This window comes from Peromyscus leucopus, chromosome 17 (genome assembly GCF_004664715.2).
Source record: "Peromyscus leucopus breed LL Stock chromosome 17, UCI_PerLeu_2.1, whole genome shotgun sequence".
NCBI lineage: Eukaryota > Metazoa > Chordata > Mammalia > Rodentia > Cricetidae > Peromyscus > Peromyscus leucopus.
Genome location: NC_051077.1, coordinates 51,503,857 through 51,648,035, shown reverse-complemented (window position 1 = coordinate 51,648,035; position 144,179 = coordinate 51,503,857). Strand labels below are relative to the sequence as shown.

Sequence of the window (144,179 nt, the reverse complement as noted above, 5' to 3'; positions counted from 1 at the left end):
AAGTCTTCAATTTCTTTCTTTATTTCAGGTTCCATGAACTTGTAAGCTTTCGGTTTTTGTTGTTCTTGTTGATATCCAGCTTTAATCTGTGGCAGTCTGGTAGGATGCAGGGAGTTACTTCAATTTTCTTGTGTGTGTTGAGACTCACTTTGTGTCTACTTAGGTCAATTTTATTAGATACCCCTCTTTCCTTCTTAGGTTCCATTTTCTAAAAACATCCTTTTCAACCCATTACCCTCAGGAAATGTCTATGACTAATGTTGACGTGTGTTACTTGAATGCAGCAGGATGGCTCCTGTTTTTTCATCCATTCTCTTTATCTGTGTCTTTTTTTTTTCCTTTTTTCTTTTCTTTTTTTCTCTTTCTTCTTTTTTCGAGACAGGGTTTCTCTGCGTAGCTTTGCGCCTTTCCTGGAGCTCACTTGGTAGCCCAGGCTGGCCTTGAACTCACAGAGATCTGCCTGGCTCTGCCTCCCGAGTGCTGGGATTAAAGGCGTGCGCCACCACCGCCCGGCTTATCTGTGTCTTTTATTGTGAAATTAAAACCAATTATTTTGTTGTTGTTAGTGGTGGTGGTGGTAGTGGTGATGGTGGTGTGTGTCTTTGTGTGTGTGTATCTTTGTGTATGTGTCTTTGTGTGTGTCTGTATGTGTATTTGTGAATGTGTCTTTGTGTATGTGTGTGTGTATTTCTCTGATTTGGGTTTTGCTGGCTTGAGATTATTTATTTCCTGGTTTTCATGTATGTAGTTAAATTCCTTGGTTTAGAATTTTCCTTGTATAACATTCTTTAGGGCTGAATTTATAAGTAGATTTTTTATTTGAATTTATCATGGGATATCATAATTTCTCTTTTCATTGTGAATGGAAGTTTTGCTGAGTATTGTATTCTGAGCATCTGTGGTCTGTTGGAGTGTGCAGCACATCTGTCCAAGACCTTCTGGCTTTTAGAGTCTCAACTGAGAAGTCAGGTGTAAATCTGATCAGTCTGCTTTATATGTTGCTTGGTCTTTTTCCTTTCAGGTTTTAATATTCATTCTTTGATCCCTATGTTCAGTATTTGTTTATTATTTGGCTAGGGGACTTTCTTTTCTGATGCAATTTATTTGGTGTTCTATACGCTTCTTTTATAGGAATCTCTTTCTTTAGGTTAGAATAATTTTCTTCTGTGATCTTGTTAAAAAATATTTCATAGCCGGGCGGTGGTGGCGCACGCCTTTAATCCCAGCACTCGGGAGGCAGAGGCAGGTGGATCTCTGTGAGTTCGAGGCCAGCCTGGGCTACCAAGTGAGTTCCAGGAAAGGTGCAAAGCTGCACAGAGAAACCCTGTCTCAAAAAACCAAAAAAAAAAAAATATTTCATGGACCTTTGAGCTGTGATTTTTCCTTCTTATGCTATTTCTATTATTCTTAGGTTTGGTCTTTTCACTGTGTGCCAGATTTCCTAGATGTTTTTTGTCAGGGATTTTCTAGATTTAATATTTTCTTTGACCATTGTGTTCAATTATTCTATCATATCTTCCATGACTAGAGTCTTTCTTTCATCTCTTATACTCTGCAGCTAAAGCTTGTTATTACAACTCTTGCTCGTATTCCTAAATTTTTCATTTCTGGAATTACCTCAGTTTTTGTTTTCTTTAATACTTACATTTCTATTTTCAGTTCTTGGATTTTTCAGATCATTTCTTCAATTGTTTGTTTTTTCTTGGTTTTATCTAAAAGATTCATTCATTTCCTCCATTTGCTTGTGTTTTCCTAGTTGTCTTTAAGGGATTTATTCATTTCTATCAATTGTTTGTTTATGTTTTCCTAGATTTGGGGTTTTTTGTTTTTGTTTGTTTGTTTGCTTTTTGAGACAGGGTTTCTCTGTGTAACTTTGGAGCCTCTCCTGGAACTCTATCTGTAGACCAGGCTGGCCTCAAACTCACAGAGATCCACATGCCTCTGCCTCCCAAGTGCTGGGATTAAAGGCATGCACCACCACCACCCAGCTTTCCTGGACTTGTTTAAGGGATTTTTTGTTCCTTTTAAAGAACATTTATTATCTTCATATTGTTGGTTTAATGGTTCTTTCTTGTGCCTCAGCTATGTTGGAATGTTCAGGGCCTACTGTGGTAAGACAGCCGGGCTCCAGTGGAGACATATTGCCCCAATTGTCACTGATTGTGTTCTTCTTCTGGTGTCTAAGCATCTGAATTTGTGGTGATTATAGGTCTAGGCCATAGTTTCTAGGTTTTCTTCATTCCTTGGTGTCTGTTTCCTGTCTGGATTTCCAGAGATTGTGTTGGCAGTATGTCACCTGTTACCCTAGCCTGTTCTCCTGGTGTGTTCATGAGGAACACTTGCTGGTGTTGGAGGCTGGGAGAAGTGAAGCCACTGGGAGAAGGTCTCTTGCAGTTCTAGGGATGACCCTGAGGATTGGGTCTGGGGAACAAGATAGTAGAAAAGGTCTTCAGGCAGGCTGCCTGGTCATCCAGCAGGTGTGGTCTGCGATTGTGCAGGGGGTAACTGCCAAAGTTGAGGGCTGAGATACAGCAAAGAGCAGATTAGCAGAAGCTGATGTTCTGTCAGATCCACAGAAGACATAGACATGGGGAGAGGTAGCTGCAGTTGGTGTTCTGTTAAAGCACTGTGGGAGACCCTAAAGAATTGGATCTGGGGAAAAGAGTGAGGAGATGGTCCAGAGGCAACTTAACTGGTCTTCTACTACTGTGCATATTTTTGTGGAACAAGATGCTGGCTTCTCTATGGTGTGATTATATCCTATATAAACATGATTATATTGCCAATATTTCAGATTTTGAGGAGTGTATATTACAGATTTTTTTTACCTCAAATTAATACCTTCTTTGGTTCAATCTTCAATAAATGTATTAAAGCCTTCATTCATTTCATGTGGCTTTAGAGAGGAAAGGCTCAATTTCATATGAGGTTGGCATCATGAATGTTAGTTTTTCCCATGAATAACACAGCTAATAAAAAGAATCAGTAATATGAAAAGTTGATTTAGAAAACCTTGACAAAGCCAATCAATAGATTTGTCAGGCAATATTCTGAAGTCAAACAGGAAAGGCATAGCTTTTATATTTGCAAAAAAAAGTTCACATTTTTCATTAATGGCAAAATTGCAAGTTTATTAAGTATTTATGAGGCTTAAAATACAGCTTGCACAATAAGATATTAGAGAGAGAAATACATACGAATAACCTCAGCAAAATGTAACTTATTCTTAGTATATTGGTGAGTCAATTTCAATTTCAACCTAGACACCAGATAATCTAATAACTTCGAAAGAATCTGCAAGGTTATCAAAAATGACTCCTCAGGGGTAACCAAGTCATTGTTCTTTTTCAATGCCTACAATCAATGTTTAACTTAAGTAATATAAATTTTTCATGTTTTTATACAATAGGTAAGTTGAATTTAGTATTTTAATTTAAAAGGGGGTTTAATGATTTAAAGTAAAATATCTATATATGACAGAAAAATCTTTCATATCAGAAAACTCTCACAAATTATTTGTATATAAAAAAGTTATGTTAATGCTGAACTAGGATGAATACCATTGGGTGACACTGAATATTTTTATAAGGATATTTTCTCACAGAACGTAAACCTGAAGTGTATTTTATTACTTCTTGTAACTCTTGTGGCAATATTTTTAATGCTAATATTTGCAAATGAATCATACAGTGAGTTCTGATAACTTTTGATGATTCAGTACGAAACATTGAAATCCAGATTGGCAACCTAGCATATCCAGAGCACTGTCTGTGCAAACACAGCAAATCTTTTCCCAAGAGACCTTATGCTCTCTCTAAATGCATCAACTCTGTCAAATACATTATGTGCCATAGATGTTTTTCAAGAGGTTTACAAAAAGGAAACACATTTTTAAATTGCCATCATAATATACCTCATGTAAACCTGTAACTGTGGACAGCTGCGACTTCTGTAGATTTATCAAACTAGATAGTAAATGTTGGAAGTGAAGCAGATATAATTTCTTGGACTACTTGCTCAAGAATATCAACAAACTCGTCACTTATTCTTCTGCAGACAGTGTTGTTAGATAACGAAATTACACTCAATTGTGTAACAAATTCATCTCTGATCATAACTCAAATAATGTCTTTGACCACTGGCAACAATAAATCTGCAGCGATTGTGTGAGGTATCATAGCTCCAGTGATTTTGATTGCCATCAAATGTGAAACTTTGATGGATGCTAATGGGATTATATCACTAGCAATCCACAGAACCTGTTTAATGATCAAAGGAATTTATTTGGGAGTTAATTCACAAGACAGAATAGAGAAATTTGTCACAGGATCCTGGAATGGTGAGGCACAGTCCAATACGCTTCTCTGGCAAGCTCTGCCCTGGTCCATACCAGCATCTAAAACCATGATGTAGTGAAGAGAGGGAGCATACATGCATTGCAGGTCTTAAGGGTCCCCCAGCAGCCACACCCCAGAGGCATGTACCTCAAGGTCATAGGCAGGTATATCAGCTACCTGCTACCTCAGTAGGGGTGTTGCTTCAGGGCATGGCTCAAACAGCCACCCACTACAAGATGCTACATTTTGTTTGTGGTATTTGCCATTAGTGCTAAGTGAAGCTTTGCTTCTAAGATAGTTGGTATCCTTGGTAGCAAAGCTCAGGTGCATGCTATCAAAATGGCGTTTTAGTTTGTTCAGCATTATAGATTCAGCTGATAGAACTTCAAAACAAATAACACATTGGAGTTTTCCAATTCCTGATGTAATTAATGAGGTAAAAACATACTGTAAAAATTCCTCACTATATTATCTTTTCTAAGTTTCTCCTCTACATGATCCACTGGCATAATATGGTATTCTAGTAAAATAATATATAACAATAGCTTTGGTAATACAAAAGATGATACATGACATACTTCAGTCAATGGAGTTCACTAAAGTCTCCTATGACTTATCATTCTCTGTGTTGTTGTTTTTACATACCTCTAACCATTACAATGAGGGCATATTCACATCAACTACAGCTGAATATAAAAAGACAGATCAGCATCCAGATTAAGTTCCCATGGTACAGATTTTTTGTAGTACTTAATGATTTCGCAGTACATGATTTTACATTTACCCAGTAATTATAATTCTTGAAGTGTTTACCCTTGATAACACATTAGCTACTCTCTACTACACATGAGTGACTAGTCTACACAAGTACATTATGGTACCAACCCTGTCACATACACCTGTATTTTTCAGGATGCACATGATGGAGTTGGTTCAATGATGTCATCATGCAGGGTACTTATATATGGGCATATCAGCAAATGGACAGACCTGCCTGGAGACATATCTAGGAGAGGTGTCTCAGTTCCTAAGACCATCTGAAACTTGTTTTCTCATGGTTTAGATTACTCCTGTGAAAGGGTCATTTGACCCCCAATGGAGTCACTATGCTAGTCTGAAGGATTTATCATTATACTCGTAGATTAGTGCATGTCCACTTGTAGGGATAGTAGAACACATTTGTTTTAGTTAGATTTTTATTGCTGTGATGAAACACAATAACTCAACAGTAGACTTCACAATGACTCAAACGTAGAGCTTACAATTATAGTCCAATATGAAAAGAAAGTAAGGGAAGGACTTCACATCACAAATCTGTAGGTAAGAACTGAAGCAGAAGTCATGATGGAACATTGCTGACTGGCTTGTCCCCTAATAGCTTGTTAGTCTGCTTCCACATGCCATCCAAGTCCATCTTCTCAGAGCTGGCAGCATCCCAGGTTATCTGGAAACTTTTGCATCAACCATTAATCAAGAAATCACCCCCACAGATTCACCTAGAGGCCAAATTTGTGGAGGCATTTTCTCAATTAAGATTTCCTATTCTCATATATGTTTAAGTTTATGTATAGCTGACAACCTCCCATGGCACATGTAATATGAAAGAGGAGTGATGGAACACTAGGAATTGCAAATGCAAGAAAGGATTGGATCAGAATGATGGGAGAGAAGAAGGAGGAGGGTGTGGGTATATATACCAAACTGATTGATATATGAAAAAGCCCTATAAAAATAAGTAGTTTATAAAATAACACAGAATGTATTTTTTTTTTGTTTGGTTTTTCGAGACAGGGTTTCTCTGCGTAGCTTTGCGCCTTTCCTGGAACTCACTTGGTAGCCCAGGCTGGCCTCGAACTCACAGAGATCCGCCTGGCTCTGCCTCCTGAGTGCTGGGATTAAAGGCGTGCGCCACCACCGCCCAGCCACAGAATGTATTTTTAAAAAGGAGTTTCTAGAGATTCATTTGATTTTTTTGTGCAGTTTTCTTATGGCAAAATATTGGTAACAAAATTGTGCACTTCTATCCATTCCAAGCAAGCACTTTGCTGATATTTATATTTATATTTTTCTGCATCTATTAAGAGTTTGGGACAGAGGATTCACACATAGTTTTATATGCTTGAAATATTTGTACCTACCTGGTAGTGTTGAGTAGGGAGGTTGTGTAACTTTGCAAGCATGACATCTGACAGGTGTATGTAGACCAGCATAGGTGAGCCTGTAGACAAACTTTTCGGTCTTAGTGACAGCTCCCAAATAGCCACATAGAGATATTTTATTAATTATGAAAGCTTGGCTGATAGCATAGGCTTTTTTCTAATTAGCTCTTATAACTTAAGTTAATGAAGTTCTATTCATTTACTTTCTGCCTCATGGTTTCATTACATTGTCCTACCCATGCTGCTTTCCTGCTTCCTCTGTGTCTGGCTCCCAACTATTCCTTCATCCCAGCATTCTTTCTGCCCCCAAAATTCTCCCTAGCTATTGACCAGAGACATATATCTTCACAGTGTACAAAAAAAGATTATTCCACAGCGTTTCCCCCTTTTGTCTAAATAAGCAATGGTTTTAACTCTAACATAGTAAAACTATATACAATAAAAACAATTATCAGATATTGTCAAAATAGAAAGGAAAAGTATTAACTTTAACAAATGAAACCATATACAATAAGAACAATCATCAAGCAAGAATCACATTCACAATGTCCAGTCCAACTTCACTTTGCATATTTGGAGAAAATACTCCATTATCTATCCTCTTTTGGTGAGTCCAAAGTTTTGTACCTAATTTATCTTCTATCGTATCGAAGGAAAACTACAACTATAACTACCTAGTCTTCAACTCCATCAAAGACTTCGGAAGGATATAATATTACCTGAGTAAACAAGAAATGAAGTACAGGCTACTTCCAAGCCTATAGAAATGACAGACATCTGGCTGCCTGGACAGTCATCCAAGGTACCTCTACAACATTGGGGAATCCAGTCTTCAGCATACAGACATAGAATATCTGACAGATTCTTCTGTGAAGCAGGAATTTTGAAGGACTGTCATGCCTTATCTTGGCAAAGCTCACCAGTCCCCCAAACAATGACTAACATCCATAACCCACTGAATGATCAAAAACTACACTCCCCATCTTTTAAGAAAGTGAGCATTGTGTTCTCTAGACAGATTCCTGTTGTCTGGGTGCATTGGAATCTTCAGAGGACCCTGAGAAAATTAGAATAATGGTTAAGTACTGGCTAGAATAGTATGTGAGACTGGACCATCTTAGCCAGCAACCTTGAAGCTGTTCTGGGTGCAGAACTCTGAGGAAACTGTAACAGGGGCATCTGAGAGGCTGGATCATGTGGGCCACCCATTTTCATTAGTGTCCAGTCCCCCTGCTCTGAAAACACATAAACTTTCATAGGTAACATACATATCTGCATTAACACAAGTATGGACTGTGCATTGTGAACAACAGGCCAGCCAAAGGTTATTTTCTGTTTTATGTTTGAGCAGGTAAAATATATGTCACCTGTCTTATAGTTATTTCAGGTTTATTTCTTTATGTCTGTAACTAGGATTTTCAGGGGGTCTTCCCTGATCAAATCTGATCTCTATCAACCTGAATGAATCCACAGCCTTTTAGTTCCTATGGAAACAAAAGCACAATCTCTTCCCCAAAGCAATACATTATTTTGAGTTCCATTTTAAAGTTTATGCATTCTTAAAGCATCTAAGTTGGTTTATTTCAGTAGTCTGTTTCACAATCCTATGTCTCTCAGCAACTGTCATTTGTTTTATCAGCACTAAAAAATATTCAGAGTTAGCACAACAACATAGAAGATCCAGACTCCCTGTATATTTCCATCTCTCCATGGCTTGTTCTTTTTATTATTACTTTACTCTTTTTTAAGACTTTACTGTATTATTTTTAACTATTTTTACAACTGTCAATACTCTTTTTCTTTTTCTTTCTTAAGCCTGTGCACATTGTTAAACACACTATAACCTATTTAGAGGGGTTTTTTCCATCTTAACCTGTTTTATGTCTGCATGAGCTAAATCTTAAACTACCATGCAGCTTAGCTCATGGAGTGCTGGTGACTGGCTCTGCCCACCTCAGTTCCCCGAGAGCCTAGCCTCATGGTAGAGATACCAACAAGAGCCATGTTTACTGTCCCAGGTCTCAGGAGTTTCTGTGTCTGTGCTGCTGTAGGTGTTTCTACCTAGTCTTATGCTACCAAGTAGCATCCTGCCCAATGCTCATAAACCCCATTCAAGTGCTTTGTAGCAGGGTCTCTCTTAAAAGAACCATGCCTCTGTGTGCCAATAACACAAAGCCTACCTGAGAGACCATGGTCAACAGGAAGCTGCATTTGATTCTGTGTTCTGAACTTTTTTAAAGCTTTCTTGGGCCTTATGTGGGTATTTGTGGCCAGATGTTTGGTGCCATATATAGGCAGACTATTCTCTCCCACCTGCCAGCTTCCAAATAACCACATGGAGTTTTTTTTATTAATTATGAAAGTTTGACCGATAGGTGTGTGTCTAACCAGCTCTTATTACTTATATTAACCCATGTCTATTAATTTACTCTCTGCCACATGGCTTTATTACCTTTACTCTGTACTGCACATGTTACTTTCCTGCTTCCTCCAGGTCTGGCTCATGACTCCAACTTCATCCCAGCATTTTTTCCGATCAAAAATTCTGCCTAGCTACTGGCTGTTTGGCTCTTTGTTCAACCAATCTAAGTAACCTTTCTTCACAGTGTAGAAAAGGATTATTCTCCAACATGAGCCTTTGAGGTTTGCATGTCAGTTTTACTTCTGATCCCACTATCTGTTTTCTAATCATCCAATATATGGATATTGACAGCTACACAGACCTCCTACCCAGCATTGCACAACTCTTCCATGCATTAATTTACTTGATGCAGTGTGTTCTCTAAAGGCACAGGATAAATAAATCCTATAATCCTTAAGATGTCTATGGTATTTACTTGGTGACAGTAATAAGGTAGGAACTAATAGTAAAAATGTGGAGTTGGGTTATTGCTGTGGTAAACTTATTGTAAAAGGGTAGAACTCAGTTTGAATGAGGAATGTAGGAAACTTTGTAGAGGGAGACAAAGGAGACTTCACATAATTTAGAAAGAGAAGAATAGAATATCTTGATGAATAATTGGAAAAAGAAAAAATAGCAATGAATATAGAGAGACTGTGCACTTCATATGGAATTCTATTAGGAATTGGACTGTAGGAGAATTGCATTTAATTCTGAAAAAGAGTATAGATCCACACTAATTGGTACATTATTGTGAAACTAAGAGGTAACTAAGGGTGATTGTAATAGTCTATATTGTTTGGGGAGTCTGGTGGACTACCTTATCAATAACTCACATGAAAATTTGGGACTGTAAAAGAAAACCAGTTGTCAAAATGCAGAGGTGAAATAATCATGGGAGACTAATTCCTGTCGGTGTGTCTAAAGTACAATTCATGCTCCTAAGGGTCAGGAAACATCAAGGTAGAGATTATTGAAAGTTTTAGATTCGGGAAAAAATTAAAAGGTCTACAAAGAGAAGAAATAATATAATGAGCAACAAATATTGGTTAACATGGTTATATTATTGGGAAAACTTAAATGTGGTAACCTTTCTAAGAAACTATGAAGTATAATTACTTATTTAATATCATTAGGAAAAAGTGATGTTGTTCATGAAATGTTTGAATAGCCATGGAGAAATTTAGAATATATAGAAGTTGCAGATATTCTAATTATTCAACTGAAAATAGTTAGGTTTCAACAGTTCAACTATGTAACACTTCAAGAAGTTAAATATGTTTCAAAGAGAATCAACTTACCTATAGAAGATTCAAAGGAGTGAAGGTTATAAGAGGAACATATGTGTTTTAACTTTTAGGGTTACTATAACTATATTTTTAAAAAGCACATTCAATTTGTAACATTTATTAGCATTCCAAGTATCTGGAAAAATACAAGGGTGGATTTAAAGAAAGTTTTAAATATTAAATGTTTGAGTATATCCTAACTTATTTCCCACATGAAGACACAATGCCTAAGTTTAAACTTTCTTCCTATAGACTCTCTTCAAAGCACTAACAAAATCCCTGTTCCTCAGGCTATAGATGAAGGGATTCAGCATAGGGGTGATGACAGTGTACATTAATGTGGCCATGATGCCATTGCTGGGAGAGTGTGACAGAGCTGAACCAAGATACTCCCAAATGCCTGTTCCATAAAATAAGAAGACAACAGACAGGTGAGACCCACAGGTAGAGAAGGCTTTATACTGTCCACCTGATGAAGAGATCTTCATAATGGAGGAAAATATTTTGTAGTAGGAAAAGAAGATTCCTGACACCGGAAGAAAACCAAATATAGCACCAACAAAATATGTCACTACGTTTTTGGTAAAAGTATCAGAACAGGAAATATTAAGAACTTGAGAAGGATGACAAAAGAAATTAGAAATTTCTATGCTATTGAAGTAGGTAAATTGTAAGATAATCAAATTATGCAACTGGGAGCCAACAAGGCTAATAAAGTAAGATACCAAAACTAAGAAAACACAGAAGCGAGATTTCATAATGACTGGATAATGCAGGGGGTGACAGATGGCCACATACCTGTCATAGGCCATTGCAGTCAAAAGCATGTCATCCATAACTAGAAACAATATAAATAGGGACATCTGTGTCAGGCAGCCTACACAAGTGATGACTTCACTGTGTGACTGAATGTTCACAATCAACTTTGGGATTGTGGTAGAGACAAAACAGATGTCAACAAAGGAGAGGTTGGCAAGGAAAAAGTACATAGGTGTGTGGAGGTGGGAGTCATTACTGACAGCTAGGATGATGAGCAGGTTCCCAAGCACTGTGACCATGTATATGGACAGGAACAGTCCAAAGAGGATGGGCTGCAGGTCTGGATCTTCTGAGAGACTCATGAGATGGAATTCTGAATCACACGTTATGTTTTGACTTTTTATAATCCTTGGTTGCCTTGTAAAATAGTTGAGAAGTAAACACAAATCAGGCTTTCAATAATATATAGATAGTTTCAGTACAAGCATCTATAAGTCAATGGTTCATACTATGTTCAGAATATACATTAATATTTCTGAGCTACAATAATCTCACCTCTGAAATTATGACTGTTTTCATTTGTATCCAGCTACCTCTATCCACATCTTTAAATATAAGACACTGGACAGATGTTGGAAAGCTAAAGACCCTTAATGTTAAATTTTCTATGATCATAGTAAAATGCACCTTATTCAAAATACAGACATTAAGTATTACCATTACCCTTTGATGAAGTAGAAAACTAATTGAATTAATCTATAGGTACTATATGTTGTCAGGTATCCCAATTTCAGAAAGAAAAGAGGATCACACATTCTCCCTTTTGTATGGATTAGAGCCTAAAATGTATATGTGTATATATTCTAAAAGGTGTGATTGCAGCTAAAATCTGTAGTTCTAGGAAGGAGACCAAAAGCGGGAAATATTTTTTGAGGAAGAAGATGGAGAGCAGGCAAAAGGACATGTGTCATAAACAGCAACAGAATATTGTCTGGGAAGCGGCAAGCGAAACAAATGTAGCAGAGCCTGAGGAGATGGTGGAAACAATAACCATGAAACATGCTTTGAGTGTGTTACAGTGCTGTTATTTGCTGATTGAGAAAAAATTTAAACAATTTACATATTTTATTTGTCTAAGAAAATGATATCAGCTCACTGGCACTTGCTTCTTCCCTCCACCTCATTTACCCCATAAATGTTGTCAAGATACACTTTTGACCTACAGTCCATGCTGGCCTAGAAGTATGACTACCAAATATTTAATATATCCTCTGTAAAGTGTCATAATTACATTAAGACATGGTTGTAAGTCTTTCAGTCAAGTACTTTTGCCTAGGTAAAACAGTTTAAGGAACAAATGTTACCTGTGCCATATCTCACTTAGGTAGTGGGTTTGTATTATTAAGAAATTCTTTGCAAGGTTTTGTGCCTGCCCATGCCACGTGAGTGAGGATTTCCAAACAAGACATAGGTTGTTAGTAGACGTTGTCTGTTGTGGAACAATGCATGACTACAGAATGTTGCTAGTAGTAATCAACATTTGTTTTCTGGATTGAAGAAAGTCATTGTATCTACCCATATCGTCTCATTCATGAGATGTAACAACATAACATACCTGATATCTTAACTATTGGGTTTTGATAACAAACCTAGAAATGTCATTTTAATAGTAAGTAATAGTTCCACTAACCTCCAATAGAGGACATATTGTCTCAGGATTAGAGGCATAGCATAAATGTTTCCATCCTGCTTTAGAAATCCCATGCTGATTAGAATATGTCTAACCTTTCTATCTCTTTCACCAGTGGAAACAGGAAGAATAAAAGCCACTTAGATAGCATGTGTGATGAATAAGAGAAATCTGAGATTTAATAAATAGTGATCATTGCTGGAGATTGGAAAAATAAAGATAGTGATAGCTATACAAACTCCAACTTCATAGAGACCACAGTTTAAATGAGCTAAAACATGAAAAGAAATGTAGTTTGTTTAGGCCTGAGCAACCCACAGTCTTGTATTCTCTGTAGTTTGACCAGTCATGATTTCCTGTATTAACCACTACCAACTGTAAAAGAAGCTTTTTTTTGATGATTTTTGAGAACTGAACTAATTCATGAGTATTTAGGTATTCATTTTAATCCAGCAAATATTTAGGCTCTTGACTCTCCAATGGATTATCCTACAGTCGTACTCACACTGGCAGCACTAGGTAGACTGAGAAGTTTGAAAAATTCATGAAGTGGGTATGGGAATGAGATGGATGCTTGGGAAGGAATTGAAGGGTAGGAAAAGGGAATGGAATTGATAAAACACATTATAGGCATGCGTAAAACTTTCCAAAAAAAATAGAAAGTGTAGCTTAAAAATGTGTTTCCATTTTCTTGCATTGTTACCTTTTCCTTTTTCCTCTAAGCAAAATTCTAGTTTTTTTAGTAACTGACGAGTGCCTATGTAATTAGATGAAAAATAATTGCTAGATGCCCAGGATATAAACACAATAATTTGCTATTCTGATTCCATCAAATATTCCTGAAAAGATGGAAGTAAAGAAAGGAGAGGACTGTGCTGAAGCCACAGAAATTATGCACCTGCTGTGACACAGAGAAGGACAGTTTCTATTGTGGTGCCGCATCTCTTCCAATCATTTTAATGGCTCCTTCTTACAGGACAAAAAAAATGTTAGTGGATCTAATAATATGCAAAATGAAATTGCCTTGCCTATCTCTAAGACATGCTCCATGGATTGAAATATTTGAGATTTCCTGAGATCTTAACAACCCTTCAGAATGTGGCTGATGTATTCTGTAAGTATGATTAGTATCTTAAGTATTAATCTAGTCCAGAACTGATAGTGTATATCTGCTTGAGATTTTTTATGCTGATATGATAATAAATAAGATGTGAAAAGCTCTATAGAAGTCCTAAAGTGTTGAGGACAATTGTGGATAACTGTAACGTTATTTATCTGAGAGTGACTTTCCTATCATGTCTGTGCTGGTGCAAGTTTTAGCCTTCTTTGGAGATCTAAGAAGATATTCAGCAAAAACAGAGTAGAAATCAAGGAATCTCTTTCCATAGTAAAATTGCAGTGACTATTTAGCCTTCAAGGAACCTGAAAATACCCCCCTGGTATAAGATCCTGTTTTCAAAAAGAGACAAGCCAGTGTAAAGATTTTTCATTCATTTTTATTTTAATAAAACTACTCCAGATAGGAGAATGCCAATATAAAACAACCTCACTTGTGAGGACTATAATTACATTATTTGTAATTATATGTATGTAATTTGTATGTTAATACCTGGAGTAGTTAAAACTACTATAATCTTTATGTTCTGTAACTCCACAGTAATGTGACTACTTTTCACTACGGGACAATTAAGCCCAAGGAATGAAGAACAAACATATATTTCACCACCTCACTTAAGATCCAATAGAAAATTGCATTAAAGTGACTCTTCTTCTTACAGGACCATTTGTGCTGTAAATCTTATTTCCAGAAAAATCTTATTTTCTTTTGCTGTGGATTAAACATCTAGAGAAAGTAAAATATTGTAGGCACAATGGAATTTCTGAGTAAGTTTCATTTACTTTACCACAACTAAAAACAAAAACATAAAATTCGTCATAATTATAGTTGTTTCATATTGGCATTCTCCTACCCATGAGGCTCATGATGACAAATCAATAATTATCATATTTCTACTAATACTACTACTTACTGGATTGGGCTTCTTCCTTGATGGGCTGTAACAATGAAGTGCAGATCTGAAGATCCCTCCATTTCCTGCACCCAGTGACTAATCAATCTCTGTCCTAAAGATGGATATGATTACAAAGAGGTTTTTCTCAGTGCAGAGGGCTGTAGCTGAAGAGACACAGATCTTCATAACTAATGAGCTACTGAGCAGAATGACTAGCAAGGCTAGTTATTGTCTTTCTGTGGCCCATGAAATCCCATTCAGACCTCATTACCCAAATTGGTCAGTGTTCTCCCAGTCTCTAAGGAGTGGCTGCCATTAATGGAGGAAGAAGGAGAAAATATTTTTCTGTACATAGGATTTGGATTATTCCTCTATTTGGGTGTTATTCACTATATTTACATATATTTGACAATTATGTAATATACAGGCCCACATGTATAGACATGTATTTGAAAGTCTCACTTGATATTATTACATTTCAGTAGGATAAAGCATAATTTTAAACACTTAGCACTTTCACCACAGAGACTCACCTCAATGACATCAATTACACTCTAATTTCTTTGAAGGAATCAACGTCATACAACTCTAGAAACTGTCTATCTTTTTCCAAATAGAAAATATATATTCCATTTTGGAATCTACATTCGCTCTACAATCCAGTTATGGACATTATCATTTCACTATGAAAAGGATGAGGAAATCAAACAATGAGGAACCAAAAATAATGTGAACAAAATATGTTTGTTTGCATTTAATTTACACCTGTTAAATGCATTCACTCTGCTGTTAATTATTTTTTATTTTTTGAGATTATTGTATAATTACATATTTCCCCCTTATCCTTCCTCCTTCCAAGCTGTCAAATATACCTCTCCCTCCTTTTTTCATATTTGTTGCCCCTGTTTTCATTAACTGTTGATATGTATGTGTGTATCTATCTATCTATCTATCTATCTATCTATCTATCTATCTATCTATCTATCTATCATCTGACATCTATCTATCTTTCTGTCTATGTATAATTGCATTAAATGAGTTACATTCAATTTATGAGCTTTCTCCTGGAACTGTTCAATAGGAAAATGTACTCAAGTATAGATAATATAAATACAAAGTACTCAGATTTCATAAACAATGGTATGATGCTCTATGAAATATATAATTTGATGTAATTTAGTATTAGTGATATAACATAATCATTGATAGTAGATACTCTTAATTATGATAGTGGTTACTACAGATGTAAGTTCAACAAATATTTTCGATTTTTAAATTGTCTTGAATTTCTCACTTGCATGATATGTCATAGCATAATTTTGGAAGGAATTCCCAAAGAGTAAATGTCAAAGAAAATCATAGCCACATGATGTTGATATCACATAAAACAGAACGTTTAAAGTTACTATGTTTCACTGAGAGACAAATGCACTTGTCAGTGAAAACTAGGGAATTTCAGAACAATAGGTGCTATGCTGTGTGCTCCTGTGGACCAATAGTTGTGGAGCCTCCATTAGACTAGACTGGGCCCTCTGCATTGGCCAGACAGTTGTTTAGCTTGACCAGCTTAAGGGGCCCCCTGGCAATGAAATCAGGATATGTCCCTCCTGCATGAGCAGGTTATTTAGAGCCCAGTGCCTATGGTGGGACACCTTACACAGCCTTGGTGTAGGGGGAAGGGCTTTGACCTACCTCAACTGAATGTACCAGACTCTGCTGATTCCCCATATGAGGTCTTGCCATGGAGGATGTGGGAATGGGGGATGGGGTGGGGAAAGGCTAGCAGGTGGGAGCAGGGAGGAGAAGGAGATCTGTGGTTGGTATACAAAATGAATAGAAAATTTCTTAATAAGAAAAAAAGGCATTAGATACAGCAGAAGGATGGATCCTATTTTTTTTGTTTTGTTTTTGTTTTTGTTTTTCGAGACAGGGTTTCTCTGTGTAGCTTTGTGCCTTTCCTGGGACTCACTTGGTAGCCCAGGCTGGTCTCGAACTCACAGAGATCCACCTGGCTCTGCCTCCCGAGTATTGGGATTAAAGGCGTGCGCCACCACCGCCCGGCCAAGGATGGATCCTATTTTTGTATCCATTCTGTTAGCCTGTGTCTTTTTATAGGCAAATTGAGTCCACTGACATTAAAGAATATTAATTTCCAGTGATTGTTAATTCCTGTAATTTTTTGTGGTAGTGTAGTGTTAGTATTTAGTATTTTTGGTGTGGGATTATCTATTACCTGTATTTTTGTGGGTGTATCTAATTTCTTTAGGTTGGACTTTTCCTTCTAGTGCTTTCTGTAGGGCTGGATTTGTGAATAGGTATTGTTTAAATCTGGTTTTGTCAGGGAATATCTTGTTTACTCTGTCTATGGTGATTGAGAGTTTTTCTGGGTATAATAGTATGGGCTGGCATCCATGGTGTCTTAGTGTCTGCATAATGTCTATCCAAGACCTTCTAGATTTCAGAATCTCCATTGAGAAGTCTGGTATCTTATTCTGATGGTCTGCTTTTATATGTTACTTGGCCTTTTCCCCTTGCAGCTTTTAATATTCTTTCTTTATTCTGTATGTTTAGTGGTTTGATTATTATGTGGCAAGAGGACGTTTTGGGGGGTCTAGTCTATTTGGTGTTTTGTATGCTTCTTGTATCTTCATAGGCATTTCCTTCTTTAGGTTGGGCAAGTTTTACTCTATAATTTTATTGAATATATTTTCTCTGCCTTTAAGCTGGTATTCTTCTCCTTCTTCTATTCCTATTATTCTTAGGTTTGATCTTTTCATGGTATCCCAGATTTTCTGATTGTTTTGTGTTATGACTTTGTTGCCTTTAATGTTTTCTTTGACCAACAAGTCTATTTTCTCTATTGTATCTTCAGTGCCAGAGATTCTCTCTTCCATCTCCTGCATTCTGTTGACTATGCTTGCATTGGTAGTTCCTGTTCGTTTACTCAGATTTTTCATTTCCAGCATTCCTTCGGTTTGTGTCTTCATTGTTACCTCTATTTCAATTTTCAAATCTTGAACTGTTTCCTTTGCCTATTTGATTGCTTTTTCTTGGTTTTCTTGATTTTGATTGATTTCTTCCAATTTTTGGTTTTTCCTTGATTTCTTTAAAGGAATTTTTCATTTTCTCTTTAAAGATGTCTATCATCTTCACAAAATCATTTTTAATGTCTTTGTTCTCTGCTTCTTCTACATTGGATGTCCAAGTCTTGCTGTAGCAGAACTGCTAGGTTCTGGTGCTGCCATATTGCTCTTTATGTTTTTGAGTGTATTCTTGGACTGGCATCTATCCATTTTATCCTTCAGTTGGTGCAAATGGTGTCTGTGTCTGGGTTAGCTGCCCTTGGTCCAATCTGTACTGGCTGAGTTTGTGTCTCAGGAAGCTGCTGAGGTCTTGGGGAAATGGCTGGATTTGGGGGACAGAGTGGGGACTTATAGATTGCAGGGTCTAATGTGGGGTGGTGCTGGGAAGGCCTGCCCTCAAGAGTCTTGCCTGCTGGCCTGCAACAGGGCTGCAATGTGTGGGTAGGGGGTATGGGTTATGCCCCTGAGCCTAGGACCCAGAGGCTGGGGTGATCATCTGGGAGAACAGTCATTCACCTTGTGGTCCAATCAGAGCTGGCAGAGTCTGTGTCTCAGGGAGCAGCTGTGTTCTCAGGAGATGGCTGGGTTTGGGGGACAGAGTAGGGCTTGTTGATTACAAGGTCCAATGGGAGGTAGTCAGGCCTGCCTTCAGGAGTCTTGCCTGCTGGCCCGCAATAGGGGCTGCAATGGGTGGGAGTATGGGAGCATGGGTTGTGCCGCTAGGCTGTGACTGCCTAGGAGAACAGTCACTCACCAAAATGAATCTTTTTATTAATGAGGACTGTAGTTACTTCATTCTCTTCATTTTCTGTGGTACTAGGAATTAAAAACAGGACATCATGCATGTGCTTTACCCCTGAGCTATATCCCCAATATGATTAACAACTACACATATGTGTGTGTAATAAATGTGTGTGTGTGTGTGTGTGTGTGTGTGTGTGTGTGTGTGTGTGTATTCCCAAAACATAAATATAGTTGAATTTGGTAAAAAGTATGGTTCAGGAACAAAATAGACACTTTAAATCATATAACTCTATATAAAATTTGGAATTTATATTCAGAAACCATAATGTATTTGGGCTAGGAACTTAGCTTTTTAAAACCTCAGTTTCACCAGATCTGGTGTCCCCATAGTTCTTTCCCTTTGATCCCTTCAGTCTTTCATTCTAAACATTTCCATTCCTTTCTGACTCTCCCAGCCCCTGAGAACTACTATCTACCAAGGACCAACTGAGGATACACTAGGCTGGGACTCAGCCTATCTTAATTTCTTTGTAACTCCTGATGAACTGCAGAACCATTTTCTACCAAGAATGGGCTAGGACCCATATCTGGGAATTGCAAACAAGAATAGAACAACCACTCAACAAAGACAAGACAAGATATCTACACGTCAAGCATCTTAACTCCAGATGCATAGTGCCTGAACAAAAACATGAACATAAACAACCAAGGCAATATGCCTCTTCCAGAGGCCTAATTTGTTGGACAAGTAAGTTCAGAAAGTCAATTCTTCCCCATATGTCATATAGTGTACTGCATATGATGTCTTCTAGCAGTTTCTGTGATTTAGATTTCATGGTTATAGTCTTTGATTCATTTGTAGTTAATATTTCTGCAAGGTGATAAATACAAGTCTAATGTCAGTCTTCTGCACATGGATATCCACCTTTCCCAAGACCATTTGTTGAAGATGTTTTCTTATCTCCAGCTTATATTTTTAGCACCTTTGTGAGGTGATAAATATGAAGTTACATGTACTCATGTTTGGGTGTTCAATTTACTTCCATTAGTTTTAATATCTGTTCTTTTGCCAGTACCATATTATTTTTATCACTACTGCTCTGTGATATATGTATATACATAATATATACGGAATGCTAATCTCTCCAGAACTGTTCATTTTGTTCCAGATTATTTTTCCCTGTCTGGGGTCTTTTGTGATTCCGTGTGAGTTTTAGGATAAAATTTTCAATTTGTATGAAGAATAATATAGGGGTGTTAGTTGAGATTGTACTAAATAGCTTTATGTAAAATGGTCATTTTCATATTATTAAGTCTACCAATCTGTGAGTATGAGATGTTTTTTCATTTTCTAGTGTCTTCACTATCATTACAGATGTCCTTCCCTTTCTTAATTAGGTTTGTTCTTTTTTTTTTAAAGATTTATTTATTTATTTATTCATTATGTATACAGCATGTATGACTGCAGGCCAGAAGAGGGCACCAGATCTCATTACAGATGGTTGTGAGCCACCATGTGGTTGCTGGGAATTGAACTCAGGACCTCTGGAAGAGCAGTCAGTGCTCTTAACCTCTGAGCCATCTTTCCAGCCCTAGGTTTGTTCTTATTTAATATTCTTTAAGGGTTGTAAATGAGATTGTGTTCATCCTTTCATTCTTTGTATGTTCATTATCTGTGTATAGAAAAAGCTGTTAATTTGTGCAAGATGATTCTGTATCCTGCCACATTGCTGAATTAGCTAATTTTTATAAGTTTTCTGGTAGAAATTTTGGGGTATCCCATGTTATAAATAGGGACATTTTACTTATTCATTTGTAGTCCTTTAATTTCCTTCTCTTACCATATTCCTCCAGCTCATATTTAGAGCTTAGAACAATATAACTGAGTGGGTATAATGGACAACACTGTCTCATTCCAAATGACTCCAGCTGACTTGCTTCAAGATTCTCTCTGTTTTGGTTTTAGTTGACTGTGTTTCTCATATATACCTTTATTATGTTAAGGTAGGTTATGTTCATCCATACATTATCTAGGACATTTATGGTCAAACCATGTTAAATTTTCTCAAAGGCTTTTTCTTCATCTGTTGAAATGATCATGTGATTTCTGCATTTTAGTCCATTTATATCATTTATTACATTTATTGGCTTCCTTAATTTGAAACATCCCTGCATTTCAGGATAAAGTCTACTTGGTCATGATGGATAACCTTTCTGGTTCATGTCTGTATTCTATTTGCAAGTACTTTATTGAGGCATTGGAGTCTATGTTTATCAGGGATATGTACCTATTGTTATCTTTTCGTTGTGTGTTTGCCTTATCTTTTGTATCAGAGAGACACTAGCTTCCTTGGAGGATATAGGGAGTATTTTTCCTTTTCATTTTTTAATAGTTTAAGGAAGAGTGGTTGTGGCTGTTCTCTAAAAGTCTTATAGAATTCTCCTGTGAATTCACCTAGCCTGTACATTTTTAGCTGAAAGAATTTTTATTACTATTGTTATTTTCATTAAAATATTTAATACTATTGAAATGCCCTCATTGTTCAGAGTCTTTTTATCTTGTTGATTTCATCTTGGTTTAATTTTTGTGTTTTTGATTGAATCTAAGAATTCATCCATTTTCTTACACTGTTCAAATTAATGAAGTACAGATTTTTTTAAATTATATTTTGATGTTCATTGTATCCTTTCATACTATTTCCCTGTGAATTTCTGATCCTCTTAATTTGGGTTTCTCATAGGTTTATTTTTGTTAGTTGGGCCAAAGGTGTGTCAATCTTATTTGTTATCCCAAAGCATGAGCTCTTAGGTTTCTTGATTCTTTGAATGTCCTTTTAATTTCTTTTTCATTAATTTCTGCTCTACATTTTATTGTTTCTTGCCATTGATTGCATTTGGATTTGGTTTGTTCTTGTTTTTCCAAATTGCTGTATTGCATCATTGTAAATGGCTTTCTTTTGGACCACCAACCAGCTCCCAAATCATGATGTGGAGACTTAGTGTTAGTTATGATTCTCTACCTTAGGCTCATTTCTTGCTATAAATTAAATTACCTTGTTTCTCTTCAGCTATGCTTTGTCTTGGGGCTTTTCCCCTTTCTATCCTTCTGTATATCTTACTTTCACTGCTTCTCATGTCTGGCTAGCAGGCTTCCGGGCTTCTAGCTCTGGGCATCTCGCTGTCTTCCTCGCTTATTCTCTCTTTTGTCTCTCTTCTTCCACATATATTCTCTGTCCTGCCTGTCCATTTCCTGCTTAGTTATTGACCATTAATGTTTTTATCAGACAGTCTGGTACCTTAGGCAGGCAGTGTGAAACAAATGCAACATACATATCTTTATATTACTAAACAATTGCAACATAAACAAACATAACACATCTTTACACAGCTAACAAAGGCAACATAAACAAATGTAACACTTCATATCATTAAAGTAATATTCTGCAGCATAAACAAATACATCACATCTTTGCCCAGTTAAGTACTATTCCACAACATGTCATGAAGTCTTTTATTTGCGCTTTCTTTCCTTTTATTCATATAAGTACTTGGAGCTATGAATTTACCTTCTAGTATATTCCACTGGTTTTGTTGTGGTTTGTTTTCATTTTCATTTAGTTTCAGGAATTTTCTTCCTTCTTCCTTGATTACTTCTTTGACCTATTCTTAACTCAGTAATGATCTCTTTATTCTCTAAAAGTTTGTGTGTGTTTGGGTGGAATATTCTGTAGATACATATCAGTTAAGTCCATTTGATGTAAGATACATAGACCTGCTAATCTGGAAGGGGGAAATCTCAGGAGCTCACACCTCTAAAAATAGAACTATAGTCAACTGAGAACTGTTAAGAAAGGACGAATTGGTGACTTCCAGCAATGAGTCCCCTACCTGTTTACAAAATGGAGAGTGGTCAGCCCAGAAATCATTCTGTCATAGACATAGCAACAATAAAACCGACTCAGAAGACTGTATTTAAAGACTTTTAAAGCTCTCTTCTTTATTTCTATGTTTCTCTCTGTACATAAGCATGACTGTTAATTTTGCCATTTCCCACATCTTATTTAAGCATCCCCTTTGAGGGGAGACTAGTCTCACAGTAGACATCCTAACCTTCTAACTCTCAAGTGGCTGGACTCCTCATGATCCATTGTTCTCTGTATATATCAAGTTGTGGTCCCACAGTGGTTTCCATTGGCAGTAAAGAGAAGCTTCTTTAATGAATGCTGACACTACACTCATGTGTATATATCACATCCATTTGACTGAAAATTAGGGAGTGTACTAGAGGGCTTGTCAGGTGGAAAATTAACAAGGGAATCAATGTAATTATATTTTAATTTTAAATATAAACCATTATAAAGCAAAGACAAAATGAAGCCTTATCTGATAAAAGACTGAAAAAAATACAGTCTATATCAGAATAAACTTGGATTTCTCCCAGAGATGTGAAGATTCTTTACCATATATAAGGAAATATGTAGTAAATCATAAAAGTAGATATAAACATACAATTTGCTTCACTGGGTTTATAAAAAAAAAACTTTGCTAATATCCAGCATGTGTGTATGACAAAATCCTTGGAAGTACAGTACCTTAGAGAACATAATACATCATAATAAATGCTATAGCTCTCTACAAGGGGAAAACTTTAAAGCAATCCCATTAAAATAAAGAATGAGACAAGGCTGTTCACTATCCCTACTCCTTTCCAATTTAGTGCTTAAAGCACCCACTAAAGCAATAAGGAACCAATATAAAATTAAAAGAGAAAAAAGAGGAAAAGAATTTGATTCATTTCTTTTTGCAAATGATACATATAGTACACAAGAGAGTCCCAATTATTTCCAGAAACCTTCGAGAAAATGTCAACACATTTAGCAAAGTGGCAGGAAACAAACTTAGCTACTTGAATCAGTTGTCTTCTTAAGTACCAATAATCAGAATGCTGAGAAAGAATTCATGAAACTCCTCTCATTCACAATAGCCTCAAAATCAATAAAAAAAAAAAGTAGAAACAAACCTGAAAGAAAAGGTAAATCATTTCTACAATGAATAATTTAACTTTGTGGAAAGAAAGATTAAAAAAGACACTGGAAAATACAAATATTTTGTAGAACTATATCCTGGTTAGAATAATATTCTAAAAATGACCAACCCACTGAATGAAACTTCCAGATCAAAATTTATCACAGAATTGGTCACAGAAATAGGAAACAAAAACTGTAAAGTTTTAATGGAAGCCCAATAGACCCAGATACACAAGTAACCCCAAGTAAAGGACAATTCTAGAGAGGTAACAATACCAGACTTCAGTCTATATTATAAAGTTATAATATTAAAACAAAAATGGTACTAGTACAAAACACTTGACTGTCAGGGGAATAAACAAAAAATGCTCCATGAGTGTACCAAACTATAGTCACCTGATACTTTCCAATAGTGCTAAAAATACACCCTAAATGATAGTCACTATATTCAGCAAATCGTTTGCTAGGAAAAATTGAGGCCCATCTGTGTTAGAATGAAATTGGACACATATCTGTGACACACTACTATATTCAACTTCAAATAACCATGTCCTGTAATATGAAACATAAAACAAATATTTTTTTGTTTTGTTTTTCTTGTTTTTTAATTTTTTATTTATTTTACCACAGTTTCTTCTCCCTCCTATCCTTCCATTCCCTCACTTCACATCCCTTATAACCCTCATCCACTCTTCCTCCATCTCAATTCAGTAAGGGGAAGGTCTCCCATGGAAGTAAACAAAGCATAGCATGAGAAGTTGAGGCAGGATCAAGCTTCTTCCCCTACATTAAGGTTGGGAGAGGCATCCCAGCATGGTGAATAGGTTCCAAAAGGCCAACTCATGTGCCAGGGACAGGTTCTATTCCCACTACTAGGGACCTCACAAACAGACCAAGCTACACAACTGTCACCCACAGGGAAAGGGTCTAGTTCGGTCCCATGCAGACTTCCTAGCTGTTGGTCCAGAGTCCCTGAGCTCCAAGGAGCTTGGGTCAGCTGTCTGTGTAGCTTGGCTGTGAAACTCTGCATTTGCTTCCATTGGTAATTGGATGAAGGCCTATTTATTTATTTATTATTTATGTAAATTTTTTCATTTTACATACCAAGAATAGTTCCTCCTCCCTCCTCTTTTTCCTCTCCCTCTTCAAATCCCCACACACACACTTCATCCCCATCCATTCCTCAGAGAGGGTAAGTCCTCTACTAGGGAGCCAACAAAGTCTGGCATACTAAGTTGGGGCAGAACCAAGGCCCCTTCCCCAGCACCAAGGCCAAGCAAGGTATCTCACCATAGGGAATGGGCTCCAAAAAGCCACTTCACACACCAGGGATAAAGCTTGGTCCCACTGCCAAGGATGAAAGCCCTTTAATGACAATTAGGGTAGTCACCTGTATGATGACAGGAGAAGGTCAGTTCAAGCACCCTCTCCACTATTGCTAGGAGTCTTAGCTGGGGACTTCCCTGTGGATTCCTGGGAATTTCCCTAGTACCAGGGTTCTCCCTAACCCCATAATGGCGCCCTCTATCAAGATATCTCTTTTATTATTCTCCCGCTCCATCCCACTCCCAACTTGACCTTCCAGATCCCTTGTGTTCCCATACCTCCATCAACTCCCCTCAACTCCCCTGCCCCCAGGTTACCCAGGAGATCTAATCTAATTCCCCTTTCCAGAGAAATCCATGTGTCCCTCTTAGGGTCTTCCTGCAACCTAGCTTCTCTGGGGCTGTGGATTGCAGCCTGGTTATCCTTTGTTTTACATTGGATATCCACTTTTGAGTGAGTACATACCATGTTTGCCTTTCTGGGTCTGAGTTACCTTACTTAGGACTTTTTTTTTTTCTGGTTCCATCCATTCACCTGCAAGTGTCACGATGTCATTGTTTTTTTACCACCGAGTAATACACCATTGTGTAAATGTACCACATTATCTTTATTCATTCCTTGGGTAAAGGCCACCTTGGTGGTTTCTAGGCTTTGTTTATTACAAATAATGCTGCTACAAACATAGTTGAGTCCTTGTGGTATGGTTGAGCATCCTTTGAGTATATGCCCAAGAGTGGTATCACTGGGCCTAGAGATACATTGATTCCCAATTTTCTGAGAAACCACCATACTGAAGGCCAGATAAACAATTTAAAAGGACCTATAACCCCTAAAGAAATAGAAACAGTCATTAAAAGTCTCCCAACCAAAAAAAGTCCAAGGCCAGATGGTTTCAGTGCAGAATTCTAACAGAATTTCAAAGAAGAGCTAATACAAATATTCCTCAAGTTGTTCCACACAATAGAAACAGAAGGAACATCACCAAACTCTCTTTATGAGGATACAATTACCCTGATACCCAAATCACACAATGATATAATAAAAAAGAGAAATACAGACCGATCTCCCTCATGAACATTAATATTCAAAAATATTCAATAAAATACTGGCAGACCAAATCCAAGAACACATCAAAGAAATTATCCACCATGATCAAGTAGAATTCATCCCAGAGATGTGGGGATGGTTTAACATGAAAATCTGTCATGATCCACCATATAAGCAAACTGAAAGAAAAAACATGATCATCTCATTAAATGCTGAAAAGCCTTTAGCAAAATCCAAGACCCTTTCATGAAAAAGGTCTTGGAGAGATCAGGGATACAAGGAACATACCTAAACATAATAAGAGCAATATACAGCAAGCCACCAGCCAACACTAAATTAAATGGAGAGAAACTCAAAGTGATTCCTCTAAAATCAGGAACAAGACAAGGCTGTCTACTCTCTCCATATCTATTCAATACAGTACTCAAAGTTCTAGTTAGAGCAATAAGACAACAAAAAGAAATCAAGGAGATACAAATGGGAAAGGAAGAAATCATTATATGCCAATGATATGATAGTGTATAGAAGTGACCCCAAAAATTCTTCCAAGGAACAGCTCCAGCTGATAAACCCCTTCAGTAATGTGGCTGGATATAAGATTAACTCAGAAAATCAATAGCCTTCCTATATAGAAATGATAAATAAGCTGAGAAAGAAATCAGAGAAACAACACCCTTTACAATAGCCACAAGTAATGTAAAATATCTTGGGGTAACTCTAACCAAACAAAAGAAAAACCTGTATGACAAGAACTTTAAGTTTTTGAAGAAAGAAGTTGAAGAAGATATCAGAAAATGGAAATTTCTCCCATGCTCTTGGGTAGTTAGGATTAACATAGTAAAAATGGTAATCATAGCAAAAGCAATCTACAAATTCAATGCAATTCCTATTAAAATCCCAATGAAATTCTTCACAGATCTTGAAAGAACAGCACTCAACTTCACATGGAAAAGCAAAAAACAAAGATAGCTAAAACAATCCTGTATAATAAAGGAATTTCTAGGGGTATCACCATTCCTGACTTCAAGCTCTACTATAGAGCTATAGTAATAAAAATATCTTAGTTTTGGCATAAAAACATACCCATGGATCAATGGAAAAGATTTAAAGGCCCTGACTTTAAACTGCACATGTATGAACACCTAATTTTTGACAAAGAAGCCAAAACTTTACAATGGAAAAAAGAAAGCATCTTCAATAAATGGTGCTGGCATAACTGGATGTCAACATGTAAAAGAATGCAAACAGATCCATATCTATCACCATGCACAAAACTAACGTCCAAATGAATCAAAGACCTCAGATAAATCCAGTTACACTGAACCTGATAGAAGTGAAAGTGGAAAGTGGTCTTGAACGCATTGACACAGGAGACTACTTCCTGAATCTAACACCAGTAGCACAGACACTGAGAGCAACAGTTAATAAATAGGACCTCCTGAAACTGAGAAGCTTCTGTAAAGCAACGGACACATAGTAAGACAAAATGGCAGCCTACAGAATTGGAAAAGATCTTCACCATCCCCACATCTGACAGAGGGCTAATTTCCTAAATATATAAAGAACTCAAAAAAACTAGACATCAAAATACCAAATAATCCTATGTAAAATTAGGGAATAGATTTTACACAGAGAATTCTCAACAGAAGAATGTCAAATGGCTAAGATACACTTACAGAATTGTTCAACATCCTTAGCTATCAGGGAAATGCAAATTGTAATGACTCTGAGATACCATCTTATACCTGTCAGAATGGCTAAGATCAAGAATGCTAATGAAAGCCTATGTTGGAGAGGATATGGAATAAGGGGAAACTCCTCCACTGCTGATGGGAATGCAAACTTGTATAGCCACTTTGGAAATCAGTATGGCAGTTTCTCAGAAAATTGGGAATCAATAAACAAACAAAATAGAAAATTATGTGTATTCTCTCAAATTTCATTTTACAATGTTCTAAACAGAGTAGTCAGATGTCTTAGTTACTTTTCTATTACTGTGATTAAAGATCAAAAGCAGCTTAGAGAGGAATTTATTTCTACTTACCATGTATCTTCCAACATCCCAGGTAGTCAGGGCAGGAACTCAATGCAAGATTCTAAACACCTCCTGACTTGCTACTCATGGCTTGTTTACTCTGATTTCTTATAGTATCCTGGACCACTGACTCAGACATGGCAAGACCCACATTAAGCTGGACCCTCCCTCCTCAATCATCAGTCAAATAAAAGTACCACATCTTAGTTACAATCCAATCTCATAGGCGTGTTTTCTCACTTAAGATTCCTTCTTTCCAAACAACTCTAATTTCTGTCAAGTTGACATAAATCTAGTCAATAGAATGGATACCACCATTTATTTGCCCATTCTCGGATTACACTTTACCAGGATTGAAAGCATGTAATATGTTAATGTGTTTGTAAAGTTATTCACACAGATCATGAAATGAGGGGTTCAGAAACCCTCTGAATGTTGGCTTCTTCATCCTATGATGTGAAGACTAGGGTGAAATTAAGCTAAAATTAAAACAGATACCTGAGAGTCAAGATAAACTTTTTTCTGAATCTGGATCTACACAGATATCAGTAATAGCCATATATTTCATGCACCATGACTTTCTTGCCATGATGGACATGACCTACTCAAATTAGAACCCATATTAAACCTTTGTCAAATCAGTTGCTTCTTTTCAGGTTGCTTCTATTTCTTTTTAGCTGTGAGGAGTGATGGAAATAAATAGCCTTACCAATTAAAAGAAGCCACAAGAGAAGATTAAAAACTATAGAAATAGTAGAAGTCATGATTCAATTTTTTCTATAATAAGCTCTTTATAAAAACAATGAGAATTATAAGAAAATACATTGTTATGATAGTCTCAACAGAATAACAGGGCACAAAAGAAACATTAAAAAATTATTATATTTTCTCCATCCAGATAAAAACTTAATGAAAAGAATCCAGCAAAACATCCCATATCAAATGCCTTGATAAATACATAGTAAATATAAATACTTTATTCATTTGGTTCATAACCTCTACAAAGATTACCTTAACTCAGTATAGTTAAATTTGAAGAAGTATAGGTAATAATCCCATCAATAGAGTTAACAATTTACAAATGAGCACATTGTCAAAAATAATTCTGATTCAAAATTTGACAGACATTCTTAACAGTAATAGGAAAGGAAACCTTTAACATCTTGTGGAAACATAGAAGACAGGAGTAGACAAAATGTCAAACATTCATCCCAATGTTACTCAGAAAGTACAATGCAGAAGTGTTACAACACCCCATTTTAAATAATATCACAAGGGATTTAGAATATAATATTATTTAAATAATTTGTTTAGACCAGAAACTTTTACATAAAAACTCATTAAGTGTCTGCTAAATAATAAGGATGTGATAATGACAATAAACATTGAGCCGTGTTTTCTTTACTTAACATTTTTGTTGGCCATTTTTATTGAAAATAGATTTTTTTTTATTCACACAATATATTCTGATTGTGGTTTATGTCCTCCTCTTCACAGACCTTCTCTATCTCCAGACACACCCAAATCTCACACATTCTCCCTCTCATTTTCAGATGTACAAAGAAGCATCTAATCATCATCATCGTCATCATCATAATAATAATAATCATATAACAGATAAAATAAAAGCAAACAAACAAGAATAGGATGAAGCTGACAAACAGGAGAAAAAGCACAAGTAACACAAATACACACAGAGACACACACCTTTCCTCACAGAGAAATGCCACAAAAAACCCTAACCAGTAATACTGTATTTGTAATGACATAAGAAACAAAAACAGAAAGAAAAAAAAAGAAGATAAAAATCATGCACAAAGTATTATGAAGCAAAGAACCTCCCCAAAATGCCATTGAGTTTATTTGGTTTGCCATATACTGCTGGGAGTGGTGATTGCCCTTAAGATTGCTTTGTATACCCAGTGAGAGTCTACTAGAGAAAACTAATTTTTATTTGCTGGGGGTCATCAAATAGAGATAGCTTCTTGGTTAGTGATGATGGTTTCTGTCTACTCTCTTTCATAGTGCTGGGACCCCATCTAGTCTAGACCTATGCAGGCACTGTTCCTACTACCACAGTATCTGTGGGTTCGTACATGCATTAGTCATGCTGTCTGGAAGGCCTTGTTTTCTTGTTTACTTCCATCCCCTCTGGGTCTTTTGTTCTTTTCTTCTCTTCTACAGTCTTTATTAATATCCGAGGGCCTAGATCCAATGAAAAACATCCCATTTGGGAGTCTGTACATTTTTCAGCTGTGGATCTCTGTTTATGTTCTCATCTATTCCTATTCCAAGGAAAAGACTTCCTGGTGATGGTTTAGGAAGACACTAATGTATGAGTACAGCATAATCTCATCCAGAGTCATTATGTTGCTTCATTCGTTTAGCAGGACAATAGTGTTTGATTTCCTCCTATGTCCTTAGCCTATCTATTTTCAGGTTCTTGACCACCAGAGCAGTGTCAGGGAAGCAATTCATCTCATAGAGGTTGCCTTAAATCCAATCATATATTGATTGGTTGGTTATTCCCAAAAGCTTGTGGCACTATTGCAGTAGCACATCTTGAAGGCAGGTCACCATTGTAGATTCAGTTTGTAACTAGGTTTGTACTTTGTGTCTACCTTCATCCTCTGGTAGCATGTAGAGTATCTTTCAGTACTGTAAACACTATACAGGTAAAGACTCTAGGTTGGCACCAGCTCGATTTCTCTGTATTCAGTGACTTGTGTGGGTGTTGTCCTCATCAATAAGGCCTTGTCATCAGTTTGTGGAGAGCAACTAAAATCTTTGTCCATAGCCTATGTTGTTTTTAGATTTCCATGGGGTTTCTTTGGCAAACAACTCAATTCGATGTAACCCAGGCAGAAAACCGAGGTTTCATTTGGTGACAGAGATGTCTAATAGAGTTCCATCTCCATATGTTCATTTACTATAAAGAAAAATGGAGTTTTTAATCACATTACAAGTAGTTATGTTGTTGTTATTTGTTTGTCTGTTTTGTGGTTTTAGATAGTGTCTTACGATGTAGGCCTATCTGTCAGAGAAGTCTATAGGGAGACCTAGTTGGCCTTGAACTCACATAGGTATGCATTCTACTGTCTGCTGAATGCTGGAATTAAAAGCAAGTTCAATGTTGCCTGGATACTATCTAGAATTATATTAATAGAGAATTAACTGGAAAGGATTAATGAGTAATGATATAAATCAGGTTGGCCTGTGGGGATCAATGTGATGAGGTCTCTTTATTGTTACTTAATGAAGACTAATCAGACAACTATGGGTAGCAACATTCCCTAGGCTGCATCCCAAAACACCTGTGAGTGAAAGAAGTTATAAGCAAGAATGAGTTTATTCTTATACTCTTGACTGTGGGTGTTATGTGAGTAGGTGCTTGAGTTTCTATCTTGACATCCCTGGAAAAAAGAGATTATTATTTTTGAATTATAATTGAAAGAAATCCTTTCTCCCTAAAGTTGCGTTTGTTTAGTCTATATTTCTCAACAAAAAATGAAACTATAATAGAACTGGTGCCAGATAAATAGGGTTATTGATGTGAGGAATGTGGCTTTATGAATTTTAATGTCTTTGAACAATTTTTTAGAAGATTGTGGACATGTTTGGATAGCTGGGTTGTAAAAGGCATTAAGTGCTGAGAGATTGTGGGGGTTATTTATTAATTAAATTTATTCATTTGGTTTGCATCTGTACCACAGTTCCTCCTCCCCCTCCTTCCCTCCCAACTCCCATCTGTGCCCTCCCCAAATCCACTCTTTCTTTGTTTCTTTCTTTGTTCAGAAAGAGGCAAGCCTCCTTGGTGTCAACAAAGCATGGCGTATCAAGTTGAGGTAGGACTAAGCTCCTCCTCTCATACTAAGGCTTGGTAAGTCAACCCAGCATGAGAAATAGGTTCCCAAAAGCCTGCCAAAACATTTGCGACAGGATCTGCTCCCATTGCTAGGTGTCCCACTAGTAGACTAAGCTATACAACTGTCTCACATATGTAGAGGGCCTAGGTTGGTTCCAAACAGACTCATTAGCTGTTGGTCCAGTGTCTGTGAGATCCTAGTGGAATTCAGGTGTTTCTGGTACATGGACTGCTCTCACCCAATGTGAGGCTGAACTGTTGACCTTGTGTACATCCTACTTCACAAATGAGTCTGTCAGATATGCTAAGCCTATAGGCTGAAGATGATGCTCCAACACTGCAGAGAAACCTCAGATGACTGTCCAGGTAGCTGGCTGTTTCTGTCGACTCACAATTTTTTTGGAAGTTGCTTGCATATACTTCCTGTTTTTATTTTTTATTAGGTAATATTATTCCCTTCTTCAGTCTCTGAGGGAGTTGAAGATTAGTTAGTTATAGTTGAAGATTAGTTAGTTATAGTTGAAGATTACTTAGTTATAGCTGAAGATTAGTTAGGATAGAAAGTGAATTAGGTACATTTTGGACTTACCAAAATAGGATAGATAATGGAATTATTTTCTCTGAATTTGTCAAATACAAACGGACTAGACATTGTTTAGGTATTTATTACTTGTATATATTGTATATAGTTATTGTACTTTTGTATATAGTTTTTCTTATGTTAGTTATAACCTTTTTCCTTTTTCCTTTTTATTAAAATAGAAAAGGGGAAATATAGTAATATTTTATTTGTACTGAAATGTGATTTGTATGTTAATAAATAAAGTTGCCTGGGGGTCAGAGCTTTTAGCAAGCCATAGTGAAAGTTGGGCAGTGGTGGTACATGCCTTTAATCCTAGCACTTGGTAGGCAAAGCTAGGTAGATCTCTGTATGTTCAAGGATACAGCCAGCATTGGAGATACATGCCTTTAATCTCAATACCAACCATAGAAGACCTGGAGGTCTGTACAGACAGGCAATGATGAGGCAGTCATGTGGTTGGGTTTACAACCAATGAGAAGGCAGAACAGAAAGTCTTTATAAAGACAGACACACAGGAAGTAGGTCTCTTTCAGAAAGGTAGGACCACCGCGAGAGGAAGGGTAAGGTTTTTAGCTCTTAGCTCTGATCTCTTGGCTTTCTTCTTTGCATTGGTTCTGTGTTTCTTATTGAATAAGACAGCTACTTCTACAATGGCTCCCTCAGGGGAGAGGGTGAGAAGGCGCAGCATCAATGGCACAGACACCAGGAGTCAGTTGAAGGCAAGTAATGAACTCATTTATTCAATAACAGGGAAGGCCTTATACACCTTCCTCCCCAGTACCTAGTCTGTGTGGTCATCCCTCAATGGCTGGGCATGATCAGGAACTCTCACAGTAACTGTTGCTAGGCCCTTAGGCAGACTCTGCACAATCAGGAACTCTGATAGAGACCAGGAACTCTGACAGCACCTGTTGTTAGATGCTTAGGCAGATTCTCATAAGGAAATACATTATGTGCATGCCTTGGCAACTGATCTGAGTCAATTTCCTCGACCCTATGGGTCAGTCCTACTACATATCCACCCTTTCATTTTATTACATGTGCACTCAGCAGGAGTCAGAGTTCTTTGCTATGGCCTTGAGCCCACCTCAGGGGTCTCAGCAACTGAACTGTGCCTGTTAGGTTGGCTTGCTAAACAAGCTCTTACCCATCATTGACTACCAGCCCTCAAAGTCTGTCCATCCCTGGGGAGTCACCCTGGATGGGGAGTGTCAGCCAGGAATGCATAACCTCCCATGGATGGCTATGAGTTGGATGTCTAAGAGGCAGTAACACCTATAGAGTCACTTTAGTGGCTGTTGATGCCAGATTGTTGTAGGAGACACTTAAAAAGGAGAACGATTAAAAGCATCAACCGCCAATCAAAATATAAGTGAAAATCAAGGAGAGATCTGGGTGGTGTCATTCTGTATGCTGTGGATATATGTTGCTCTGATTGGTTGACGAATGGTGCTAAAACATGAGGTAAAAACCTGAGAACGCTTTTTAAAAAAAAAAAAAAATTCTAAAATGGAGCTAAAAACAGCTTCCTAGTTGTGTCTCTCAGGCAAGCCATAAGTTACAGTATGGTGAGTTTGCAGTGGATGTGGGCTTGACCAGCAGCATGGCAGATTCCTGCCGCAGTAAACAGAGGCAGCTCCAAGCCGTGCAATATGTTGTGTAATGGATTTGGCTTTTGCTAATACAAAAAAAAGTTTCTGGGCTACACACCATGTCAATGAGCATGGTTCCCCCAAAGCCGGCAGGAAACATAGTTCTGCCATATTGGGAAGCTGAGGTGGGTGGAGTCAGCAGCCAAGGCTGCTGCTTTTTGTACTAGCCATGCAGTTTAGCAGTTTAAAATCTCTCCTGGTCAGAGAAGGATTATAGATTCACAGTAAGGCAGATTCAGACAGAATAAGACTTTAAACAGTTTACAATGTGTGTAAAAATGTATGTAGGCTTGGAAGGAAGAGGAAAAGGAGAATAGACAGTTAAATAAAGAAATAGATAGTTTAAAAAAGTAAAGTCTTAAAAGAGACAGTAAAAGTAATGTAAAAATAAGCCACATAAAGATGGAAATCACACAGAGAATCTAGATTATATTGTCTTTGGAATTTTTAACTGTAGAAAGACATTTGATTGTAAAAGCTGTTGAGTTACGCCAATATATATATTTTAAAGGTATCTGGACTTCAAAGTTTATCTAAAGATATGTTACTTTGGAAAAGAGATTCTGCTTTTGTTTCCATAGAAGATGAGAACCTGTGGATTTCTTCCAGGGGAATATGGTTTGACCAGACAAGACCCCCTGAAAGGTCTCCAATGATACCATGGCCCAGATCATCCAACATCCAAAAATAACTTCAAGGCTACTGGCTCAGAGAATACAGACTCATGGACTACTTCATAATCCTAAAATGTTATTTGTGTCCCCATAAGATTACTAGCACCCTCTATCAACAGGAAGTAGCCTAGAAAACTATGCCCACATTCCCAAAAATGGATTAAGAATGTTTGTCTTTGTTTAAGTTGTTGGTTACAAATTGCTATTTATCATAGTCAATCTCTTTCTAAAAGAAGAGAGGGGGATATGATATAAAAATATAGGATAAACATTTTACATTGCTATTGATTTTATTGATGCAAATTTAGAGTTGATTTTATTATACTATATATATTTCTACTCTTGTTTAAGGTATTATGTTTATGTAACTCATTTAAATTATAATGGATAATTTAAAAATACAGATTAATAATTAGTCTTCTATGATAGTCAAACTTATAGTCATATTAAGTTTTCTAGGTATACATAGATATATTTCAATTAGTTAGGTAATCTTCAAACACTTCAGAGACCTACAGAATATGGCATTTAAAATGTTTTTAAAAATTTAGACTTTCTGGACAGTGAGACATGTCTGCTGCTGGCAGCACTGATTTACTTCAGAGAGGAGAATGGGCATCAAAGACACTCTATATGGAGTTTATCTTCTTCTTGGCAAAAAATAGCCATTTGGGCAAGAAACTGTTCTTGCCTGGACTGCTTGACAAAATATATCGACTGGACATGCAAGTCCCATAGGAAGGTGACCACTGAACTTTGCAAGGCAAAATGGTCCTTTAGGTTCCTGGTTTGCAGAAGAAACTGCCAGACATTACAGAGAGAAGTGACTGAGAGACTCTAGACCTGTGGGCTGAAGATGGATTCCCCAACATTACAGAGGAACTTTGGATGACTGTCCAGGCAGACAGCTGTCTCTGTCATTCTAGATTTTTGGAAGTTGCTTACAATACTCTTCCTGTTTACTTAGATAATATTGCATCCTTCTGAGGTTTTTGAAGAAGTTGAAGACTAGATAGTTATAATTATGGTTTTCCCTGGTTGTGATAAGAGATAAGGCAGATGTTACACCTTGGACTCACAAATATATGATAGATAGGATATCTTCTTTAATTTTGCCAAATACAAATAGATATTATAACTATAATTCTTGCTTGTATATGTAATTTTACTATGTTGACGTTAAAACCTTCCTTTGGAATAGAAAGAAAAGGGGAAATGATTGCTCTGATTGGTTGATAAATAAAGCTATTTGGCCCATGGTGAGGCAGAATAAGATTATGTGGGACATTCTAACTAGAGAGAAAGAAGGAGAGAAAGAACAGAGGAGATGATGCCACCCACTGCCATGAGAAGCAAGATGTAAACATACCAGTAAGCCACAAGCCACGTGGCAAAGTATAGATTTATAGAAATGGGTTAATTTAAGATTTAAGATCTAGCTAGTGAGAAGCCTGAGTCATTAGGCCATATAGTTTGTAATTAATATAAGCCTCTGTGTGTTTATTTGGGACCAAGCAGCTGAAGGGCCATGGGAGCTGGGTGGGGCCAGAGAAAATTTACAGCTACAGGGGTCAACCAGCCCCTTTATATCATGCCAAACCTTTTCAAAAAATAAAGCATCAAAGGCCATAACCTATGTCCTTGTCTGATTTAATTGGAAAATTTTGTGTGTTAGCTGTAATGGATAATATAGAAATTTAGCTGACCATTGGCTTTATATATTTAACTAGCTCCTGGCCTGATAAACTAACATTAGCTGACCATGGGCCCTTAAATTATTTAGCTGGCTCCCAGCCTGCTAAATTAGTGTTCCTCATCTCAAAAGATGTTATATAAAATGAAGAAAAGCAAAGCTCCACAAGTCATCAGCCTTTAGAGGGGAATGAGAGCAAGAAAGGGAATATATACATTAACCATCCTGGGTTATTTCCTCCTTGGTGGAAGTAGGCTGATCTGTGGCCAGGTGCACATCTCTTGCTGGGCTCCATATTGGTGTAGTGTCACTCTGAGGAAAAACACAAGCATATCCTCTCCCAAGGGTTAGTAGGGTGGCTGGTGGCTTCCACTGGAAAGAGATAGAATCTCTCCATCTCACCAGGGTCAGAGGTGTACTCTTTGGCAGAGATGCCCAGTGCTTGTAGGCTGGGCTGAGCCCCTTATAGGGCCATGAGGGCCAGGGCCAGTCCAAGACTTATTGAAAATAGGCATTCAAGCCAATGTGTGCCTGGTGCACAGCATGGACATATTCCCTACACCCTGTGAGCATATCATAGGTCACTGAGATGTTAAGTAAGATGTTCATCTTGGCCTGGGATTCTGCCTGATCATCATAGGCCAATCTCCAACTGAGTAAGACCACAGGCTCCAACACAGCTTTAAGCAAATGATGCCAATTGAAATAAGTTTGTAACTGCATGGACCATTGAGCAAGGACCTGCTAAAAGCAGGGGCAATCTGGGCCTGATCCATTGGCTGCCTTCCAAATGAGGGAGAGATCAGCTATGGGAGTGGGAATTCAGGGATGGGCATTGGCATTTGGGCCCACCTTGACTGGGAAGGCTTCTATGGGCCTACATACTGACAGTGGTGCAAGCTGTAAGGGTTGGAAGACACCTGGCACAGCAGGAGAGTAGCCACCTCCTGAGGGAGACAGGTACTGAAGTAGGTTACCCCAAGAATATTGCAGTGAAGGTGTAGTGGCCCACAGTGGTGGTGGAGCAGAGAGGGGAGAAGTGCATGACTTAATGACAGGATGCATTCTCCTTGACAGATTCTGTGGGGCCCAAACTGACAGCTGCATTTTTCTTGACAGATATCTCAAAGCCCAAACTGACAGCTACATTCCCCTTGACAGATTTTGCCAGGCCCAAACTGATGGCTATGTTCTCCTTGACAGATTTTGCAGAACCCAAACTAGTAGATATCTCGGGGCCCAAACTGACAACTACATTCTCCTTGACAGATTTCATAGGGCCCAAACTGACAAGATTTTGCAGGGCCCACACTGACAGCTGACTTTTCCTTGACAGATTTTGAGGAGCCCAAACTGACAGATTTCTTAGGGCCCCAACTGACAGCTGCATTCTTCTTGACAGATGCCTTGGGGCCCAAACTGACAGTTACGTTCTTCTTGACAGATTTCACGGGGCCCAAACTGTCTGCTTCCTATCAGATATTGTAGAGATAACCAACATGGAAATGGTGGTGGTGATGAAAAGATTACCCATCTTTTAGAGGGAAACAGCAAGCAAACAACGGTCAGAGTGAAGATGATAGTCAACAGGGGGGAAATTTGTAGCAGACCCTTATTTCTTGTACTTAGTGGGGGACTTCAGTGGTTTTTTAGTCCACACCTGCATGCCCACATAGTGTCTCCAGACAAGGGATTGCATTTGGGATCTGAGCCTTGGTTCCACCTCCTGGAGGGTCAATCCTTATGGGGAGGTGCCAGGAGAACCAAAACAGAAAAATAAATGTGCCTTCCTAATGGGACGGGCAGACAAACATGACAGACAACACAAAAGAAGGAAAGAAGTGGAGGTCCCAATGCTTACCTGCCAAAGGGACTGAAAGAACACAACATTGAGAGGCCTTCTCACTGAAACACACCATCCTAGGGGTACTGTCAAGCACTGCAAGTGAAGGGAGTGGATGATCAGAACCTGCACTAGGAAAGAGGAAGTAACAGAAGACCCACATTCAGGCACCAGATGTTACTTGATCCTAATGACTCCCTCAAGGGAGAGGGTGAGAAGGTGCAGCATCAATGGCACAGACACCAGAGTCAGTTGAAGGCAAATAATGAACTCATTTATTCAATAACAGGAAAGGCCTTATATACACTCCTCCCAGCACCTTGTCTGTGTGGTCACCACCCATTGGCTGGACATGATCAGGAACTCTTGACAGCAACTAGGAACTCTGACAGTGCTTGTTGCTAGGCCATCAGGCAGACTCAACATGATCAGGACCTCTGATAGCAACCAGGAACTCTGACAGCACCTGTTTCTAGGCCTTCAGGCAGACTCTAGGTTGGCTCTTAAGGAAGTGCATTATGTGCATGCCTTGGCAGCTGGTCTGAGCCAATTTCCTCAACTCTATGGGCCTGTCCTACTACACAATCCCAACACAATTCCTCACAGGCTTCAATGGAACAACACTCAACTTCATATGGAAAACAAAAAAACTCAAGATAGCTAAAACAATTCTGTACAATAAACTTTTGGATGTATCACCATCCCTGATTTTAAGATATACTAGAGAAATACACTAATAAAAAAAACAGCATGGTATTGGCATAAAAACAGACAGGTAGATCAATGGAATCAAATTGAAGACCCTGACATTAATCCATACACCAATAAACCTATTTTTGACAAAGATGCCAAAATTATACAATGGTAAAAAGAAAACATCTTCAACAAATGATGCTGGCATAGCTGTATGTCACCATTCAGAAGAATGCAAGTAGATCCGTATCTAGTGTCCTGCACAAAACTCAAGTCCAAGTGTATCAAAGACCTCAACATAAATCCAGTTACACTGAACCTGATAGAAAAGAAAATGGGACGTAGCCTTGAAAGCATTGGCACAGGAGAATATATTGGCATACCTGAATATAAAACCAATAGCACAGACACTGAGAGAAACAATTAATAAATGGGACCTCCTGAAACCGAGAAGCTTCTGTAAGGCAAAGGACATTGACAGCAAGACAAAATGGCAGCCTACAGAATGGGAAAAGATCTTCACCAATCCCACACCTGACAGAGGGCTAATATCCAAAATATATAAAGAACTCAAGAAACTAAACATCAAAAAAAGTCCAATTAAAAATTGGGGTACAGATTTAAACAGAATTCTCAACAGAAGAATCTCAAATGGCTGAAAAAACAGAATTGCTCAACATCATTATTTATCAGGGAAATGTAAATGAAAATAACTCTGAGATTCCATCTTACACCTGTCAATATGGCTAAGACCAAAAATACAAGTGATTACTTATGCTGGAGAGGATGTGAAACAAAGGGAACACTCCTCCATTGCTGGTGGGAGTGCAAACTTGTACAGCCACTTTGAAAGTCAGTATGGCAGTTCCTCAGAAAACTGGGGATCAATCTGTCTTAAGACCCAGCAATACCACTCTTGGGCATATACCCAAAGGATACTCAATCATACCACAAGAACACTTGCTCAACTATGTTCATAGCAACATTATTTGTAATATCCAGGACCTGGAAACAATCTACATGTCATTCAACTGAAGAATGGATAAAGAAAATTTGATATATTGACACAATGGAGTATTACAAACAATGACATCAGGAAATTTTCAGGCAAATGGATGGAACTAGAGAAAAAATCATCCTGAGTGAGGTAACCCAGACCCAGAAAGATAAACATTGTATATACTCAGTCATAAGTGGATATTAGCTCTAAATAAAGGATAACCATGTGACAATCCCCATTTTTGGAGAGGCTAGGTAACAAGGAGGGTCCAAGTAAAGATGCATGGATTTTCCCAGGAAGGGAAAATAGAAAAGATCTCCTGAGGGGCTATTTTTTATAGAAAAGGGGAAGAATGGTGAGAAAATCACTGACAATGGAGGCTTTTTTGTAAAGTTTCAGATGGGAATAAAGACTTTTGTAGTAATTTTCTTAGAGTCTTTTGTTTCATATTTTGGCTAAGAGTCTGTGTGTGCTCATTCTGCTGGAGTTGTAGGAGCACCTGTGATGGTCAAAGAGATTGGCACCACTGGATTGAAACTGATGTGTTTCTTTGCAATAGTTTTTACTGCTGTTTGGTCCAATAAAGTCGAGCTACATTTGGAGCTGAATATTGCAGTGTAACTATCATCTATGTGGTACTAGATTTAAAGGCATGCATGATCAGTATTATTATGCATTCATGTCATGGATAGCTGATAATTCTTGTGGCAGGCTTGGATTTCTGCAGAGGTTGCAGAGGACACTTGAAGGTGTGGTAAATTCTAGGACCACAGGATAACCATTAGGGAGAGCTGTAGGTATGTAGTAGAGCTGGCACATAGGAATACTACATGTGTTGTGCATGACAGATTCTGAGACTTGGGGCTTCCCAAGTCCTCTAGAGTCTGGAATATCATTAAGAGTCCTGGAATTTGGACACTGCGACTCTGGATTCATATGAATGCTGATGAGTTTTAGTTTTTCTCTAATGTCACTGATTACTTGCTATACCCCAGTTCCGTTTTTGAAAAAATGGATGGTTCTCATTTTTTGTTTTCAAAGAACATGAAGTTAGAAGACCTTAAACTTTTTAAATGTTGGAATTAAAGAAAAAACTATGGGTTTTAAGAAGTGAAACATATTTTACATTATGATTAAAGTGAGAACTTAGGGACCAGGAATGTAAAGTTTAGGTTTGAAAGGGATATTTCTGATTGCACATGACAGTTAATTCACAAGTTGTAGAATTTACTGGTTAATTTCAACTGTGAACCTCACACAACCTATGATCACTTGGATGGGTTTGAATGGGTTATTTTGTAGATTAGGTTGACCTGTGTGCACATATGTGATAGACTGCCTTCACTGTAAATTGATCTACAATAAATTACCCACTTGTGGTATCTACTTTCCATAGGCTGAACACTGGACTATATAAGAGTGAAGAAAGTAGAAAAGAAGAAAGCAAGAGTGTGTTTATTTTCCTTTCACCCTTGTTTGTCGATGTGATGTGACTAGTTCCTTGAATTTCTGCATTTACACCTTGTAAATGAGGAACTGTAACTTAGAATTGTCAAAGAACTGCTTATCCCCACAAAGTTATTTCATTCAGGATATTTGATCAGCTAGACAGAAACGAGACTAGACTACTACCCTGTGTATTGCTCAAAATGAAAAGAATCTAGATTGTAATCTATGGGACATCTCAAAGGCTTCCTACTAAAACTTGCTTCTTTTTTTTTCCTTTTATTTTATTTTACAATACCATTCAGTTCTACATATCAGCCATGGATTCCCTTGTTCTCCCCCCTCCTGCCCCCTCCCCTTCCCCCCAGCTTACCCCCGATCCCCACCTCCTCCAGGGTAAAGCCTCCCCCCAGGACTGAGATCAACCTGGTAGACTCAGTCCAGGCAGGTCCAGTCCCCTCCTCCCAGACTGAGCCAAATGTCCCTGCATAAGTTCCAGGTTTCAAACAGCCAACTCATGCAATGAGCACAGGACCCAGTACCACTGTCTAGATGCCTCCCAAACAGATCAAGCCAATCAACTGTCTCAACTATTCAGAGGGCCTGATCCAGTTGGGGGCCCCTCAGCCTTTGGTTCATAGTTCATGTATTTCCATTCATTTGGTTATTTGTCCCTGTGCTTTATCCAACCTTGGTGTCAACAATTCTAGCTCATATAAACCCTCCTCTTTCTCACTAATTAGACTCCCGGAGCTCCATCCGGGGCCTAGCCATGGATCTCTGCATCCAGTTCCCTCAGTTGTTGGATGGGGTTTCTGGCACAACTATTAGGGTGTTTGGCCATCCCATCACCAGAGTAGGTTAGTCCCGGCTGTCTCTCGACCATTGCCAGCAGTCTATTGTGGGGGTATCTTTGTGGATTTCTGTGGGCCTCTCTAGCATTTTGTTTCTTCCTTTTCTCATGTGGTCTTCATTTACCATGGTCTCCTATTCCTTGTTCTCCCTCTCTGTTCCTGATCCAGCTGGGAACTCCAGCTCTCTTTCCCTTGACCCTCGCCCTTCATTACTCCCACTCATGTCCAGGTTGTTCATGTAGATCTCAGCCATTTCTCCATCATTGGGTGATCCCCGTGTCTTTCTTGGGGTCCTGTTTTCCAGGTAGCCTCACTGGTGATGTGAGTAGCAGTCCAGTTCCACATCAAGTATCCTCCTATGAGTGAGTACATACCATATTTATCTTTCTGAGTCTGGGTTACCTCATTCAGGATGATTTTTTCTAGATCCATCCATTTGTCTGCAAACCTCATGATGTCATTGTTTTTCTCTGCTGAGTAGTATTCCATTCTGTATATGTGCCACAATTTATTTATCCATTCTTCAGGTGAAGGGCATCTAGGTTGTTTCCAGGTTTTGGCTATTACAAACAATGCTGATATGAACATAGCTGAGCAAGTGCTCTTGTGGTATGATTGAGCATTTCTTGGGTATATGCCCAAGAGTAGTATAGCTGGATCTTGGGGGAGAATGATCCCAATTTTCTAAGAAAGCACCATATTGATTTCCAAAGTGGTTGTACAAGCTTGCATTCCCACCAGGAGTGGAAGAGAGTTCCCCTAGCTCCACATCCTCTCTAGCATAAGGTGTCTTCAGTGATTTTGATCTTAGCCAATCTGACAAGCGTAAGGTGGTATCTCAGAGTTGTTTTGATTTGCATTTCCCTGATGATTAGGGATGTTGAGCAATTCCTTAAATGTCTTTAAGCCATTTGAGTTTCTTCTGTTGAGAATTCTCTGTTTAGTTCTATAGCCCATTACTTAATTGGACAGTTGGTCATTTTGATGTCTAATTTCTTGAGTTCCTTATATATTCTGGATATCAGTCCTCTGTCAGATGTGGGGTTGGTGAAGACCTTTTCCCATTCTGTAGGCTGTCGCTTTGCCTTGTTGACCGTATCCTTTGCTCTACAAAAGCTTCTCAGTTTCAAGAGGTCCCATTGATTGATTGTTTCTCTCAGTGTCTGTGCTACTGGTGTTATATTTAGGAAGTGATCTCCTATGCCAATACATTCAAGACTACTTCCTACTTTCTCTTCTAGCAGGTTTAGAGTAGCTGGATTTATGTTGAGGTCCTTGATCCACTTGGACATAAGTTTTGTGCACGGTGACAGATATGGATCTATTTGCAGCCTTCTACACATTGATATCCAGTAATGCCATCACCACTTGTTGAAGATGCTTTCTTTTTTCCATTGCACACTTTTGGCTTCTTTGTCAAAGATTATATGTTCATAGGTATGCAGATTAATGTCAGGGTCTTCAATTCGATTCCATTGGTCCACATGTCAGTTTTTATGCCAATACCAAGTTGTTTTTATTACTGTAGCTCTATAGTAGAGCTTGAAGTCAGGGATTGTGATGCCTCCAGAGGTTGTTTTATTGTACAGGATTCTTTTAGCAATCCTGGGTTTTTTGTTTTTCCATATGAAGTTGAGTATTATTCTTTGCAGGTCTGTGAAGAATTGTGTTGGTATTTTGATGGGGATTGCATTGAATCTGTAGATTGCTTTTGGTAAGATTGCCATTTTTACTATGGTGGTCCTGCCTATCCACGAGCATGGGAGATCTTTCCATTTTCTGACATCTTCTTCAATTTCTTTTTTCAGGGACTTAAAGTTCTTGTCATATAGGTCCTTCACTTGCTTGGTTAGTGTTACCCCAAGGTATTTTATGTCATTTGTGGCTATTGTAAAGGGTGATGTATCTCTGATTTCCTTCTCAGCTTCTGTGTCCATTGTATATAGGAGGGCTACTGATTTTTTTTGAGTTGATCTTGTATCCTGCTATGTTGCTGAAGGTGTTTAGGAGCTGTATATGTTCCTTGGTGGAATCTCTGGGGTCACTCAAGTATACTACCATGTTATCTGCAAATAGGGAAAGCTTGACTTCTTCCTTTCGAATTTGTATCCCCTTAATCTCCTTATGTTGTCTTATTGCTCTGGCTAGAACTTCAAGTACTATATTGAATAAGTATGGGGAGAGTGGACAGCCATGCCTTGTTTCTGATCTTAGTGGAATTGCTTTGAGTTTCTCTCCATTTAATTTGATGTTGGCTGTTGACTTGCTGTAAATTGCCTTTATTATGCTTAGGTATGTTTCCTGTATTCCTGATCACTCCAAGACTTTTATCATGAAGGGGTGTTGGATTTTGTCAAATGCCTTTTCTGCATCTAGTGAGATTATCATGTGGTTTTTTTTCTTTGAGTTTGTTTATATGGTGAATTACATTGACGGACTTTCGTATGTTGAACCACTCTTGCATCCCTGGGATGAAGCCTACTTGATCATGGTGGATAATTGTTTTGATGTGTTCTTGGAGTCTGTTTGCCAGTATTTTATTGAGTATTTTTGCATCAATGTTCATGAGGGAGATCGGTCTGTAGTTCTCTTTCTTTGTTGTATCCTTGTTTGGTTATGAATCAGGGTAATTGCAGCCTCAGAAGGAGTTTGGTAATGTTCCTTCTGTTTCTATTATGTGGAACAATTTAGAGAGTATTGCTATTAAATCTTCTTTGAAGATCTGGTAGAATTCTGCGCTGAAACCATCTGGTCCTGGGCTTTTTTTGGTTGGGAGACTTTTAATGACTGTTTCTATTTCCTTAGGGGTTATTGGACTATTTAAATAGTTTATCTGGTCTTGATTTAACTTAGGTATGTGGTACCTATCCAGAAAATTATCCATTTCTTTTGGGTTTTTCAGTTTTGTGGAGTAGAGGTTTTTGAAATATTACCTGATAATTCTTTGGATTTCCTCAATGTGTTGTTATGCCCCCCTTTTCATTTCTGATTTTGTTGGTTTGGATTCTCTGTCTCTCTGTGTCTTTTGGTTAGTTTGGATAAGGGCTTGTCTATCTTGTTGATTTTCTCAAAGAACCAACTCTTTATTTCATTAATTTTTTGGATTGTTCTCTTTGTTTCTATTTTATTGATTTCACCTCTCACTTTGATAATTTCCTGGCGTCTATTCTTCCTGGGAGACTTTGCTTCTTCTTCTTGTTCTAGAGCTTTCAGGTGTGCTGTTAAGTCACTAGTGTGAGATTTCTCCAAGTTCTTTATGTGGGCATTTAGTGCTATGAATTTCCCTCTTAGCACTGCTTTCATAGTGTCCCATAGGTTTGGGTATGTGGTGTCTTCATTTTCGTTGATCTCTAGGAAGTCTTTAATTTCTTTCTTTATTTCTTCCTTAACCCATTGGTTATTCAGTCGAGCATTGTTCAGTTTCCATGAGATTGTAGGTTTTCTGTAGTTTTTGTTGTTGTTGAAATCTAACTTTAAACCATGGTGGTCTGATAGAACACAGGAGGTTATTCCAATTGTTTTGTATCTGTTGAGATTTGCTTTGTGGCCAAGTATGTGGTCGATTTTAGAGAAAGTTCCATGGGGTGCTGAGAAGAAGGCATATTCTTTTTTGTTAGGATGGAATGTTCTGTAGATATCTATTAGGTCCATTTGGGTCATGACATCAGTTAAGTCCTTTATTTATCTGTTAAGTTTTGATTTGGGAGATCTGTCCAGTGGTGAAAGTGGGGTGTTGAGATCTCCCACTATTAATGTGTGGGGTTTTATATGTGGTTTATATGTGGGGTTTAGTGATGTTTCTTATACATATGTGGCATATACATATGCCCCTGTGTTTGGGGCATAAATGTTCAGAATTGAAACTTCATCTTGGTGGGTCATTCCTGTGATAAGAATGCAATGCCCTTCTTGATCTCTTTTGATTGATTTTAGTTTGAAGTCTATTTTGCTAGATATCAGGATGCCTACACCCAGTTGTTTCTTAAGACCATTTGATTGGGAAGTCTTTTCACAGCCTTTTATTCTTAGATAGTGTCTGTCTTTGAATTTGAGATGTTTCTTGTATGCAGCAGAAAGATGGATCTTGCTTTTGTATCCATTCTGTAAGCCTATGTCTTTTTAGAGGTGAATTAAGTCCATTGATATTAAGGGATATTAATTACCAGTGATTGCTCATCCCTGTTATTTTTTGGTGGTAGTGTGTGTGTGTGTACTTCTCTTCTTTGGAGTTTACTGCTGTGGCTTTATCTATTGCCTGTGTTTTCGAGGGTGTACCTGATTTCCTTAGGTTGGAATTTTCCTTCTAGTGCTTTCTGTAGGGCTGGGTTTGTGGATAAGTATTGTTTAAATCTGGCTTTGTCTTGGAATGTCTTGTGTATGATGATTGAAAGTTTTGCTGGGTATATTAGTCTGGGCTGACATCCATGGTCTCTTAGTGTCTGCATTACATCTGTCTAGGTCCTTCTGGCTTTCAAAGTCTCCATTGAGAAATCGGGTATTATTCTGATGGGTTTGCCTTTATAGGTCACTTGGCCTTTTTCCTTTGCTGCTCTTAATATTCTTTCTTTATTCTGTACGTTTAGTTGTTTAATTATTATGTGGCGAGGGGACTTTTTGGGCGGAGTCTAGTCTGTTTGGTGTTCTATAGGCTTCTTGTATCTTCATAGGCATTTCTTTCTTTAGGTTGGGAAAGTTTTCTTCTATGATCTTGTTGAATATATTTTCTGTGCCTTTGAGTTCGTATTCTTCTCCTTCTTCTATCCTTATTATTCATAGGTTTGGTCTTTTCATGGTGTCCCAAATTTCTTGGACATTTTGGTTCATGACTTTGTTGGCTTTAGTGTTTTCTTTGACTGATGAATCTATTTCTTCTACTGTATCTTCAACACCAAAGATCCTCTCTTCCATCTCTTGCATTCTGTTGGTTATACTTGCATCTGAAGTTCCCGATCTTTTACTCAGATTTTCTATTTCCAGCATTCCCTCTGTTTGTGTCTTCTTCATTTTTTCTATTTCCCTTTTCATGATTTTCTTTCAGTACTTTATTGTTTTCTTCCAGGGCTTTATAGTTTTCTTCCAGGACTTTATTGTTTTCTTCCAGGACTTTATTGTTTTCTTCTAATTTGTTTGCCCTTTCCTCTAGTTGTTTATAGCATTCTTCCCTTTTTTTTGTCTTTTCCTCTACACAAGTCTCTACCTTCTTCGTGATGTTATTCATAAGGCTGTTTTCTTCTGCTTCTTCCAATTTTTGATGTTCAGGTCTAGATGTTGGAGGCAGGCTAGGTTCTGGTGATGCTGTACTGCTCTTCATTTTGTTGTATGTACTTCTGCCTTGACGTCTGCCCATCCCCTTATGGTTCATTCTTGGTCTTATCACCACACATGGTTCAGACAGAGCTAACAGATTCAGGAAGTCTCTCTCTCTTGTCCAGATGGGAGTTCTCTTGTCCAAATGGGAACTCCGGGGCAGGATGGAAGCTCTTGTCCAGAGGAGAAGTCTGAGGCAGGATGGGAGCTCTTGTCCAGACAGGAAGTCCAGGGCAGGATGGGTGCTCTTGTCCAGAAGGGAAGTCCAGGGCAGGATGGGAGCTCTTGTCCAGAAGGGAAGTCTGGGGCAGGATGGGAGGTCTCTCTGGTCCAGAAGGGAAGTCTTGGGCAGGATGGGAGCTCTCTCTCTGGTCCAGAAGGGAAGTCCAGGGCAGGAGGGGAGCTTTCTCTCTCTCTGGTCCAGAAGGGAAGTCTGGGACAGGATGGGAGCTGGGGGCTGGTATCTAAGTCTCAGGAAGTTGCTGGAGTCTCGGGTGGATGGGCATGGGGGCAGGGCATGGAGATTGCAGGGTCTGCCGGGGGTCTTGGAGAAGGGGATCCTTCCCAGTGGGGCTAGAAGGGAACCTGCCCAGTGGCCAGAACCTGTGGCCAAGTTGGGCAGGTCTTCCCCGGAGTGGCTGGTGCCGAGGGATGGGGTCCGGACTGAGCCCGGATACTCACCTCTGGTCCAGAAGGGAAGTCCAGGGCAGGATCCTAAAACTTACTTCTAATAGTGAGCCCCAACATGCAAGGCCCAGTCCTCTTCTGTGCCACTGATGGTATATTTTCCTTATTACTCTCTAATACTTTTCAGTCTGGTGTCTGTAACTGTGCCATCTGGTTGAACTGACTGGTTTTTGCCAGATAGACAGTCAGCCACAAAGTATTGAGAGAAAAATATAAGATTATAGGTATATTTTTTTTGCTAAAGATAATGAGATAGAACAGGTAAATTACTTAGATTAATGTGATTATAGGCACAGAGTATTTTCTGAACATGATGGTTATTACATACTTAAAATAAAAAATGAAGACAAAATCAGAAAACTTGAGTACATTGTAATATGTGTGGATCAGTTATAAAAAAATTTTAACAGATAAAATATTCTTAAAGGTCATATATCCTTTATATATGAATTATAAAACAATGAGGAGTCTATGGGAGGGCCTGAAAGAAGGAAAGAAATCATGGAATTGATGTAATTGTAATCCTCCAAAATTATTTTTAAAAGTTGAAACAGGCTTAATGGCCATGTGCGCCAGATACTAGGGATTTATATTAGAGAACAACAATGACTAGTCATGTCTTTTCTCACAGGCTGTACATCTTCAATCTAGAAAATAACAGCCCTGTTATGCAGGACCACCACTGTTTCACCCAGATCTTCTATTCTGGTTGAACTAGAGTAACTACAGTACTCTGGTTTCATGATAAGTTCAGTTCTTTATCATGATTCCTGATTGCCTGGTCTGTGGATTCAAAAAATAGCCAGTCAGAATATTTATTGATCATCTAAACTTGATTACCTCACTACTCATTTCTAATGTCAACTACAGTCAAAGCAGAAAAGATTTCCCTCTTCTTCATGCCCTTTCTGTACTGTGACTACATCTGCTTTAAAAATGGTCAGTGAACTTAACTCTTACAGAGGTACCTCTTCATTTTTAAATACATAATAAAATCTACAGACATTGGGTAACACTCATTCACTCATTTATTTTGTCTTCTAACACATCTGTCAAGCCCCAGCCTGGATGGAGTTGCAAAACAGTCTTTGCAGCACTGGACATCAGAGTCAGTATTAGGTGTGTTCAAAGCAATTCTCAATTACATAAGATGAGGCAAGCCTGAGCTATAGGAGACATCACACTAAACAGAAATAAATAATCAACAGCACTTGAGAAAAATGAAAGAAAATTATTAATGACTAGAAAACATTAGAGAATGAGAACAAGAGAGTAGAGTAGTGATGTATTTAAAAAAAAAAAACTTTGGAAAAAGAGCAAATCACTTACTGGTAGAGGATATGTCATTAATAAGAGACCTATTGACCTTGCTCATATGTACATGTTGGATGCTGAGACCTGTAACCTGACACACACAGCTATGGCCTGCATCTCAAATCTCTGAGCTGACTTAACTGTGACAAGCAGGACTGTGTAATGGCCTTCATATCAAACCTCTGAGGTGATTAAACTCTGACAAGCAGGGTTTGTTAGGTTTGCATAGGAATGTTCCCTTGTTGGAAATTTAATATTCATTGGCTCAAGCTAACCTTTCTAAATTGTACACACATCAATTTGGTCTGACTTCATTCACATGACATCAATTAATACATTCTGGGGAATTATAAAATCACTCCCCCTGCTACAATCAGTCCATAATGGTGACTCAAGTAGCTGATTGCCTACCAAGGTCCCCCCTGTGGTGTACACAATAAACTATTCCTCCTATTCTGGTCTGAAGGGAGAAGCCACAGGCAAATAGTTTTCCTGTTACTGAAATGAACAGTTGACTACAAGACTCAAATTGGTAATTTTAAAACTCATTGGTTTTAGAGTACTTTAATCTAAGAATTTGGTTTGTTTAATCATTAAGGACCACAATGTCACTGCCCTGGAAGGCAACAGACTAGAATCGAGGCCACCTAAATCAACATATGAAAGCTTGTCTCATTTTTCCAAAAGGTTGAAAGTACTGCAGTTCTAGAATTAATATGCCATCCAGGGGAAAAAGCATTCAACATACTCCAAAGTTTAATAAACCAAAATTTCTTTAGTAACAGTATGCATTCTGCTGTCGCTAATGCTAAAAGAGGAGCCAGTCTAGAACAGAATTTACAATCCATGTGTACTGTCATCCTTAAATCTCTTTTAGGGTCAGATCGGGTCCCAGGCTATACTTTAAACAATTTAAATAGGGACAGGAGACTGCAAGTCTAGCTGCTTTGGCAGATGGAGATTTACAGTGCAAGAGATTTTCATTTAAAAGATTGATCAATGCCACAATTCTCACACATATAAAGGACAGAGAACACAAATATATGTGTGTGTATATATATATATATATATATATATATATATATATATATATATATGTAGAGAGAGAGAGAGGGAGAGAGGGAGGGAGAGAGAGAGAGAGAGAGAGAGAGAGATTAAAAACCATCAAGGGAAAGTCACGTATCCACACTGTGGCTGATGTTTTAAATGAAGAGCTACTCTGAGCTATTCTAACCACAAAATAAGGCTTATTTTGCCTCTGAGCAGGCTGGCTCAGAGGAAGGCCATAGCTGCTTCTATTCAGAACCAAAAGGACTTAATTTTAACTATCTCTTACTGCTGTCTGTTTCAAGGCTGTGACATTACTATACAGAACTCCATTTTTTAATTTATTTTTGTTTTCTGTATATGGCTATGTGCCTGCATGTGTCTGGGTGCAGTATCTGCAGAGGCCAGAAGGTATCAAATCTCTTGGAAATGGAGATACAGGAGATGGTTAGCTACCATGAATTCTGGCAATGGAATCTTCTGTATCTTCTGTATCTTCTGTAGGAACACCCAGTGCTCTTAACTGCTAAGTTATCTCTCTAGCCACATTTTTTATTTAAATTTTATTTTTAGACATTTTAATTAAAATATACAGACATCACTTTCCCACTTCCTTGTCCTCTCTCTATCCCTTCACAAATTCTTTCCTTCCAATTTCTTCCTTGAAAGTATGTGTGATTAAGTATACACAAATATATCAATAAAACCTGCTGAGTTAATTTCTGTTGGTTGTGTGTATATGGTTTCAGGGCTGAACACATTGCATGTTCAGCATTGGATATGCAGTTAGGGAGCTCATCCCTGCCTGAGGCTAATTCTCCCACTTGCAGGAGAATTTCACTCTTTAATGAGCAACAGGAGTCTGATCCAGAAGTGACCTATGCTGCCTTGAACAGGAAACATTATCAAGAATAGAAAACTTGGTGTGATAAATATCTCAGCTAACACTTTGTAGTATCATGGCCCTGAAGTTCTGGTGCTGTAGGGAAGACTATGGACATTGTCCTGAGCCAATCACAGTTTCCCTTGGTGCTGTGGTCCTTCCACCATAGCCCATTGACCATTCTCACCTCATATGGCTTTGAAATACTGAAATTTCTGCCTCTATTTTCTAAGTAGCATGATTACAAGCTTGTATCACCATGCCTGGCTTAAGTGGCTTCACCTTCTTTCAGTTATTCATTAGAAAGATGGTATAAGTAAGATGAGCAGTTACACTTAACAATATTGAAAAACAACTTATCTTTGTAACCCTGGGTTTCATCATAGACAGAATAAGGGCAGAACTCTGATCTACTCCCTTGATGAGTTGTAATAGACTCAATGATAAAGGAAAACAATGTTGCTCATATTTGAAAGACAGTGGACTTTAAGGTAGGAGGGCTGTATTTGATGGGAGCCTCTGTTGCTGGAGTTAGGACAAGAGGCTGTGTCCTGGATACCCTAACCAGCCAACCATAGCAACTTATCTTTATTTAACTCACTCATTCCATTTGAAAAACCAAGTTATAGCATGAGGTGGTGTCACACACCTTCAATCCCAACACTTGGGAAGCAGAGGTAGGTGGATCTCTGTGAATTCAAGGCCAGCCTTGTCTACAGAGCTAGTTTCAAGAGAGCCAAGGCTACACAAAGAAACCTTGTCTCAAAAAAAAAATCAAGTTACTTGTTTATGATGTACCCACCTATAATTCAGATACAGTGGAGGCAAAGTGGGCAAATCTCTCTGATGTTCTAAAAGAGTCTAGACTATATAGTGAATTCCAGGCCAGCCACATATTCATAGTGACACTAAAAAAAAAGAAAGAAAAGAAAACAATAGAAAAGAAAAAAAGTAAATTACTAATAAAAAACTAGAAAAACATGATAATTTTTCAATGTGATTAATTTGGAAGAGGGATGAAGATATAAGGTAACTAATCCATCTTTAGATCCTAAGGATGGTTTAGATAGAAGGCAAAAGACATGCAAAACTAAGTAATCTAAGCCAGCTCCTCAGCTCCTTTCTCCCCTGAAAGGTATTCAGATGATGAGTAAATGTTTCTTCAGTAGAGACATTCTCATCTGGAAGACTCAGTCTTTTCCCACAATGAGATTTCTACAGAAATTAGAATGTCATTGACTCCACCATTTCACTTGCTGTTAGCTAAAGGGAGAGTTATAAACGTCTCATTAGAATACCCTTATTCCTACTAGGAAGGTATGTTTCAGGGATTGACAGAATAGGGGCTGAGTAGCTTTGAAGTCCCAGTGAAAAATGCAAAGTTGGGGCCTGCATGGAATTGTCACTGATAGCTGCATGTAGTTGCCAAAAGTGGGTAGGGAAGTAGAAGACCTAGAAGAGGATGACCCACAACAGCTGAGTTAATACAGTGAGCACAGTAGGAGACAGGTTTTCCTCAGGTATACCCTAAGCATTGCTTTGTGGAATTTGATCCTCTCGCTTTCACACCCAAAGCTCCATTCCTAACAACTCCTCCAAACTCCACAGCTCTTTGTAAATGCCTAATTCTCCAAGGCTTAGAGTGACTTAGCCACTTTCATGGTGACCCTTTATTGCTCTGGAACCATAAACAAAATTAAACTCTTTTGTAAGTTGACTTAGACATTATGTATTATTACAGCAAGAGAGAAGGCACTAATACACATCCATAAAGTCTTTTCTCTTTCAATTCTTTGTGGCTTTCACATCATGCATCATGATCATCATTTCTCCATCCCTCTCTGTCTGCCCTCTCCTTTGCAACCTCCCCCACAAAATAAAATAGAATAAAATTTAAGACAAATGAGAAAAAAATCAATCTCATAATGAAAGCTGTAGTGTGACACAGTGAGTCATGCAGTAAACCCTTTTATTCAGAAAGTTTTACTGCAAAGAGTCATTAGTCTAGTTCAAGGCCTTTGGTTTCCACTACACTATCAATGGTGGATGCTTGCTGGGACTCCTCTTGGATATCCTGCTGTTGCCCCGTGTCATGGAGATCCTGTAGCTTTGGGTCTGCCAAACTGGCACCTTCATGTGCTCCTACAGATCACAGAAGGAGTGGGCCAACTCATAACCCTGGTTCTGGGCTTGGGTAGTTGCAAGGTTGGTCTTCTGACCAGCTCTCCCTTGTCCTCACCTCCAAGATGAGCTCTCCAGCATGCCCCGGTTAGTTCACTCCTTGCAGCAATGAGCAAGGGGCAGAGTTGGTTCTCCTGCTTTCATGTCCTCAGGTTATATACTTATAACCATCAGGGCCAGCTCTATTGTGTTGCCCAGGTGAGGTGCAGGGGCCACTCTGCTGAGTGCTACAGCTGATGAGGGGCAGAAGCAGCTCTCCTGCTCTTATGACCTCAGGGCCAGTTTTCCCACCCATCTCAGGCAGAGAAGGGCAGGGGGGAATCAGTCCCCTGACCATGCCAACATATGGCAGATGAGGGGTGGGCCCAGATCTCCCATGCTCACGTTCTTTGGCCTGCTCACCCCCAGCACCATCAACAGGTTCAGCTCTGCAGTGCTGCCTAGATGAGGTACAGGGCCTGCTTTCCCAAGTGTTGAACCTGGTAAAGGGAGGGTCAACTCTCCTGCCAGCTAGAAGCAGTAGGGCAAGGGCACCTTTCCCTTGCCCACACAACTATACCACAGACAAGGGAGGTGGTACCAGCTATACCTGTCTCATTCCCTCAGGGCTGGCTCACCTGTGAACTTGTTTACAGGATCTTCTCTACTGTCGTGTCCAGGTGGGAATACAGGGCTCATTCTCCTTAGTTTTGCAGCTGGTGAGGGTTTGAATCAGGTCCCCTACCTGCTGCAAGTGTCAAGGGGTGACAAGAGGTATCTTTCCCTCACCAAATGGCAGGAGTAACCTGCTCTCCCAACCTCACATCCTTAGTTCCAGCTTGCCTTTGCTCCTGAAAACAGGATCAGCTTCATTGTGCTGCCCAGGTAAGGTGTACAACCCTCTTTCCTGAGTGCTTCAGCCAGTAAAAGGCAGGATCAGTTATCCCTAGTGTTGTAGCCAGTGAGGGGGCAGGACCAACTCTGTACAATCCTATCTTCTCAGCGTTCAGTGGTATCAGGAATCTTGGACATCAAAACAGACCGCAGCTGCATTGGGGCCATGAAACCAGACATGGGTTCTGGCAGCAGCCCAGGCCCAGACATCACCATGGTCCTGGGTAGCAATCAATCCACCTACATCAGGATGCTTGTCACCTCTTTCAGATATACCTCTGTCCATAGGACATGAACCATTCTGGCTCTCTCCCATACCACACCATACATTCGCTCACCACAATAGTGCCTATCTGCCTGGTGCTGCATGTAGGTTTCTGTGGGGCATTTACCCACCAACCCCACAGCTCCCCAGAGCTTTCTTAAGTGTGAGCAGCAGGAAATATTAGATAGAAAGATTTATTGTGGAGAATATTGTGGAGATAAACAGATAGAAAATAAAGGATAGCCTCGAGAGGGCCTGGAACCTTTTCCAACGGCCCCGACTGTCTCTGCCCCAGGGTTTTTATAGAGATGCCAAGGGGTGGAGCAAAAGACCTCCTCCCCCAGCACAGCCAAGTGCAGACCATCTCAGACACCTGCACTCAGGCCCATGGTCCTAATCATCCTCTATGTGGACCTGCTGGATAAAGCCACGAGGAACCCGAGAATGGGCTCCTACAGGTCTTCTTGTCCCACTCAGTCTGTTGTGGTGCTGGGAAGGTCCCTGACTCCAAAAATTAAGATGGTGACTGAATGCCCAGTGCCAGAGGACCACCAGGTCTAGAAACAGTGGGTAGCTCATGGGTGAGATCCTTCCCATCCCAAGTCTAGTGACCAGAAGCAGAGCAGTGTTTGTCCTCTGGGTTTGCCAGGTCTAGTAATGACAGGTAGCTTAAAGGTGAGATTCTTCCTGCCCCAAGTCCAGTGACCTGGGGCAGAGCTGTGTTTGCCCTATGTGGTCCACCATGCCTAGAAATGGCAGACACATCCATAGTTATACACCTGGATTGTTATTCTTTGTAATTGAAGAGAAGTATGAAATCTAAAAGCATTACCTTATTGCTTAAGTTCATAAGGCTTTTGGCCATATGCATTTGCAGGTGCAAACAAAATAAAGAGGGACATCATAATGCTTGAATGCTGATACTGTCATATTCTTTTCTACAGAATAATCTGTGTAACTGAATTTAAATGTATTGACTAAAGATATTACCAAATCCTTTACAATCAGATTCCCTTTGGTATGAGCTTGTTCAAGTCCTCAAAGACACACTGTGATACACAAAGGCTTGAAAAGACCAATTTCACACTTGAAGTTTTAAGGTGATATAAAAACTATCATAAATTGTAAAACTTTTTCGCACTGACTACATTAATAGGGTTTCTCAGCACTGTGATTTTTTTCTAATGATTTCAGAGACTACTGACATACACAAAGGCTTTATCACATTGATTATATTTGTAGGGTTTCTCTCCAATGTGTTCATTTTTGTATTTGAAGATTAGAGTGATGTGCAAGGACTTTATTGCATTCATTACATTGGTAGGGTTTCTCTCCAGTATGTGTTTCTTTACATATTTGAAGATATGTGTGACTTTCAAAGGCTTTAACATATTGATTACATTCATAGGGTTTCTCTCTCCAGTGTGCATTCTTTTATATATTTGAAGGTGAATGTGAGTTTCAAAGAAAAGTGTGACTTCCAAAGGCTTTACCACATTAATTACATTCATAGAGCTTCTCTCCAGTATGTGATCTTTTATATATCTGAAGATGGTTGTGACATGTAAAGGCTTTAACACATTGATTTCACTCATAGGGTTTCTCACCAGTATGCGTTCTTTTATGTATTTGCAGATTGTAGTCACGTGCAAAGGCTTTACCACATTGATTACATTCATACGGTTTCTCTCCAGTATGTGTTCTTTTGTGTATTCAGAGACCACTATGACATGCAAAGGCTTTAGAACATTGATTACATTCATAGGGTTTCTCTCCAGTATGTATTCTTTCATGTATTCGGAGATTACTGTGCTGTGAAAAGGTTTTATCACATTGATAACATTTATAGGGTTTCTCTCCAGTATGTGTCATTTTATGTATTTGAAGATGTGTGTGATGTGCAAAGGCTTTTCCACATTCATTGCATTCATAGGGTTTCTCTCCAGTATGTGTTCTTTTATGTGTTCGGAGATTGCTGTGTTGTGCAAAGGCTTTACCACACTGCTTACATTCATAGGGTCTCTCTCCTGTATGTGTTCTTTTATGTATTTGGAGAATAATGTGTTGTGAAAAGGCTTTATCACATTGATTACATTTGTAAGGTTTCTCTCCAGTATGTGTTCTCTTATGTGTTTGTAGATGACTGTATTGTGAAAAGGCTTTACCACATTCATTACATTTATAGGGTTTCTCTCCAGTATGCATTCTTTTATGTATTTGGAGAATAAGGTGTTGTGAAAAGGCTTTATCACATTGATTACATCTGTAGGGTTTCTCTCCAGTATGTGTTCTCTTATGTATTTGTAGACTACTGTGTTGTGAAAATGCTTTATCACATTCATTACATTTGTAGGGTTTCTCTCCCGTATGGGTTCTTTTATGTATTTGAAGATGACTATGATATGCAAATGTTTTACCACATTGATTACATCCATAAGGTTTCTCTCCAGTATGTGTTCTTTTATGTATTTGAAGATGACTGTAACATTCAAAGTCTTTACCACACTCATTATATTTGGATGGTTTCTCCCCAATATGAGTTTTCTTATATATTCTGAGATTACTGTGACATACAGAGGCTTCAGTATATTGAATACAACCATAGGGATTATGTCTAGTTGGAATTCTTTCTTGCCTTTGAAGATGATCATGATATGCAAAGGCTTTAACACAATGAGTATATTCAGAAGGTTTCTCCTCTGTATGACTTCTTTCATACCTGCAAGGATAATTGGTACATGTAAAACTTTTACCACATTTGTTATATTAAATATTTACATCTGTATGAATTAATTTTACAATTTGGTCTAATTGTAAAGAGGAATCAGATCTTAAGGCTTTGCCACTTTGTTTACACTCATGGTGTTCCCCTTCATTAAGGTTCTTTTGCATCTTTGAAGATACCTGTGATGGTAAGAGCCATTATTACATGGCTCACAGTTATATTATCTTTTTTCTGTATGAGATTTTTCACATATTTGAAGAGAACTAGAATAACTAAGAGTTTACCACACATATTAGATTATTAAATTTTCCTAAAGTGTGAGTCATACTATATTTGCAAAGTGAAACATCACAAACAGAAGTTCTCACACAGTCCAATACTCATAGGGCTTTTCAGCAGTTTCAGTTTGTTGATGTATTCCCTATGAAGTTGGAAAACCAATTAATTGTAAACTTGTATCACATTCTACAGGTCTACTCAAAGTGGGGACTAGTATATATCTTTTCATTGTTCTTGGAATGAAAAAGGTATGCTGCTCATTTTCATATTTCACATGGCTCACATGGCTTGCCTTCACACAGTATGACTTTCTGTTCCTCAAAGACATGTGATATAGGAATTAAGGTTTCTCCAAAACAATCTTCTTGACTCACATAAACTGCCCCCTCACTAAACTTAGCAAAGTCACTACAAGTATAGGAATAACACCAGCTTTACTCTGGACTATTTGCTTATTAGAAGATTTTGGACATATGCTTATCACCTATTCAATTGTGTATACATTTGCAATATCTGAATGGTATGTAACTAAATGGATTGGAAGTTCTATAGTATAGGTCTCATAGGGCTATGATTCAAATGGTGAAACCACTTAAGTCATTGTGTCCTTGTCTTTTTTCTTATATGAATGCCTTGCAACCACAGATCAGCTAGCTGACATTGAGGTATATAGTATTGTGAGACTTTCATAATCACCAATACAATTTAAGCTGTGTTTATTTACAGTTTCCTTCCTTTAACACTTCTGGGACACATTATAATTTCTTTAGAGGCACATTTGTATCAGCTTAAACATAAAAATTACCTTCCATGTCTTCCAGAACTTCCACAATGTTCTTCAATATTATGGTCTTCACAACTGTAGCCTAAAATACAGTAGCAGAAAATGTATGATATATTATTGGAAACTGCAAAATTTAACTGACTATCTTCACTCTACCTTAGAACCATGCCTGATTTCTTCACCTCATTTTTCCTCTTTCTAAATCAAAATTATAGAAGAGTATAAATAACCAAAAAACAGTTATCCCATTATTTTAAAATGTGAAGGAAAATTCAGTCTTACCTATATCTGTGAGGTTCCTATAGGTCTCCAGCATCACATCTTTGTAGAGACTCTTCTGGGAAGGATCCAGCAAAGCCCACTCTTCCCAAGTGAAGTTGACACGCACATCATCATAGGTCACTTCATTCTAAAATATCCCACACATGTGAACAAAAGAAAATGTGATACTGACAGCAGTGTAAATGAATATCTCTTTGTCGGTGTAGTTATAGAATTCTGATGCATTCCACACTTATTCCATTACACAGATCCAAATCCTCATGAAGGTGAGAATGGTGAATAAAGAATGGCTCTTTGAAGCACTGTCTGTGTGGTGTGGTTGGGACAGCTGTAGGCACACACAGAGGCCTGAGACACATTGGGCATCTCTTCTCTATGGCTCTCCACCTTTACTTTTGAGACAGGCTCTTACTGCACCTGAAGCTCATCGATGCACCAAGTCACTTTAGAAGGAAACTGAATAGGAAGTTCACCTCTGTCATTTCTGCAACCATTGAAAATGAAATAGCTGCTAGGCCCTGGGGCACAACCTGTGCCCTGGAACCCCCACCCATTGCTACTCCAGTTGCTGCCCAGCAGGGAAGACTCTGATGGGCAGGCTTCCCCACCAATACCCCCATCAGACCTTGCAATCTACAAGACCCACTCCTTACTCCAAAACCACCCATCATCCTGCAACTGCAGTGGCTTCCTGAGATACAGAATCCACCAGCTCTGATTGAACCAAGAGGTGAGTGACTCTTCTCCTACCCAGAAAGTCCTGCCTCCAGGACCAAGGCTTTGGGGCACAACCTGTGCACCCCATTCCCATCCACCACTGTCCCAGTTGAAGAAGAGCAGGAAAGACTCTTGCAGAAAGGCTTCCCCACTAACACCCCCAATCGGATCCTGAAATTTGCAAGACCCACTCCCTACCCCAAACCTACCCATCTCCCTGTGACCTCAGCATCTTCCTGAGACACAGAATCCAACAGCTCTGATTGGACCAAGAGCAGCTCCCTAAGACACAGAATCTACCAGCTTCAATTAGACCAAGAGCTATGATTGGACCAAGAGTGGCCCCCTGAGACACAGACACAGCAAGCACAGATTGGACCAAAAGCAGCTCCCTCAGACACAGAAACCTCTTGCACCTATTGGAGGAAGAGATTGGTAGACACCAGAGCAAAAATGCGTACAATAACATAAAGAGCAATATGGCACCACAAGAACCTAGCATTTCTACAACAGCAAAATCTAAACATCACAACATAGAAAGTGCCCCTAAAAACAAATTTATGATGATGATAGAGGTCTTTAAAGAGGAAATGAAAAATTCCCTTAAATAAATTAAGGAAAAAACAAACAAAAAAATTGGAAAAAAAATCAACAAATCCCTTGAAGAAAGTCAAGAAAAAGCAATTAAACGGGTGAAGGAAACAGTTCAAGACCTGAAAATTGAAAGAGAAACAATGAAGAAGATACAAAGCAAGGGAATGCTGGAAATAGAAAATCTGAGTAAATGAACAGGAACTACAGATGCAAGCATAGCCAACAGAATACAAGAGATAGAAGAGAGAATCTCTGGCATGGAGAATCTCTGGCATGGAGATACAATAGAGGAAATAGATTTGTCAGTCAAAGGAAACACTAAAGCCAAAAAGCCATAACACAAAACATCCAGGAAATCTGGGACACCATGAAAAGGTCCAACCTAAGAATAATAGGGATAGAAGAAAGGAGAAGAATACCAACTCAAAGGCACAGAAAATATGTTCAACAAAATCCATAGAAGAAAACTTTCCCAACTTAAAGAAGAAAATACCTAGGAAAATACAAAAAGCTTACAGAACACCAAATAGACTAGACACCCCCCTCCCGCCGCACACACACACAAAAAAAGTCCCCTCATGACATAATTAAACCACTAAACATACAGAATAAAGAAAGTATATTAAGAGCAGCAAAAGAAAAAGGCCAAGTGACTTATAAAGGCAGACCCATCATAATAACACTTGACTTCTCAAAGGAGACTAAAAGCCAGAAGGTCCTGGATAGACTTAATGCAGATAATAAGAGACCACAGATGTCACCCCGACTACTATAGCCAATAAAATTTTCAACCACCATAGATGAATATGACATAGATGAACATGAAGTGAATAAGACATTGCAAGACAAAACCAAATTTAAATAATACCTATCCACAAATCTAGCCCTATAGAAAGCACTAGAAGGAAAACTCCAACCTAAGGAAGTTAGATGTACCCATGAAAACATAGGCTATAGAAAATACAATGATAGCAAATCCGAAAGAAGGAAAATACACATATTACAACAAAAAAAAAAATAATAATAACAGGAATTAACAATCATTGGTCATTAACATCCCTTAATATCAATGGACTCAATTCACCAATAAAAAGACAAAGGATAACAGAATGGATACAAAAAGAGGATCCATCCTTCTACTGCATACAAGAAACACACCTTAACTTGAAAGACAGACATTAGCTCAGAGTAAAAATTTGGGGAAAAACTTTTCAATCAAGTGGACTTAAGAAGCAAGCTGGTGTAGCTATACTAATATCTAATAAAATAAACTTCAAACTAAAATCAATCAAAGGAGATCAAGAAGGACATTGCATATTCATCACAGGAAAGATCCATCAAGATGAAGTCTCAGGTCTGAACATTTCTGCCCTGAATACAAGAGTATGTGTAAAAGAAACATTACTAAAGATTAAATCACACATCAAACCCCACACACTAATAGTGGGAGACTTCAACACCCCACTCTCACCATTGGACAGGTCTGTCAGACAGAAACTTAAAGAGAAATAAAGGATCTAACCATTCACCGCTCACCCAAAAGAGGCATCTATTAGACGGTGGGAACCAAGAGAATGGTCACAGCATTTGGCCAACAAATGGCTTACTGATGGCTCATGAACCACTGATGGAACCAAAACCGAATGGAAAGCAGCAGCTTATAAACCAAGGGAGGGAATGGCTAGTACTGAGGAAGGAATCACCAAATCAGCACAACATGCTGAAGTAATAACAGCACTGATAACTGTAAGACAAACAGCTCAGGAAAGCAAAAGGAAAATCTATATCCTCTCCAATTCATGGTGAGTGTGCAATGGTATAGATATATGATCATCAAAATGGAAAACCACTAACTGGCAGATAAATGACAAAGACATTTGGTCAAGGGAAGCATAGGTGGAAATAGCAAAATAGCAAAGACATCAAAATTTATGGAACCCTTATAAACATACACCCAGGCAAGACAGACAACACATCTAGAAATAATGAAATAGCAGACAAATTAGCATCCTTTTCAATTCAGATTAGAATAATAAAACTTCCTAGGGAACAAATTCAGAATAAATTATCAAGGATGATAGATCACACACTTGGTAAACTTGAATGTTTACCCCTAACACTAAAAAATGAGGTGAAATGGAGAACCAAATTAAATCAGGACAAATCTATGAGAATAACTATTAAAAGGAACCCAGATTGGAAAATTAAGAAACCTGAGAATGTTAGCATAATTAGTAAAGAAGAAATCCGAAGATCACATAAAACAATGGGACATTTAGGCTTACATGTTTTGTCCCAATGGTTTAATAAAAGGAACCTTAAGTTATCCTGGCAGGTCTGTAAAGAAGTCAATAGAGACTGCCACCTTTGCCCAGCACTTAAAACTAGATTCAGACATGATCTAACAGCTGTAACATGGTCTCCTAAACAGTTTAACTACACACCACAAATAGGTTTCATTGGATTCTTGAATATTCACAGGGGCCTATGTGTCTGCACCCTCGTAGATGAAAGCACAGGACTCAGATTCACTAGAGAAAGTCATGGACCAGACCAGTTGGCAACAAATATACACTCTGGTGTTGCATAGCCAGATACAGCTGCCTAATCACTATTGAGCAGATCAAGGAACATATTTTACAGGTTCTAAAGTCCAGAAGTGGTTCCAGGCTATAGACATACAGTGGGTCTTCCATTTGGCAAATAAGCCAACTGCAGCTGGCAATATAGAAAGATAGAATGGACTGCTTAAAAACCAAGTTCTTATAACTCAAAGACACCTTGAAAAATGATATTGAAGTTTGCATGCTATAAGTTAAATATTAGACAAAGATTGAATAGAGCTTCTTCCATAAAAGACACTTAAGTCAGACTTGGAGATAGGATAACAACCAGGTATTTCCTGACTGTACAGAATAATTCCCCATAAATATGTTTAACAGGACAGAAATCCTTGATATTTAAAGGAGACAGAAGTCATGGTGTCAGAAGCAGGCAATACAATCTGGACCACAGACAAAAAGGGAAATGTGAAAATTAGAAAATTGGATGACCTACAAGCATAATGTGTCTCAGGCCTAACCCAATAACTGGGTTTGCACTTTCATAAGGATAATAATAGTCTTAGAATTATTTTACTCAGCTCTGGTGCTAACTGGACATTATAACTTCTGCCAAGACAGAGAGGGAAATAGAACAAGGCAAGGCAGAGTCATAACAAATTACACCCTATGCCTCATAGAAACTTTAACAAGAAAATGAAAAATAACACAACATGGAACAACACCATAGTATCAATCTGCTGGGCCAAGGAACCCAGGGCACTGTTGTTGGGACTCTTCCTGTTGAATTCTGTACATTTAACCCTTTGCTTCCTAGTTGGAAGTTCCTACAGTCAAACATGGGTCACACTCAAACAGTAACTGTTGTTAAAGCAAAAGGAGGCCATGGATTAGAAAACAGTGAAGGGTCCATGAGAGGTATGGGGGCAGGAAAGATAAAGTGAAAATGATGTAATTACAACCCCAATTTGAAACAGGCTTTATGGCCATGTGATCCAGAGACTAGGGATTTGTATTAGAGCACACCAAGCACTACTCATGCCATTTCTCTCAGGCTGTACATCTTGAACCTGGAAAACACAGTCCTGTTAGGCAGGGCCACACCATTTGACCCAGAGCTTCTATTTTGGTTGAACTAGATTAACTACAGTAATTTGGTTTCATGAAAGTTCAGTTCTTTATCCAGATTCTTGATTTCCTGGTCTGTGAATCCAAGAAATGGCTGGTCAGGACACTTAGTGATCATCTGAGACTGATTATCTCACTACTCACTGCTAATGTCAACTACTGTTAAAGCAGGAAAGTTTTCACCCTCCTTCCTGCCCATCCCTTTCTGTGCTGTGACTAAACCTGCTTCACAGTTTGTCAATGAACTCAATTCTTACACAGTTCCTTCTTCATTGTGTTAGTCCCAATAAAAGCCAGAGAATTGGAAAACACTCATTCATTGGTCTATTTTTCCTCCTCACTGAGCAGTCAAGGCCCAGCCTGGAAGAAGTAGCAGGACTGTCTTCCCAGCACTGGGCAGCAGAGGCAGGATTAAATGTCCAAAGCAGTTCTCAATTACATAGTGTGAGGCAAGCCTGAGCTACAGGAGACATTGATCTAAACCAGTGGTTCTCAACTTGCCTAATGCTGTGGCCCTTTAATAACAGTTCCTCATGTTGTGGTAATCCCCAACCATAAAATTATTTTCACTGCTACTTCATAACTATCATTTTGCTACTATTATGAACTGCAATATAAATATTTGTGTTTTCCAATGGTCTAAGGCTTACTCCTGTGATAGGGTCATTTGATCCCCCAATGGAAACCATAACCTCCCAGGTTGAGTGGAGTACCACTGCTCTAAACTGATATAAATAAATAAATAAATAAATAAATAAATAAATAAATAAATAAATACTCAAGAAAAAACTTGAATGAAGTTCTTAGTGGCTAAGAAACATTGGAAAATAGAAACAAATTAGAGCAGTAATGCGTTTAAAGAAAATGAATTTTTAAAAATGATACCAATAATTGACTTTTTAAAATGAAAAAAATAACTGGAAGGACACTTAGCTATACTGACTTTGGAACAGAGTAGGCACTTCCTGGGTAGAGAATGCCATTAATAAGACACTGTATAACCTCACATTGATGGACAACTGGTAAAAGAAAGGCTAGAAGTCTGAGATTCCTCGAAAGCCCAAGTGACCCGTGAGGACTAGTTGCTTAACTGGTCTTGTTGACAGCACAAACAGAAAAATTAATTTTGGCCACTTGCATGGTCTTCAGCATTCAGGAGGAAAAATTTAATCAAAGACTTAGGGAGTTCGTAACAACCCAAGGGATTGCACTCCACAGACATTAGACTTAAGTCTACATGAGATGTTATTTAGACAACCAATTTCACTAATATTATCTTCTTCACAAAAAAAAAAGATGTTGCCCAGATGTGAGACATTAGATGTTGGCTCACTGAGCACCTGCCCACAGCCATGGAAGACAGGCCCATGATTGTTTTAACCTCAAAATTAAATGATGGCTAAATACATCTTCTCTCCCTTTCCAGAAGCCACATGGGAGTGCATCATGCTTACTTTTGGCTGCTAAAATAGCTTTGAAAAGGTGTAAAAGCAAAGTGTGGGTTCATCACTCTGGAGAACAACTGTAGAGGTCAAAGGAAAAGATCTAAAGGATGGGGGCTACTGTGAGCCCATCGAGAATGCCTTTTGGACATTGGACATTTTAGTCCTTTCTAGACACCAGTAAAGGGATTCCTTTCTTGTCTATATCTGAGTTTGGTCTTTACAAGAGACCCTTCCCAATACTGCCACCTGATACCCAAAATTCAGCTGGAAGAAGCCAGAATGGTCATTGTTCCAATCCCATAATATCTGTCAGGGTTACCTCTCCAAAGGGAGGTTGGGTAAGAATCATAGACAGAAATCAACTAGGCAGTCTAGGGTAAGAAGAACCCAAAGAAAAGAAACTACTTGCTTTCTTGACTAGAAGCCAGAAGTGTCACTGGGACTCTAGCAGTTTCATCCTTGCCAGAGGCCAAAGATGCCAAGAGTTTTGGGAGCTCTGATCTCTGATGCTACGTGATTCTGGGGGCCTTAGGAAGGAGGAAAGTTAAAAGTAGTAAAGAAGGCCTGTTAAGAGAAAAAAGCCCTTGGCCAAGAGATTAGAATCTGTCCTGGGTGCAGACTTAACATTTCAATAGGGACAGGTCAATCTCCTGGCCAATGAACCTGGTCTGTGAAGCCCAAGAAATGACCACTGAGGACATTTATAGATCACCTATACCTGATTAACTGATTGCACATTGGTAATCCAAACTGCAGACAAAACTGGAAAATTTTAAGGCTCCTCCCTGCCCTTCCCTTTCTGTACTCTGATCATAACAACTTGTAATGTGTGGACCATGAATTCCCATTCTAAGAAAGCACCTCTGCTTGCCACTCCCTGGTAAAAACCTGGGCTGCGTTAGGACACTCATTCCCCTGTATTTTTTTCCTTCTCACAGACCAGTCAAGGCCCAGCCTGGAATGACTGGCACACTTGGGCTTGGAGGCAGGAAAGAGATGGTGGAAATGATGTAATTATAGCCCCCAAAACATATGTTCCATATGTTCAAAAGTTGAAACAGGCTTTATGAAATAGGCCATGTGATCCAGAGACTAGGGATTTGTATTAGAGCACACCAAGGATTATTCATGCCTTTTCTCTCAGGCTGTACATCTATCTGTTCTGGGGGGTGGGTTCTAGATAGGATTTCTCTATATAACAGCTTTAGCTGTCCTGAAACTCACTTTGTAGACCAGGTTGGCCTCGAACTCAGAGAGATCTGCCTGCCTCTGCCTTCCAAGTGCTGGGATTAAAGGAGTGTGACATATTAGGCAGACAATACTTTTTTTTTGGAGCTGAGGATCGAACCCAGGGCCTTGTGCTTGCTAGGCAAGTGCTCTACCACTGAGCTAAATCCCCAACCCCAGACAGTACATCTTAAACCTAGAAAATAATAATCCTATTTGGCAGAACCACACATTTTACCCAGATGTTCTATTTTGGTTGAACTAGAGTAACTACAATAATTTGGTTTCATGAAAGTTCAGTTCTTTATCCTGATTCCTGATTGCCTGGCCTGTTGCCAGTCAGGACACTTATTGATCATCTAAGATTGATTACCTCTCTACTCATTGGTAATGTCAACTACTGTCACAGCAGGAAAGCTTTTGCCCTCTTTCTTGCCCCTCCCTTTCTGTGCTGTGACTACATCTGCTTTACAGTTGGTCAGTGAACGCAATTCTTACACAGGTCCCTCTTCATTTGTAGGTTCCCAATAAAAAGCCAGAGAGGTTGGAGGACACTCATTCACTGGTCTACTTTTCCTTCTCACAGACCAGTCAAGGCCCAGCCTGGAAGGAGTTGCAGGACTGTCTTCCCAGCCTTGGACAGCAGAGGCAGGATTAAACGTTCAAAGGAATTCTCAAATACATAGTGTGAGGGAAATCCGAGCTACAGAAGAAAACTGCTCTAAACAGAAATATTGATCAACAGCACCTAAAGAAAAATTTAAAAATAATTCTTAATAATCAGGAAACACTGGAGAAGAAAACCAATAAGAGATTAGAGCAGTGATATATTTAAAGAAAATCAAATTGAAAAGGTAAAACCAATAATTGACTTTTAAAAAAGATAAATATAATTGAAAAAACACTTACCTATCCTGACTTTGAAAAAGAACAGGCCATTACCTGTTAGCGGGAACGGCATTAATAAATGCTATTTGACCTTGCCCCTATGTGCAATGTTAGCTGCTGAGATCTGTAACCTGACACACACAGCTACAGCCAATGGCCTATGTCTCAACCTTCTGAGCTGCCTTCATTGTGCCAACCAGGATTGAACAAATCTACAAAGGACAGCCCTTAGTTGGAAATTCAATATTCATTGGTTCAAGCTAACCTCCCCAAATTTTCCATCCTCCAATCCGGCCTGGCATCAATTAATATATGCTGGGAAATTACAAAATCACTAACCCAGGCCATTTTTCATAATGGTGACTCCAGCAGCTGATTGCCTATCCTGTTTACTTCTACAATGTGCACAAGAAACTATTCATCCTATTCCAGTCTGAAGGCAGAAGCCATGCTCCACACACAAATCCTTTTCCTCTGACTGCAATGGACAGTTGACTACATGACTCAAATGGTTAATTTTAAACTCAGTGGTGTTACAGCCCTTTAATTTAAAATTTTAATTGGTTTAACCAAGAGGACAGTAAAGCTATTGCCCTGGGGAGCAACAGACTGGGATCAAGGTCACCTGAGCCAACATAAGAGGGTTTGTCTCTTATGGCTAGAGGTATAGTTCTTCTAGAATTAATATTCCTTTCCAGGAGAAATCACTCCACACACTGAAAAGGTTAATAAACAAAAATCTCTTTAATAACAGTATGCATCCAACTCTAGCTAATGCTAAAATAGGAGCCAGGCTAGAACAGATTTTGCATTTCATATATGATATTATCCTTAAGTCTCTTTTAGGATCATGTCTCAGGTAATATTTTGAACAATTTAAATAGGGACAGGAGATTACAGTTCTAGCCACTTAGACAGATGAAGATTTAGAGAGAAAATCTTTTAGATCATACATTATGATCTATATTTAAAAGATCTATCATTGCCTTTAATTCTCACACATACAAAGGGCAGAGAACACAAATACAGAAAACATCAAGGAAAAGTCCCCTATCAACATTGTGGATGCTATTCTTAGTTGAACAGTCCTGCTGAGCTATACCAACCTCAGAATAAGGCTGCTTTTTGCCTCTGAGCATGTTGGCTCAGATGAAGGCCATAGTTGCTTCCATACAGGACCAGAAGGAGTTCATTTTAACTAGCCCTGCCTGCTGTCTGTTACAGAATTGTGACATCACTGTAGAGAATTCCATTTTTTTAAGCTTTAGCTTTGTTTTATGTAGATGGGTGTTTCCCTTCAAGCTTTTGTATGCAGTAACTGCAGAGGCCAAAAGAGGGCATCAGATCCCTCAGGACTGGACTTACAGAAGATGATTAGCTACCAGGTGGTTTCAGAAAATGGAAGCTGTGTCCTCTATAAGATCCAGCACTCTTAACTGCTAAGCTATCTCTATAGCCACTTCTTTATTTAAAAATTATTTTCATACATTTTAATGAAAATATATTACATCACTTTCCCCCTTCCTTGTCTTTTCTCCATCCTTTCCCAAATTTTTCCTTTCTAATTTCTTCCTTGTTAAGCATATTTGATTTATGCATAAATATATGCATAAAACCTGCTGATTCCACTTCTGTTGGTTGTTTGTATATAGTTTCAGAGCTGAGCACACTGCATTAGATATGCAATTAGGGAGCTCATCCATGCCTGAGGCTAATTCTCCCACCTGCAGGAGAATTTTACTCTGTAACAAGAGTCTGACCCAGAAGTGGCCCTGGCTGCCTTTGACAGGAAACATTATCAAGAACAGAAAATGTGGGGTGATAAATACCTCAACTAACACTTTGTGGTGTCATGGCCCTGAAGTTCTGGAGCTGAAGGGAGGAATATGGACATAGCTCTGAGCCAATCACAGTCTCCTTTGGTTCCATGGTCTTCTCGCCATAGTCCATTGACCATTCCCACCTTGGATGGCTTTGAAATCCTGAAATTTCTGCCTCTACATTCTAAGTACCATGATTACAGGCTTCTGTCATTATGCCCGTCTTTGGTGGCTTCAACTTGTTTGGTAGGGCGTTAGAATGACAGGATGATTAAGATGAGCAATTACACTAACTATAGTCAAAAACCACTTATCTCTGTAGGTCTGGGTTTCACCATCTGTAGAATAAGGACAGAACTCTGTGCAGGTCCTTTGATGAGTTGTAACAGACTCAATGATAAAGAAAAACAATGTTGTTAATAGTTGGAAGACAGTGTACTTTAAGGCAGGAGGGTTGCATTTGATGGGAGACTTCTTCTGTTACTGGAGTTAGGACCAAAGCCTGTGTCCTAGCTACCATAACCAGCCAGCCACAGCAACTTATTCATACTAAGCCAATTAAAAGAACTAAGTTATCCAGTTATGACATGAGGTAATATGGGCAAATCTCTCTGATGTCCTAGGATAGCCTAGTCTATAGAGTGAGTTTCAGGCCAGCCAAAGATTCATGGTAAGACCATTGTTTAAAAAATCAAAAAGAGCCGGGTGGTGGTGGTGCACGCCTTTAATCCCAGCACTCGGGAGGCAGAGCCAGGCGGAATTCTGTGAGTTTGAGGCCAGCCTGGGCTACCAAGTGAGCTCCAGGAAAGGCGCAAAGCTACGCAGAGAAACGCTGTCTCGAAAAACAAAACAAAACAAAAAAATCAAAAAGAAAACAATAGAAAAGAAGGGGAAAAGCAAATTATTGATGAAAACTGAAAATGTGATATTTATTCAGTTTGACTGATTTGGAAAAGTGATGTAAATATAAGGTAACTAATCCATCCTTGGGGTCCTATCAGGTTTAGACAAGAGATATGCAAGCTAAGTATTCTTTTTTTTTTTTTTTTTTTTTTTTTTTTTTTTGGTTTTTCGAGACAGGGTTTCTCTGCGTAGTTTTGCGCCTTTCCTGGAGCTCACTTGGTAGCCCAGGCTGGCCTCGAACTCACAGAGATCCGCCTGCCTCTGCCTCCCGAGTGCTGGGATTAAAGGCGTGCGCCACCACCGCCCGGCCATGCAAGCTAAGTATTCTAATGAAGCCATATAATGAATTTTTTTCCATCTCTATAACCCTCCCCCATTCTCAGCTCCTCTCTGTCCTGCAAGGTGGTCAGATAAGGAGTAAATGTTTCTTCATTAGAGACATCCTCATGGGAGGACTCAGTCTTTTCCCACAGTGAGATTCCTGGGGAAATGAGAATTTCATGGGTCCATGGTTCACTAGTCGTTAGCCAAAGGGACAGCTATATCTTTAGAACATGCTTATTCCTAACAGGTAGGCAGTCTCCAGGGATTGACAGGATGGGGACTGAGGAGCTTTAAGGTCCAAGTGGGGACCACAAAGTGGGAGCCTCCAGGGCATTGTCACTGACAACTATGTGTAGTTGTCAAAAAAGGAAAGATTGGAAGACCTGGATGGGGCTGAGTGGATAAAGAGAACACAGTAGGAGCCAGCATGTCCTCAAGTACACCCCAAGCATTGTTCTCTGGCCATTTGGTCCTCTGGCTTTCACATGCAAACTCCCTCCCTAACAGTTCCACCATATTCCACAGCTCTTAGTAAATGCCTGATTGCCCCGGCTTTAGAGTGACTTCTGTTTAAGTCTCAGGATTTCCTGACAACTTGGATGTTTTCTGGAGTCTTGCAGGCATCGGGGAAGCAGAATACCATGTCATTCAGACAAGTCATTCTGCATGCCCGCTAGTTCCTTTTCTCTCTTTACAGGAGGCATGAACTCTTCACCATACTGAATGCCTTCATAGGGTCTCTCTCCAGCATGGCTTCTTTCATGCCTGTAAGGATAATTGGCACGGCACCTGTAAAAGCTTTACCACCTTCATTACACTGTTGAATATTTTCATCTGTATAAATTAATTTTACAATTTGGTCTAATGGTAAAGAGGGATCAGATCTTAAGATTTTATCCCTTTGTTTACACTACATTTGCAAAGTGAACCAGGAAAAACAGAAGTTTTTACACATTCCCATACTCATTCTGTGACATCATAGGTCACTGCATTCTAAAAATATTCCATACATGTGTATAAAAGAAAGTTTGATAATAACAACATTCACTTTGCAAATGTAGTATGACTCACAATATAGGAACATTTATGAATGCAATAAGTGTGGTAAAGTTCTGAGTTCTTCCACTTCTCTTTAAATGTGTGAAAAAATCTCATGTAGAAAAAAAGATGCTATAAATGTGAGGTATATAATAAAGGCTCTTATATCACAGGTATCTTCAAAGATGTAAAACAACCCTTAATGAAGGGGAAAACCATGAGTGTAAACAAAGTGATAAAACTTTAACATCTAATTCCTCTTTACCACTAGACCAAACTGTAAAATTTTGTTTCCTATAATTCATGATTGGATGGATGTAAGGCCGCACCAAAGTGAGTAAATGAAAACTTGTAAAAACAAATGCAAGATAACCAAATTTGAAAGAAATATTGTATGATTTGTATAATACATCTTACACAACCTGCTTTGCTCTAATTCACAAGTTTATCCCCATTTTTTGCATATGTTCATGTGTGAGAGAGTCTTCCATGAGATACAGATGACATACAAAAAAGAGGTTTGAGATCCCCTGGATCTAGAGTAGCAGATGGTTATGAGCCTCCTAACTTGGGTGTTAGGATATTAACTCAGGTTGTCCCCAAGAAGAATATGTGCTAAGCTACCTGCCAATGCCATAGTATTTTGTATCCAATAAATTAAATCTTTCACAGATTAACAACAACAAGAACAATAAAACCTAAATAAATAAAGTAAATAAATGATCCTTGGGAACATGATGCATCAATATTAAGATGTTATATATGGTAAATTTGCAACATTAATTGAATACAATCCAAAGAAGATCCCCAACGATTTTTTTTTGGTTTTTTTTTTAAGCCCAACAATTTATAAAAGGAAATCTAATTGCAAAGCCACATGCAAAGATGAAACACTCAGAATGCTCAATAGGATTATGAAAAAATAGTACATACACTGATACAATATGACTTCTATACTTAGAACAAAGCTACAACAATGAAGAATGTGTACAGTATTTGTGAAAGAATAAGGAGATGAGGGAAAGCCAAAAACAAAAGCAGGAAAATATAATCAACTTTTCATCAAAAGACCAAAGGAAACTCAGCCAGAAGAAGTGCAATCTTGACCAATGTTACCTATGATTCTATGTATATAGAAACTTAATAAACACAGACTTCACAACTCCCACAAAATTAACTCAAAGTGACCCTTAAACTGTTATGTTTCTGACCCTCTAGCTACTGATATTTCTTCCAAAGAAGCTCCATGCTCTAGAGCCCTCTCTGCAAATGAAGGTGATCTCCTGCTATGGCTCTGAAAACTCTCATGTCTCCTAATGATTTCAGGTAAACCCAGACCCACTGATGCCCACATAAAAAACAATATTGAGGGCCGGGCAGTGGTGGCGCATGTCTTTAATCCCAGCACTCGGGAGGCAGAGCCAGGCAGATCTCTGTGAGTTCGAGGCCAGCCTGGGCTACCAAGTGAGCTCCAGGAAAGGCACAAAGCTACGCAGAGAAACCCTGTCTCGAAAAAACCAAAATAAATAAATAAATAAATAAATAAATAAATAAATAAATAAATAAATAAATAATATTGAAGAAGGATATAATGTCTGCTCCTGCCACATGGGTTATGGCACAAGATGTGAAATCTGCCCTATCTACCTACACAACACCGTGCACACTTGAGAAACCTCTAAAGCTCAGAAACTCCTTTTGTCCCTTGAAACAGAACTTCTGTGGCTGGTGGTAGCAGAAATTTAGAAACATTCTAATCATGTATTGCTGAAAAATGATCCCACTTACCTCTTTCCTCAGCTTCTAAACTATCAGTAACATTTATAAGACAAAACTAAAATTGAAATAATGCAATATTCAGAACTTCTAGAAAACAAATGTTCAGATTTCCAATCTGTCTTCCAACTGCACAGCAGAAGCAGTGCCTGTGTGTGAACACTGGACAGTGATGTTATTAGCACAATGGCTTCCCATAGCCAGGGCTGCACAGCCTCCCTTTCCCTAGTGAGGCTCAGAGGACAAGGGCCACTGTCCAGGTTCCCAAAGGGAGCAACAGAATATCTTAAACAGAAGTGAAAACATATATACAGTATAACAAAAATAATTTTACATTTATGTCAATATTACAAAACTATCTTAAACAGAATTAGGTGTAGATGAATTGCTAAACAGTCTTATTAAATAAGAAACACAGAGCCAAATACAGAGGTAATAGCCAAAGACATCAGAAGAATAGCCACGACTAGCTTTAGGTCAATGTCTCTTCCACTCCACAGGAATGCAATCCAAGGATATCCTTTAACAGCAATGCTCTCTCAGAGGTATCCTCAATTCTTGGATGACAGTGAAAACTCTGACCCCAAAGGCAGAAAACAAGAGTTCCACTTACCTTTTCTGAGATACCGTTTCCCAATCCTGCGTTGAAGGACATTGCGTTCCACAGAACATTCAGGGCTATGTGAACTGATAAAAGATGATCCTCTCATGTCATAAATAGAAGAATGACTGAATCTTGTGTAACACATGGATAACTTGTTCCAAAGGGAGTACACTGGATTTTTGCATCTGTTATAAAAGATCAAACACAGAAAAGGAGAAGTTTTATGTTTGCCTGTTTGTTTTACAGGTAATGTTACTTATGTATCTGTAAGTACAAAGAAAATGGGAACTTTGTAGTATAATCAGAACTCAAAGGAAAGCTTCAAGAATATAGGCAAAATATTGCCTAAAACATTTTCCATAAAGCACTTCCATGTATGGTATCTTGGGAATTTTAATTATGTAAGTATGCATCTATATATACTTCATGTGTACCTGGTAGGTACACATGGCTGTTAGACCCCTGAAAGAATAGGAGTTACAGATATTTGCAAGTCATCGTGTGGGTGCTGAGAATGGAACCAGGGTCATATCGAAGAGCAGATCTCTTCTCCACAGAACTATCTCTCCAGCCACCTTATTGATACATTTAATATGTAATTTAATATCAATAAAGTTAACACTTCTGTGACATTTTAGAATGTGGTGAGCAGAAAGCACAGTGATGAAAGTAAGCATGCACTTATAAAGGCTTCTTCTAATGATGAGACAGAGATGCTGGGGTCCTGGCCAGGAATAGGAGCTCCAAGCTCATCTGTTACATTACAAATCATTCTAGGGAGTAGTGAACTGAAAAATACTGCAAAGAAGTCAAAGCTGAACCTGACATAAACTTCTCTGGCTTGTTATGGTGTCTAGGTACATGAAATGTGTGAGGGTCAGGCAGGTACGCTGGTATACACCCAGAGTCTCTGAACTCAGAATGATGCAATGAGGCCTGAGTTTAGCGGTTAGAGTGGGTTTCAAAATAAATCTCAAAATTACAAATAACTAAATGAAAAAAATAATTGAAAAATATTTAATTATTTTGGCAGGAAAAAGAGTCAGATGTCAAAATATCTCATTGTCTTCAAATGCACATTTCCCTTTTCTCACTAAATAGTTCCCAAAAGTTCACTATTAACTAAATCAGGAAGCACTACAATCAACTTTCATGTTTATAATTCAGTACAGACTGAACTTATTTCATGGTTTTTGAGCTGGTGTATGTAAGGGTCAGACATGCTTTGAATCATCAAGGATAGAAAAATGAGAAAAATGGAAACATCTCAAGTCTTCTTATACTTTTAAGTGCTATGCATACACAGGGCTCCTTCACTTTGATCCTCTGGGTATGGCCCCAGATTTCTGGCAATGAGAGCAAACATAACTTAGCAAGCTCCCTGAGTCAAGGAGGAATCAAGTAGTTCCTTGGCTTGATGTCATAGATCTTGCCTGCTCTCAGAGCATTGTCTCTTCTGTGTATGTCTGGAGTCACGGTTCCAGAATCTACTGCTTATACACAGCTACTTGGCAAGTTCAATAGAGTAGACTAATCATGAGTGTGTTGGGCTAATTCTTGATTATCTGACATGTTATTAGTAATTCAACATATGGGAAATGTGAAATACTGAAGTTTTTGTTTTGTTTTGTTTTTTGCTAGGAAATGAAATCAATTTTATGGATGTGCTGAACAGAGAACAAAAATCCAACTCTTTCAGAAACTATTACATGCCAGTGGTGGACTGCCCACGTTGACCTGTTGTTACTTAGAATGGCATTTGTTTGGTGTGCATCCATGAAGTCATGTGTTTCACACATCACACTTTTACAACTATTATCACTTATTTTGTTATTATACAACACAGTGTGGTCAGAGGGGAAAACAATGGAATGGTTTGCAATGGCAAACCAAAGCGCATCTGACATACGGGAATGTTAACTCCTAAGAGATCTTCAACAATAATCTTTTTGACATATCCTTTAGCTTGTCAGACTTTTATCTACCATGCCTCTTATCCTCAGACTATCATGTTGAAGGAAACTATCATCCGTTTATCTCCAGGGAGGAATTTACTCCTGCATATCTACAAGGATGCTGAGTATGGATAATGCTAAAACTTTCTCTACCTTTAAGAGACATGCTCCAAGAAGGGCATGTTCCTTCTTCAAATTTATTCCTTCTCCAGAACCAAGCTTTGCTTTTAGGGTTCCATATGATATTTTGGCTGATGATCTAAAAATTCCCTTTCATTCTGGTCCCTTTTCATTGATAATAAAAAGCAAATAAGGAAATGAAGAAAAAAAGAGGCAGATCCTGTGTGGGATAAAGACAAGCATCTATCACTACAAATCCAGAATGCTGAAGCACTGGTGTGCACCTTCCTGTGAACCAGAGCAATATAAGAATGGAGGCAGAGCTACAACTGGGAGGAATGAAGTAGTTTGAATTTTTTTCCTTTTCTTTCTTGTAGATATATTCCTCCCTAAATCTATTTTACCCAATTTGAAAAACTGGTTTTGTTTGGATCCTTGGCAGTGAGTTAATAACTTTATATCACATTCCAGTGCCAAGCTTTTCAGTTAATGATGCTCTCTTCCTATACCCTTCTTTCCTGTGAATATCCTTCCCAAGTATGTCATTTTCAGTTGCTATTGAAATATTGCCCATTGAACAACCCAAACTCTATTCTTACTTTCTGTCTCTCCTGGAATCTTTTCCTAGCCCTAAAATTTGTTCTCTAGAAAGGTTTTTCTGATTACATTTTTTTTCTGAAGGAGATTTTCATATTCTTCTGTTCTGACTTCGTATCTTTCAACTTTCTGTGTAGAAAAATATAGTCAGAATCAAGAACACATGGGAAGTTAAATCCCTCTTCCACTGTTTCACTGTGAAAAGTAAAACCTACCATAAGTGCACTACAGAGAATTGTTTTTTAATTACCTTCAACAAGCCAACGGATTTGGGCCTTTGTTGAAACCAGGAATACTTTTTTTTTTTTAATGTGGTTCAAACTTTAGCAGCATTTTGTTTTTTAGGCACTGTTTTGAAAGCCTCTCACCTTTACTCATAATTTATCTAAACACTCATCAGTTTGGTATAATTGAATGAGAACACATGCCCCACAGAAATTATTTGGAGAAGCACAGATGCGGGACCATAAAATAAGACTCACAAGAATTGGAGTAGGCAGACAGACATCATCATAGGCACCCATGGGGGAATTTCCACAGAGGTGTCCCATGAATGTTACTGTGCAGTCTGAGAATTTGAACAATGTGTTCCTTGTATGGCACTGGTGTGATCCTGCACATATTTTCCTGGTTGGTACTAGAGCCCCTCCTAAACATCTGTTTTATACAAGATCTTTTGAGAGTGTTTTTTCAGAATCTAAGAAAGAAAAAAGGTCATTATATATGGCATTTGATATGACAATTTCTCACTTACCTTTACATGCAATTTTCATTTTATACCATTCCTTCTATATCACCATAAAGAGAGAAAAATGAATAATCAATAATATAAGATTTATGATATTGAAGGATTGGCCAATGACCCCCTTGTGTTAACCTAAGCTAGAGGCCAGATATGACTCAGATTATGTTCATTCAGTGTAATTCTCAGATACTGCTGTTTAAAACACAAGGCACTGCATCATAAAGTACTTGATATCTAATGGTTCATGACCCAAAATTCTAGGTTTCATCAATAAAATCTGGTGTTTGTTTCAAAAGCTATGCATATTGGTATCAGCATGAAGCAGTTTTATTAAACTCTCCCGAATCATCTTGTTCTAAGTGATGTTCTCAAATTCTAAAGGATTCTTTTGTGATTTCATCTTACAAATGTCAAAATGGCTAAGATCAATAACACAAGTGACAACTCATGCTGGTGAGGATGTGGAGCAAGGAGAACACTCCTCCATTGCTGGTAGGAGTGCAAACTAAGACAGCCAATATGGAAATCAATATGGTGGGTACTCAGAAAATTGAGAATTGATCTACCTCAAGACCCAGCTATACTTCTCTCAGGTATATACTCAAAGTACATCCTATCCTACCACAATGACTCAACTATGTTCATTCTGGCCTTATTCATAATAGCCAGAAGATGGAAATGAAGTAGATGTCACTTAACTAAAGAATGCATAAAGAAAATGTGGTATAGTTATACAATATAGTATTACTCAGCTGCTTTAAAAAATGACATGAAATTTATAAGTAAATGGGTGCAAGTAGAAAAAAATCATCCTGAGTGAGGTAACCCAGACCCCGAAAGACAAATATGGTATGTATTCATGGATAAATAGGTATTAACTGTTACATAAATGATAATCAAGCTATAATCCCCAGACCCAGAAGGTTATGTATAAAGGAGGACTATAGGAAAATGCATGCATCTCCCTGAAAAGGGGAAGCAGAATAGATTCTGCGTGTGGGTGGAACAGGAACAGGAGGGAGGGATCAGGCATGGTTAGAGGGAGAGAGTACATAGAATTAGGGGGCATTTGGGGACTAGTGTGGAAACCTAGTGCACTGACAACTTCCTAGAATCTATGAGGATGATTCTAGTAATGGAAGATAAGGAGTCTAAACTGACCATCTTCTGTAGAGACAGGTAGGGCTTCCAGTGATAGCACTGGGTTACATTTGGTTGAATTGTTGGCAAAAGAGGTCTGTCTCATGGAGACTCCTAAACAACCCATCCTGTTGCTAGGACAGAAGGCTGCTCTCTGAAAACTGACAGTGGAGACCCATTTCCGAAGACAACTTCCACACAGTTCACTGAATGTAGATTTATTGATAGTCTTTGGAGAACCTGCTCCAAGGCCACCTCCAGGGTATGCACAAAAAAAAAAAAATCCACAAATACATAGAGGACTGGACTTCTTTCTATTCGATGGGGAAAATAAACACACACACTTTCTGATGGTAACTTTCTCTTTTACTTCATCTTGAAAAAAAAAATCTTCTCTTAAAATCTTTCTGCTCGAGATCCATGGCCAGGCACCAGGCTGAGCTCCAGGAATCCAATCGATGAGAGAGGAGGGATTCTGTAGGCGGGGGACGTCAAGATCATGATGGGAAGACATGAAGAGATGACTGGCCACACTAGAGGAAGCCCATGAACTGTAGACTAGTGGCTGTGAAGCCCCCATGGGACTGGACTAGTCCCTCTGGATATGGAAGACAGTTATTAGGCTCAAACTGTTTGGGGGGAAACCCAGGCAGGGGGATCAGGATCCATCCCTGGTGCATGGGCAGGCTTTTGTTAATCTGGTGCCTGTGGTGTGACACCTTGTGCAGCCTTGGTGCAGTGGGAAGGGGCTTGGACCTGCCTAGGCTCCTCAGTGTGCCAGGCTCTGCTGACTCCCCATGGAAGACCTTGATTTGGGAGATGTGGGGATGTGGTGTGGCTTGGGAGAGAGGGCTGGGGATAGGAGGAGGGAGGAGGTGAGAACTGTGGGTGGTATGCAGAGTGAGTAGAAAATTTCTTTTTTTTTTTTTTTGGTTTTTTTTTTTTTTTTTTTTTTCGAGACAGGGTTTCTCTGTGTAGCTTTGCGCCTTTCCTGGAACTCACTTGGTAGCCCAGGCTGGCCTCGAACTCACAGAGATCCGCCTGGCTCTGCCTCCCGAGTGCTGGGATTAAAGGCGTGCACCACCACCGCCCGGCTAGAAAATTTCTTAATAAAGAAAAATGAAAAAAAAAATCTTTCCGCTCTCTCTCTCTTGTTCAGGTATATATCCTCTCTCCTCTACTCCTTCTGCACACCCATACCCACCCCCCAACACACACACACACACACACACACACACACACACACACACACACACTTCTACATAATTCACTCACTTTTTACTCACTTACTCTCTCACACTTCATCTTTCACACTTTTTTCTCTGCCTATTCAGCTATATCCCTCACTCAACACATACCCCACACTCACTCACTCACTCACTCACTCAACACATACCCCCACACACACACTCACTCACTCACTCAACACATACCCCCACACACACACTCACTCACTCACTCACTCACTCAACACATACCCCCACACACTCACTCACTCACTCACTCAACACATACCCCACACACACTCACTCACTCACTCACTCACTCAACACATACCCCACACACACTCACTCACTCACTGCACAGCTCTTTTTCACAGTTGCTTCACATCCTCGCTCCTTCACAGCAGCAGCTTTTTCACCCAGCTCTTTTTCACAGCTCCTCTACATATCTGTGCACACACACTCACACACATTCTCCTGCTCTCCTCTTCCAACAGCCCAACTCTGGACAATTATATGCTACACTTTCAGGGTTACAAAGCATTTCTTGAGTAAACAATCAGAGACAGAGCCAATCTGATACATGTAAGGAATCATATGGTTTCTCTCAGGCTAGGATGGTCACATTGACCAGCCAGTGAGCAACACTTGGCCATGCATGTAGCTCTTTTCTCAGACAGAAAATGACATTGAAATTCAGGACTTAACAATAACAAGTTAGCTCGCTGAATCTTGAGTGGTTAGAAGTACATGTAGGGAGAGAATTACTACAGGGGGTTATAGCTTAATATTGTCAGCCTGACTTTGGTTCAACAAACAGACACTTGGGAGTTTGCCCTTGTGTATTTTATTTGCAGGGGCAGCTTAGTCTGTTTTGGATTTTGCTCTGAAGTATACAATTAGCTGTTTGTGACTGAGAATGCTGTTAGTTTCCTGTGTCAATTAAGAAAAATATTCTGGTATTATTTCTATTCATACAGATTAAGCAGAAATCATCTTCCTGACCATCCACAACGATAAGTGTGCCCCAAAGATGGAATGTTTACACACAAGCAGTGGGAAAACACCCATAGCTGTTTTTAGGAAAGAAATGCAGTGGCACATGTGAAAAACTAGACAGAAAAAAACTGTTCATTTGCAGTCAGTAACTCTACAACTTTGCCAAGTGGGCTCCCCTACAGAGAATTATTCATCTGGTAGGTAGACTTGTTAAACTGTACAGTCGTTACTTGTTGTATACTCACAAAAAGCCATAGCTGCCAGCATCTCTCAGGACAGAGTGGTCAAAAGAGTGCAGACTTGGAGCCTTCACGAGTTCCTTCACTAGTTCTAGTCTCCTTAGAACAGGAAGGTACTCTACAGGCTACAAAAAGGGAAACCTGGACTGCATGAGAAGGTAAACATGAGGTTAAGAAACAGACTCATGGGCTGGAGAGATGGCTCAGTGGTTAAGAGCACTGACTGCTCTTCCAGAGGACCTGGGTTCAGTTCCTAGCACCCACATGGCAGCTCACAACTGTCTGTAATTCCAGCTCCAGGGGACCTAACGCCCATGGCAAAACACCAATGCACATAAAATAAAAATAAATAAAATTTTAAAAAAAGGAACAGGCTCATTTGTTTTGTTTAAATTTACATAATCACAATTATAATTTTACAAAACGTTACAGGCTGAGACAAGTGATTCATCTCTTTTCTTGTGATCAAATAACTCACCTTTTCATGCAGTGCAACTCATTGGTAGAAAACTCTCATACCATCCAAATAAAGCAATTTTCTACATTTTTACACTATACTATAATAGCGCATTTGCATCTCCTCTCTATGACAGCTGTTGCTACAAAAAACTTGATATTTATTTTTTCTTCTCCACCTACCAAATAAACAAATGTTAGAAAAACCCTTTGAAGGTGATTGTTTTAGCCGTTCATTTTCCATTGCAACCTGCAGTATAGAGATGGCTGAAGCTTTTTATCCATGTGACAAATAAGAGTGATTTAGAGGCTAAAATCAGATGAAAGAAGTGGGTTGACAATGCCTAAGCTGAAGTTACATGCTGCTTCATGACTGATACAGCACGAACTGTGAGAGTCCTTTATAAGTGAATAATCCTGTAACCACTGCTACAGTCTTCATTCATTTAGCACAGTGGCCTGCTGAGACACCAAGCTGGTCCTCAACAAGTAAACATCTAGGTTATTTTCATATTTAGGCCACCATGAATATAACTGTAATGAGCATGAAAATTCTGATACTTCTAAAAAATAATTTTAATCATATGGAAACTATACTGAGAAGATTGCTGGGATCCATAGCAATTCTGTCATTTTATGAGAACTCTATACATTGTAGACACACATAAACACATGGATATAATGAAAATGTCTAGACAACAGGGTTTACTGTGTTGTTTGTGATAATGGGGTTGGTGCTTGGAGGTAATATGTCCAAATGCATCAGAATACACACACTAAATATGTGCAATTTTATATCAACTATAAGAATGCAACATGGTTTTAACTAATTTTAGTTGATTGATATCTATGGTAAATCCCAACCTACTGCTATCAGAGTTTATTTTGCATGCTAATATACAATCCCATGTCACATTCACATTCATTGTTCAATTCTTGAGCATGTTTTATTTCCACTCTTTTTGTTTTCTCAATTAAATCATACTTAGTAGGATATCTTTTATGTGAACATTAAAATGAATTCTGTGTCACTACAATATACCATAGTGCTCTCTCTATGGCTTTGTACATTATTTCATATCAGTTTCAGTTTCACACACTTACTGTAGTTTGATAAATGAATTACTTTGTAGAACAATCTCTTTTACACTTTTATACCACTGTAAGCAATGCCATTAAAATGATGTATTTAAAAACAAAAGATGTTGGATATGTTCAATTTGCATCATAATTCAATACAATTCAAAGAAAATTCCCAACACTTAATAACATGAAAACTTGATTCCAAAGCTATATGCCATGTGGAAAAACTCAGAATTCTCAATAAGATTATGAAGAAATAGTACATACATTGACACAATGTGACTTCTGTGCTCACCACAAAGCTATAACAAACAAAAAATGTATATACTATTGTAGGTTGACTTTTCTTTCCCACCACCCAGTTCCCAAATAACTGACATGGAGACTAAATATTAATTATAAATGCTTGGTCAACAACTCAGGCTTGTTTCTAACTAACTCTTACAACTTAAACTAATGCATTTATGTTAATCTACATTCTGCCACATGGTGTCACCTCTCTTTCATCCTGCACCTGCTCTTTCCTTTCTGTGTCTCGTTGGTGACTCCTCTGACTCCAGCCTTCTTCCCAAAGTCCTTAGCATGGTTCCTCTGCCTAACCTTGTCCTATCCAGCTATTGGCCAGTTAGCTTCATTATTAACCCACTCACTGTGACATATAGTCACACAGTATAAAGAAATATTCCACATTTCCCCCTGTTTGTCTAATTAAAAAGGAAGGTTTTAACTTTAACAGTAAAATTATATACAACAAAACAGTTATTAAGTAAGAATTACAGTTACAATATCTAGCCCATTTTATGTGGTAAATTTAAAGAAAATATTCTATTATTTATCTTATCTTTATGAGTCTAAAGTTTTATACCTGATTTACATTTTGTCATAACTAAGGAAAAATTTAACTATGACTATCTAGTCTTCAACTTCATCAAAGACCCCAGAAAGGTGAAATGTTACTTAACGACAGGAACATCTGGCTGCCTAGACAGTCACCCTAGGTTCTTCTGTAATATTGGGGCATCCAACGTTGGCCTACAGGCCTGGTATATCTGACAGACATTTCTGAGAGGCAGGGAATTTTGAAAGAATATTTTGTCTTGGCAAAGTTTGGCAGTGCTTTTTTGTGTCCTGCTGGTTCAGTCTGGACAGTATATTGTCAGCAATTGAGGCAAGAGCAGTTTCTTTGCCCAAATGGCTAGATTTTGCCATAAGGAAAGCAAATTTCATATGGATTTTCTTCAATGTCCATTATCTTCTCTGAAGCAAATTGATGCTTTCAGGAGCAGAGATGTCTTTCAAGAAAAGTCTTACATTATTAAAACATTTTAAATGCCAGATTCCATAGGTCTTTGAAGTGTTTGAAGACCATCTATCTATCAAAATATATCTGTTTAACCTTGAAAACATACCTAATATGACTATAAGTTTGATTATAGATGACTAACTACTAACCTGTATTTTTTAATTATATATTACATTTTTAAATGAGTTGTAAAAGCACAATATCCTAAACAAGTGTAGAAACATACATATAGTATAGCAAAAATAACTTTAAATTTGTATTAATAAACCAAAATCCATACCAATGTAAAATATTTAAGAATAGTAGTTGCTTTTTTAGTTTAAAAGTAGATTCAATAATCTACCCTCTTATCTTATCATTTCTATATCCCCCTTTTTTCTTTTCAGAACAAGATTCCTGAATCTAATCTCCTTTGTTCAGTTTTTCCCTGACCATTACCAACAACAACTTGTAACCAACCCCCCTTAAATGATAATAAACAGCCATAACCCATCTTTTGGGAATGCAGGCGTCATTTTCTAGACTACTTCCTATTGTTTGTGGGCACTGGTATTTTGGGGGGAACCTTGAGAAAATCCGGATAACTGCTAGATCTTGGCTGGAATAGTTTGTGAGGCTGAATCATCTCAGCCAGCAGTCTTGAAGCTGTTTTGGATGCAGAACTCTGAGGAGACTATAACAAAGGCATTCTGAGATGGTGAATCACCTGGGGCATCCATTTTCATTGGATCCCTTGTTCTGAAAATACATAAACTTTTCAAGATAACATACAAGTGTGGAATATGTGGTGTGTACAAGTCAGTTAAAGATGATTTTTTTTGTTTCATGTTTAAGTAGGTAAAATATGTTACATGTTTTGTAGGTTTTTTAGGTTTATGTCTTTATGTCTGTAGTTAGGATTTTCAGGGGTTCTTCCTTGATCAAACATGATCATCTTTAACATAGAATAAATCTACAGCCTCTCATTTCCTATGAGAAAAAAAGCATACCCCAAAGCAACACCTTGGTTTTTGATCACATGAGATGAATCTTAAACTGCCATTTCAGTTGCCAGCATGGTTCAGCTTAGTACATGGCATTGGCAGCTAGATCCTCCCACCTTTAGTTCCCTGAGAGCTTAGCTTCATAGCAGAGGTATAGGCAGGAGCCATGTTTACCACCTCAGCTCTTGGAAGTTGTTGGGTCCATGCTGCCACTTAGTAATGTGCCAACTACTGCTCACGAACCCTATTAAGTTGTGTGGTAGCAGGGCCTCCTATAAGAGCTGTGCTTGCTAGCAGCCAAGAAAGCCACCTCATAAAGGAGCCATGCCTCTGTCTGTCGTTAGTATCGAGTATTAGTACCCAAGAAAAGCCAGTTGTCAGGAAGCCTCATTTGGCTCCATTTTTCTGTACATGAATCTTTTTTTTAAGCTTTGTTAGGTCTTATGTGGAAATTCTGGCCCCACATTGAAATGCCACATGTAGGCAGACTTGTCTTTCCCACCCCCCAGTTCCCAAATAACTGACATGGAGACTTAATATTAATTATAAAATCTTGGCCAATAGCTCAGGCTTGTTACTAGCCATTTACATTAATCTACATTCTGCCACATGGTGTTACCTCTCTCTCATATTGCACCTCCTGTTTCCTTTTCATGTCTTGCTTGCAGCTCCTCTGGACACTGCCCTTCTTCTTCCCAGTGTCCTTAGTCTGATTTTCCCATCCAATCTTATTCTCTCAAGCTATTGGCCACTCAGCTTCTTCACTAACCCAATTACAGCAACATATATTCACACAGTATAAAGGAATATTCCCACACACTATTTGTGAAAGAATAAAGGGATGAAGAGAAAAATCCAAGAACACAAGCACAAAAATATACCCAAGTTTTCCTCAAAAGACCTAAGGAAACTCGGCCAGAAAAAAAAAAAAAAAAAGTGCACTTGACCCATGTTACCTACAAATGTGGATATAGAGAAATTACATACTTTACAAAAATGACTTAAAGTAGCCACGAACCTGTTATATTTCTGATTTTCCAGCTACTACTGATCTCTCTTCCAAACAGAGAGGCCCCATGCTCAAGAGCTATCTCTGAAAATGGAGGTCATCAGAAAGGTCGTCTATGGCTCTTTAGCCCCTCCGTCATGCTCCCTTGTGGTTTCAGGCAAACCCAGCCCCACTGATGCCCACACATAAAACAACGTTGAAGAATAATTTAATGTCTGCTTCTGGTCACATGGTTTATGGCACAAGATGTGGAATCTGCCCTATCCACCTGTTGAAACCCATACACACCTGAAAAGCCTCTGTAGTTCAGAAATTCCCTTTGTCCCCTGGAATTGAATTTCCCTGAATCATGCCATTGAAGCTGATGGTAGAGGAAAATTAAAAGCATTCTAGTCAAGTATTGCTGAAGGATGATCCCCATCACCTTCTGTTTCTAAACCATTTGCAAAATTTATCACACAACCTGAATGTGGAATCCAATGTTCAGAACTTTTAGAAACCCGACCTTCAGTTTTCCAATCTATCTTCCCACTGCACACCAACACAATGTCTGTGTGTGCACACTGGACAGTGATATTACATGCACCACAGCTTTCTCCATCCAGGGCTGCAGTTTCTCCCTCTCCAGTCAACCACACTCAGGGAGACTAAGAGGTCAAGGGCCACTGCACAGGTCACCACACAGGCCAACAGAGCCATAGTCTGGCTCATGGCCCATCCCAATCCCAGCATCTTGGACTCTGATAACTCAGCCAACCTGATGCTCCTGCTCTGGGGACAGTGGCCCCATACTCACCATAACATGACTTCTGGTCTTCCTCACAGCTCCCTACAGCTGCATCAGAGGAAATTCCTGGAAGGGACCCACAAGCTAACACCCACTCATATGCTCTCCTTCCCAGAGTTCTTCATTACCTTGGGCCACCCACTTGGACCTCAGGAGTACAGCAGCTCCCCCACTGGGTGAAAAGATATAAAATGACTCAGCACAGGCCTTCTCAGTTCTGCCCTTCTACTCATGGCCAGACAGGGCCATAGTCTGGAGAATTTATATTTTAGTAGAAATTCTTTCAGACTCCCAGAGCACTTCCTGTTCCTCTTCTAAAGTACAGGGTCCTTTTTGTGCACATTCCATTACACACACAATGTTGGGGGTAGCCAACCCTTTGCTTCATAGCAGAAAGATCCTGCAGCCAAACATAGGTCACTTTCAAATAATAGCTGTTGTTACTGTTGAACTGCTGTTAAAGCAAAAAAGTACGTGGATTAGAAAACTATGAGAAGTCTGTGGGAGGGCTTGGAGGCAGGACAGAGATAGTAGAGATTATGTAATTTTAGTCCCAAAACATTTTTAAAAGGTTAAACAGGCCATGTGCTCCAGAGACTAGGGACTTGTATTGGAGAACATCAGAAATTACTCATGTCTTTTCTCTCGGACTGTACCTATTAAACCTGGAAAATACACTGCTGTAAGGCAGGGCCCTGTCATTTTATCCTGTTTTTCTATTTTGGTGGAACTAGCATAACTACAGTAATTTAACTTCACAATAAGTTCAGGTCTTTATCTGTAGGAAGCAAAAAGCCTCATATACATAGATAAGCACTGGAGAAGCCAGAAAAGTTAAACATGCATAGCTGCTCTTCCTGGAACTTTAGGAATGATGTCATTTTACAACCTGGTGATCCTTTGTTGTCTGAAGAGACAGGCTCTGCCCTTATCTTCTGGAAGTTATGTTTTTACTTACCCATGACCTTTTCCCCTAAATCTTGAGCACTGCTTTTAGACCATAAAACCTACTCTTATGAGTGAGGTAACTTGTGCAGCCTAAGTGACTTCTATGTTATCTTAGGGCCAGGCCAATCCTAACACCCACAGACATTATGTTTGCCTCAGTCAAGTTTCCTAGACCCTAATTCTTGGACACTATCTCAGAATCAACAATACTTATTCTTATGACAGAAGCCAGATGTACCTTTTAAGGAATATCTGTGTAAACATGTCTTAAATTGTTGTGCACTAGAGAGTGAGTTGTTATTTGAATACATTTTTTAAAATTGTGCTGTGCTTAAATATAGCTAAAGTAAAATGATCTGGGTCAGACTCTAGAAGTCCTTCCTGGTCCAGCTCTGGTTACAATAGAATTGGGCTGAGCCAAGCTGCATTTTTTTCTCTTCATAACTCATTTTTATTCCCTGCCTGCTAGAAAGGCTGTAGGGAAATCACACTTATCCACATTCTTTATGGCCTGGTCTGTGGGTACAAGAAATAGTCATTCAGGACATTTATTGATCACCTATAATTGATTGCCTCACTATTCATTGCTAATGTCAACTACTCTCAAAGCAGGAAAGCATTCACCTTCCACCTTGCCCCTCCCTTTCTGTGCTGTGACTACACCTACATAAAAGTTGGTCAGTAAACTCAATTCTTATACTGTTCCCTCTTCATTTGTAAGGTTCCAATAAAATTCAAAGGGATTGGATGACACTCATTAACTGATGTATTTTTCCTTCTCACTGACAAGTCAAGGCCCAGGCTGAAAGGAGGAGCAGGACTGTCTTGCCATCACCAGTGAGCAGAGACAGGATTAGGTGTTCAAACAATTCTCAATTACACAGAATGAAGCAAGCCTGAGCTTTAAGAGGCACTGCTCTATACAAAAATAATCAACAGCATTTGAGAAAAATGGAAAGAAATTCTTAATGACTGGGAAGCATTGGAGAATAAAAACAAAAAACAGATTAGAACAGAGATGACTTTCAAAAAAATCATATTTTACAAAGGAAACTAGATCCTGTGCCCCTCCCCTAAGCCACTGGAGCTCCAGGGACCGGCTAGCTACTCCTTCCCCTTCTCCCTTGCCAAGAAAACAGCCCCCTGCAACACCAGCGAAAACTGGAGTCACAAGCCCATCCTGCACTAATTAGGAACAGAATCCATCAAGATAGATTGGACCAAGAGCACCGATTAGAGCAAGAGCTCCCATTAGACCAAGAGTATCAATCAGACCAAAGAGGCTCCCTCAGACAGACAGCACGTGCATGGAGTGGAAGAAAAGATGGGTAGATGCAAAAATACAGTCAACAACATAAAGACCAATACGGCACCAACAGAACCTAGTGGTGCTACATCAGCAAGACATGAACACCCCAAAGCAGAAGAAGCAGAAGAAATGGACCTTAAAATGACTTTAGAAAGATGATAGAGGCCTTTAAAGAGGAAATGAAAACTACCCTTAAAGAACTCAAAGAAAACACAAACAAAAAATTGGAAGAAATCAATAAATCCCTTAAAGAAAGCCAAGAAACAGCAATTAAACAGGTAAATGAAAAAGTCCAACATTTGAAAACTGAAATACAGGCAATAAAGAAGACACAAAGTGAACGAAGGCTGGAAATGGAATATCTGAATAAACAAACAGGAAACACAGGTGCAAGCATAACCAACAGAATGCAAGAGATGAAAGAGAGAATCTCTGGCACAGAAGATAGAATAGAGAAAACAGATTCATCAGTCAAAGAAAACACTAAAGCCAAAAAAGTCATAACACAAAACATCCAGGAAATTTAGGACACCATGAAAAGACCAAACCTAAGAATAATGGGGATAAAATGAGAAGAATACCAACTCAAAGGTACAGAATATATATTCCAAGAAAGTCATAGAAGAAAACTTTCCCAACTTAAAGAAGGAAATGCCTATGAAGATAAAAGAAGCTTACAGAACACCAAATAGACTGGATTAAAAAAAAAAAAAAGACCCCTTGCCACATAATAATCAAACCACTAAACATACAGAATAAAGAAAAAATATTATGAACTGCAAAGGAAAAAGGCCAAGTAACATATAAAGGCAGACCCATCAGAATAACACCTGACTTATCAATGGAGACTCTGAAAGCCAGAAGGTCCTGGACAGATGTTATACAGACACTAAGATACCATGGATGTCAACCCAGACTATTATATCCAGCAAAACTCTCAATTGTCATAGATGGAGTAAACAAAACATTCCATGATAAAACTAGATTTAAACAATACCTATCCATAAATGCAGCCCTACAGAAAGCACTAGAAGGAAAAATCCAACCTAAGGAAGTTAGATACACCCATGAAAATACAGGCAATAGATAATCACACAACAACAAATACCAAAAAAGAGAAACACACACTACCAACAAAAAATAACAGGAATTAACAATCACTGGTCATTAACATCCATTACTATCAATGGTCTTAATTTGCCTATAGAAAGACACTAGTAGCGGGAGATTTCAACACCCGACTCTCATCATTAGATAGATCAGCCAGACTGAAACTTAACAGAGAAATAAGGGACTTAACTGATGTTATGACTCAAATGGACTTAATAAATATCTACAAAACATTTTACCCTAACACAAAAAAATATACCTTCTTCTCAACACCCCATGGAACCTTCTTTAAAATTGACCACATGCTCAGTCACAAAGCAAATCTCAACATATACAAAAAAAAAAATAGAATAACCTCCTGTATTTTATCAGACCACCATGGCTTAAAGTTAGATTTTAACAACAACAAAATTTACCGAAAGCCTACAATCTCATGGAAACTGAACAATGTCCAAATGAATCACCAATGGGTCAAGGAAGAAATAAAGAAAGAAATTAAAGATTTCCTAGAATTCAATGAAAATGAAAGTACAACATACCCAAACTTATGGGACACTACGAAAGCAGTGGAAAATTCATAGCACTAAATGCCCACATAAAGAAGTTGGAGAAATCTCACACTAGTGACTTAACAGCACACCTGAAAGCTCTAGAACAAGAAGAAGCAAACTAACCCAGGAGGAATAGATGCCAGGAAATAATCAAATTGAGAGCTGAAATCAATGAAATAGAAACAAAGAGAACAATACAAAGAATCAATAAAACAAAGAGTTGGTTCTTTGAGAAAAATCAACAAGCTAGACAAGCCCTTATCCAAATTAACCAAAAAGCAGAGAGAAAGCATCCAAATCAACAAAATCAGAAATGAAAAAGGAGACATAACAACAGACAATGAGGAAATTCAGAGAATCTTCAGGTCATACTTCAAAAACCTGTACATTACAAAATTGGAAAATGTGAAAGAAATGGACAATTTTCTGGATAGGTACCACATACCAAAGTTAAATCAAGACCAGATAAACTATTTAAATAGTCCAACAACCCCTAAGGCAATAGAAACAGTCATTAAAAGTCTCCCAACTAAAATAAGTCCAGAACCAGATGGTTTCAGCACAGAATTCTATCAGAATTTCAAAGAAGAATTCCAATACTCTTCAAATCATTCCACACAATAGAAACAGAAGAAACATTACCAAACTCTTTTTATGAGGCTACAGTCACCCTGACACCCAAATCACCCAAAGATGCAACAAAGAAAGAGAATCACAGACCAATCTCCCTCATGAACACTGATGCAAAAATACTCAATAAAATATTGGCAAACCAAATCCAAGAACACATAAAAAATTTATCTACCATGATCAAGTAGGCTTCATCCCAGGGATGCAAGGATGGTTCAACATACAAAAATCTGTCAATGTAATACACCATGTAAACAAATTGAAAGAAAAAAACCACATGATCATCTCATTAGATGCTGTAAAAAAACCTTTGACAAAATCCAACACCCCATCATGATAAAGATCCTAGAGAAATCAAGGGATACAAAGAACATTTCTAAACTTAATAAAGGCAATTTACAGCAAACCAACAGCCAACATCAAATTAAATGGAGAAAAACTCAAAGTGATTCAAATAAAATCAGGAACAAGACAAGACTGTCCATTATCTCCATATTTATTCAATATAGTACTTGAAGTTCTAGCTAGAGCAATAAAACAACAAAAAGAGATCAAAGAGATTGGAAAGGAAGAAGTCAGACTTTCACTATTTGCAGACAATATGATAATGTACATATGTGACCCCAAAAACTCTACCAGGAAAATTTTACAGCTGATAAACTCCTTTAGGAATGTGGCAGGGTACAAGATTAACTCAAAAAAATCAATAGCCCTCCTATATACAAATGATAAATTGGCTGAGAAAGAAATCAGAGAAACATCACCCTTTACAATAGCCACAAATAATATAAAATACCTTGGGGTAACTCTAACTAAGCAAGTGAAGGACCTGTATGACAAGAACTTTATGTCTCTGAAGAAAGAAACTGAAGAAGATATCAGAAAATGGAAAGATCTTCCATGCTCATGGATAGGTAGGATTAACATAGTAAAAATGGCAATCTTACCAAAAGCAATCTACAGACTCAATGCAATCCCCATCAAAATCCCAACACAATTCTTCACAGTCCTGAAAAAAAAATATTCAATTGCATATGGAAAAACAAAAAACCCAGGGTAGCTAAAGAAATCTTGTACAATAAAGCAAGTTCTGGAGGCATCAAGATCCCTGATTTCAAGCTCTACAATAAGCTACAGTAATAAAAACAGGTTGGTACTGGCAAAAAAAAAAAAATGACATGTGGACCAATAGAATTGAATTGAAGACACTGACATTAATCCGCACACGTATGAACACCTAATTTTTGACAAAGAAGCCAAAACTGTACAATGCGAAAAAGAAAGCATCTTCAACAAATGGTGCTGGCATAACCGGATGTCAACATGTAGAAGACTGCAAATAGACCCATATCTGTCACCATGCACAAAACTTAACTCCAAGTGGATCAAAGACCTCAACATAAATCCAGTTACTCTGAACCTGATAGAAGGGAAAGTAGGACATAGTCTTGAATGCATTGGCACTGGAGATCACTTCCTAAATATAACACCATTAGCACAGACACTGAGAGCAACAATTAATAAATGGGACCTCATGAAACTGAGAGCTTTTATAGGGCAAAGGACACAGTCAATAAGAGAAAAGGACAGCCTACAGAATGGAAAAAGATCTTCACCAACCCCACATCTGACAGAGGACTGATATCCAGAATATATAAAGAACTCAAGAAACTAGACATCAAAATACCTAACAGTCCAAATAAAAAATGGGCTATAGAGATAAACAGAGAATTCTCAACAGAAGAATCTCAAATGGCCAAAAGACATTTAAGGGATTGCTCAACATCCTTAGTCATCAGGAAAATGCAAATCAAAATGACTCTGAGATACCATCTTATACCTGTCAGAATGGCTAAGATCAAAAACACTGAAGACAGCTTATATTGGAGAGGATGTGGAGCAAGGGGAACCCTCTTCCACTGTTGGTGGGAATGCAAACTTGTACAATCACTCTGGAAATCAGAATGGTGGTTTCTTAGAAAACTGGGAATCAATCTTCCTCAAGACCCAGCTATACCACTCTTGGGCATATACCCAAGGAATGCTCAATCATACCATAAGGCCACATGCTCAACTATGTTCACAGCAGCATTATTTGTAATAGCCAGAACCTGGGAACAACCTAGATGCCCCTCAACTGAAGAATGGATAAACAAAATGTAGTACCTATACACAATGGAGTACTACTCAGCAGAGAAAAACAATGGCATCATGAGGTTTTCAGGCAAATGGATGGAACTAGAAAATATCATCCTGAGTGAGGTAACCCAGACTCTGAAGGATAAACATGGTATGTACGCACTCATAAATGGATACTAGATCTAAAGCAAAGGATGATCAGACTGCAACACATAACTCCAAGAAGGCTAGCTAGTAAGGAGGACCCTAGGAAGGACATATGGATTGCTGAGTGATGGAGAAATTGATGAGACCTACATGAGCAAACTGGGTGAGAGAGTGCAAGGAATGGGGGATAACTTAGGGGAGTGGGAGGTTCAAGCTGGAATGGGAAAAGAGTGGGAGAGCAAGTAAAGAGATATCATAATAAATGAAGACACCATGGGAATAGGGAGAAGCAGAATGCTATGGAGGTTCCCAGGAATCCACAAGGATGACTCTACCATAGTCTACTGGCAATCGTCAAGAGGTTACCTGAGCTGGCCTACTCTGGTGATCAGATGGCTGAATATCCCAATTGTCATCATAGAACCCTCATTCAGTGACTGATGGGAGCAGATGCAGAGAACCATGGCCGGATCCCACTCAGAGCTCCAGGAGTCTAATCAATGAGAGAGAGGAGGGATTCTATGAGCAAGGGATAGTGAGACCATGATTGAAAAAAGTAGAGACAACTAGTCAAACTAGTGAAAATGCATGAATTGTTGACCAATAGCTGAGGAGCCCCCATGATACTGGACTGGGCCCTCTGCATAAGCAAGGCAGTTGTTTAGCTTGAAGTGGATAGGGGGACTTCAGGCAGTGGGATTAGGACCTGTCCCGAGTGCATAAGCCAGCTTTTGGGAGCCTAGTGCCAATGATGAGACACTTTGCACAGCCTTGGTGCAGTTAGGAGGGGCTTGGACCTGCCTCAACTGAATGTACCAGGCTCTGTTGACTCCCCATGGGACATCTTGCCTTGGAGGAGGTGGAAATGGGGGGTTTATTGGGGGTAAGGCCAGGTGGTGGGAGGAGGGAGAACAGGGGAATCTGTGGTTAGTATGTAAAATAAATAGAAAATCTCTTGATTAAAAAAAAGAAAACTAATAATTACCTTTTTAAAAAGATAAATATAATTGAAAAAAGCACACAGCTATACAGACTTTTAAAAAGAGAAGGCCATTCCCTGGTAGAGGGAATGGCATTAATGAGATATTGTATGACCTTGCATCTATGTGCAATGTTAGCTGCTGAGATTTGACACACACAGATTTAACCAATGGCCTCCATCTTTTGAATTGACTTAACTGTGCCAACCCTGATGGCAAAGGAGCTATGTCAAACATGTGCATAGGAGAGTTCTCTAATTGGAAATTCAATTATTCATTGGCTCAAGCTAACCTTCCCAAATTGTACAACAATCTGCTCTGCCTTCAATTATATGACATGAATTAATACATAATGGAATGTGGTGATATTGTGTTCCCCAATATATTGGGGAACTAATAAACTTATCTGGGATCAGAAAACAGAACAGCCACTAGATATAAAGGCCAGAAAATAGCAGCACACACATCTTTAATTCTAGCATTCTGAAGGCAGAGATCCATCTGGATCTCTGTGAGTTCAAAGTCACACTGGAAACAGCCAGGCATGGTGGTGATACATGCCTTTAATCCCAGGAAGAGACGGCAGGAAACAGAAAGGCATATAAGGCATGAAAACCAGGAACTAGAGCTGGTTAAGCTTTTAGACTTTTAGCAGCAGTTCAGCTGAGATTCATTCTGGATGAGGATTCAGAGGCTTCCAGTTTGAGGAAACAGAATTGGCTGAGAAGCTAGCCAGGTGAGGTTAGCTGTGGCCTATTCTGTTTTTCTGATCTTTCAGCATTCACCCCAATACCTGCCTCTGGATTTGTTTTTATTAATAAGACCTTTTAAGATTCGTGTTACACTGGAAAATTACAAACCACTCCCCCTGCCACAATCATGTCCTTTTTCATAATGGTGACTCCAACAAATGATTATCTACCCTGTTTCTTCCTGGGGTAATACACAAGAAACTATTCCTCCTATTCTGGTCTAAAGGCAGAAGCTATGTCCCACATGCAAATCGTTTTCTTGTTACTGCAATGGACAGTTGACTACATAACTCAAATGGGTAATTTTGAAACTCAGTGATGGTTGAGCCCTTTTAGTTGGTTTGATCAAGAGGACAGCAGGGTCACTACCCCGTGGAACAACATAGTGAGATCAAGGTTACTTGAGTCAACATAGGAGAACTTGTCTCAGAAACATTTTTTTTCTAAAAGGTTGGAGGTACAGCTGTTCTAGACTTATTATGCCTTTCCAGAGAGGAATCACCCCAAATCCTTAAAAGGCTAATAAACAAAAATCTTTGTAATAACAGTATGCATCCAGCTCTGGGTAATGCTAAAGGAGGAGCCAGCCTAGTACAGATTTTGCATTCCACACATGCTTTCATCCTTGAATCTATTTTAGGTTCAGGTCCCAGGTTACTTTGAACAGGTTAAATAAGTACTGCAAGTCTGTCCACTTAGGCAGATGGAGATTTACATGGCAAATCCATCTTTTAGATTATATGACCTAAAATATACATTGAAAAGATGTATCAATGTCACAATTCTCACACATACAAAGGACAGAGAACACAAATACTGAAATCACCAAGGAAAAGTCCCCTATCAGCACTGTGGATGCTACTCTCAGATGAGCAGTCCTGCCAAGCTATTCAAACAAAGCTGCTTTTGCTTCTGAGGATGCTAGCTTAGAGGAAGGCCACAGCTGCTTCTGTGCAGTAACACATAAGAGTTCATTTTACCTAGCACTGATTATTATCTCAGGGTTGTGACATCACCATAAAGAATTCCATTTTCTTTTTAAACAAATCTTTTTATTTGTTCACTTCTATTTTATGTGCCTTGGTGCTTTGCCATGGGTGCTGGTTTCCCTGAAATTGGAGTTAGACAGTTGTGAATTGAACCCAGTGGGTGCTGTGAATTGAACCCAGGTCTCTCTCCAGCCATTAGAATTTCAAGCTTTATTTTTGTAATGGACATGGGTGTTTGTCTCCATGTATCTGTGCACAGTGCCTGCAGAGGCCAGAAGAAGGCATCAGATGCCTTGGGAGTGGAATTACAGGAGGTTGCTAGCTACAAGGTTTCTGGGATTGGAACCTGTATTGTTTGTAACACTGTCTTAACTCTTAACTCTCTAGCCACTCTTTTACTTAAAGTTTATTTTCATATTTTAATTAAAATATTGTATCACTTTTTCCCTCCCTTGTCCTCTCTCCATCCCTTCCCAAATTCTTCCCTTCCAATTTCTTTCTTGTTAAGTATGTGTGAATAAGTCTGCAAAAATACATGAAGAAAACTGACTGAATCCATTTGTTAGTTGTGTGTGTGTGGTTTCACAGCTGAGCACATTGCATTAGATATGCTATTGGGAAGTTCATCCCTTCCTAAGGCTAATTCCCCCACCTGCAGAAGTCTACTCTTTAATAAGCAATAGCATTCTGACCCTGAAGTGAGCTAGGCTGCCTTGGACAGAAAACATTATCAAGAACAGAAAATTTTGGGTGGTAAATACCTCAGCTAACACTTTGCTGGTCTCATCACCCTGAAGTTCTGGTGCTGCAGGGAAGACTATGGACACTGGCCAATCACAGTCTCCCTAGGTTCTCTGGGCCTTTCACCATCCGCATTGACCATTCTCACTTTGGATGACTTCGAAATCCTAAAATTCCTGCCTCCACTTTCTAAGTACCATGGTTACAGACTAGTGCCACCATGCCTGGCTTAAGTGGCTTCAACTTCATTTAGTGAGATGTTACTTATTCTGTGAGCCTAGGTTTCACCCTTTGAAAAATGACAGAACTCTGAACTAGTCCTCTGATCAGTTATAACAGACTCAATGATAAAGATAAATAATATTGCTCATATAATATTGCTTAGAAGACAGTGGACTTTAAAGCAGGAGGGCTGCATTTGATGGGAGCCTCCTGTTACTGGAGTTAGGACCAGAGCCTGTGTCATGGCTACCATAACCAACCAGGTTCAGTCACTCATCTTTATTAGGCCAATTAAAAGAACCAAGTTGTCCAGTTGTGACATGTCCACTATAATGCAGGAACTCTAAAAGGAAGTTGGGCAGATCTCTCTGATGTTCTAGGAAAGTCTAGTCTATAGAGTAAGTTTCAGACCAGCCAAATATTCATAGTGAGACTATTCCCTTAAAATAAAAATAAATAAACAATACAAAAGGAAAAAAATATTAAGAAAAATTGAAAACATCTTTATTCAGTGTGACTAATTTGTAACAGTGATGAAGATATAAGGTCACCAATCAATTCCTAGAGTACAAATAGGTTTAGATAGATGGCAAAAGGTATACATAACTAAGTAATCTAACTAAGCCATATAATGAATTTTTTCCATCCCTAAATCCCTCCCCCATTCTCAGCTTTCTCCTGTGCAAGGTATTCATAAGGAGTAAATGTTTCTTCAGCAGAAAAGTTCTTTTTTCCCCAAAAGACTCAATTTTTGCCCAGAATGAGGTTCCTTGGAAATTAGAATTTCATGGGGTCCATTGTATCATTAGTGGTTAGCCAAATAGAGATAAAATGTCTGTTTAAAATATCCATACTCCTACCAGGCAGGAAGGTGACAGGGGTGAGAATGTGGGGACCGAGGAGCTTTAGGGTCCAAGTGTGGTCAATGAAATGGGGGCCTGCAGGGTGCTGTCACTGACAGCTGCATCTAGTTGCCAAAAAAAGAAAAGAGTGGAAGACTTGGAGGGGATAGAGCCACTTCACCCATGAAGTTTTACACCTGGATGAATTATTTCATATAGTTGAAGTGTGAAATCTAAAAGGGTTACCTTATCATTTAAATTCATAGAGCTTTTTCCACGAGTTTAGAGGTTCAAATAAAATAAAGAGGTACATCATCATGCTTGAACAGATTGCTGACACTTGCCAGATTTTTTTCTTCAGAATAATCTTATTTAACTGAATGTAAGTGTGTTGGCTAACGGTCCTACAAAATCCTTTGCTCGGTTTCCATTTGGTATGAATTCTTTCAGGTTCTCAAAGATTACTGTTGTATGCAAAGTCTATAACAGATTGATTACACACTTAAAGTTTTCCTCTTGTATAAAGACTCATGAAGTGCAATGACTTCACCACACTGATGACATTTTTAGGTTTGCTCTCCAGTATGATTTCTTTTCATGACTTCAAAGACTACTGTTAGAAGCAAAGGCTTAACCACATTACTTGCATTCAAAGGGTTTCCTCCAGAATGTGTTCTTTTGTGTATTTGAAGACTTCTGTGATGTGCAAAGGCTTTACAACATTGAGTACATTGGTAGGGTTTCTCACCAGTATGTGTTCTTTGATGTATTCTGAGATAACTCTGTTCTGAAAAGGCTTTATCACATTGATTACATTTATAGGGTTTCTCTCCACTATGTATTTTTTCATGTATTCGGAGACTAGTGTGACGTGCAAAAGCTTTACCACATTGACTACATTTGTAGGGTTTCTCTCCAGTATGTGTTCTTTCATGTATTCGGAGATAACTGTTATATGCAAAGGCTTTACCACATTGAGTGCATTCATAGGGTTTCTCTCCAGTATGAATTCTTTGATGCCTTTGAAGATAATTGTGACGTGCAAAGGCTTCACCACATTCATTACATTTGTAGGATTTTTCTCTAGAATGTGTTCTTTCATGCTTTTGAAGATGACTGTGACTTGCAAAGCCTTCACCACATTCATTACATTTACAGGGTTTCTCTCCAGTATGTGTTCTTTTATGTACACGTAGAATATTGTGTTGTGAAAAGGCTTTACCACATTGATAACATACATAGGGTTTCTCTCCGGTATGTGTTCTTATATGTATTTGGAGACTAGTGGGTTGTGAAAAGGCTTTGTCACATTGATTACATCTGTAGGGTTTCTCTCCAGTATGTGTTCTTTTATGTCTTTGGAGGCTGCTAAGATGTGCAAAGGCTTTACCACATTGCTCACACTCACAGGGTTTCTCTCCAGTGTGTGTTCTTTTATGTATTCGGAGATAACTGTGATTTGCAAAGGCTTTTCCACACTGATTACATTCACTGCGTTTTCTTCGAGTAGAAAATCTTTCAAGTCTTTGAAAATGACTGTGATATGGAAATGCATTGGCACGTTGAGTATATTCATGGGGTTTCTCTCCAGTAAGACTTCTTTCAGGCCTGCGAAGATAATTGGTACATATAAAAACTTTACCACATACATGACACTCATGAATTTTTTTACCCGAATGAATTAACTTTACAATTTGGTCTAATTGTAAAGAGGAGTCAGATCTAAGGTTTTATCACTCTGTTTACACTCATGGTGTTCCCCTTCATTAAGCATTGTTTTCCATCTTTGAAGAGACCAGTGATGGTAAAATCCTTTATTACATGGCTCACATTTTTATGCATTTTATATCATTTTTTTCACATATTTGAAGAGAACTGAAAAAACTCAGAGTTTTGCCACACTGATTGTATCTGTAAATATTCCTACACTATGAATCATACATTTGCAAAATGGACCAAGACAAACCAAAGAATTTCCACATTTCTAATATTCATGGGGATTTTCTGCAGTGTGCGTTTATTGATGTATTCTCAATGGAATTAAAAAACTAATTGTAAACTTGTATCACATTCAATAAGTCTACTAAAAGTAGAGACTACTATACAACTTCCAATTACTTTGGGAAAGAGATTACTTCTTTCCATATCTCTATGCTCACATGGCTTGTATCCAGAGTGACATATAATATACCTAGTAAAAGAATAACAAATAAAGGGTTTCCACATTGCGATCATAGTTTCACTTTCTGTTCCTCACTAACGTAATATAGGGATTAAGGTTTTTCCACAACAACTTTCTTGACTCTCATAAACTTCCCTCTCACTAAACTTAGCATAGTTGCTCCAAGTATAAGAGTAATACCAGCTTTGCTATGAACTATTTAGTTGTTAGAAGATTTTGGACATATACCTTTAGAATTGTGTATACTTTTAGCAATATCTGAATGGTATGAAACTAAACAGATTGGAACTTCTACAGCATAGCTCTCATGGGGCTATGATTCAAATGGTGATATGTGTTAAGGCATTGTTTCTTTGTCTTCCTTCTTACAAGAATATCAGGCAAATACAAATCAGCTCCATGACATTGAGGTACATGATTTTGTGAGAATTTTATAATCATCAATACACTTAAGGCTGTGCTTATTTACACTGTTGCTTTCCCTTAAAACTTCAGGACACATTAAAATTTACTCAGAGGCACATTTGTATCCACTTGCACATTAAAATTACCTTCCATGTCTTCTAGAACTTTGATAAAGTTCTTCAATATTATGGTCTTTCCAATTGTAGCCTAAAATATAGTACAAGAAAATATATGACATATTATTGGAAATTATATAAAATTTAAGCTATTATCTTCAATGAACCCTGCATGATTTATTCAACTCATTCTTCCTCTTTCTCAATCAAAATTATAGAAGAGCATTAATAACCAAGAAATAGTTATCCCCTTATTTTAAAATGTGAAGGGAAATTCAGTCTTACCTATAGTAGTGAGGTTCCTGTAGGTTTCCAGCATCACATCTTTGTAGAGATTCTTCTGGGAAAGATCCAGCAAAGCCCACTCTTCCCAAGTGAAGTCAATATGCACATCATCATAGGTCACTGCATTCTAAAATATCCCATACATGTGTGTAACAGAAAGCATGATAGTAATAGTGTTGTAAATGTATACTTCTTTGACAATATATTCACATATTTCTGGTGCTTCCCAGACTTATTCCATAACAGAAGATTTAATGTAATCACTAAGTCACTTTAGAAGGAAACTGAATAAGAGGTTCACCTCTTGTCATTTCTACACGCCTTGTAAGAAAAATGCTAATTAACAGACTTTAAAAGAGAGAGAAAAGCAAACAGATCAACAGTACTGAGTAAACACCAGAGATATTGTATGAACAATTACTAACTCCAAAAAAAAAAAAAAAAGATGGACAAGCTGGGTGTACTGGCTCATGCCTATAATCCCAGCGCTCAGAAGGCAAAAACGGGTGTATTTCATTGAGTTGGATGCCAGCATAGTCTAGGCAATGAGTCCCAGGACAGTCAGAGATACATATAAGACCCTGTCTCCCCCACAAAAATCAATCAATCAATCAAAGAAAAACATAGAAAGAACTCAAAGTTCCTAAGAGATTTGTGCATTCACTCTAGTTCTGTCTTCATTTTCTGGAAACCTAAAGTGCCCCAGTTTAACTGTAGCATTAATAAAATCTTGTTTAAAAGGGAATGCATGTCTAAACAGTTACAAGTGGACAGATGAAAACATTAGCAATATAAATGTTAATCATAAATAAACAATGTAGAGCAAGAGAGATGGCTCAGCAGTTAAGATTGCTTGCTGATCTTGCAAATGGGTGGGCTCAATTGCCAGTACTTACATGGGGGCTCACAATTATCCATTACTCAAAGTTCAAGAGTTCTGAGGCTGTTTTCTGACTACTGTGAGGACAAGGCACACATGTGGTACATGTTGATTCTTACAGGCAAAATACTCATATTCATTCAAAAATGTCAAAACATATACAACAGATAGGAAGAATGCCACACAACTGCAATCCAATAACTCACACAACTACAATACAACAACTCACAAGACTCAGGCAGTATTAATGTCATGAATACATGCTATGCTGGGAAATAGAATGAACCTCTACCAATTTTCAAAATTCAAGATGTGGCTAAAGATCAGCACAACACTGTATGTTTGACATGTACAAAAACCTACATTCCAGGCTACCAGCCAATAGTATAAGAACAAAATGAGCAAGGCATGCTGGCCCACCTTTAATCCTAGCACTTGGGAACTAGAGTCAGGTAGATCCCTAAATTAGAGGCCAGCCTGGTCTACATACCTCTTTTCTGGACATCCAAGGCTACATAGATAAACCTTCTCTTCAAAAGCAACAACAAAAAATAAAAAAATAAAAACAGCAGGCCAGCAAAATAGTTTAGCACTGAGTAGCAATTGCTTATAATGCACCCTTTGTGCTTTAAGAATACAGTCTATAATAGTAGAGAAAATGTAACAGCATGAAAAGGAAGATAGTTTATTAGTTTCAATCACAACAAAGTACACACAAAGAACAGGAAATAGGTTGAGGCTATAAACATGCAAACCCCAATCAGGAGTTTCATCCAAAAAGCCTCCTCCCAATAAAGGTTCCATAAGCATAAAGGTTCTAAGGTTTCTGTCTTGCTTGGTCACTGTCTCATGATCAGCAAGTTCTCTTACCAAGCCTAGGCCCACTTGCTTAAGGATACTGTAACAAAGAAAGCCAACAAGAAGAGACAAGTATTCAAATGCAACATCCTATGTAGTAGGTTTTTCAGTCAATCAACTACACTCTAACCTAGGTCACTATAAGATCATGCTCATCCCATGATGAAAATCCATTTACTCTAATGACAAAGAGCCTCATAGTCTGCAACAGTCCCTATGCCGTTCAAATGTGCAGTTTCTTCTGAGACTCAAGGAAATTTCTTGACTGTGACATCTTGTAAAATCAGAAAACAAGTTACTTCTTTCCTACATACAATGGCACAGAATATTCATTCCCCTTCCAAAAGAGAGGAATGAAGACACAGTGTGGGAATATTGGACCAAGGCAAGACTGAAACCCAGCAGGGCAAGCACCAAATCCTGTATCGTTGTGTCAGACACATGGGGCTTCCGTTTCAAATGGCTTAGAGAGCGCTAGCCCTACAACTTCTCATGCACAGCTCTCTTAGGTAACTTTCACTCCCTATATTCAGCTCTCAACAGGTGTCTCAAACTTAACATCTTGTAGTCTCAAAATGCAACCCAGGCTTCATCTTCACAGAATTATGCAATGAACTCTCAGTCTCCTACTGAGGCTCTGACTCTACCACACATATGCCTACAACAGTGCTGAACTGAAACCACAGACTAAGATCCATAACCTGAAATTATGATTCTTTCTTGTTTCCAGAACTGGTACAACATGGGTGATCCCCCTGAAAACTGGCTTCTCACTTGTGATGGATATTACCGCACTTGGACCAGAGTTGCAGCAGGTTCTGTATGAAGTTGCTTCCTGAGACTAAGAATCACTTTGCCTACTCCTGCCATTAACTGAAGGCGTAGCAGGATGAAATGCTACCCTTAGAGCACCTACTCAGGCTTCCACTGTGGAGCACAAGCCTCCTTTTTAATGGTAACAATCTCCTTGAAAATTCTTGCCTCTGTTTCAGCACTTGACTGCCATCTTAAGCTAGAATCATTTTTCTCTAAAACCCACAGATTTTTCATTTATTTCTATCCCACTTGTTGCTTTTTTTCACTGTAGTACTGAATGATTCATCAATAATTACATTCCAACAGATTCAATTTCCATCTAAGAAATTAGTCCATTATTTTTTTAGTTCTGCCACTCAATTTCTCAGTGCATGAGCAGAAAGAAGAAAGATTTGGGGCCAACTTATCACACAGTGACCTCTAGCTTAATTATTCATTGTCTATTTCCAACTGAAATCCAATGACCTTGACCTCCTCTGTCTGCCATTACTCTCAACATTCTCATCTTCCTGGTCCTACAAGAACAGCCAATTATGCTATATGCACAGCTTCCTATGGCTTTTGCCATTTAAAGTCCTGATATCTTCCACATTCCTCCAAAGCAAATCCCCAGGTTCTGCCCAGCAACAAAATCTCTTTTGTTGTACCATATTTTGCTTCTCTGCTTCTGTGATTAAACCCTCTAACCAAAAGCACCTCAGGTAATGAGCAGGTTTATTTGCCTGATTCTGCCAGATCACAGTCCATCATTTTGGGAGCTTAGGATAGAAACTCAAGCTAGAAAATGAAGACAAAATCATGCTTGGTCACTGTCTCATGATCAGTTAGTTCTCTTATTGAGCCCAGGCCCACTTGCTTAGGGATATTGTCACCCTCCTTCATCAATCATCAATCTCTCACAGACATTGCAACCAGTCATTTTTTTTTTTTTTTTTTTTTTTTTTTTTTTTTTTTTTTTTTGGTTTTTTGAGACAGGGTTTCTCTGTGTAGCTTTGTGCCTTTCCTGGAACTCGCTTTGTAGATCAGGCTGGCCCCAAACTCATGCAACCAGTCATTCTTATAGGGGCACATGCTCAATTGAGGCTCACTCAGAAAACTAACTGTAGGTTCTGAGATGCTGACAACTGAACCTAAATAGAACACACCTTAAAACCAACTATATGAAGATGACAGCAGTCCTTAGAGAGTAATGAATAAATCCCTTAAAGAAATCGAGAAAAACCAAAACAATTGGAGGAAATCAACAAATCCCTCAAAGAAATCCAGGAAAACTCAAACAATTAGAGAAAATCAATAAATCTCTTAAATAAAGCCAAAAAGAAACACACAATTGAAAGGAAACAAATTTAAAACAAAAAACACCTGAAAATGGAAATAGGAGCAATAAAGAAAACAAACTGGTGGAATCATGGAAACGAAAACTTTAATACTACAAAGAACTGTAGAGGCCAGCTTCACCAACTGAATACAGAGATGAAAGAGAGAATCTCAGGTACTGAAGATATAGCAGAATAAATGGGTATATCAGTCAAAGAAAACATTAAATCTAAAAAATTCCTGACATAAAATATCCAGGAATTCTGGCAAACTATGAAAAGATCAAGCAAGGAGAAGAATACCAGCTTAAAGGTCCAGAAAATATTTTCAACAAAATCATAGATGAAAATTTTCCTAACCCAAAGGAGGTGCCTATCAAGCTGGTACAAGAAGCATACAAAAGACCAAATATTGGAATAGAAAAGAAAGTCTCCTTGCCACATAATAATGAAAACACTAAACATACAAAACAAAGAAAGAATATTAAAGGCTGCAAAGGAAAAATACCAAGTAACATACAAAGGCAGACCTATGAGAATTGCACCTGACTTCTCAATGGAGACTCTGAAAGTCAGAAGGGCTTTGGACACATGTGCTGCAGACTAAGAAACCACAGATCCCAGTCCAGATTACTATACCCAGAAAATTTACATTCACGGTAAATGGAGATAATAAGATATTCCATGGTAAAGTCAAATATATACAATATCGATCTACAAATGCAACACTGTAGAAGGTGCTAGAAGGAAAATTCCAAACCAAAGAGATTAACTCCACATATGTATACATAATAAATAAATAAATCTTTAAAAAAAAGAAAAATAAAACAAAGGAAATAAATATGTCACATCAGCAAAAGCAAAAGGGAAGCACACAAACTCAAACACATACACACACCACCAACAACAACAATAACAGGAATTAACAGTCATTGTTTATTGATATCACTCAGTATCAATGGCCTCAATCCCCCAATAAAAGACACAGATTAACAGAATGGATGAAAAAGAAGGTTCATCTTTCTACTGCACCTAGGAAACACATTTCAACATCAAAGATAGACATACCACAAGGTTAAGGGCGGGGAAAAGATATTCCAAGAAAATAGACCTAGAAAGCAAGCAGGTGTAGCTATTTTAATATCAAACAAAATAGAACTCAAACAAAAATTGATCAAAAGATATGGGGAAGAACACTACATATTCATCAAAGGGAAAATCCAATAAGATAACATTTAGATTTTTTAACATCTATGCCACAAGCACAAGGTTAACAACTTTGTAAAAGAAATACTTCTACAGCTTAAATCACACACTGAGCCTCACACACTGATAGTGAGAGACTTCAATACCCCACTCTCAACAATGGACAGACCTTCCAGACAAAAAAATCAGACTTAGTAGGATATCATTTATGTGAAGATAATAATGTATTCTGTGTCACTAAACTCTACACTGGAGTCCTCTTTCTATGGCGTTATACATTATTTCACATCAGTTTCAGATCCACACTTACTGTAGTCTGCTAAATGAATGATTATGTAGAATACTGTCTTTTACCATTTTATTACTGTAAACAACACCATTAGCATGATGTATTATAAGAAAGATGTTGGGTATGTTCAATTTGCAGCATAAATTCAATATAATTCAAAAAAAAAGTTCCCAAAATATTCTAACAGGAAAGCTGATTCCAAACCTACACACCATGTGGAAAAACTCAAGAGTTCTCAATAGAATTGTGAAGGATTAGTACACACAATGACATAGTGTGACCTCTGTACTTACCACAAAGCTACAACAATAAAGAATGTGTACAATATTTGTGAAAAAATAAGAGGATGGAGAGAAAAAGCCAAAAACAAAAGCACAAAAAGATAGTCAAGCTTTTATCAAAAGACAAAGGAAACTCAGCCAGGGAAAATGTGAACTTGACCAATGTTACCTATGATGGTAGGTGCATGGAAATTAAATAAAAACAGGCTTCACAAAAATAACTCAAAGTGGCCCCTAAACTCTTATATTTCTGACCCACCAGCTACTGATCTGTCATCCAAACAGAGAGGACTCCATGCTCTGGAACTCTGTATGAAAAAGGAGGTCTTCACAAGGGTAGGCTATCGCTCTGTAGCCCCTACCTGATGATGGCCCTATGGTTTCAGGGAAAGCCAGCCAGGCAGATGACCATACACAAAGCAATGTTGAAGAATAATTTAAAGTCTGCTTCCTGCCACATAAACTATGGTACAAGGGGTGGACTCTGCCCTATCCACCTGCCTAACCCATGCACACCTGAAAAACCACTGCAGCTCAGAAACTCCTTTTATTTCCCCAATTTCCCCAATCAAGTATTGGTGAAGTGTGATCCCCATCACCTCCTTTCTACCACTTTCTAAACTATATGTAAAGTTTATCACGCTAATGAATATGGAGTGCAATATTCAAAACTTCTAGAAAACAGACCTTCAGTTTTCCAATCTCTCTTCCTACTGCAAACCCAAAGCAATGCCTGTGTGTGCACAATGGACAGTTACATTACAAACACCAGTTTCTCAAGGCTGCACAGCCACGCCTCCCCAAGGAATCCGCACTCACAGAGGCTCAGAAGCCAAGGGCTACTGCTGTGGGACGTTCTGTATGCTGTGAATGTGTTGCTCTGATTGATTGATAAATAAAAAAGCTGATTGGCCAGTAGCCAAGCAGGAAGTATAGGCAGGATAAGCAGACAAGGAGAATTCTGGGAAGAGGAAGGCTGAGTCAGGAGATGCCAGCCCACTGTTCAGGGAGCAGCATGTAATGGCACACAGGTAAAGCCATAGAACATGTGGCAACATATAGATTAACAGAAATGGGCTGAATTTAAGTGTAAGAGCTAGTCAGTAGTAAGCCTGAGCTATTGGCCAAGCAGTTTTAATATTAATAAGCTTCTGTGTGTTTACTTGGGTCTGAGCAGCTGCAGACCAGGCAGGACACAGAAAAACTTCCAGCTACAAATGGCACCAAAACATGGGACCTAAAATCTGAGAAAGCTTTTTTAAAAAGGATTCTAAAACGGCGCTAAAAACAGCTTCCTAGATGTGTCTCTCAGGCAAGCCGTGAGCTACAGTATGACTGGTTTGCAGTGGCTTACGGGCTCGAGTGCAGCATGGCAGATTCCTGCCACTGTACACAGTGGTGTCTGCAAGCCACACAGTGCACCGTGTGATGGATTCAGCTTTTGCTAGTACAAAAGAAAAAAGAGGGGCTGGAGAGATGGCTCAGTGGTTAAGATCAGAAGTAAAGAGCACTGACTGCCCTTCCAGGGGTCCTGAGTTCCCCTGAGTTCCCAGCAACCACATGGTGGCTCACAGCCATCTGTAAGGAGATCTGGCGCCCTCTTCTGGCATACAGGTATACATGAGGGTAAAACACTGTATACATAATAAATAATTTTTTTTAAAAAAGAAGAGAAAAAAGAAGAAGTTTTTGGGCTACACGCTGCTGGGTGGAGGCATAGACCCACTGCCTCCCAGAGTCCAGCAGTGAGCATGGTTCCCCCAAAGCTGGCAGTAACTGTAGTTCCACAGTTCCTCCATGTTGGAAAGCTGAGGTGGACAGAGCCAGCAGCCAAAGCTGCCATTTCAATTCTAGTAATACTTCAGTTTAAAGCAATCGATTAACAATACAGATTCAGATTAAATAAACCCTAAACAGTTTACACTATGTGTAAACATGTATGTAGGCTTGAAAGAGAAAGAAAAAAAAGAATTTAGACAGTTATATTAAAGAAATAGAAAGTTTTAAAAAATAAATTTGTCAAAGAAAAAGTAAAAGTAATATAAAAAATAAGCCACGTAAAGATGGAAATCACACAGAGAGTCTGGATTATATTTTCTTTGGGATTTTTAACTGCAAAAAGACATTTTATTGTAAAGGCTTCTCAGTTAAACCAATATGTATATTTTAAAGGTATCTTGACTTCAAAATTTGGATCTAAGGATATGTTGCTTTGGAAAGGAGGCTCTGCTTTTGTTTCCATAGGAAACAAGAGGCTATGGATTTGTTCCAAGTTAAGATACATCAGGTTTGACCAGCCAAGACCCCCTGAAAGGTCTCCAATGACACCATGGCCCAGATCATCCAACATCCAAAATCAACTTCAAGGCAACTGGCTCAGAGAATACAGCCTCACAGACTACTCCAGTCAGGACTTGACCATCTAAAATTTTCTTTGTGTCCCCATAAGAATACAGTGTAGGAAGCAGCCTAGAAAACTAGGCCCAATTCCCAAAAAAAATGAACTATGGATGTTTGTCTTTGTTTAGATTGTTGGTTACAAATTGTTATTGGTCATAGTCAATATCGTTCTAAAAGAAGAAAGGGAGATATGATATGGAAATATAGGATATTATAGATATTATAGGATAAAAAAGTAGATTATTGAACCTACTTTTAAAGAGTAACAACTTATGTTTTACATTGATATAAATTTTAGTTTATTGATACAAATTTAAAGTTAATTTTGTTATACTGTGTGTATATTTCTACACTTGTTTAAGGTATTATGTTTGTGCAGCTCATTTAAATTGTAATGGATAATTAAGAAATACAGATTTTAATAATTTAGTCTTCTATGATAGTCAAACTTATAGTCATGTTAAGTTTTCTAGGTATACATAGATATAATTCAATTAGTTAGGTAATCTTCAAACATTTCAAAGACCTACAGAATATGGCATTTAAAATGTTTTAAAAACTTAGACTTTCCTGAACAATGAGACACGCCTGCTCCTGGCAGCACCAATTTATTTCAGAGAGAAAGATGGGCATCAAAGACACTCTATATGGAGTTTATCTTCTTCTTGGCAAAAATAGCCATTTGGGCAAGAAACTGTTCTTGCCTGGACTGCTTGACAAAATGTTGTGTCGACTGGACATGCAGGACCCATAAAAAGGTGACCATTGAATTTTGCAAAGTGAGATGGTCCTTCAGGTTCCTGCTTCGCAGAAGAAACTGCCAGACATTCTACAGGACTCAGAAAGAAGCAACTGAGAGACTCTAGACCTGTTGGCTGAAGAATGGATGCCCCAACATTACAGAAGAACTTTGGGTAACTGTCCAGGTAGCCAGGTGTCTCTGTCATTCTAGATTTTTGGAAGTTGCTTATAATGCTCTTCCTGTTTACTTAGGTAATATTATATCCTTCTGAGGTCTTTGATGTATTGAAGACTAGATAGTTGTAATTATAATTTTCCTTAGTTATGATAAAAGATAAACATGAAACTTTAGACTCATATAGATAGAATATTATCTTTAATTTTGTCAAATACAAATACACTAGATATTATAACTGTAATTCTTGCTTGATAACTGTTTTGTTATATGTAATTTTACTATGCTAAAGTCAAACCCTTCCTTTTTAATTAGACAGAAAAGGGGAGGTGCTGTGGGATGTCCTATATGCTGTGAATGTATTGCTCTGATTGGTTGATAAATAAGCTGATTGGCCAGTAGCCAGGCAGGAAGTATAGGTGGAATAAAGTGACAAGAATTCTGAAAAGAGGAAGGCTGAGTCAAGAGACACCAGTCCACCATCCAGGGAGCAGAATGTAATGACACACAGGTAAAGCCACAGAACGTGGTGATATATAGATTAACAGAAATGGGCTGAGTTTAAGTGTAAGAGCTAGTCAGTAGTACTCCTGAGCTAATGGCTGAGTAGTTTTAATTAATATTAGCCTATGTGTGTTTATTTGGGTCCAAGCAGCTGCAGGACTGGTGGGTGAGAGATTTGCCCTGACCACAAGCCAGGTGGGACCAGGAAAACTTTTAGCTACAGGGTACTGTGCAGGTCACCACATGTAGCCAACAGAATCAGTCTGTCTCATGGTCCACCCCAGTTCCAGCAGCTGGGACTCTAATAACAGAGCCAACCTGCTCTTCCTAGTCTGGGGACAGTGGTCACCATATTCACCATAGCATGGCTGTGGTCTTCTTTACAGCTCCCTATAGGAGAACCAGAGAAGAATCCTGGAAAGAACATACAAGCTTCCTCCCACTGGTGCTCCTGACTGCTAAGCCTTCTCAGAGTTCCTCATTAGTTAGGGCCAACCATCCGGGCCTCAGGACAGCAGCAGCTCCCCTACTGGGTGAGCAGAAATCAAATGACTCAGACATGATTAGCCTTCCCAACTCTGCCCTTACACCCCAGCAGACAGGCCCTACTCTAGGAAATTTGTAGTTTAGTAGAATTCCATTCTCCCAGAGTACTTCCTGATCCTTTTCCAAGGCACAGGGTCCTTTGTGTACACATTCCATTACACACTCTAAGTCCAGTGCAGCCAACCCATTGCTTCAAAGCTGGGAAGTCCTAGTCAAACACAGCTCACATTCAAACAGTTGCTGTTGTTTAAGCAAAAAGAGGCCATTAATTAGAAAATAATGTGGAGTCTATGGGAGGGCTTGGAGGCAGGAAAGGAATGGTGGAAATAATGTAATTATAATCCCCAAAAATTATTTTAAAAAGTTGAAACAGGCTTTATGGCAATATGATCCAGAGACTAGGGATTTGTATTAGAGGACACCAAGTATTGCAGGCAAGGCAACTCATGCCTTCTCTTAGGCTGTACATCTTAAACCTGGAAAATACAGTCATTTTAGGCAAGGCCACACCATTTTACCCAGTTGCATTTTGGTTGAACTGGTGTAACTAACTACAGTAACTTGACTTCACAGTAAGTTCAGTTCTTTATCCACATTCTTGATTTTCTGGTCTGTGAACCCAAGAAATGGCCAGTCAGGACATTTATTGATCGTGTTACACTGGTTACCTAACTACTCATTGCTAATGTCAACTACTGTCACAGCAGGAAAGCTTTCACCTTTCTTCTCACTCATCCCTCTCTGTGCTGTGACTGCACCTGCTTTACACTTGGTCAGTGAACTCAGTTCTTACTCAGGTCCCTCTTCACTTGTAAGTTCCCAATAAAAGCCACAGAGGTTGGAGGACACTCATTCACTGGTCTAATTTTCCTTCTCAATGACCAGTCAAGGCCCAGCCTTGAAGCAGTTGCAAGACTGTCTTCCCAGCACTAGGCAGCAGAGACAGGATTAGGTATTCAAAGCAATTGTCAATTACATAGTATGAGGCAAGCCTGAGGAGACATTGATAAAAACCAGTGGTCCTCAACCTTCCTAACCTGTTATCCCTTTAATACAGTTGTATTATGGTGACCCCTCCATTATAAAATTATTTACACTGCTACTTTATAACTATAATTTTGCTACTGCTATGAACTGTAATATTAATATCTGTGTTTTCCAATGGTCTTAGGCGACTCTTGTAACTGGGTCATTTGATCCCCCAAAAGGATACCTCTACCACCCCAGATCAAGAACCACTGCTCTACTCACTACCTATGATGGGAAACCTCACATAGCCTTAGACAAGGGGAGGGGCTTGGACCTGCCTCAACTGAATGTACCAGGCTCTGCTGACTCCCCATGGGAGGCCTTACCTTCTTGTAGGAAGGAATGAGGGTGTGGCTTGGGGGGGGGGAGACTGGAGGAGGGAGGAGGGAGGAGGAAAGAGGGGAATCTGTGATTGGTATATAAAATAAATTATAAAAATTCTTAACAATAAAAAGAAAAAAATAACCAGTGTTCTAAACTGATATATATAGATATAAATAAATAAATAGCACTTAAGATAAAAATGGAATGAAATTCTTAGTGACTGGGAAACACTGGAAAATTAAAAAAAAACAGAGATTAGAACAGTATTGCATTTAAAGAAAGTGAAACTAGAAAAACTTATACCAATAAAATTGGCTTTTTAAAATGATAAAAGTAATTGGATGAAAACTTAGTTAGACTAACTTTGAAACTGAGTAGGCACTTCCCTGGTAGAGAGAATGCCATTAATAAGAGACTATATGACTTTGTCCATGTAAAATGTTAGCTGCTGAGTGCTGTAAGCTGACACAGATTTACAGTCAAAGGTCTGTGTCTCAAACCTCTGAGCTGACTTAACTATGTCAACCAGGATTGCACATATCTGCACAGGAGAGTACCCTAACTAAAAAGTGGATATACAGTAGCTCAAGGTGTCCTCCCTAAATTGTACACCCATCAATTCTGTCTTCATTCACATGGAAGGAATTAATACATGTTGGGAAATTACACAGAAAGTTACTCCCAGTGCCCCATCAGGCCCTTCTTTATAATGGAGACCCCTGCAGCTCACTGCCTTAAACTTCAGTCTGTGATCTGGCTGTTGTCTAGTCTGTTTGCCCCTGCAGCATACACAGTACACTGTTCCTCCTCTTCTGGTCTGAAGGGAGAAGCCATGCTCCAACATACAAATCTTTTTCTTGTTAGTGTGATGGACAGTCCACTATGTGACTCAAATTGGTGCTACAGAACTGTAATCCGAGAATTTAGGGTGGTTAGTCAGGACAATAGCAAGGGCAATGCCCTGTTGGGCTACACTTCAATCAGCATAGGAGACCTTGACGCAAGACCACTTTTCAAAAAGGCTGGAGATGCAGCTGTTCTAGAATTAATATAATGGCACACCAGGACTAAATGCTGAATGTTGGTATGACCCTCTAATGATGCCCAGAGCAGCACCCAAGAGGCCTGCTCTTTGGTTGGGGGGGTGGGGGGAGGGGGGCTTTTGGCTGGTTGTAAATCAGAGTTGTCTCTTTGGTTATGGTGAATATAGCTTAATGGCTGCTTGATCCTGGTGAATATTTACATCTTATCATACTAATCTAATAGGCATGGTTTGCATTCTACTTATCTTTGGGGTATTTGGGAGGCAGCCCTCCCTTAGCTAAATTCTACTTTGTGTGACTTAATGTCTCCTAAGAATTAGTAAATCTGCTGGGCAGTGGTGGCGCACGCCTTTAATCCCAGCACTCGGAAGGCAAAGGCAGGCGGATCTCTGTGAGTTCGAGGCCAGCCTGGGCTACCAAGTGAGTCCCAGGAAAGGCGCAAAGCTACACAGAGAAACCCTGTCTCGAAAAATAAAAAAAAAAAAAAAAAAAAAAAAAAAAAAAAAAGAATTAGTAAATCTTTTCTTTGGGGGGGAGGGGAGATCTTTATACCATCAATTCTATTACCATCAAATCTACTCTTCTACATCACAGTTTAGCAGCGGAGTGCTACTCTACACAGGAGATACCATTAACAAGCTCCACAAAATTAACTCCAGATGGATCCTACCTCTAAACGTTCAATGTTAAACGTGCAGAACTTCTGGGTGTCACTAGAGAGACCAGGACTCTCCAAGTTTGGCAAATCTGCCCTTCACGGTGACATTATAAGCACTTCAGGTGCCAGCATCTGACAGCGACATCAACCACAAGGGTATGTCTAAGCGCAGTCCCACTCCCAATGCTCTGTCCAGACGCAGCCCTCAGAGTGAAGTTATACACAGGCTGCCGCCCCAGCCCAGGGAATTGCAAGGACCACACAGGACACACAGGACCAGGAAGGAACACGCCGAACTTTGCCCACTGACTCCTGCCCAGCCCCGGAAAGGACCCACCACACCGGTTCGTGCGGCTCAGCCGACCGCTCCTTCCAGTCTGGGCACAGCTGCCCCTCCTCACCATGGCCGGCCACTCCTCCCCGTCTAGGGACAGCAGCCCCCTTACTCACCGTGCGGAAGCTGCAGAACTCACTGGCACGCTCCCCCATAGTTTCCCGAGACGCTCCCTAAGGCACGGCACACCAGCAAACTTCCTACTTCCTCAATGGAAGCGCCGAGCCAGACGCCTGGTGACCGGAAGAACCCGCCCATCTGACTGGCAGGTCCGCTGAAGGCCCTGATTGGCTAGTGAGGCCTGAGTGACAGGAAGCTGAGTGACAGGACCCGGTGAGCTGAAGGGGCACAGCACAGTGGGTCCCAGCCCTGGCTTCCACCACAAGCACAGACCTACCCCAGATTGGCTGGAGATTTGCACCAAACTCAACAGGTCCCGGTAATATAAGTCAATGGGTTTGGTTTTGAATGGAAGTATACAAATTCAGGAAGAGGCTAATCAAAAAATGTTGCACAGAGGAAAACAGGTTATCTCAAGAACATTATAAACAAAGTCTACAGCGGTGTTGGGACTGATAACCACAACCCCAGGTGCAGAAAGAGTTGGCTTCTCGGGATCAGAAGCAACCGCTTCCCAAAGCCCTGGCCCCAGATCTTTACCCGCTCTCCCAAGCATATTCTTGGTTTTAGAGGAGATCTGTCTTTTTCTCTACACATGAGGGCCTTAGAGAAACTTCCCAAGGCCTAGGCAGGGTGCCAAACTCAGAGAGGCCTAGTTTCTTCTAGAAGTTCTGCACTTCGCTTTTTTTTTTTTTTTTCTCTTTTTTTTTTTTTGGTTTTTTTCGAGACAGGGTTTCTCTTTGTAGCTTTGCTCCTTTCCTGGAGCTCACTTGGTAGCCCAGGCTGGCCTTGAACTCACAGAGATCCGCCTGGCTCTGCCTCCCGAGTGCTGGGATTAAAGGCGTGCGCCACCACCGCCTGGCCTGCACTTCACATTTGACATTTACTTTAAGATCCTTTGGAGGAGTTGGGGATTTAGCTCAGTGGTAGAGTGCTTGCCTAGCAAGCCCAAGGCCCTGGGTTCGATCCTCAGCTCCGGAAGGGTGAGAGTGGGGGAATCCATTTGGAGTTAATTTTGAGGAGGATATACATGGCATCTCACGTACTGGGTAGCTCTCCACTGCTAGTAAGCTAGTAAGCCTGTGATGTAGAAGAGTCGATATGTAAAGGATTTACAAATTGTAGTAGTTTGAATGTATTTGGCCCCCATAAACTCATAGTGAGTGGCATGATTAGGGCATGTGATCTTGTTGGAGAAGGCTGGATGACACATGACTTTAATGTAGACCTTGAGGCTGAAGGGCACACCTTCTGTTGGAAGTGTGTCACTGTGGGGGTGGCTCCCAGTGTGTCCGTTGATTTCCTGTGCCATGCAGGATGTAGCGGTCTCAGCTCCAGCACCACCTCTGCCTGCATGCCACCGTGCTCCCCGCCATGATGGACTGAACCTCTGAACTCTAGGTGAGCCACCACAGTTAAATGTTTCCTTTATAAGACTTGCCATGGTCATGGTGTCTCTTCCCAGCAATAAAAACCCAAACTAAGACAACAATGCTTAGGAGATAGTAAGTCACACAAAGTAGAATGTAGCTGAGAGAGTGCTGCCTTTAAAACACCCCAAGGATATTTAGTATGTTAGCCAGGATTGTTAGGAATTCGGATGTTAAGAAGTGAATGGTAAACTTTTATGTGTATTGTTATGGTTCATGTAGGAGAGCTTGTCTCAGAACATTTCTTCTAAAAGCCTGGAGGTAGAGCTGTTCTAGAATTAATATGCTTTCCCAGGGAGAATTGACTTGAGATAGTTATAAGATTAATAAATAAGAATCTCTTTAATAACAGTGTGCATACAGCTCTGGTTAATCCTAAAAGAGGAGCCCGTCTAGAATAGATTTTTCATTCCACATATGCTGTCATCCTTAAGTCTCTTTTAAGCCCCAGGATATACATTGAACAATTTAAATGGCGACAGGAGACTACAAGTCTAGCCACTTAGGTAGTTGAAATCTATCTTTTAGATCATATATTATGATCTACATTTAAAAGCCGTATCAATACTTTTAAAATGTGTGTTGTTGCCATAATTCTCACGCACACAATGAGCAAGAAACACAAATACAGAACACATCAAGGAAAAGTCACCTACCAGCACTGTGGATGCTGTTCTTAGATGAAGAATCTTGCCGAGCTGTTTTAACCTCAGAATAAAGCTAGCTGCCTTTGCCTCTGAGCATGCTGGCTCCGAGGAGGCCAGAGTTGCTTCCGTGCAGGAACAGAAGGAGTTCCTTTGAACTATTCCTGCCTGTTGTCTGTCTCAGGGCTGTGACATCACTGTAGAGAATTTCATTTTTTAAGCTTTATTTGTGTTTGTGTTTGTGTTTGTATAAAGTTGTTTGCCTGCAAGTGTCTATGTGTAGTACCTGTTGAGGCCAGAAGAGGGCAACAGATCCCTTCGGACTGGAGTTACAGGCCATGGTTAGTTAGCCAGGAGGTGGGTTCTGAGAATGGAACCTCTATTCTCTGTAACCATATCCAGTGCTTTTAACTGCTAAGCTGTCTCTCTAACTGCTTTCTTATTTAAAATTTATTTTCATACACTTTAATTAAAATATATTACATGAATTTCCCCCTTCCTTGTCCTATCTAAATCCCTTCCCAAATTCTTCCCTTCCAATTTCCTCCTTGTTAAATATGTGTGAATAAGTATGCACAAATATCTAAATAAGACTGGTTGAGTCCATTTCTGTTACTTGTGTGTATATGGTTTCAGGGCTGAACATTTTGCATTGGATAATCAATTAGGGAGCTCATCCTTGCCTGAGAATAATTCTCCCACCTGCAGGAGAATTCCACTTTTTTTTTTCACTTTTTTAAATTTATTTTTCTATTATCAGCTTGATACAGTACAAATTCCCATCCCAATTGTCAAACGTTTCATTGAGGCTTGCCCAGTAGTTGGGCAAAATCAAAAGAGAATTCCACATTTTTAATGAGTAGCAGGAGTCTGAAACCGAAGTGACCTAGGCTGCCACGGACAGGAAACATTATCAAGAATAGAAAACCTAGAGTGTAAATACAGAGCTAACACTTGCTGGTGTTGTTATATTTTTAAAATGGCATATGGAGGTCATGGTGGGTAGGAGCCATAAAGAAAGACACACCATGCAGACAGTGTTCATGTGGAGAGTTTTATTAGTGGTGAAGGGGGAAGGGAGAGGAGAGAGGGAGTGAAAAGCTCCCTCCTGGGAAGAGAGAGAGAGATAGAGAAAGAGAGGGAAAGAGAGGGGGAGAATGCGAGGGAAATAGAGAGAGACGGAGGAGGAAAGAGAAAGAGAGCAGGTGAGGGCTGAGGAGAAAAGAGAGAGGCGGGCCAGGCCCCACATTTTAAGAGGGAACTTCACACATGCACAGAGAGACCATGTAGCAATGGGCTTATGATGTTGTCAGGGCCCTGAGCAGGCCAAGGTATTGCCTGTATATTGACCAGGTCCCCAAGGGGTGGGTCTGAATGCTGCCATTCCTCCCTTTTGGTCATTATAAAAAGGATGAGTTATGGATGGCAAGTGGGATGGGCATGAGAGGTGCCGAATTCTTGAGATGAGACTGCTTCCTGCTCAGGATTTGGGACAAAGTGGGGAGGAGAAGATGGGAGTCAGGGTCACACACAGTGGGAAGTGTGGGTGAAGGAGCATTCAGTTAGCTGTCATCCTGGAGACCTCGGGCATCTGTTTCTTGAGGGAGCTAAAAGGCAGGTTACTAGGAGAAAAAATAGATTGTTATCATCAGTCCCACGAGTGGGACTAGTCACAGGAAGAGTGATAACTGCTAGAAAGAATGGAACGGAGAAGGGCCCTGGTTGTATAGAAGAGGCAAAGATGAATGAGTGAGACATGAGAGCAGATATGCCCTTCATTGGGACATCTTGGAAAACCAGGTTCCAGTTGCTGGGTAGGTGTCTGCTTGAGCCTGGAGAGGTGGTACCGGCAGTGAAGTCCCAGGAGCTTGGGGAGATGGCGTGACAAACTGAGGGATAATGTGTTCTTCAGGAGTACCTGAGCCATCACACCTGCTGTTTCCCTGGAGGCTGGAAATGCATCCATCCTGTAAAGGTGTCAATAAGGATTAAGAGATAACAGAGCCTTTTTATGAGCAGGCATGTGGGAGAAGTTAACCTGTCAGTGCTCACCTGGTTGGCATCCTTGGAGCTGGTACAGGGAATGGTGTATCTGGAGGGCCCCCTGCGGATTTATCTTGGCATGAGTCTGGCAGGACGAGTGGACCTGTATAGGAACCTGCAAGTGTCTGTGAAACAACTGGACCAGATTTATATCTTGGTGTCATAGCAAAAGGCTGGGAGGCTTCCATACACTCTCTAATGTTGGGAGAGTAGAGGGGGAGCTATTAACTGGTAAATCTATTAGTATCCTGGTCCCTGGTCATCAAACATCATCAGATCTGAGAAGGATAAGTAAACGAGCAGAAGAGAAACAGCTTTCCCATCTTTACATAAACAGACCTTAAAGCACCTTTTTTTAAAAAATCTAATTTACCAGGGGATACAGGTGGCTGACCACTGAGAGCAGTCATATCTCTTTTTTGAGTCTGGTAGTAAGGTGAACCATGTCTAGACTTAGCATTAGCTCTAAGAGAATGAGGCCCATGGATTTTACACAGAGAACTGAGAAGGCAGCTGAAGCCTTGGTTGCTACTGTTGAACTGACAGAACCTGGTCATCAAACAGCATCAGAGCTCTGAGAAGGATAAATTTTTGCCTGAGTTAGTGATTTAAGGTGACAGAGACTTACTTGCTGGCTACCTAGACAGCCACCCCAGGGTCCTCCATGGTCATTGAGGGCAGAGGTCTCAGGGCAACATGTCATTCTTTGGCTGCCAGGCCTCAGAATAGCCAACAGTTGTGATGGAGGAAGCTGTAGGGAGGACCAGCCTATCTTGTCTAAGCAAAAGTAAGGCAATGGATTCCCCAGAGTCCTGTTGTCTGTGGTCTGAAGAAGGCCCTGGCAGTAGTCAAGGCAAAAGGCAGTTTTCTCATTCTAGAGCAAGTTCCAGGTGAAATTTCTTCTGAGAACATACATCTTCTTTGGAGGAAATATGGGTGCTGCCAGGAGCTGGCATGTCTCTCTATCACAAAAAGCTTTTTAATTAAATGTTTCAAATGCCATATTCTGCAGATCTCTGAGCATTTGAGGACTGTCTGTCTATTAGGTACTATCTATCAACTATCAACTTGTGTTCCCTAACAGTCTTCAATATGTTAGCAGCTTTCATAAGACTAGGACTTACATTCCATTTCTGTCAGGTTTAGCCTTACAAATATGATTTTAAATAAAGACACCAAAATAGACTTTCATGGGTAAAAACAGAGCAAGTTTTACCAAACTGGTAAAGCTGTCCCCTGAGAAGGCAAGGAAAAGTGACAGGGGAAAGGTCACCAGTGCCAAATGGGAACAGAAAATAGGAGACATTTGAGTTAGGGTGTGGCCCAACTCTGAGAAAAGGATCCTTTTGGGGAAACCAGAAACTCCATTATAGACTATATAACTTGTTTATCAAATATCTTATTTATTAAACCTATACCATCATTTATTTAATTCTCTAGAAGCTCGGTGTTGAACAATTTGCAAAGACATAGGTGTAAATCTCTAAGTTAGCATTTGTTAATCTGAATAGATCTTCATAATTTTAAATTTCTATTATCATATAGAGTATATTATAAACTAGAGTTAAAGCAAATATGAAAGAAGATAAAATGAATAGAAGTCTTTAACCTTAATAAACCTTAGTAATAGATGGCTGCCAGCCACATGACTATCTACATCATGATGAGGTCACCAGCTAAGATGAAGGAGAGCCATGTGGTTGTTGCTTAAAACATGATTTTTTTAACAATAGTTACATACACACAGAGAGAGAGAGAGAGAGAGAGAGAGAGAGAGTTGAATCTAAGTTACATACACATACACACAGAATTAAAGCTAGCTTACATTCATACATATAGGCTTAAATCAAAGTCACATACATATACACACAGAGACATATTAAACAGGAGTTGAGTAAATAAGAAGAAAAGGAGAACCAGTGTGTGCTGAGAGAGATGAAGCTGCCTTCTCCATCCCTGACTCGCACATTGTAGCAAACCCATAGGACATTTAAAGAAAGAGAGAGTAGACAGGCATGAGCAGGTCTTCGGAGCAAAGAAAAAGAAACAAAGTGGAAAATTCTTTTTTGGTTTCCTGACTGTCTGGTCTGGAGAATACTGAAGGAGGCAAAGCTGTCGGTGAGTGAGAAAGCAGATTTGTTACAGGTGCAAGAGAGCAGATTTGCCGTGGGTGGAGCAGGGGGATGAGGTCCTGACATGAAGTGGGTACTTTTGATGGGCCCTGACAAGGTAAGCCACTAAACAGACATGCCACACACAACAGAACAGTTGCAAGAGGTACGAGGGAGGGGGAGAGCGAAAGAGCGAAAGACTGTGTCAGAGCAGGGGCTTGGGAGAGGCAGGGCCCTGTTGCTCACAGTAGTAATCATTGTCCCAAAAACTACAGCACGGTTCCCATGGATGAGAGATGAAAAAGGAATCACTACAGCCTGTAGTCGTGGGCATCCTCAGGACTAAGGGGAGGACTGAAGAAGGACTAAGTGTTAGTTATGTGGCGCTGTGTTATTCATTAAGTGGCACCGTTTACCATGTGAGAAAAGCCATGAGGCACAACAAAATGCGCTGTAAGAGTTTATTGGGGGAAAGAGAACAGAGGGGAGTATGTTTAGGCCTATGGAAATGGTCATGCAAGGAGAGAGGGGGGCGCGGTCTGTGACCCCCTTTTTATGGATTCCCCCGCACATGTGCATATGGGCTTATGTACCTATGCCACACATGTGCATAGATTATGTGAACACACAGCACACAGATTATATAGGATGTAAGGCCCTAGAATAACTAAGCCTCTTGCTTGGCTACTGGACAGCGCATGTCCGGTCATGAAGCTGGGGCAGTGGCCAGGAATTCCAACACTAAGACACTCAGAAGGTCATCACCACACTCAACAGGGGTCATGCTTAGTCTGGCAAAGGCAGAGGAGACTCGATACCTGGTACCAGGTCGTTCATAGAGGCCAGAAGGCAAGGACAAAAAACAAGGTCTCCGAGGGATCTCATCCATAGTTTCCGAAAAAGTCAGGAATGGTGTCCCAAAAGCCACCAGGGCCTAAAGGAGCTATGGGATTATGGGCAGCTCTGGAAGGGGCATAATAACCCAGCTGAAACTGCCACTGATGGGATGAAATGGTGGTTGATCAGTGAGCTGAAAGGTGGGCCTGTTGTGGGTCTAGGGTCCCAGCATGCCTCAGACTGAGGAACTGCCAGGAGAGCCATCTGAGTCACAATATCAATGTTGTATTTTAAAGATGGTGCATGGTGGTCAAGGTGTGTGGGAGCTGTGGAGAAAGACACGCCATGCAGATGGTGCTCATGTGGAGAGTTTTATTAGTGGTGAAGGGAGAGAGGAGGAGAGGAGAGAGGAGTGCAGAGCTACCTCCCGGGAAGAGATGGGGGGGGAGAGAGAGAAAGAAAGCAGAGTGGGGCCTGTGGAAAGAAGAGAGAGAAGATACATGGCAGCCCCACCTTTTATGAGTGGATTTCTTGCATGCACAGAGAGACTATGTAGCAATGGGTGCATGAGATTGTCAGGACCCTGAGTGGGCCAAGGTATTGCCTGCATATTGGCCAGGTCCCCAAGGGGCAGGCCTGAATGCTAACAGGTGTCATGGCCCTGAAGTTCTTGAGCTGCAGGGAAGACTATGGACACTGTCCTGAGCCATTCACAGTCTCCCTTGGTTTCATGGGCCTCATACCATACCCCATTGATCATTCTCACCTTGGATGACTTCGAAATCCTGAAATTCTTGCCTCCACTTTCTAAGTACCGTGATTAGAGGTCTGTGTCAGTATGCCTGGCTAAGTTGGTTTCAACTTCATTTAGTGAGTCATTGGAATGAAAGGATGAGTAAGATGAGCAGTTACACTTGATTATATTGAAAATCACTTATCTCTGGGTGCTTAGGTTTCATCATTTGAAGAATAAGGACAAAACCATGCCTTTGTCTCTTGAGTTATAGCAGACTCGATGATAAAGGAAAACAATATTGCTCACAGTTGGAAGACAGTGGATTTTAAGGCAGGAGGGCTGCATTAGAAGGAGGGAGCCTTCTTCTGTTAGGACCAGAGCCTGTGTCCTGGCTGCCCTAACCATCCAGACTCAGCCACTCTTCCTCAGTAAGCCAATTAAAAGAACCAAGTTATCCAGTTGTGACCTGCTCACCTATAATGCAGGCACTCTGGAGGCAAGGTGGGCAGATCTCTCTGTCCTAGGACAGCCTAATCTATAGAGTAAGTTCCAGGCTAGCCAGGGATTCATAGTAAGACTAGTGTTTTTTTTAAAAAAGGAAACAAACAAAGAAAGGAAGGAAAGAAAGACAGGGGGAAATGATTAATGAAAACTGAAAACATGATATATATTCAGTTTGACTGATTTGGAAAAGTGATGTAATCCCCTTGTATAGTAAAAAAAGGACCTTTAATTTTCTCTAGAGCAATGAATGATGTGGATAAATATTGTTTGGAGGTGACTGGAAAAATAATAAGTAATGGTCGGTTAATATCGATATGTGATCAATATTTGTATCAATAATATTTATTTATAATCTATAAAATGTATTTATAATCAATAATCTATATAGATGGCAAGCAGATTTAGTTTAACCATCTAATAGATATGTTTGCATATAATTGGAATATCTCTGTCCCAAGAAGGTGGGGGGCAGAGGAATAGCATAAGAATCTATCATTAGCTAGTATATCATAATATGACCAAATGTGTCTAAATACAATGATTCTGACTTATCAAAAAGAAATGGTTGGTTTGGAACATTGACTCTATCTATTAATCTCCGATAGTGGTATAAATTTGGTTAAACTGTAAACTGTATTTTTATTTATTTATTTATTTATTTATTTATTTATTTATTTGGTTTTTCGAGACAGGGTTTCTCTGTGTAGCTTTGCGCCTTTCCTGGAACTCACTCTGTAGTCCAGGCTGGCCTCGAACTCACAGAGATCTGCCTGCCTCTGCCCCCTGAGTGCTGGGATTAAAGGCGTGTGCCACCACTGCCAGGATCTAAACTGTATTTTAAAGAGACATTGTTAGATAAAATTACCTGAATTAGTCATGAGCATCTGTGGGACCTAAGTTTGTTTTGAAGTTACCTTAATACAGAAACAAGAGCTCTTATGCAGAAATATAGCATATGAGGAGAGCAACAATTTAATAAATCCTTTATGGTGTAACATGAATTAAGATAAGCACAGTAAAAACCAAAAGTAATTGTTATATGAATGAAAAAAGGGAGAGGATTATCTCAATTGCAGCAGCCAGTATATCAAGTTCACTGCCAGTTGCCAGGAATAGCAAGGTGGAGGGGAGGGGTGGAGATGCTGAGCTGAGGCATGTGCACTGGAGAGTTAGATTCAAAGAGAAAAGAGAAGGCAGATATTCAAAAAGAAGTAAGCATTTATTTAGGTAGGATTTCCCAGTCCCCCAGATGTCTTTGGGGTCCAGGAAACCTGTAGGAATTCAGATAGTCAGAAGGCGTCTCTCCCCACATATCTGATAATTAACTAGAAGTTCTTAGACTTGGGTCAAGATTTTTTATAAGTAACTAAGAACCTCGTAAGAATAGTCCACCCAGAAAGAGAAAGAAAGAGAAAAAGACAGTTTTTTTTTTTTTTTTTTTTTTTTTTTTTTTTAATACAGTGAGAGGAGATGGCTGAAGAAAGTTTAAATAGCCATTAGTTTTAAAGTGGCTTTGGCCCAGAGACTTGTATTGTTATTTAAATGAAGGCTGTTGGAGTGCGCTCTCAGCTCTTGCCGCAGGGCAGTTTTGGAAGCTTCACTGCTCAAGTTAACCCTTTAGTTTTTAGCACATCTTAGCAGAAAAAAAAAAAAAACTGTAGCATGAACTTCCACCTCAGAAAAAATTAGCAAACCTCATTATCTCTAGTATACATTCTCTGGAGGTCTCATGGTGTTATCTCTTTGTAAGACCCCAGGAGAAATAACGATGGGTTTCTCCCTGGAGAATACTTTGACAACATTCTAGCGGGAACCTTCATCTCCGTCAAGTGACAGGAGACGGAAGGAGTAATGGGGTATTTTCATCATTTCAATGACTGCCACTTATCACAGTCTGCCAGTAAAGTCATTCCATAAGGTCGGCGGCTTTTAGGAGCCTCCCTAGAATTAAGATCATCTGTTGCTTCCTTATCTAAGCCTGTAAACTGACCAGAGCCAACAGAAATGCCTTTCATTTTAAGTCTGTGTCCTGAAATTTCTATCAAAAGCTGTTTTTCTTTAGACTTGTTCTGACCCATGGTGCAAAAAGTATTAGAGAAGGGGTTGGTAAAGTGAAAGGGGTTATTCATAGCTACTCACCACTCACAAGTTATGAGGATACCTGGGCCTGCAGAACCCTTTGGTGAGGTCCGTTTTGTAGCTAAAACCTACAGGGGTCACCTTTATGACTTCCGGGGAAACTGCCTCTTCTCTGTGTTATGCCCAGATCACGGCCCCAAAGAGACCACTGAAGACTGTGGATGTCCAGAATGCAACAGCAAGGTTTATTCTATAGATACAAGTCTAGACAGGGAACTCATTCCTACACCCAATAGAGTGAGGCAGGGAGGAGGAGTTGCTCTTTCTTTGTGAGGCTAGCTTTTTAAAGGCAAAAACCACAAGCCCTTCAGGGTCGGGGGAGTTTGGGGGTTTTGCATGGGTGCAACTTGGATTGGTTTATTTTTATGTCTGTTCTCTTTTAATTGGGTGAGGGTATGTAACCTTTGAATTTACTGGTTGGGGTTTACAATTATCATTTTGGGGGCAGTCCAGGAAAAGTCCCAGGCTTTGTCCTTGAGCTGCCATGGAGGCTGGCTGGCCTAGCATGTACTGACTGTGGGGGCTGACTCAGTGGCCCAGGCTCTGTCCTTGAGCTGCCATGGGGGCTGACTCAGTGGCCTAGGCTCTGTCCTTGACTCATGCACATAGCTCTAAGTTGGTGAGGGGTCCCAGACAGTAAACATCTGGCTGAACTTTGAGCAGTCAGAGTACGTGCAGAAAGGGAGCTACTGCAATGACTATGTCTTTTGTTCATGCCCTCCCAGATACTGCTTGCTCAGTCTCAGGAAACTGAAATTGAGGCCTGATCTCTGAGAGAAGACTGAGCAGCCTGTTTTGGCATCTGCTTGGTCCTTTTATTCTGGACAGCCTCTGCCAAGCAATATCTCTCTCTCTCTCTCTCTCTCTCTCTCTCTCTCTCTCTCTCTCTCTCTCTCTCTCTACTTGATTACCTATTTCCCCTGGTTCTATGAGTACCGTGTTCAAAGGTGCCAAATATCAGAACTTTCCCCAGGGGCCTGCCCTGAGAAGATTCCTCCCAGAGTCCTGGGAAAGATGCTGTGTCTGGCATAGGGTTATCTGAGGGAAAAGAATCTATGTACACCAAGCTCTTTTGTCCATTTACTTTATTTCTTTAAGACAAAATTCTGTGTATACAGCTTCAGTTCCATCCTGACACTCAGTTCCTCTTTGTCCCTTTTTTTTTTCTGTCCTCTCATAGCCTAATAGTAACTAAAGTCAAGCTTTTGATCTCATCTTCATCCTCTCTTCCGTCATCCTCCATCTTCCCTCCCTCTTCTTCTCTCCTGACCTGATACAAATCCACCTATAGTCTACAGAACTTTTCCTTGCTCCTTACTCCTTGGCCTGAGCCCGCCTGCCTTACCATCTACAGAAACTGTCTTGTTCTCTTCTCTCCGGCCATATGGCTCTGCTTGGACCAGGAATTCTGCCTCAGCCTTCACTCACACCTGGATATGAAAAAACACTTTGTTCTCAAATGCTCTGGAATGCCATTTGGCCAGTCTAGGGAAGAAAAGCCTGAGCTTCACTTGTATAAGAAACAGCTATGCATCTACAGTCCGCCTGTATCTTAGGCTCTATAAGAGTGTTCCCTAGTAGATCAGCAGTAGTTCTGAGCAGTACTATTGAAAAAACTCTTCAGATCCCAAATATGTCATCATAATACAGAAGATGAAAATGCCCCATCCCTCCTTCTGTCTCCTGTCACTTGGAGGAGATGAAAGTTGTCAAAGTATTCAATGGCTTTCTATACATCTATGAATAAACTCTTCACATTGCTTCATGTTTTCATTTGTTAGCACAGTTATTTTTAATGTGAGTAAAGATAACAAAAGGTTTTGTTGAAACCAGTCAGAGTTCAGTCAGATTATATTACAAAAAGTTCCATAATCTCAGATATGCTCTTTCTTTTTGGAATTTTTTTGAGACAGGCTATCTCTACATAGCCATGGCTTTCCTGGAACTCACTATGTGGACCAAGCTGACCTCAGACTCAGAGATATTGGCCTGCCATTGTCTCCCAAGTGCTGGGATTAGAGGCATGTACTTCCAAGCCCACCTGAGATATGTTTTTAAAACAACCTCTCTTTGATTCTGAGAATTAAATGGTAAAATATGATTTTAAAAGAAACCATTAATATTTTGATGAACATTAATATTTCTTGAAATTACATAATAGTAATTTAAATTGGCAAATCATTTCATATGTTCTCAATAATAGGATTATTTACTTTGCTTTGTTAATTTCATCCATTTAAAAATGTTTGAGCTATGTTTATGTGTATATGTCTGTGCTGGTGTGTGTGTGTGTGTGTGTGTGTGTGTGTGTGTGTGCACACCCCGTCTCCTGTGTGTGTGTGTGTGTGTGTGTGTGTGTGTGTGTGTGTGTGTGTGGCAGTGAGAGGACAACTTACAGGTGCCTATTATCTACTTCCCCTATGTGAGTTTTAGAAACGAAACCTAGGGTGTTGTCTGGCTGCAAGTGACCTCAATGGCATTTATTCACATCTAAAAATTATTTATGTATGTGCTAGTATGGGAGTGTGCATACACCACAGCCCAAGTGCAGAAGTAAGAGAAAAATTTGTAGGAGTAATGTGGGTCTCCCAGAGATTGAACTCAGGTCATCAAGCTTAGCAGCAACCAAGTTTACCAACTGATGATGACTAGAGAAGGCACCAGTCTATGAACAGAGCTGAATATCATTAGGATTCATTTCATTGCTTTTTTTTTTCTTAGACCAGTTGTGTTTGGTTCTACTATAGGTCTTAAGGGGCTGTCCAGTATCTGATTCCTGGCCATCCAAGTAATATCAGACATGTGCTCCCTCTCATGGAGTGGGTCTTGTGATAAATAAATCAGACATTGGGACAAGGGAAGCCATCTTCAGAGCTAGAGGCTTTGACCATGGACCCTGGCACCATGTCTTACATCCAGAGAAGACCTTCAAGCAGTGTTGCAGCTTGAACAAAGAGTAAAAGATGTCCTGTCTGGCTCATCTTGGAGCTTCACCCCACCAAGATCCAGGTGGTAATAATAGAACAATACAAGAGTGAGAAGCAACTGCCTGTCCTGGGTAAAACCAAGTCCCTTGTACCCCATCATGTGAACATGAGTGAGTTCATCAAGATAATTAGAAGGTGCTTACAGCTCAACGCTAATCAAGCCTTCTTCCTCCTGGTGAATAGCATGTTGAGTATGTCCACACCCATCTCTAAAGTGTATAAAATTCAGAAGGATGAAGATGGCTTTCTGTACAAAGTGTATGCCTCACAAGAGATATTCAGAACAGCATAGCACTGGCTATGTAAGATTAGAACAATGCCTAACGTTTGTTATGCCCTTACCAAGGATAAAAGGGATGCTACTGTAAGAGGCTAGTCAGCTCACCACTCACAGATCAGAATGTAAGCTCCCAAGGTGTTAGGAACTGTTTGTCAGCCAGAAACTGAGCTCTTCACAAGCACATTCATCTTAGAAACTCATCTAAACTAGGCTCTCTTGTGTTCAAACTTTAGGAGTTTAAAAATAAAATACTTTGCATCATAAAAAAAAAATCAGACATTGTTTGGCAACTCCCAAAAGTTCTGCACCACAACTGGCCCAGCACATCTTACAGGCAAGACAGGTTGTAGGTAAAATGTATTGTGACTGGGCTCATGTCCCCATTTCTCTTTTGTTAGCCTGCAGAGTACCTTCCCATAACAAAGAAACTAGAACATAGGGGTGAAGACTCCATGCAGCATCATCTCGACCTCTCCATGTTCAATGAGTTGTATGAATGTTGTCCTCATCAATGGGTCCCATTGTAAGTTTTCAGAGAGCAACCTTGGTCCTAGAATCAGCTTGGTTGTTTGGGGATCTCTATGGGACCCCTTTGGTCAACAACTCAACCAAATGCAATGCAGTCCAAGCCTTGCCTGGGTACAAGTGATGGCCAATTCAGACTCTGAATTTTCCATTACTAGGAGTCCTCACTAGGGTCACCCTCATAGATCACACGGAGTTTCCACTGCGCTAGGTTTCCACACCGCCCACCAAATGTTCCCAGTTCCAACCATCTCTCCCTATACTCTCTCCCTCCATCACACCTCACCTGACCACTTCCACTCTCATTCCCACCCACGCCCACTCCACCACCAAATCTATTCTGTTTCTCCTTCCCGGGAAGACCCATGAATCCCCAATAGAGTCCTCCTTTTTACCTAACCTCTCTGGGTCCACAGATTGTAGCTCGGTTATCATTTATTTAACAGCTAATATCTAGCTGTTATATAAGTGAGTACATACCATATTTGCCTTTCTTTGTCTGAATTATGTCACTCGGGCTGATTTTTTTCTAATTCCATCCATTTGCCTGTAAATTTCATGATGCCAATTTTTTTAATAGCTGGGTAACTTTTTATTGTATAAACTTAGCACATTTCTTTATTCATTCTCCTATTAAGGTATATCTCTTCATTGTTCCCAGTTTCTGGTTATTATGAATAGAGTAGCAATGAACACGGTTGGGCAAATGTCCTTGTGGTAGGATGAAGTGTCCTTTGGGTATATGCCCAAGAGTGGTATAGCTGGATATTGAGGTAGATCAATTCCCATCTTTCCAAGGAACCACCATATTAATTTCCACAGTGACTGTACAAGTTTGCACTCCTACCAGCAATGGAGGAGTGTTCCCTTTGCTCCACATCCTTACCATCATGAGCTGTCACTTATGTTATTGATCTTAGCCTTTCTGACAGGTATAAGATGGAGTCTCAAAGTAATTTGATTTACAATTCCCTGGTGGCTAAGGATGTTGAACATTTCTTTAGGTGTTTCTCAGGCATTTGAGTTTCCATTATTGAGAATTCTATTTAGATTTATACTCCATTTTTAAATTAGATTATTTGGGTTTTTATATCTAATTTCTTGCATTCTGTATACATCTTGTATATTAATCCTCTATTGGATGTGAAATTGGAAAAAAAAAGTCTATTCTCATTTTGCAGGCTGCTGTTCTGTTTTGATTGAAGGTGTTCTTTGCCTTCTTACAGAAGGTTTTCAGTTTCATGGAGGTCTCATTTATTGATTGTTTATCTTAGTGCCTGCATGATAGGTGTTCTGTTGAGGAAGTTGTCTCTTTTGCCAATATGTTCAAGGATATTCCCCACATCCTCTTCTATCAGGTTCAATGTGTCTACTTTTGTGTTGAGGACTTTGGTCCATTTGGACTTGAATTTTTGTGCAGGGCGAGAAGTATAGATCTATTTGCTTTCTTTTACATGAAACTGTCCAGTTTGACAAGCACCATTTGTTAAAGATGCTGTCTTTTTTTTTCCCAGTGTGTATTTGCAGCTTATTTATAAAAAAAAAAAAAAAAAAGGCAGGGGAAGGGGATGTTGGGGATTTAGCTCAGTGGTAGAGCACTTGCCTAGCAAGCGCAAGGCCCTGGGTTCGGTCTTCAGCTCCAGAAAAAAAAAATCAAGTGTCTGTGGGTATTTGGATTTATGTAGGAGTCTTCATTTTGACTCCATTGATCAGTGTGTCTGTTTTTATGCCAATATCATGTGGTTTTGATTATTATAGCTTTGTATTACAACTTAAAATCAAGAAAGGCGATCCTGGGTCTTTGCATATGAAGTTGAGTATTGTCCTTTCAAGGTCTATGAAGAATTGTTTTGGAATTTTGATAGGGGTTGCTTTTGGTAGGATGACTTTTTACTATATTAATGCTACTGGTCCATGAGCATAGGAGATCTTCCCGTCTTCTGATACCTTGTTCAGTTTCTTTTTTCAAAGACTTGAAATTTTTGTCATACAGCTCATTTACTTGTTTGGTTAGAGTTACCCCAGGATATTTTATATTATTTGAGGCTACTGTAAAAGGTATTGTTTCCCTCGTTTCTTTCTTAGTCCATTTGTTATTTGTATAGAAGGCTACTGGTTTTTTGTTTTCTTTTCTTTCTTTTTTTCAGTTAATTTTGTACCTAGCCACTTTGCTAAAAGTATTTATCAGCTGTAGGAGTTCCCTAGTGGAATTTTCAGTGTTACTTATATATACTGTCATATCATCCACAAATAATGATACTATGACTGCTTCCTTTCCAATTTGTATCTCCTTGATCTCATTTTGTTATCTTATTCCTCCAGCTAATATTTCAAGTACTGTATTGAGTAGGTATGGAGAGAGTAGACAGACAGCCTTGTCTTGTTCCTGATTTTAGTGGAATTGCTTTGAGTTTCTCCCCATTTAATTTGATATTGGATTGCTGTAGGTTGCCTTTAGTATGTTTAGGTATTTTCCTTGTATCCTTAATCTCTCCAAGACTTCTATCATGAAGGGGTGTTGAATTTGTCAGTCCTTTTATGCTCTAATGAGATGATCATGTGGTTTTTGTCTTTCAGCTTCTTTATATGTTGGACTACATTTACTTATTTCTTATATAGGATCACCCCTGCATCTCTGGGATGAAGCCTACTTAGTCATGGTGGATGATCTTCGTGATGTTGTATTTGGATTGGATTCAGTTGTATTTTATTGACTATTTTTCCATCTATGTTCACAAACACACAAAAAAGTGGTCTGTGGTTTTTTTTTTTTTTTTTTTAGTTTTTATGTGATTTGGGTAACAGAGTAACTGTGACCTCATAAAATAAATTTGGCAATGTGTTTTCATGTATGTAGTTAATCTTCTTAGATTGGAGTTTTCCTTCATGTACCTTTTGTAGGGCTGGATTTATAGATAGATATTGTTTATATTTAACTTTATCATGGAATATCTTATTTTCTTCATCTGTAGTAATTGAAAATTTTGTTGGTATAGTAGTCTAGGCTAGCATCTATGGTCTCAGGGTCTGTGGCACATCTGTCCAGGTCCTTTGGGCTTCTAGAGTCTCCATTGAGAAGTCAATTAAAATTCTAAAAAGTCTGCCTTTAATATATTACATTCTTGTATAATATTAACAGGACCAGCCATCCCAGGGGCTCAGGAGAGAGAACTACTAACAGCAAGAACTATTTTGGGGAAATAGAATCTCAGCACACCGAGCTCTATAGTCCACTTGCTTTAATTCCTCTGGCATAACAACCTATCTACACAGCTTCAGTTCTGTTCTCATGCCTAGCTCCTTTCTTGCCTGATTTCTCTCTATATTTATCTACTGTTCCCTCTAAATTCTATTTTAATTCTCACATCTTAATTCTGCCTCATCTAGGTCCTTTTCATCTTATTCTTACCCAGCTAGTACTTCCCCATCTGATTCTTCCTCATCTTCCATCTCGTTCCTCTAGTACTTTCCTCTAGCCCATCAGTCTAGTTCTTCCCCGTCTCAGTTTGTTCCTCTCAAGTTCTTGCCTGTCTAGTTTTTCCATTCTTCTGTCTCTTCTCCATCCCTCATGCCCTGGAAGTCCTGGTATATAAAGCCAGGCTTCCAGGGTCAAACAGAAGGGATAAGAATCCATTGAGAGGCAATAACTGTTAATTATCATTTGCAACCCCAAAGGGACGTGACCAATGGGGAATGAATTAACTAAAGGCTAAATTCAGGTAATATCTAAGAAGAGGGAATCTTATGTGCTCAACTATAGTCTTAAATGTGATTAGTAGAAAATGTTAAGAATCTATAAGTTGCTAGATCAATGGGAAAAAATAAAACTGCCTCCTTTTTTCCTGTGGCTCCTATCTGTCCAAGCTATCTGCAGGACAGTTTTTCTGCAGGGTAGGGGAAAGTGTGCTCAGTCCCTTAGCAACCTGTGTACAGCTAGATGCCTCTGGTGATAGTTAAAGGGAGATCTGGAACTGGAGGTAAGGTTTGGGAAAGGAGGAAGTAAAGCTTAATTAGCACATCCGCCAGGCCTTGCTCAAACAGATAGCCCAGATGCTTAAGTCTGTTCTTAGAGAGTACAGAGGTATCTCTAATAAGATACTTTCCTCCAACTGGGGTGGACCTGGCTGGATGTTGCCAGTGATGATAATTACAGGGAGGCTTGAACTGGGGTTCTGGCTGAGCATAGCTATCAGTGCAGAAGGTTATCTAAATATTCCTAGAAGTGGTTAGGTAAGGAGTTCGAGGTCTATAAAGTTAGTAAGGTTGTAAGAAAGGAGGGTCCAAGTTGAATTGTGTAAAGCTATTACTTAACGTCCACCTGACCTAGGTGGTATCTCCTTGTGGAATTTGCCTTAAATCAGGAGACTTTCAAGTGGACTGTTATTACTGCTAGTCCTTGAAAGTGGCTAAGGGAGATATCTAATTCCAGAGAAAGCCTTTCCTGAGGCTGTTCTCCAAATACCCTTGAATGTGTATGTCCAGAGAGTGATCAGTCCACACTGTTAGCCCTTCTTAGGGAAAAGTCAACTGGGAAAACTATGAAGGCACACATGATTTTCATAACAGAAGACAGCTGATATATAACAAGCCAAGTAACACCAAAAACTCCTTGGAATTTGGCTTCCTCTGGAGGAAATCCTTGATCCCTCCAGGTAGTGACTTTGCCATAACCAGCTGAGTTCTTATGATAGATTCCTGCGACCCACAGCATTACTTGATCTTTTTCTGTTGCAGCTTTGAATGTTCTTTCTTTGTTCTGTATGTTTAGTGTTTGATTGTTATGTAGCACGGGGTCTTTCTTTTCTGGTCCAGTCTATTTGGTGTTCTGTATGCTTATTGTATCTTTATAGGCATCTCCTTCTTTAGGTTAGTAAATTTTTCTTCCATGATTTTGTTGAAAATATTTTCTGAACCTTTGAGCTGACTTTTCTCCTTCCTCTATTCCTATTTGTTGGTAGGCCCTGCTGGTCAAAGGTTGCAGTCTACCATAGCTTAACAGCTCTCCCTGAGCTTGGTACACTATGGAGGACTTCTCCCCCACCCCCTACCTCACCCCCTCCACCATCCCCAGAAGGGGATTTCTGCTCTCTACCTAGCCTTATCTGGGGGATGTCACTAGGACCGGATGCCTAACTTATCTTAAGGATGACTCTTGACACAGTTCCCTGCAAATGCTCTTCCCCTGCTGCCCACATGGTGATTAAGTAACATGCTCTAGTTGTTTTCATAGGGCCACACTGCCACTATACGATAGAAGCATGTCACCTAATGCAAGTTAGGATTTGCCCCAGCTACCATTGCAATCCTATTTATCCACTATACTCTTGAAAAAAGTTGAGCTGACTCACTGAAGTTATCTCCTAGAAAGCTATCCCTGCTGTGTTCACAAGCCATCCAAGGCTCTCTGTCATGGCTTCTGCCCCTTTGTTCTCGTGGACTGGTGGCCAACGGACCACAAGGAAAAAAGGGATACCAAGCCTATTATTCTTAGGTTTGGTCTTTTCATACTGTCCCTGATTTCCTGGATGTTCTGTGTCAGGAATTTTTTAGATTTAACATTTTCTTTTACTGATGTATCTATTTCTTCTATTATATCTTCAACTCCTGAGATTCTTTTTCCATTTCTTATATTCTGTTGGTAAAGCTTATTTCTGTAGTTCCTGTTCAAATCTCAAATTTTTCATATCTAAAATTCTCCCAGTTTGTGCTTTATTTATTGCGTCTATTTATATTTTCAGGCCTTGATCAATTTTATTTGTTTTCTTAAGCTATTTGTTTTTTTCTTGGCTTTAAGGAAATTCCTCCAATTGTTTTTGTTTTTCTGAATTTCTTTAAGTGATTTATTCATTTCCTCTTTAAGGACTTCTATCATCTTTGTATAGTTGCTTTTAAGTTCTTTTTCTTATATTTCAGCTATGTTGAAATATTCAGGGCTTGCTGTGGTAGGATAGCTAGGTTCTAGTAGAGACACACTGTCCTGGCTGTTTTGAGCATGTTCTTACACTGGTGTCTAGGCATCTGGGTTTGGGGTGACTATAGGTCTAGGTGCTGATTTCTGAGTTTGTCTCTATTGGGTAGGTGTTTTGTTCCTTGGTTTCTGTTTCCTCTCTGGATTTTCAGAGTATGGTGGCTGTGTGTTGCCAGTTTTACTGGCCTGCTGGGTTGGTATGTACACAGAGAATGCCTGCTGGTGTTGAGGGCTGGCATGCATTGATGAGTGGGGGAGGGAAAACAGGAGGGGATGGTCTGTGGGATCTATAGGAGGAGTCCAGAGGGAAGGGAGACTCTAGCTGGTGTTCTGTTGCAGCCCTAGAGAAAAGCCTGAGGGAAGAGAGAGCAGAGCATGTCTGTGAGCAGGCTGCCTTTTTAAATGCTGTTTTTTGTGGTGTTTTTCTTTAACTTCGTTTCAGTTTCTTTTTAATACTAGCATGAGAAACTAAATTGAATTTTAAAATCTCATGGATCCTATATCTTGCCATTCCTTCTTCCTCTTTCTAGTAGGTTCTGTGGGATTTTTCTAGGAAGATGGTTATACCATCTGTGAAGTAAGGCAGGTTCACATTGTGTTTCCTGCTCTAAGTGCTGTTTCCAAATGTTAGACCCAACTTTCTCCTCACTACCGCTTGTGTTTTCCCACTTCTTTGCCAGTCGTTTCCTTTTTTATTGGAATATTGCGATATTTATCATGTTTTGCTGAATATTTTTATTTTCCAGTTGAATGTGTGAGCTGTGTCCTGGGATGCAGTTAACTGGGAGCCATTTCTCCTTTATGTCCCACTTTTGAACTTGGTTAGGTGAAGTCAGAGCAACCTTAAGTTCAGATCCGATTCTGGCCCCTATCTTAGTCCACTTTCTGCTGTTATGACAAATGCCTCAAGCTAAGGACTTTGTAAAGGAAATGGCCTTGTTCGGATCCCTGCCTTGAAGACTGGGAACATCAGACAGCTTCTTGTGTGTGCGTTCTGGATATATCACAACACAGCAGATGACTCTTGAGGCGATTGTGGGAGAGAGAGGAAGCAGTAACACGGTGGGGGGGGGAGCGCAAGGGGTGTGTGTGTGTGTGTGTGTGTGTGTGTAGGCCAAAGGACAACCTAAGCCACATCATCATGGTATCCAATCAACCCTTCCTGAGAACTTTATACAAGGTCTCTTGTACAATGACGTTCTTCACTCTGTCCTCTGGAAACAAAAATCTTCTCTCACTATTCACCAGTACATAGTGTCCGAGGACATGAACTGCTTTCCCACGTGTCTACTTTGATCAGGACTCAACTGATAACCCTCAATTACACTTCTGAATCCATGCTCAGATCTCCGCAGTCTCTGTAACTCAGCCTTATTTGTTCTGGTCTCTTCCACTTCCCCTCAACTCAGTGTCTCCCTGATTGTGTATGTATCACTTTTGTTCATATCACTTTGTGTACATATAATTTTGTTCATATCACTTTGTGTACACATTATTTGTGTACATACATATGCCATGTTTGTGTTCACTGTCATTTGCTGCCTGATGTTACTTCATACATTTTATTGGGGTTTTGGTTGTTTCATGAGGGAAAGAATTAATAATAGAGAATCCACCACTGTTACTGTTCTATTATAGAAAAAAAAAAACATTTAATTGGAGGCTTGCTTACAGTTTCAGAGGGTGAGTCCGTGAGCCTGAGCAATAGGCTATGCAGTTTGTAATTAATATGAGCCTCTATGTGTTTACTTGGGACCAAGCGGCAGAGGGATCAGGCAGGACACAGGAAAACTTCCAGCCACAGAACACCTTGGTGGGAAAGGCACCCTAGATCCACAGTTAAGAATCAGTAGACTGTGTTCACTTCCTCTGTTTTATTCGGTCCATGTCTCAGCCCAGCCCATGGAATGATGCCATCTTCATTTAGCATGAGTCTTACCATATCATTTAATACAACCTGGATACTTCCGACAGACACGGCCAGAGGTTTGCCTCCTAGATGATTCTAAATCCTGCCAAACTCACCATCAATATAAATCATCATAGCCATAGACATATAAAAAGTAATAAGCAACTTTATATGATTTGATCTGCACTTTGCTTACAAAATAATTCTGAATAACAGAAAAGTAAAACTGTCCAATTTGGAGCACCTGTCAGATTTTTTTGGTGTTGTTATTGTTTTTTTTTTTTTTTAAGATTTATTTATTTACTATGTATACAGTGTTCTGCCTGCATGACAGAAGAGGGCACCAGATCTCATTATAGGGCTGTGAGCTCACCATGTAGTTACTGGGAATTGAACTTCTGGAAAAGCAGCCAGTGCTCTTAACCTATAAGCCATCCCTCCAGCCTGCATTTGTCGGTTTTTTGTAGTGCGACTGTTCCTAGTTACCTGACTTGGTTTCTTTAAATATTTACTTATATTTATTTTGTAGGCTTAGGTGTTTTTCTGCATATATGTCTGTGTACCGTTGTGTTTAGTGTCCATGGGACCAGAAGGTATCAGATCCCTTGGAAGTGGCATTATGAGTGGTTGTGAGCCACCATGCAGATGTTGGGAATTGAACCTGGATCTTCTAGAAGAGCAGCCAGTATTCTTAACCACTGAGCCATTGCTTCATCACCACCTGACCTGATTTTAAGAGACTCCTGAATACAGAATTGGAAAGAAATCAGAACAGACTTTCATGAGCTGGGGTGGCTCAGCTCCATTTTACCACTGCATTGGTCATAGAAACTAACCCTAGAGAAATTAATTTTTTCAAATGATTTCTCTGCAGCTATTGATGTAAACAAGGATTTTATCATTGAGTCTGTTAATGTGGTGTATAACGTATTATTTGGTGTATATTGAACCATCTTTGCATCTCAGTAATAATTGTGCCTAATCATAGTGTGTGATCCTTCTAACATGCTATTCAATTCAGTTTGAGAGGTTTTTCAGGAGTTTTACAGCTATATTTGTCAAGTTTTCTGTACCTCTGTCTGGTTGGTATCAGGATAAAGCCAATGACTCCTTTCTCTTTAATTTTTTTTGGAAGACTTTGAAAATGATTGGCATTAGCTAAATAATTGTCAGTCTTTAAATGTTTGAATTAAGGGGGATGGAGAGATGGCTCAGCATTTAAGAGGTCTTGTAGAGGCCTTGGGTTCAATTCCCAGTACCTGCATGATGGCTCCATTTGCAGAGGATCTGGTGCCCTCTTCTGGTCTCTGAGGGCTGTGCATTAACATGGTGCACAGACATACATGCAGGCAAAACACCCCCACACACAAAATTAAAATGTTTGATAACATTCATCCTTGAAACCATCTGGTCCTGCGTTTTTCCTTAATGGAGATTTCTGGTTACCAATTCTATGTTCTTATTCAGTGTGTGGTCTTCAGATTTTCTGATTTTTAACTTTTGTTATTTTGTGAGTTCCTATAAATTTTTCCATCTTTTGTTTTGTTTTGTCTTTATGGCTGTGTTTGTTTAAGTTTGGTTCAGATTCATTGGGTTTAGTTTTTTGAAACGGAGTTTCACTTTGTATCTCCAGATTGTCCAGGAATTCATAGCAAACCTCCTGTCACTGCAGCCTAAGTGCTGGAATTACAAGTATGAGCCACCATGCCCAATTTATTGAGTGTTTTAAATCATGAGTGGTTATTAAGTTATGGCCAAGCACAGACTTAACATTAGGAAGTAAGTAACAATGATCAGGGGAGAAATTAGGTAAAGGAAAACAGTAGAAAAGTTTTCTTTAAAAAAAAAAACAAAAAAACAACTAAAAATTGAAAAAAAAAAGTAAAGGTGATAATCTACTAGATAAACTGAGAAAAAGAGGATCATGAATTTGAGGCCAACTTGGCCTACATAGCAAGACCCATCTCAAAAAGAAAAGAAAACCTTACGAAGTCTTCATAGCAGGATTATACTTCAATGTAAGAAAGGTCATGTGTGACCAGCCTGAAGGTACCTTGCAACCAAGCTTTTCCTCTGTCAAGAACATAACAAAGATGGCCACTCTTTCCACTTCTTTTTTTATATCATTCTAGAAGGCTTAACCAGAGCAATTAGTCAAGAAAAATAAATGAAAGGCATCCACACTTCACTGAAAGAACTTAAGTTATCTCTGAAAGATGCATGATCTTATACAGAGAAATTTTAAAGAATCTACTGAAGGATCTGTGCTTACAATGGGAACTGATAACTGAAAAACACAGTGTGGGGAAAATGAATATTCACATTCTAGAAAGTGAAATTTGACCCCACATATAAAAATCAATTCAAAGTAGAAGGAAAATTGGGGCTATAGCTTGGTGGTAGAGCACTGGCTAGCATGTGCGAGGCCCCGGGCAATCATGAGCACCATACTAAATAAGCACACTTTAAAACAACTGTACAGCACTTGGGAGACAGAGCCAGGAGGATCTCTGTGAGTTCGAGGCCAGCCTGGGCTACAGAGTGAGTTCCAGGAAAGGAGCAAAGCTACACAGAGAAATCCTGTCTCAAAAAACAAACAAACAAAAAGAAAACAACAACAACAACAAAACAACTGTAATCTCAGCTACTCAGCTGTGAGAATTAAGGATCACAGTTTTGGGACCAGCCTGGACAACTTAGAACCTATCTCAAAATAAAAATTGTAAAAAGAACTCTCACTTGACTAGAATGTGTCGGTCCCTAGGTTTAGTGTCGAGCACTGCAGAAATGTGGATTAAAGACTTAAACGTTAGGCATAGAAACTTCTAGAAGAGGAAAAGCTCCTTAGCAATGTTGTAAGTGTGAAATTGTGCTGGCAGGAGGTCAGGCACATGATGCCCACAGTCAGAAAGCAGAGAGAAATGAGTGCTGGTGCTCAGCATGCTGGATCTTTTGTCTTTATTTATTCAGTCCAAGAATCTAATCCACAAGATAGTGCTGCCCATATTTAGGGCACTTCTTCCCTCCTCTGGAAACCTCTCTGGAAACACCCTTATAAACACACCCAGAAGTGTGTCTTCTAGATGATTCTATATCCCATCAATCAAAATTAACCATACAGTGTGTGTATGGGGGAGTTACTAAAAGACAAAAACAAAAACAAAACTAAAAACAAACAAAAAAACAGCTTCCAGTATTTTGTTACAGAAAATGAACCGTGTCCTCAGAGACACTCTTTGCTGAATGTTAGGTGCTACAAATTGCATAAAGTACTTTGTGAAAACAGATCCTTTCTACTCTAAAGTGCAAGTGAGCCAAATGAAAAATCAGCCTCAGAAAACTCAAGTGTGTACTCAATTCCCATTGCATACTGCCGTTGCAAACAGCAAGTCATCTGTTTGTACAGAGGCCAGCAAACCAAGCACAGAACTCACTGGAAGGCACTTATAAAACATTCGAGCTTAGATAAATGGATTTTGATTGAATGGAAAAGAAAGCAAAACGTGTTCACGTGGGAACCAGCTTTTATCTGCTCAGGTAGTCTGAAGTCAGAGGCAAAGAGTGCTGATGTTTCTTAATTGGCCTTAAATACAAATACGTACAAATACGGAGATAGTAGGGCTCCTAAATATAAATGGGCTCATAGTTCCATTTGAGTCATCAAATGAATACTTATGGCACTGTTTAACAAAAAAGACACTGGCTAAAAGCATTTCTGGTAAATCAAAAGAAGAGAGGCCCTGCTCCCTGAATACCCAACTCTTCCTCCTGTGAGATGGCCACTCACAACACTGTTGTTAGGTGTATTACACCTTTGAGTGATTACATAACATTGCATATTTTATATAAGAGAACGTTCACTATCTGGGCACTTAACACTGTGAATTCTTACTGTGTGCCAAGGGCTTTTCAGGTGGTCGGTCTCTCAACATATCTTTCTGAACTTTCTCCACAACAAGTTCTATCTTAGTCAAGTTGTTGAAGTATGTCAAGTAGCCCCCCCTCTTGAAATTCAGATGTCACATGTTTTGTGTCCTGAGAATTCACCCAAATTTATACTTAATGATTTCTGACATTTGGTCTTGTATTTCCTCCTCAATTCCTACTGACAGGCAAAAGAATTGTGTTTAATCCTAATTTGAGTGTTACATTCAGCAATAACATATGAAGTTCTCTGTCTGTGTCGGACGCTGACAAACGCAGAGATCATCCTACTCTTGATAGATTTACAGCGTGTTAAATTGACAACTTTAACCTACTTTTCTTCCCTTGAAAAAATTATTGAATTATTGGTGTCAACATAGAGATGTTCATGATTTTTGATAAGTAAAGCCACATCATAGATAAGTAATACTCCTAGCCAAGATGAAGAACTCATGTTCACAGGAAATGCTCTTTTGCCATGACTAAAAATACTAGAGTAATGGCTAAAAATGCCAGGCATTGAAAATGCACATTTGTTGTCTAGTTTCTTGAGTTCTTTATATACTTTGGAGATCAGCCCTCTGTCCTGGAACTCACTCTGCAGATCATGCTGGCCTGGAACTCACAGAGATCCCAGAATCTAATCATTATTTATATGTATAATTCAGCTACTATTTGGCTTAAAAGGGCCTGTTGGTAAATGTTATCATTTTTATTATTTTCTACAGAGAAAATATTTTCCAGTTTCAAATAACTCTGGACTTTGAAATTATAACCTGTTTTCAATGTTCAAAAAAAAATTTAAGAAGAAAATGCTGAAGGACCACTGAACTTGATGCTGTATTTACATATCTATATCTGTATAAAATAATGATTATAAATGTTTGTTTAAAAAGGTGAAGTGCAAATGTGAATTTAACAAGAAGTTGCAGATTTTCTACACTGTACATAAACCCCTTTGTTACAAATAAATATTTATCCTTCTTTAAAAAATAAAAGAAAGGAAAAAAGGAAGAAAGGAAGAAAGAAAGAAAGAAAGAAAGAAAGAAAGAAAGAAAGAAAGAAAGAAAGAAAGAAAGAAAGAGCATACTAATTTTAAAAAATGTTCATTTGTCCAAATTTCTAGTCCTGTTTCTCAAGCCCATTCTTTAGATCAGGTCTCCTCTTGGTGTAACTCCAAACAATCCTTCGTGTTCCCACTTCCGCTTCCATCATTGCTACCCTGTCATTCCTTGCCACATGCACTTTGTGCCGCCATCATGCAACCCACCTTCAGTCACTCATCTAAGCAATGATAACTTCCTACAGCTGTGCTGCTTGCCAGAATTGATAGTTTCTGCCGATAAGAAGTAAGAATAAATGTATGCAAAAATTAAACAGTAGGTACAATGAAAAGGATTTGGGTGAGCCAGGCATGGTGGCACACTCCTTTTTTCCCAGCACTCAGGAGGCAGAGGTAGGTAGGTCTCTGTGAGTTCAAAGTCAGCTTGGTCTCCATAGTGAGTTCCAAGACTGCCAGAACTACATAGTAAGAGCCTATCTTGAAAAAAATGGAAAAAAAGAAAGGAAAGAAGGAAAAAAGGAAGGAAGAAGAAGGAAGGAAAGAAAAGGATTCAGGTGATTTTAAGGTTAAAGACATTAACATTGAGGTTATGTGTCTAAAAAGTACTATTTTAGGAGCACGAACTTTTTAAGAAAAGCAGCACAGGGATGGCCATCCTTAGGGCCATAGGACAAATTACCAGTAGCCAATTATGACTGTACCTCTGAACGGTGGACACAGTTCAAAAGATACTCACGGGGCAGCCTTCTCAATAAGAGGCAGTGTTAACAGGTGGCCTTCAGCAGTAAGCCTAGCTGCATGCATCCAAATATTTTCATTCTCTTTAGCTTTTTCTACTACCCTAAGAAACATTTACTATCCAATGGCATAGTAAAAAGTCACTCTAACTCTGGATCAAACACAAAAGTCTCTATCTCCAAAGCCTCTAAACAACCAGCCTTTTTCGCCTGGATCCCTCACACTGATCCATTCTCAAACCCCTCTACCCAGTACAAGGGCTTCTTCCCCTGCTTCGCTTCCAGGCCCAGGTGCTTGCTCTGTGACCATCAAAAATTATTTAAGCTCTGGTGAGCTGCTTCCGCCATTGACCTGAGCTGCAGATCACCTGTGGCCCATGGGTAATTTTGTTATCTGTTCTGCACCATCTCACATACCCCATGCTTTAGACTTCTCACTGGGATGTGATTTCTGTGCCATCCTTGACTTGCTGTGAGGTGCAGGAGTTAGAATAGAAGAAAGCATAGGCAGCAGAAGTCAGCCGTCTTTCCCTACCCACAACCATACCATGTGCCTCCGGTTCTGTCTGCTCTCTGTCCCTTTCCTCTGAAAGTCTAGCTTGGAGTCTTACTTAGGCTATACTCACCTCTCCTGGCAACTTTACTTCCCACCCCAATGCCTCACTTCATCTTCTACATTTATAAACATTTCCAGCTGAAGAGGGGGGAGGGTTTTTTCTTTAAAAATAAAATCTCTTGAGTTGGAAGCACTGCCTACTCTAACTATAGAGATGCAATAATTGCACAGCACAGTTTCCTGTTAGGGCTGAGCTACCTGCCAGAAAATGGCAACAATCATGCTATTGGAAGCAGACAATCAGGCATCATTTGTAATTCTTTATGACTGTGTGTTTCCTGGTCTGAGAATTGGATGTTAATCAGTCAGTTGTCATGGCAACCCCACATCACATAGCTATCGATACAAAGAGAAAGATGGGAGAAATTAGGAGGGCAGTGACTACCACAATCCCTGGAAAGGGGTGCCAGATGACCTTGTTAAACAACAACCCATGAAAAACAGGAGCAAGAAAGAGTAGGAGCCCCCAAGGATGAAATCTCACTCAACCTCATTGATAGTACGAAGATGAGGCGTTATCTTAACACAAGGGTAGCAGCAGGTGTATGATTTTTGGTCACCTCACTCTCCTTGGATACCAGCTGAGCTCTCATGGCTAACACAGGCAGTTTGAAGATGGGAAAAGAATGCGCACCAGTGAAGGAGGAGGAAGGGTGGTCAGTTATCCAATCAGCCAGCACATGCTTTCGAAGTACTCAGTACATCAAAGGCCATTCATGCAGCAAATATTTACAATCTAGTCTAGACCACCCAATATATAGACCGCAAAATCCAGCCAGGATCCACAGAGGCATCTAACATGTCAGATGAATGGTGCAATCTTGAAACAAACAGAAAAGTCAGAACTGGGAACAACTAACATGGTCCGGTGTGGTGGGGTTAATGGACCAAAACCTATTGCCAGGACTGAGCCGAGTGTGCTTGCTTAGCTGCTTTGGTGAATCCTAACAAAACAAGGAGATAAATTTAAATTATTTTGTCATACAGTGCAGGAAACCTCATCTCAGATTAGAAGAATGGGAAGTCTTTTATGCCATGTAGCTCCACAGAGCTAAGACAAAACTAACTACAGCTCAGGACTGCCATCCGCCCAGCTCCACAGGCACAGCTGAATCTGAGGGTGACCATAAGGAAGGCATTTCATACCTTGGGTCCTGGATTTCCTGGTCTCTCCACTGAGGATAATCAGGGCTCTAAATCAGCAGTTCTCAACCTGTGGGTTGTGACCCTGTGGGTCACAGAGGTCCCCTAAGGCATCAGATATTTACATTATGGGTCATAACAGTAGCAAAATTACACTTACGAAGTAGTCACCGAAATTATGGTTGAAGGTCGTCACAGCACGAGGAAGTGTA

The 144,179-nt window shown here is 39.3% G+C and overlaps 2 protein-coding genes, 1 non-coding gene and 1 pseudogene across 3 annotated transcripts; all 4 read right to left on the bottom strand.

Moving 5' to 3' along the window:
• Positions 1-10,419: 10,419 nt before the first annotated feature.
• Positions 10,420-11,343, bottom strand: LOC114703136 (olfactory receptor 18-like). The gene has a single exon (XM_028883876.1). The coding sequence runs from the start codon at positions 11,305-11,307 to the stop codon at positions 10,420-10,422; it is 888 nt and encodes a 295-aa protein (XP_028739709.1). The 5' UTR covers positions 11,308-11,343.
• A 44,643-nt stretch (positions 11,344-55,986) lies between these two features.
• LOC119089231 lies at positions 55,987-114,473 on the bottom strand (annotated as a pseudogene).
• Positions 66,612-66,692, bottom strand: Trnaa-agc. Its single transcript has one exon. It is a non-coding gene; the product is annotated as a tRNA-Ala (tRNA).
• Positions 97,501-114,321, bottom strand: LOC114703112 (zinc finger protein 664-like). Its single transcript, XM_037211552.1, has 4 exons — positions 114,055-114,321; positions 107,852-107,941; positions 100,852-100,946; positions 97,501-99,471 (listed from the first exon to the last, which is right to left on the bottom strand). The coding sequence occupies exons 1-4, from the start codon at positions 114,319-114,321 to the stop codon at positions 98,430-98,432; spliced, it is 1,494 nt and encodes a 497-aa protein (XP_037067447.1). The 3' UTR covers positions 97,501-98,429.
• Positions 114,474-144,179: the final 29,706 nt, after the last annotated feature.

Bases quoted from the DNA above. Each gene is read 5' to 3' on its own strand.
- LOC114703112 (XM_037211552.1), bottom strand. From the start codon at position 114,321: ATGGTGAGGAGGGGCAGCTGTGCCCAGACTGGAAGGAGCGGTCGGCTG. The intron at 107,942-114,054 runs GTCAGATGCTGG...CTTTTGTACTAG, and splicing joins CCCTTGTGGTTGATGTCGCT to CAAAAGCTGAATCCATCACA. The intron at 99,472-100,851 runs GTAAGACTGAAT...TTATCTTCGCAG, and splicing joins CAGGAACCTCACTACTATAG to GCCTGAAAGAAGTCTTACTG.
- LOC114703136 (XM_028883876.1), bottom strand. From the start codon at position 11,307: ATGAGTCTCTCAGAAGATCCAGACCTGCAGCCCATCCTCTTTGGACTG.